We start from the raw sequence: 121896 nt of genomic DNA, 5'->3' as shown, positions 1-121896 counted from the left end.
ATACAGCATCTGGATTTTCATTGTGAAGAGTTTGTTTTGGTAGGGAACTTAGGAAAAGACTTTGAGTGAACTATACTGCAACATGTGTGTGTACCAAATACTTATTATGATCAAGAGACCAAATTCTCTTCATTTCTGATCTAATTAACAATTGAACTCAGGTCTTTCAAGATAAAAGACAAGTTAGTGCATTAACTGCACTACACAGCCAGTGATTGAGTCTACTTATCTTGCGCTCCTTTCCTCCCTACCCCCCTCTCTCCTCACCCAACCCCATCAAAGATGCCACAAAGTATCTGATTGACATTCCCCATGTCATCAAGTTTATTTTCAGGTGGTGGGGGACAAGCTACAATAGCAGTTGGTCAGCTAAAGCATTTTTCTTCCATTTGTTGTTACTGTTAAAAAGTGCTGAATGATATAAAATTTATCCTTTCAAGTTCATTAGGTTCACCAGGTTAAGTTGTTACAAGTTCTATAGTAACAATTAAAAGAAAAAGACAGAAGGTAAGGTACAATGCCTTTGGTGTACCTGGTACAAAATAATACATATAAAAATGACAAAAGAAATTCTGCTATAAAGCTTCCCCATCAACTGGTAAACTTTTGTTAGAAACAGATATTAATTAGATAAACAGATAGATTTAAGAATAACTAGAGTGTTTCAAGGTTCCTTTGATCCATATGCTAAAGACAGATCAGTTGCCTTTAATTCACAGATAGGTACATTTCAGCCCTATTTGAATGGACAGTGTGTGAATCAGCTCAGAATTAAGAGTATCTGTTTAAAATCCAGATAGAAAGATTGCATATAATCAAAATGGCATTTTACTCTTCTCGTCTTTGTTTTCTCAACTCCTACAGAGCCTTGTAGTTGATTCAAAACCATTAATGTGCTCTACGTCCTTTTCACAAATCATAAAGTTAAGATTTGTTTTGACCTTGGTCGTAACTAGGTCTTAGGTAACAATTGTGGTTGGCAGTCCCAGCGTGGTTGGGAATCTCTGCAGCATTTGGAATATTGCTTTCAGTACATGTTATTCTGTAGCTATGATATGCTAAACTGCTGCAGAACAAATGCAATATGTGCACAGAGTATAATCTTTAGCAGTTAGCATTATTCTACTGCATCAATATAATGCCAGTTAAGAACCAGGTCAAAAGACCAGTTACCACTGGATTTTGTTTACACATTTGTGACTTAAAGAGTTTAAACATCTCATCTAAGGACAAAATTCATTTTTGAAAGATAGTTCATAAATCTTTAAAAATTACTCTCTCTAAAGATTATAAAAGGTTAGTCAAAACTTTTTAATATGAACAATTTGGACAAGCAGAAGTAGTTCTGGTTTTAAAAGGTTATAGCAACAATCACTACAATTGGGACATAATCCACAAGGATGCCTATAACTGACAGTTTGTATTTCTTCTAAGGATTCTCATTAAAAAGATTTGACTGCTTATGGGCACGTTACCTTTTCCAAGTGACATGCCACTCTTTTTTAATCTGCTGTTGGCATTCCCCAGAATGTACTGAAGATAACTCTATTTACATTCAAAAATATTTTTTTTTGAAGTATCTTCAGCATAGTGGAAATGGCCATAAATCAGTCAGTGGAAGCCTCCCTAACATAAGTGCAGGACAGCTTTGTTGATCTCTGGGTTTGTCCAGTCATTCCGGATGTCATCTAGGTGATTGTCAAAATCCACAAGGGTTTCGTAGGATTTGCTGTCCAAGAGAGATGCGACAATCCTCTGGGCTTCAGACCAGTCTTCACAATAATCACTAGAATGTAAAATAACTAGGAATTAATAGTTTTCAAGGAAAATGATCTCCACCAGCTCTTTCAATTAAAACATAAGCCATAGCACTATGCAATGTGGCTACAGCTATGGAGGCAGAATACTGACAGTTTTTGTTTTTTATAAGCTAGATGTTATCTCTCAACATTATGAAAATCAGAAACCTTTCAAAGCATGGTCAACTATTGCCTGTTTTCTACTTACAAGGTCATTCTATATTATGTTGTTCGAGTGTAATAAGATAATTTTGCTCTTTATAGCTATTTACACAAAGGAACATCTCTTTATCACAACTTAGATATAAACATATTACTTACAAATGTGGGTCTTTGCATCTCCATTTGTTTTCATGATGCTCATACACATGAATGGCAGGTTCTATGCACTCCATCGTAAATTTAGTGTTATCCACCTGACATGCAACAGAAACAAATCATGTTCTTTCTTTCAAGATCCCAAATAAAGAGATAATATAAAAATGACAGTGTGGTTTTGAACATAATAGCATCTTCCATTCACCTCCATTAATCCATTCAGTGTTTCATCTTGTTGCTGCTTCTGAAGTGCCCATTTTTAAATGGTCTAAAGTGGTTTCTTTTAAACCACCAACATTCCACTGTAGCCCACCATTGCTTTTGCCCCATTGAGAAGGTAAGCCATTACGTCATGAAAGGTTTTGGAAGAATACACCTTTACTCTCCCACCACATACACAGAATGCAGCAACTCTCTCCATGACCAAGGAGGGCCAAAAGCAGGCTCTCTTTAGAGCACAGTAACTGCTCTGCTGGGCAAAAGAGGTTGCTTGAATGCCCTGCAAGGGACTCCCCATGGCACTCTGAGGGCTCAGCAAGTTAGTCATTACCATTACTTTATTAACAGAGCCAAGAAATGGGATTTAAACGCTCATTCCAATATTGTGATTATAATCAGAAGAGAGATAAATGAAATTATATACCATTATGAGTGCCGGGTCATTAAAGCCCTCTGCAATCCTGGAGGCTACCTTTTCAGCGACCTGGTTTGGACTACAGAAGAAGGTCAAGTTAATTGTACTATATATTTCAGCTGAAGCCAGTAGGAAATAAGAGCTGAGAAGAGACATGAGAAAAAACAGTGTAGTTGCAAACACGAACAAGATATTAAACTGATACTACACTTGATCTAAATCAGAAGGGTAAGAAAACACTGAATCATCTCCCTTTAGCACATGATCTATATCTTAGCTGCGTTCCAGCAGTAGACATGATATATATTGGTTTTAGTAAGGCTTTTGCTACAGTCACATATAACATTCTCATAAGCAAACGAGGAAAACGTGGTCTAAACAAAATTATTATAAGGTGGGTGGCACAACTGGTTGAAAGACTATACTCAAAAAGTAGTTATCAATGGTTCGCTGTCAAATGGGTAGGGTGTATCTAGCAGAGTCCCACATGGGTTCAATCCTGGATCTGGTACTATTTAATATTTCATTAATGACTTGGATACTGGAGGAGAGAATATGCTTATAATGTTTGCTGATGACACCAAGGTTGGAGGGATTTCAAGCACTTTGGAGGACAGAATTAGAATTCAAAATGACCTTGATAAATTGAAGAATTGGTCTGAATTCAACAAGATTCAATTTAATAAAGATAAGTGCAGAGTATTTCACTTAGGTAGGAAAAATCAAATACACAACTGCAAAATGGGGAATAACTGTCTAGATGGTAATATTGCTGAAAAGGATCTGGGTTATAGTGGATCACAAATTGAATATGAGTCAACACTGAAATGTAATTGTGAAAAAGACTAATATTCTGGGGTGCATTAACTGGACTGTCCTATGTAAGACAAGGGAAGTAACTGCCACACACTATTCGGCACCGGAGGCCTCAGTTGGAGCACTGTTTCCAATTCTGATTGCCACACTTTAGGAAAGAAGTGGACAAACTAGAGAATGTCCAGAGGAGAGCAACAAAAGTGATAAAAGCTTTAGAAAACCTGACCTATGCGGAAAGATTAAAAAAGCTGGGCATGTTTAGACCTGGGGGGCGGGGGCGAAGACTGAGGTAGACCTGATGATATAATAACCCTTCAAATATGTGAAGGGCTGTTATAAAGAAGACAGGGATCAATTGTTTTCTATTTCCACTAAAGGTACAACAAGAAATAATGGGCTTAATCTGCACCAAGAAAGATTTAAATTAATAAGGAAAAACTTTCTAATGATAAGGGTAGGCAAGCTCTGGAATAGGCTTCCAAGGGAAACTGTGGAATCCCCATCACTGGAGGTTTTTAAGAACAAGTTAGACAAACACCTGTCAGGAATGGTCTAGGTTTACTTGGTCCTGCCTCAGAACAGAGGGCTGGACTTGATTTCCTGAGGTCCTTTCCAGACCTACATTTCCATGATTCTATAATTTTTCTGCAGTAAATGCTTACTCAGACTTGGTGTGGATCCAATAGTTTGCAGCCTCCAAACCTTCCCACCAGATCAATATCATAGTTATCTTTTGCTCCATTTCCAGGAACTTGGAAAAGGAGATTTCTAAATTTGCTCACTAAATCTACATCTAAAACTCATTCAATACCCAGTTCCACTAGTAAGCAAATGTACTGATATTTCTTGAACAAGGTAGTAAAAGGTACAGTCACTGTATGGTGCAAGGGTATCTTGGCAAGCAAATTCATAAATTTAAAGTGAATAAGTGCGTAATATTCCTTCAAATTACCCAAGTGCATGTAAAACACATTCCCCTGGAAGATCTAGAAACCTAAGAGGAGCACATAACTTAGAAATCTTTAATGGATTTACTTTGCTCTAAATGATAAGTCCAGGGCCGTGATCCTTAAAACTTCCTTTATGTGTGAAACTTCTGCTACAGATCCTCCTGCATACTAGCTTCCCTTCATTCCTAATATTCCCAATGCACAATTTCTCTGCAGGAACCCGAGTGCATAGCTACATGGAACAAGTAGTATTAAAATAGTATTCAGATGAAAAGTTCACTTTAATGGGATAATTGTGGCTATTTAGGCCGTGGAGGAATTTAACTGTTTTGTAGATTTGCTATTTATTTCTTCTGCCTGCATTTAGAGAGTTACATTGAATAGACCCAGATCTCTCCTCATTGCCTACAGCAATTGCTGCTTTTCTCCCTTCAGGTCACTTTGGAATTGAGTTCTGTCGTCTTGTATTTGCCACTCCTTTAGCCTTAGTGGAGAAAATCTGATCGCAGCTGAATTTACCCAAAATAAAGCTGTGCTGCGTGCAGACAGGTGTGTGCGCGTTTCAGTTTAGTTGGTCCAAAATACCTCTGGAAGTCTTAAAATGTCCCAGACTGTGCTCTTATCAGACGAATGCATCACAACTTAAAAAGTGACAGATGCATCACCACCTGAGAAAAGCAGTTCTGCAGACCACCTGAAAATCCTCCACAGACTATAGTAATATATATATATATATATATATATAAAAAGAAAGTGTATATAGACAAACTGATATATGAAGTGTGGTATTTTTCAGTAGATTCAGTCTTCATTGTGAGTTTACAAACTCTAAAAGGCAGAGGCACATTTGTGTAAGAAGGACTTAACCCCTTATCTATAAATATTACGGTGGTGTCTGGAGGCACTGATCAAGTCGTTGTACATATACAGAGAGAGTCTCTGCTGAGGAGTTCCTTAAATGCCTTATCTTATATTTCCGGCTGGTCTTATGGCAATGTGAAAGTCAACAGCAACATCTCCAAAAATTCATAGCGTCTCTAGCAAGCCATATGCTGAAGCATACATAGTATTAAAGTATTGTGAAAGTAAATCCCCCCCACTCCATTTTGTTATAATTAGTAGATTCCAAAGAAAATCTGCTTGCGCCTAAATCATTACTGATCAAATGGGAAACCCTCTGAACTCCTCTGACAGCTTCTGAGACATGAGAATTTTTATTTGGAGATATCCCTCAAGACCAGAAGAAATTTTGCTCCAACAAAATGGCTTGAATAAATTAAAATGTTTTACTGAGAACAAGATGTTAATATTGATTTAAAATGAAAGCATTTATGTCCTCAAATTAGTCTTAATACTGGATAAGCTTAATGATTTAAACATGGGAAGAAAAAAATATTCAATATACATGTGTAAACTTAAAATATTGTCCCTTAGGATGGCTTTTATTGGTTATTTAATGAGCTGAATTAATGAGATGGAAAATATAGACTTACTCAGTTTTAAGATAAGGCATACATTTCAGATGCATTTGAGTGTGATTTTAAAGCTTTTCCCCAGAATACTATTTGCTGAACTAAAGAGCCTAAGTAACTTGGTATTAATCTACAGCAATGACACACAAAGCGGACAACAAATCCACTGTGTCACTACCGTATCTCAAAAAGCATAGTGTTTCTGACAGGACTGCAAATAAAATTTGCAGTCTAGTGGTTTTCATTTTTGCATCAGTATAGCTAGACCAACACAAACCCCCAATGTGTAGATGTATTGCACTAATGTACAAGTTACAAATCACACAATTTAAGTCACCTCTGGTACTGGCAAAGTGTGTCTACAACATTAGGCGCTTCCACCACTATGACTACATATCAGTATAGTTATACTGACACAAATTTCCTGGGTCTAGATAAGCCCTAAGTGGGTCTTAGTTGTAAAATATTTACAGTGGACTTTACTTTTAAAAAAGAATTAACACATGACCGTTAAAATTCTATAATTAATTTACAGTGAGGGCATGTTGGGTAAAATTTACAAAAACAGCATGAGTGAATTAGAAGCTTAAATAGTTCCATTTTCAGAAGTGCATTAAGTCCCACATACTTTCAATGGAATTCGGACTCCTAAATAACTGATGGTTTTGAAAATTTTACAACTTGTTATTAAAGAGTAATCTTGGGGAAAGTGATGAGTAAGAAATCACGTCTGTGCTCTACTTACATGGTGTACCATTGCAAGATAATTCCATGACTAGGTAGCAAAGAGCTTCATAAAAAATTAAAGGCAACTAAATAATCTGATAGAGATTAAATCATTTCAAAATGAGTTCCCAAAAAATCTATAGATTCATGAATCCATCTGTGAATTCTAGAGATTTCCCTGATAATCTGCCAGTTAAATTGATTAGCAAGCACTGAAACATCCAGCGATTCTATAACATCTGCAATATAGGAGTAATTCTGGGAGACGACACAAAAGACATTTCACAGATATCTAACAGTATTAAGGAAACAAGGTGAAACCACATGACAGTTGTCAAAGTTAAAAACATTCACAGATTATACGTGCAATTATTTTTGTTGGCATAATATAAAGTGCAGCAAGAGAGAGTAAACAGGAGGAGATATTGCGTCGACACACCTGGCATCTTTCACACGCTCGTTAGCCTGATAATATCCAGCTATCACGTAACTATTCTCTTTGCACCACGAATCAATCTGAAAGAGTAAACAAAACAATTGTGAGTCCAGAAAATCACACTAAACTACCAAAAAGTATATATCTTTCCTGAGGCTAAGATGGCAATTGAAACCTTATAACATTTTAGCCAACTGCTAACGAAGTTAACCAAATGCTAATATACTTAACCACAACACAGGAAGAAACACAAGTTTTAGGGAAAAGATATATAAAACATTAATGAAATTAAGTTGAACAAGAAGATATTTGAATTGTGATGTACAGCCTGAAATTCAAAGAACAGCATATGTTCTGGAGTGCTTGAGTAACCACTGGCATAACATTTTAGGTCTTACTAGCTATTTTCTGTTAGTGTTTAGTTGGCAACGGGAAGTAGAGCAACATACAGGATGCGAGACTATACCCCATTTCACAAAACAGTTGCATCCATTTTGCTCAAAATAGTAGAAGTTCACATAGTGTTAAAATGTATACATTTTTGTATTATATAATGTTTTCTTTAAAAAGCAACTGATGCCTTAAATTTAAGAACTGAAAGATATGACAAAAAATTCTGACCATTGTCTCATTCTTCCAAATCACATCAGTTTCTAGGGGGATCTGCATTAACACAAGATTTTTTCTTAATAGTTTACCTGTGAGGGTAATTAAACATTAGAACAATTTACCAAGGGATGTTGGGTGGATTTTCCATTGCTTAGTCTTTAAATCAAGATAGAATGCCTTTCTAAAAATGTGTTTTGCAGCTGCGCTACAGCATAAGCTTGATGCAGGAATTACTGGGTTAAATTCTATGGCCTGTGTTATACCGGAGGTCAGACTAGATCCGTGGTTCTCAACTAGGGGTACATGTATCCCTAGGGGTACGCAGAGGTGTTCCGGGGGTACATCAACTCATCTAGATATTTGCCTAGTCTTACAACAGGCTACAGAAAAAGCACTAGTGAAGTCAGTACAAATTAAAATTTCATACAGTGACTTGTTTATACTGTTCTATATATTATACACTGAAATGTAATCACAATATTTATATTCCAATTGATTTATTTTATAATTATATGGTAAAATGAGAAAGGAAGCAATTTTTCAGTACTAGTGTGCTGTGACACTTTTGTATTTTTATGTCTGATTTTGTAAGCAAGTTGTTTTTAAGTGAGGTGGAGCTTAGGCGTATGCAAGACAAATCAGACTACTGAAAGGGGCACAGTAGTCTGGAAAGGTTGAGAGTCACTGGACTAGATGATCATAAGGGTCCCTTGTTCTATGAATAAGACTTCACATATGCAAATACTTTAACAAAAAAAAAACAACTATGAAAGCTTATATAGTTTTTTGAATGAAAGGACAAATTCAGACCTGGTGTAAAGCAGGAAAAAAATATCTGGAAAACAATGGATATGGTCTGAATTTAGTCCATTATCCGTTGTTTTGAAAATACACATCTACCATTCCTGTTGCTCATAATTAAGAGCATCAGGCCAGGATAATCCAGAAATTTGGAAGGTGGAGAAAACAGCTAGTGCTTCCCTCCCCAGGTACTATGCATTTTAAAAAACCCAAACAGACTGATTAAAATGGATTCCAAAATGTATTTGATGTTGAACTTTGGCATCCTGTAAATCAGAACAATTTCATATTTAGTACAATAATTACAGTATTTAACTGTCTAAGCAGAAGAAAGCCATGCGAATAATCCCTCATCCACAGGGGATGACACGGATTTATATGTTTTATTAAAATGTCATCTTCTGGCATTGAAACAGCAGTTGGCCCTTAACTGGAGCAATTATAAACCCCATTTCAAGGGTTTATGATTTCAGTTTTAATTGCTAGTGGGCTGAAACCCTGGCACTAACGCCAACAACCCTGACACAAATTTACTTTAAAAAGGAAAGCTGTCAATTTAAAAATTACGTTTGTCTGTTTTCAGTAGCATACACAGTAAAAATGTCAATTTCAAACAAGTGTAACTTTTAAGTTGACAGTTTCCTTTTCACTCAGTGAAAAAACTTTTTCTGTAAACAAAGATTGTTAACTTTTTTAATTTAACAGCAATTTCGCTCGATTTACACTAGCACTTTTCCTTACATTTCACATTGTAGCAATACCACCAATGGTAACCCCAGCATCAACTGGCCACTGATGTTTCTATTCCTGTCATCTAACCCTGATCAGAGCAGGTCAACGTGAGACAAGTGATAAAAATAACAATACCCAGCTCTTATATAGTGCTTTTCACCTGTGGATGTCAAAGTGCTTTACAAAGGTAAAAATGCCAGTGGCCAGTATACCCAAGGGGCAGATCCTCAGCTTGTGTAAACTGTCACAGCTCCACTGAAGTCAGCTTACTCTAGCAGAGGCTCTCCCCCCAGAGCTTCAATCACTGCTACCAGAAGTGGAGCTGCATCCACACTGATGCAACCATGGAGGATTTTGAAAGATTTGCAAGTATAGATAAGGCCTGAGTATACAGGCAGTGTCACTGTTGCTCATGTATAACCAGGCAGTGGACAGCAACTGCACTACATCAGGAAAGAGAGTTTTTTAAGTGTGGTTGTAAAACTACAACGACCGGCTGGGGGAGCCAAAGGCAGTACCTAAAACTTTTCGTAACTTGCTTTTTAAAAAGGACTTCATTTCAAATTGAGAACAAATGTGCAAATTAAGAATCGTGCAAATTTATTCCTTTCAATCCTTTTGCTGAAAAAGCCTGGTAAACACTATGAATGTTTCCATTAAAGCTGTTGTGCCCACAGAAGCTGCTGGCTTGGTACATGTTCCTTTCCCCATGTGTACTTTGAAACTGAGCTATGACATCATTTCAGGGGTCATTTGATATCAATAGGATTTTTTTTTCATATTACTTCAATAATCATTTTTAGAACTTTTTTAAAATGGACAAGGCTGGCACTGAAAATGTACCCTCTAAACTAAGGATTAGATTTGGAAAATATTAACTCAATTTGATGCTCATGCATAACTCAGAAATCAATGGGAGTTTTTGTTCATTAAGTGTCTGATCCTAAAAATCCTCATTCACATAAGCAGTCCATTCACCTCCAGGGTAATGATTACTCACCCAAGGAAGAGTTTATAGTAATAGGCCCTGAAGGGGAAAAAAAAATAATACATCCCCTCATTAAATTCAACCAATGCTGCAAGACGCTTTGGATATCTAGGAGTTTCTGGAAAAGGACATCAACTTTAACTGCGTGAATTTTATTGACTTGTTCACTTAAGATGGCTCCTTAACTCAGAATTTTCCTTGTATTCATATTGTTACATTACATGCAAAACAGCCTCCATTTTAAAAGCCACAACAATCCAGTTACTATGAGCTGTTACATAAATACTTAGCCTTTGTACAAATAGAGAGAGAGACACACACTCTGGGCTCTTGGTAAGTTTTTAAAAATTGACAAGTATTGTAATTTGCAACCCATCTTCATGAACTTTATAATTAGGGCTTGCAAAAATTGATTAATTGTGGGAAAGACAGGGATTTTATGACTTTACTTTTAAAATCAATGTCCAAATACAAATAAGAAGTAGTGAAAAGGCAATAAATTGAGGATTTTAAGGTTTCTTAAATTACATAATGTACTAATATTTCAATTCTTTAGCTGTGTAAGAAACAGAAGAAAAGATTAAGACCCAGATCTTGTAATGAGCTTCACATGTGGACCCATTAAGGATCAGGGTCCCAATTTGGATTTAAAAAAAATTCTTCCATGTCCAGGGTACCTTTTTACATAGTTGAATCATTCTGTAATTGTGCTGTGTCCCAATTTTTCCCAGATCTCAAAATAAAAAATATAAACACCACAACGTCTAGCACAGCAGTCTCCAAGCATGTTTGCAGGTTTGGGGCTTTAATCTGTGAAGCTCTTGGTGTTTTGTGTTTTTAAAAAATCTTGGAAGCTACTTGCCCACATAGGACCCCGACTGGAGTCAGCTGTGTTCTATGGGACTGCAGCAGTCCCTCTGCATGCCACACATTGTAGGATCAGGATCTAAGGAAACAAGGCCCCCTTCCTAACAGTTTAGAATTTTAACTCCGGAAAAACAATGCTTCTGATACAGGCCAAACACTGAAACGCTCCACTGCACTTGGGAGATTTACACACGCTAAGGCAGTGGTCCCCAAATTTGTTATATTGCACCCCACCCCCATTACTTGTAACGTAATCTGTCTGTACTCCCCCAGGTGCTGGGGCCAGAATCAGAGCTGCGACTAGGGCTAGGAGTGGAGCTGGGGCTGGAGCAGAGCTTCTCCCACCAACATAGCTTTTGTCACTCGCAACTGATGGGAGAGCTCTTCACCAGAGCATAGAGAATCTTCACCCCATGAGCTGCAGCGATGCACTTTTATCGGTGCCGCTGAAGAGCTGTACGTATAGACGTAGTCTGACGTACTTATATCGCAATCTGTATGAATTGAGTACTTACCTATACCTTAAACCAATTAATCACTGGAAATGAATAAATATACAAACTATCACCTAGTTCAGCTCGTCTAGACAGAGCTGGTGTTTCTCAAAAGGCTACTGCCCTTCGTTTTGTCTAAATTTTGCTGTTTCAGGCTCCAGTAACTAGACATTCTACGACTGTGTCCAGTCATTTTAAAAAACTAAGAGACATCATCTCTTACCACAGGCTCAGCTTTCAAATTTGGCGGCTTGCAGCTAAGCATCTAAGGCCTCAATCATGGAGCTCTGAGTGAGAGGACCCTTATACCCACATGGAACCACACTGAAGTCAGTCGGCTTCTACACAGAGACAAGGACCTGCCCTTATGTATCAGCTTGCAGGACTGGGCCAAAATCTGTGTATTTAGGTATCTTAAAATCCACGTCTGGGCACCCATGTTTGAAAGCTGAGCCTTATTTTGTTTCTTAAGCATTGTCACATCTTTTGCTTATCGACATTAATACTTCATTTATATTTTACGATGACTAATATAACTTCAAGAGGTACACATTTAATATAATGAGAGCCCCACGTTATACATCAGTCCTAAAATTTTAGCTCAGTATATTCCAGTGCAACACAAACAATATAATGTGGGACACTCACATCAAAGTAGCAGGCAATCTTGAAAGTCACAATTTCAGCTTGTTTTAGACTGGTGATGCCTGAGCAAAAGTTCCTTAAAGCTAGTCATGGTGGGTGTCAGTCTGCTTGCAGCCACGTTATTCACAGACCTGAAGGCTAACCTCCTACATAACACAGGCCAGAGAATTTCACTCAGTAATTCCCTGGATCAAGCCCAGAACTTGTGCTTGAGCAAAATCATATGTTTTAAAAAGACATCCAATCTTGAGTTAAAGACATTATGAACACCACATATCTTAAAAAATACAGTATAACATTTTATACTGTACTTCAATAGCATCTTTCATCCAAGGAGCTCAGGACCCTTTAAAAACACAAATGAATTTAAAGTTCACCCATCTGAAGAAGGGTTAAACCAGGTCCTGTCTACATAAAGAAATTCACACAAATGTGACTATATTGGCATGTTACTGGATTAAATCACAGTGCACTGCTGTGGTATAATCCCTATTTTGCACTGGTGCACCATATATACATTAGGGGTTTGCTTTGGCATAACTACACCAATAGCGTTATACCAGTGGAACTTTCCTTAATGTAGAAAAGTTTTGAGTTACCCAGCGTATCACAGCAAATCCATGGCAGATGCAGAAAGAGGACCCTCATCTCCTGTCCAAATCCTGTGCTCTACCCACATCAGACTATATGTAAACATGTATTTCTGTCTTGACTAAGAAAAACTGGTGCATTTTTAGAAAGAAATGCTTTTTTAAGGTAACATGATTAAACTGGAAGTCATTGAAGTCAATTTAAAAGGCTTCAAAAAGGGATTGGATATTTATATGGATATCTAGAATAGCTGAATTTATAATTCACAAGAATAGATCTGGGAAGGAATATTAAAACTTGTGCTTCAGGGTTGAAGCCAATTTCTGTTAGAGACCAGGATAACACATAATATGGGAGCAAATTATCCCAAACATGCCTACTGTGAGGTTCCCATTCCTTCCTCTGTAGCATCTGGTACTGGCCACTGTGAGACAGGACACTGGACTAGATGGACCTTGGGTCTGATCCAGTCTGGTAATTCCTATGAGCTGTGTGTCATCATCAGAAGCAATCTCCCCACTGACCAGGACACACCAACTCAAAGCAGCACTGGACCCTGCCAGAACAACAGATGCAAAACCTGCAGACATATCCTCACTGGTACAATGATCAACACCCACCCACAATACATCTTTCAAGATCCATGGGTCTCACACATGCCTATCACAACATGTGGTGTACCTCATCCAGTGCACTAAATGCTTCAATAACAACTATGTGGGTGAAATGAGACAATCAATACATTCTCAAATGAACTCACACAGAAAAATGATAAAAGACAAAAACACCACATCACCATTTCACGAAACTATCACTCTATATCTGACCTCTCATTCTCAAAGGAAATCTACACATCATCTTCAAAGGACAAGCCTGGGGACTTAAATTCATAACTTTTCTTGACACTAAGAACCATGGACTGAATAGAGACATTGGATTTATGGTTTATTACAAACAGTCTATAACCCACTAACCCCTCCCCATAGCATTGGCCATGTCACCTTGAATGTTCCCTTGCAATGTGTGTTAACTACTTACGTAGTATTTATTTATTTCACCTTGTATTTAGTTGTGACACTTTGGGTATGTTTACACAATAAAGAAAAACCTGCAGCTAGCCCATGCCAGCCGACTCAGGCTGTGGTGTTGTTTCATTGCTGTGTAGACTTCCAGGCTCAGGCTGGAACACCAGAGGTTTTTCTTTGCTGTGTAGACATACTCTCCGAGTACAGTTCCCAGACCTGAAGAAGAGCACTGTGTAAACTTGAAAGCTTGTCTCTCACCAACAGAACTTGGTCCAATAAAAGATATTACCTCACCCACCTTGTCTCCCTAAGAATTACCCACCTTGACTTAAAATACCATTTGTAGCATGTAAGCAAAGTTTAACGCCTGTTTACAACATGACTAGGTAACACGATTTAAAAGGTGTTACATTTGATGCTAAGTGGTGTTTCAAGTCACGTTAGCTAACACCATTTTAAAAAGCCTAGGTTTTTTTATAGTCTCGGAGGCAGACCTTGGCTACATAAGAAAGTTAGACCTGTAAAAGCAAAGCTGTGAATTTAAACCAATCTAGTTATATTTGTATAACCTGCTGTGTGGGAATTCTTATTTCAGTATAAGAGTGCCCTTTTCAGTTTAGTTTATATCACTTTGGAAGGGGTAAACAGGAATCAGTGTGTCCACTTGGGGAATTATGCGGATATAATTATGCCGCTATACCCGTCAACTTCCTCTTACAGAGAGGATCACTAAGTCTACACTAGCAAAACAGGAGCTGTACTTTTCAGCTGGGGCAGTTTTCACCAGCGAAAAACGGTAGTGCAGACAGTGTAGAGCATCTGTTTGCATGAACCCTTGCTTTTCCAGGGCTCAGTCTACAAGCTCTTCTGCGAGGCAGAGTCTGCATCTCCCTCTCGGCCATTACATGCCACTCAGGGCCCTTTTTGTTTTGGGGCCATTCCGTGGGTCTCTGCGGTACAGCTGTGTCTGCCTGTGCGGGCGCACGTGCGAGTCTTCCCCCTTTCAGCTTTGTCTGAGGGGGCCTTTCCGCGCCTGGGCTCTATCCCTAGCCCGTCCACTGATCTGACGCGCGACCTCGGGGGGCGCAGGGGGGCGTTTCCCCACCTGCCTAGCGCTCTAGGGGAGCCGTGAGGGCGCTGACGATGGGCCCAGTGCTACTCTCGCTCCTTACCAGCGTCAGCGCCACCTCCAGCATGGGGGCCAGGGCCAGGGTGCCGTGGAAGAGGGGGACGCAGTCCACGAAGAGGGTGTGGGGCTGCGGCTGCCCGTGGGGCTGCTGGTCCTTGCGGGGCGGGGCCGGCTGCTTCTCGGCCACCAGCAGCCCGTTGACGGCGCAGTGCGGGTACTTGGCTCCGTGCAGCACCATCTTGCAGTAGGCCTGGGTGGTCAGCTTCATCCTGGGGCGCCCTGCTCCGTCGCGGGGGCCGGCCCCCAGCTCCGCCCGCCTCGCCTCGCCTCACGGCGCGGCGGGGGGCACCATAGGCGGCGGAGACGCTGGGGCTGCCCCGCCGGGCCGCGTGAGGCTGCTCCGGGCGGCCCCCGAGAGGCCAGCTCCCGCCTCCGTCCTCCGCACGCGACGCCCTCGCGCTCCCCGCCGGCGGCCGCAAAGCGCCGCCCGGCGCTGTCGCAAAGCGCCCCCCGGGGACGCGAAGGGGAGGGAGTCCTCCGACGTCCCACTCTGCACCGCGGCGCGGCTCTCTCTATTTCCCTCCAACCGCCTCGCGCTCCGCCGCTATCCCGGCGGGCCGTGCGCCAGAGCGTTTCCGCTTCGCCTCTCTCTCGTCTCCGGCTCGGCAGCCGCGTAGAGGACGGTCGCCAGGTCGTTGGCAGGGGCGAGCGAGAGAGGCCTTAGGGCGGGTCAGGCTCCGTCTCTGTGGAAAGCGGGGGGCACTGGTGGGGGAGGAGGGTCCGCCCGGAGCTATCCCTGGGGGGGGGGGGGGAGGGGAGGGGAGCGCGGTGGCGGGAGGCCCCTTCTCCTCCCTCCCCCCCCCCCGGTGTTTCTGTTTCCTTGGCTGCACCGCATACGTCTTGTCCCGCTGCACAAGCCCCTGCGGCCTCCGCCTCCCGCTTCCCTCGGGCGCGCCCCGCCCACCCCTGCGGGTAGGGAGCAGCCGGCTCCCCGTGCGCTGGCGGGCCTTGCACGCCGCTGGCTCGGCAGGGGGGGTCGAGTCAGTGGCCGAGTGGCGCTGAAGAGCCAGGCCTGTGGGAGGCCGGGCCCGGGAGATCGAGCTGGGTGCTCAGCCCTAATCAAGTGGGGGTGAGGTCCCTACCAGGAGGAGATGATTTAATGACTGAAAGCTGATCAGTGCTGGACAGGACCCAGAATACAGACCGTCCGTGCTCCAGAGAGCTTCGTGCTAGACTGGAGAGGTCGTGCTAATTTATTGGCTTCTCAGTGCTCCCATCACTGTAGTGTCTGAGCATTTTGGAAACGTGAATGAATTTTTGTTTGGGATGCTTCTGGTGGGTAGGGTACAAACACAGAGATTGTAACTTACTAAAGTTGCAGTCTGAGTCATAGTCAGACATAGAATCCATGTTTATTTTAATCCTAGATCAATGTTTCTAAATCAGTGGATTTTAGCTCTCCCCCCACGCCCCTGGGAAGTCCCAGAAGGCACAGGGGGGAGTGGTGTTGGAGAGCATTGAAAATTTTATAACAATAATGCAAAGACAAGCTAGCTCCTCCACTTCCCCATACACCGTTACTTTTCAAGGTCATGTATTTTGTCAGCCTCTTGTAACACACACAGATTATATAGTCATATTATAATTGATACTTTATTTACTCTTTTATAGTAAATGTAAGGAAGTCCTGACAACTTTTAATAAGGACTCACCACATGAAGAGGTTGAGAAATCTGGCCTGAACCAATGCCTTTAATTATACAGTATTTGGGATTCATTGGGAAGCGCTGAATAAGGTGTCTAGGATTTTTCTAAATGTATTGATCTTATTGATTTGTCAAGATATCTTCATCACATTCTCCTCAAAATGTTAAAGAAAACAAATTTGCCTACAGAATTGAAACCCCAAAACAGCAGCATCTTGGTAGTGCAAATAATTATTTTTAAGTGGTTTTAGTAACATGGGCAAAATATATTAAATACTCATCTTCACAATAATCATTGGCATTGTGTCTTGTTTGAATGCTTGTTCCACTGTCAATCAAAATCTAGTTTTTCTGTTGCTAGTAGGCCTTGTAATGACTCCATGCACAAAAGGCTAGGGTATATTTCACAACTATTGAAATAAGAATCTTAATTATTTGTAACTTCCCCTTCCAAGATTGCATCTGAAATCTCTTTCCTTCTTATCACCCCTTCTGCCCTGGTCTGTTGAAAGGTCATGAAAGCGTTGAGGGGGTTTGGGCAATTGTGATTTCTTCGGAGAAGAAGCCTGGAAAAAAACACATCGGTCTTCAAGTACATTGTTATATTCTAGTAGATGGAGAACAGCATTCTTCCAATTGTATCTATGAATTTGACATCTTTTAACTGGTAATTTTCTGTTTTTTCTCCCCTTAGAATGTTGGCGTCTAGGGCATTTAGCCTAATTGGCAAGCGTGCCATTTCCACCTCCATCTGCTTGAGAGGACATGGTAGGTAACTTGTTTAATTTTAAATATGACCGCAGAAGAAACTTAACATTTTAGGTGCCTCTTCTTAAATCACCCAGTATGAGCAGCTTTAAACTTTGTAAAAACAAGCGTTCTAAAGCCCAAGCTAATCACTGGTACAAATAGCAAAGACTGAAAGTCCTCTTAACAGGAGAAGCTGTTTTTTTAAATGAAGTGTTTGGAAGCACTTCACAAGAGGATCACAGAATTGCATTTAAAGAATTTTTGTAACAATGGCCATTAAAAATGCAATTTATCCTCTCTTAATGTTCTTATATGCTGAGCAATATGAAATTTCTCTAAAAACTTGAGTTAAAAGTACACTGAGATCTGTAATTGTTCTGAATTCAGACGTAGCTCTGCTATAATAGCAATTTCTATGAGAGCCAAATGTGGTTTGTTGGCAGCACACCGTTATTTGGGAATATTCTTTTTTTTTTTGGTTGGTAATTTGGTACTTTAAGGATATTATTTATTGACCCAGCACCCAGGCTGGGCATTTCAAACTCAAGTGTGTTTGGAGAGGATGGGACATTATGCAAATATCAAGCAGTGACTGTGAAAACAAGGCAGCAAAAACCAAATCAAGGAGCGGTGACGCACTCTGATTTAAAATTTATCTACACTAAGGACTTGTCTATACTGGCAACGTTAAAGTGCTGTCGCGGCAGCGCTTTAATGTGGCTTGTGTAGTTGCGGCAGAGCGCTGGGAGAGGCCACAGCGGTTTTTTCACAACCCTGAGCGAGAAAGTTGCAGCGCTGTAAAGTGCCAGTCTAGACAAGCCCTAAAAAAACTACATCAGCACAGCTGCACCTGAATTCTTCTGTCAACCTAGTGCTGTCTACACAGGGATTTAAATTGGCTTAGCAACATCAGGGATGTGGATTTTTCACACCCCTGACAGATCTAAAGTGACCTAATTTGCTAATGTAGACCAGGCTTTACTTGTCCAGTAGCTGATGATGTGTGCCATCACCAGTAGATGGCATCACAGAACTACAATAGCCTTAGAGCGATATTGGATTAATAGAACCTAGACAGGGTAATCTTATGAAATTGTATAGGAAAATATAACTTGAGTGCTTTCTAAATATTTAAAGGAAGATTGTCAACTTTAAATAGAGTAAAATTTTGGGAGGGAAAAAATAGTTGAAATTAGTTTCAGGTATTACAAGTTCCTTTGAGACCCTTTGCCAATTTTTGTAGTCTGAAAATATTTACTAATGGGTATTTAAAAAAATAAATAAATCTCTCCTTTGATGCTGTGATACACACACAGTACACAAATTGGATAAAGAATTACTCTTTTAATCTTTAAATTATAGTAATCTTACGTGTTTCTTATAACAACAGTAGTTGAAAAAAAATCAGACAGAAGCATTTCTCCCCTTTAAAACTTCTTACTTGGCTTTTTTTTTTTTTTTTTTTTAAAAACCATAGAAGTTCAGGTATGCTCTCTTGGTACTTTTGGATTCTGCACATGTGTACATTTGACTCTCTTATCTCTTAAGCAGGTGTTGCGAAAGTGGAAGACTTCAGTCTTCCAGGTTACACTGATCGTCGTGACATTCCTCTTCCTCAACTGGAATACGTAAGGAATCTATCTGCTGAGCAGAAAGCCCTGAAAGAAAAGGAAAAGGCATCATGGAGTGCCCTCTCTACTGATGAGAAGGTTGGATGTAGGTACTCGGGGCACTGGAAAAATAAAATACAACCCTACTGCTGAGGATGATGTAATCTGTTCTGTTGTGCATACAGTATTGATGGACATCTCTCAGGAAACAGATGAACAAAGAAGGAAACCTCCAGCTCTCTAGTCTTAAGACCTGATCCTGGAAATGGATCTGTGTGGGTGGAGACTCTTGGGTCAGTTTGGAGTCCCATTGAAGTAATTGGAACTCCTCTGTTGGCAAAAGCCCTCTTCTCCCCTCTCTTCCCCCCCTCCCCAAATCTGATTGCAGTATCAGTCATCTATTATAGCAATCTGAGTCCTGATTGTCTCAAAGGCTTGCCTTTTTTAACTCCCCGTGGTACACACTGATGCCTTAAACTCATTGTTAAAGGCCCTATGGTAGTTTGTATAAAGCTAACTCTGTTAGCAAATAGTGATGTAGATGCTGTGTCTTGGGGTTACTTGAATCACCCTGCAAGTTCTCTCCTTCACTTTGGGGTGTCCCAACTGATAGCTGTTCTTAAGAACGGCAAAGTAAATGCTCATTTTTGATTCCCAACTTAAGCTGTAATGAGTTTAGGCTGTATGCTATGGTCAAGGACCTCAAGCTGTGCATGTTGCCCTACTGCTTACTCTGGTTTTCTGAGAATCCTCCTGCTCTCCTTAGAGCTTTAGAAGCTTCTGCTTCTTCCCCTGTCCTCCTCCTTTCTACTTTACACCCATTTTTCAGCTACCATCTGTATGTCCGAATCCTTCAGGTGGAGGGGTCACTGCTGAGCAGTCAAAGGCACTTTTTAACTCCTGCAGGCTTAAGTTGCTGGCTGAAGGAGAGGGAAGCTGGTGAAACCCAGGTTTCACACTGGGTAGTGGAGAACATTTAACACCTCCCAACTCCCCTGCTTATGTAATTAGAAAAGCTGAGTTTGATTATATGATTCTTTATTCTGTGATGGGGAAACAGCTGGGAATATAATTTGTTTTCGCTTGTTGCTAACAGCAGCTGATATTAATTGCAAAGTATACTGCACAGAACGGAAATATTTGCGTACTTTTAGTCTGTGATTAATAAAGTATTAAACCTTAACATTATTGGCTAAAGCTCAGACTTAGACACACAGTCATCTAGAGTTGCAGGTGAAACTGTATCTTTATACCAGTCTGTTGTGTTGAGGTATCTAGTGAGGGTTCCCAACATCTTGGGATCTATGTACAATGTGTACTGTCCTATCCTCTTTGCCAGTGGCATGAGTCTTACGCCACTTCACCATTGTAAGGTGTAATATGTTTGTCTTTCTGAAGCTTCTCTACATATAATAAATTATATTTTTCAAGATACCTTAAACATGGATGAAACTAAGACTCTTTAGCAGAGTAGAAATAGCCTTTTAAAAAACCTCAAATGCAATTCAGCCCCCAGAGTAGCTGCAAGACAATTCCTGTTAAAACAGAAGAACTATGCATGGAGTCAGGAGATGTGGATTTTATTCCTGATAGTGTCACTCACTCTGTGACCTTGGGTAAGATCATACAATCACTACAGTGCCTTGACTTTCCCATGTACAAGTGAAGCTGAAAATAGTGTCTGAACTCAGAGGTGTGATGAAGCTTAATGTGTGTAGAGTGCCATGAGATCTTTGTGTGGAAGATGGTCTAGAACTGAAAAGCTGTTATAACTTCTGTGCAATCTAGAACTGCTCTATAAATTAGTGTCCTCTCTCTATATATACCCTATGCATGCACAGGGATTTCAGCCACTTCTGTGCCAAGCTGAGTGATTCATACTGTTTGTTTGAAAAGGGGGATTAAAATAGATATGGCACAGCTGAATTCCACTATCTGTAAACTTGTGGAGAAAATAAGCGATTAAAAAATATTCCAAAAACCTAATAGACTCAAACAAATGTACTGTAGTTTCTGTAAGATGTATGTTCAGTCTCAGGAGCCATGTGCTAGTTGTTAAAACTCAGGGGAGAAGTCTTTTGTGCAGCTTACAAATAATGCAGTAAAAAAGATTGATGCTTTCTCCTTTTCAGTGTATCGTATCAAATTCTGTGAGACCTTCGCTGAAATGAATAGGGGATCAAATGAGTGGAAGACTGTTGGTGGTGGTGTGCTCTTCTTCCTTGGCTTCACTGCCTTAATTGTCATTTGGCAAAGACTGTATGGTAAGTAAACAACATGTTCTGAATTCTTACACACTAGCTCATACCTATTTTCAATTTAAAAATTTTTTTCCTACCGTAAACTGTGCTTAGAACTCCAAATCTTGCATGATGCTGATAGACACTGATTCAGGAAATGCTGAAACCTTAAGCCATACTGGTTTCTACAAGGTTCTTTCCTATCCGCTTTAAGCAGGTAACTAACTTAACCATCCAGGAATCTTAATCAGATGTGTTTGGGGAAATCGTATTAGTGTACCAGTGATCACACAGCTTCCCCTTCCTCCTTCAAAACACAGTCCGCACGTGGTAGAATCAAAACTCATCCCCTTCTGAGAGTTTGGCTTTATTTACAAGAAAACTAAGAACCATAAAGCAGACTCCAGCCCAAGCCTTCTCAGCATGCTTGGCTGCTCCTAGGGTTCCTCTAACCCTCAGAACTGCCCAGCTCAGATCCTTTCTCTCAAAGATAGCCACTCTTGCTCTCCATCACAGAGAGCAGTTAACTGAACCACCCACAACAGTGAGTTGGCAGGACTCCTCTTGCATCTCCCTGCTGTCCTGACATCTGGCTAACAAGGTGAAGTACAGGAGAAGGTTGCCCGTTCTTACAGCATCCGCGCCAATCAACAAATCAGTAACTGGACATTTAGAATTCATGCAGGAAACTAAATAGATTTTATGGGACTTATTCACTGGGTGGGTATTTTAGTGTGCATTATCAGCTTTGAGTTGATAAAAGTGCATTTTTCATGAGATCAAATAGATGGCATTGAACATCGTTGTGTCACAATAAAATCCCAACTGAATTTTGAATTTCAGTTTATGGTCCTGTTCCTCACACCTTCTCTGAGGAATGGGTGGCTATGCAGACCAAGAGAATGCTGGACATGAGAGTTAACCCAGTCGAGGGCTTCTCGGCCAAATGGGACTACGACAAGAACGAATGGAAGAAGTAAAATCACTCCTGGGATCACTGGACCTGCTGTCCACTTGAATTTTAAATGATTCCATTACCTACATGTGACCTCACTGCTTATGTACTGGAACAAACTCCATTTAAATGATAATAAATGTCTGGTTTACTTGAAAGTTTCTTGTATTGATCTTAAATGCTTTCAGTTGTGTAGGCTGTAATGATTAGTACAATTTTCTAAGGGGCAAAGTCTTTCTAAGTACTACTGAATTGTCGTGGATTGATGGCACAGCATTACAGGTTCAGTAAAAGGGAATGATACACCCGTGTGCCCAGTTATTTTTAATTTAGGGGGTCTTATTTTATCAGAGAATAACTCCAAAATTAAAAATGCAGTTTAAAAAGCTCCAGTACATGACCTCACCCTCACTTATTTTACCGAAATAGTGATGTTTCATGCCGCTGTGTACCAAGTGCTTTTATCTAAGCCATTGGCCCTGGAAATCCCAATATTAAGTGGTGGTTTAGCTTTCATTAGCACAAAGCATTTGGAATTCTTGTGGCAAGGGTTTAACAGAAACAGTCTGAAGAAAATGTATCTAAAGTGTTTCTGTTGCACAGCCAGAAATCATTCTGGCTACATAAAGATCTGAACTGCATTCGGTACAAGCAGATCACAGCTTCCAGGAAAGCTGCTGTGGGCTATCTTCGTCCACAGATAGAATTTCAGAGTGCAGAACACAGTAGCTTGACAGATTTCAATCTAACTCCATTTCCCCCCGCCCCCTTTTTTTTTTTTTAAAAGGAAACTTGGCTAAGAATTTTCATTGTCTACCTTCTGACCTCCGTTTTCAGTCTGACCCATCGTCAGTTCCACACTTATACTGTCATTTTTGGAGGGCAGGGGAAGTTTATAATAAAGTGGGATAAGGAGAGGCCTCTAGCTCATCTGTGCTTGGGCCTGGACTATTTTGTTTTTTAAATGCAAATTAACAAAACTTACTTGAGGGAGAAGAGAAATATCCAAGATGTGTCAGTGACTATATTTCAGTATACACATTTTAATATTTACAGTCAGCCTCTCATCCCAGAGGGTGACCGTGTAGATGGATTGCTTCTTCATCTCTGAAAGAACATCAGCAGCACTAAAGTTTTTAGAAATGAGTAATACCTTCTCCAACAGGAATGAGCTGTTTACCTAAAATCCCTTTGTATTTACCTAAACTTGGTCTGAACTCATTCCAAGGTCATACCCTTTCTCTTGCAGCAATGGCATAATGTGTGAAGCAATTTAGATGTAAAAACAATGTGTCCAGCTGGGCAGGGGGAAGTGCTTCAATACTATGGTGACTGGTGCTAAACAAATCCTAAGGTAGCTAATCAGTGCCCCATAACACATCACGATGTCAATGGCATGGTGGAGTGAGCCACCTCTGGCGTCACTTTCTACATCCTGTAGCTGCTGGATTTTCCCTAGGGAGACCCCTATCTAACAGTGACCTGTGCCATAAAATTCCTGTGGGCAAGTCTTCGGGCCAAAATGTTTAAAAGTGGTCTCGGTTTGTGCACGTTAAAAAATCCCACTCAAGCATGGTACCCAAAAATTAAAGTGTTTTACAGTAACTTTCTTTGTCAGTTTCCCTGCCTGCAAACTAGGAGACAATGCTTCCTCTTTGCAGGGGGGTGTCCTGATTCTAAAGCCAGTCACACGTTTGGCATTCCTGTGCTGGGGTGAGGATGGTCAGAGAGAAAGGTATACATCAAATAATTCCTGGTCCCTTCCTTGTGCATATCCGATGTCTACTGTACCAGAGGTCAATCTTTGTTTCAGGAAATGAACTTTTCAACGTGCATTTAATATAACAGTTACGGGGAGATTTTCAAAGGCAGGCAGATGCCCCACTCCCATTGACTTTCAAGGGAAGTTACTCTGAAACCTGTCAAGGGAAGTTGTGTACCAGACTCATCTTTGAGCATTTTGAAATGTCTCCATCTATGTACACCGGGCTACCACAAACTACTGGAATGTATATCACAGAGGTGAGTATCATATGGTCAGTTTAGCAGATTCACCATGTTAGTTGGTGCAAAATTCTGTTGCTCCTGACTCTCAGCCTGGAAGAGAATAACAGTGAAATTCAAAGGACCTGTCAGTATCCTGTGAACCAATGTTGGTGCCTTTTGTGGGTCATGTCAATTCGATACACTTTTTTTTATTTTTCAGCCTAAATAGGGGCATTGTCATACTCTTCCCCCGCCGCCCCCCCCCCCCCCCAATCTGTTTTGGGAATTAGAATTAGGTCGCTACCATTTGATTGTTTCCAGAGAATCTGATTGACTTGGAAGATAATGATTTAGGGGATAATGCGGACATTCCATCCAATGCTGGAGTGTAGATATCTGATTGCCCGGTTTTAACCACTATGCTGAACTGCTGCTGCTTTGTTTTTCTCAGTGCTAAGGGCCTCTGTTGTGTGCTACTGACGCTTTCACAGTGAAAAGTAATTTTGTGCCTCTTCAGAAGAGTTTGTTTCGGCTTCCTTGGAGGGGTTGATTGGTCTAACACCTCCCTTCTCCCTCAGGGTTCAGAGAGTTAGTGTTAGCAGCCGTGTTAGTCTGTATTCGCAAAAAGAACAGGAGGACTTGTGGCCCCTTAGAGACTGACCAATTTATTTGAGCATAAGCTTTCATGAGCTACATTTACTTGAACATCTCTTTCCCCTCTTCCCCCCTCATTGCAAAAAAAAATCATTTAAATACCATGGGCCAAATTCAGACTGTATTTCTTTGTAAATCTGGAGTAATTCCACAGGTGAGAGAGACATGCTTTGGAGCTTACAGGGAGCTCTTCAGGTCTGGGAAATACAAGGTGAAACAGATTGTTTAGCAGCAGTTAACATATTTCAAGGGATTATTCACGGTGAAGTGGCCTATTAACACCCCTCCATCATAGGGAGGAAAGGAAGAGGGGAGGGCTGTTAGTTACAGTAACCCAGCGCTAGGGGTTAATTCTCTAGTTATAACCCTGATAGTTGTAAGAAGCCATAAATCCAGGGTCTCACTTCTGTCCATGATTTTTAGTGTCTAGCAAAGTTACGGATTTAAGCTTCCAGGCTCATCTTTTGAAGCTGTGCCGTTTCCCTTTGCGGAGGTGGACTGACAGGTCAGAGATAGGGATCGCTTTGTGAAAAGTGTTCGCCCAGGTGGGGGGTGGTGGTCTGGTCTTCTATCATTTCCCTGCGTGAGTTCATTCGTGAGCGTGCACCGCATGCATAGGAGCCATGGATCTTGAAAGGGGCGTTGATCATGGTGGCAGTGGAGATTTGTCTGACAATAGCTTAAGTGAGAAGAGAACCCAGCCCTAAAAAAGGAGAGAAATGAATTGGTTCGGTAGGAGGTATAGTCCAGACAGCACCTTAGCAGAATGTTGCCCACCAGGTGAGCTCAGTTTTGCCAGGAAGCACTTGGGAGAGCAGTGAACAGATGTCTGGAGCAGATGGTGAGGGGAAGGTAGTGGGGGGAGGGAGATTTAAACTGTCTGTCAGGTGAAAGGGACAGAATGCAGCAGCCCTGGGGATAATAGCCAACTGCAGGCGGGTAGGTGTCCTGCTGAATGCCCTGGAAATCTGCATCAGCATAGGGATTGCTTGCTGCTGCTTTGGCCCGGCACTGGCACAGACAGTGTCTCACTAAAATATTTAAATCCTCTTCCTGTGCTACATTTCTGCACCACTACCGAGCTTCTGAGCACCTTCCTTTGCTGCAGCAGCTGCTGCAGTGAGATCCAGGACTGGACTGGCAAAGGAGAGGGGAAAGGCACCGTACTGTGATGAGTGAATGACTAACTCCAAAAGCTTCCCCAGAGCCGGTGTGCGTGCGAGAGTCTCCAGAGGGACAGGGAATCCGGAAGAGAAACTGGAGCCACACACATCCTGGGAACCTTCCTTCGTCCAACTCTGCCCTGCACTGGCTGTAGTGCTCAGTGCTCCCTCGTCCCACTGAGACCTAGGCAGAGCTGCTGCAGCTGGCAGGTGAGCTGAATTTGCTAGCGCTTTGTAAACTCCTACCTAGTGCATGCAACCCGCTCTCTCCTCTTGGCAGCTGCCCACACAGCTTTGGTTTGTCCTTTTTGGAGGAGGCAGATCTCACTGTCCTGATTTGTTTCTTTGCAGGGAGTCCTGGTTACTGAGAGGGAACCTGTGCCCTTTGCCTGGGGAAAGCGCTGTCATGGGGACTGGAATGAGCAAGGTACATTCACCTCAACACTGCAGCTGTTACATTTGAGGCAATAACCCTGATGCTTATGAAGAACCTTTTACTCCTGTCCACTAGCCAGTAAGGAAAGAGGGGATGCCCTAAATGTGATCTGATAAGTCTTTCCCTTCTATGCCCTGTATGATTCTTACAGCTTAAAGAAAAGGAGTACCTGTGGCACCTTAGAGACTAACCAATTTATTTGAGCATAAGCTTTCGTGAGCTACAGCTCACTTCATCGGATGCATACTGTGGAAAATACAGAAGATGTTTTTATACACACAAACAATGAAAAAATGGGTGTTTATCACTACAAAAGGTTTTCTCTCCCCCGACTCCACTCTCCTGCTGGTAATATTAGAAGAAATAGAAGAAATTAGGAGAGAAAACCTTTTGTAGTGATAAACACCCATTTTTTCATTGTTTGTGTGTATAAAAACATCTTCTGTATTTTCCACAGTATGCATCCGATGAAGTGAGCTGTAGCTCACGAAAGCTTATGCTCAAATAAATTGGTTAGTCTCTAAGGTGCCACAGGTACTCCTTTTCTTTTTGCGAATACAGACTAACACGGCTGTTACTCTGAAATCTCACAGCTTAGAGGCTTACTGTAGTTTTCCCTGGGAAAAGAAAAGAGATTTTTAAAACAAGCAATGATTCTTGGATTGCTTATACCTAGATAGTAAACTCCTTGGGGTAAGGACTGTCTTTTTGCTCTGTGTTTGTACAGCATCTTGCAGAATGGAGTCCTGATCCAGGACTGGAGCTCCTAGGTGTTACCACAATACAAATAAATAATTTCCTGGAAGGGAATGATAAAACCATTAGGAAAAAACATTAAAGTTAGACTCGGTCTGGACCTTCATTTCTTGTTCTTGGGGTAATAAGAACTCCACACCATTAGCATCTTTAAAGCCAGTACTCACCAATCCGGTGAGCCTATTAAACCCTAATTCACTATTGTGCCCATGTGAGAGGGAGTGAGGTTGTATTTTCCCCATTTTTTAGCCAGTTATATATATTTTTGGTCTGTTGCTGTCACCTGGATACGATTCATTGGGAGAGAAAGAAGATTTTGATGGGGTGTTTGTTACTCTAGTGCAGGCAGTGGAAGGATCGATTACTGTTCATGTCCCTAAATAACTGGGAGAGGCATGACTTATCTAATTTAAAATTAGATCCTGGAACTAACATAGAGACACCGGATCAGCACAGACTCTTGCCACCCTGTTCTCATGCTGCTGCATCGTAGTATAACACCAGTTTCACAAACAGGATGGCTGGCATCCCTGCAAGAAAGGTGGGGGCTTTTGTTTTATGAGAACTTCTCTAAAGACAGCCTGGATTTAAAAGTTGTCACTCGTCTGACAAACTGTGGCCCTGGTCCTGCAATAAGAGCTCTGCAGGGGATACCCTTTCAGGATTGGGGCTTATGTCTTATGGCTCCAAATGCAAACCTCAGAACTGAAAACTCGAGGGAAGATCAGAGCTGAGTATCTGGGGACTTGCTACCCTGGCAGATCCAGCGCTCTGCTAACAGCACTTTTATCTCCCCGGGGGAGCGGGGTAGGTAGGTGCAAAAAGAACGAGGAGGACTTGTGGCACCTTAGAGACTAACAAATTTATTTGAGCATAAGCTTTCGTGGGCTAAAACCTACTTCATCGGATGCATGCAGTGGAAAATACATATATACACAGAGAACATGAAACAATGGGTGTTGCCATACACACTATAACAAGAGTGATCAATTAAGGTGAGCTATTACCAGCAGGAGAGAAAAATGTGTTATCCATGGGGCATCAACACTAATACAGAACTCAGATTTCTAATTCAGAGCCATTTTTAGGTCCTCTACTCCTCTTTTGAGAGCTCAGTAACTCCATACAGCCATCAGAATCAAATAATACATATTTTTACACATTTTGGGGACCTATTCCACTGTTAATTCTTGTGGTGTTCAAAGTGGATTAATTATTAGGAATAATTTTTTCCCCCTTTTGTGAGATTTTTCTACCCTAAGGTGTGTTGTGGCCTTACCTACTGCTGACTGGGTTTATTATACATAATGATTGGACTTTTATGGGGATAATATAGCTGTACTTTGTCATTGTTACAATAACTTCAGTAGTCCTAAGTAAAAAATACATCTGAACTGTTCTTTCTGTGTCAAAAGAAGACACTGAGGTGTAGCGGATTGAGGTATAGGTAACATGTATGTTGCAGGGCAAATCTCGGGGGAAGGGATATGTTTCCGGGGTAGGTAGTGGCTCTGCAGCGGTGACTAAGCCAGATGACAAGGCGAAAGCATGGCTTCCCTCTTTGTGTCCATAGCCAGAGGAGGGAGCAGCTAAACAAGTGAGATGAGTCATGTTGCAGCAGCCTCAGGGAGAGATCTCCGCCTCTCTACAGGACAGAAAACACGTGCGCTGAGTTGCCAGTGGAAGGATTATTTACTAATGCTTTAATTTTAGTATCCAAGTTTCTGCATGAGAGATCAGGAGTTTTAGTGATGATTTGTAGAAGCACAGAGAGTAGATTTAAATAATTTAAGCAGCTCGACGGCATTTACATATTTATTATCCAGGGAGACAGCATAGAGGGTTTGTCTCTGTGCTTTTCTTCTAAGTTAATATTTGCATCACACAAACTGCAAACTTTTCTGATTTAGTAGAAACCAGACTGAATGACAGAGCAGGTCTGGACTTAGGTAGAGTCCATTTCCACTAAATGTGCTGGTGTGACATTTCTATGTACAGAATGTCTTAGCATTAGGGCTCCTGGCATCCAAATGACGTTACGAACCTGTGCCATGATCACTTGGGAAATCAGCAGTGTGGCTACAATTCAGATCCTCCTATTCCAAAAGCAGGAGTAGCAGACTACTGCCATCTTAATTGAAGGAGAATCTGTTAGTTATTAGCAGTGTGGGGCCAATGATACACAGTTGCACTGTTCTGATTTCTTTTAGTAGATGGCAGTGGTGCACATATATGCTACACAGTTCATTACACTAATTAGCACTAGAACTGGTAGAAAAACCAGGAGAAAAAAAATCACAAACAAAATAAACAATTTGAAAAATTTCAGCAGCTTTTCATAGTACATATGATCTTAAAGAACTCTGCAAACACTAACTCCCTATTTCCACACAACAACCCTTCCTCATATGTGCTCGTGGCCCTTTGCCCCTGTTCCAACTGTACATCAAAGCGGGGTCCAGATTTCATGGTGCTTCAAAGGTTGGGGGCTGACTGGAATAAAAGTAAGAGCTTACAGGGCATTCTGGGTGTTTGAGGACAGGCTGCAGCAGGACCCTGATCTGAGACGGGGAAAGGAAACCAGTATTGTCAGACCCAAATGTTCAAAAACCATGAGTCCAGCCCCCCCCCCCCCAATCATGATAATTGGCTTACAACATGAGGTTTTAAATAAATAAAAGTTCGTTCATTTTCATTTGCCTTATGGCTTTTGAGCCTTTAAGGTACTCTGGTTTCCTGCCTTTCTCTGCAGCTGTGAGGGCTAGCAACTCGCTGGTTTTGAAAGTGAAGGCTGAGACTCTTCCGCAATAGCATGGGGCTGGCGGTAGGGAATTTATGAAAAGTGCTAGAACTTACTAGACTCGTGAGAGTTGGTAACACTGCAGAGCCCCGGATCACGGCTGCTGTTTCCTTTGAGGGTTGTGAGCCGAGATAGTGCAAGGCTTCAGAGCAGCCCTTCGCAAGAAACTCAGGGAAATATTTACCCTCCAAGGAAGGATCCTGAAAAGCCTTTCTCAGGCTGTATGTAAGGAGCCCTGCAGCAGCCAGGGTGACCTGCATGGCCTAAGGGAACTTGCAGACCCAGCAAAGTGTATTATGATTTTAGTTACAAAAAGAGCACCCTGAGCCCCATAAGGAGGAGCTCTCTTATCTCAGCCCCTAGGGGGACACATCTCTGGGGCCCAGTCCCAGCCTTAGCGCAACCCAAGGGCGGTCCCCATGCTGTCTCAGGCCTTGGGCACGCAATCATAGCTTGGTAACTAGCGCTTTCCTCTATAGTTCCCTGCAATGCTCCCACTCGTGCAGGAGGCCCAACGGCTAGTCAGAGGTTGAAAGGAACTGCCCCCACTGACTCAGGGCCTCGCACCTTCCATCAGACAGTGAAAACTACACCCCATTTTAAGGCCTGCACACAGTCAGGGGCCAGCCCCTGGAGCCCAGGTAATTTGCTTACCAGCAGCAGAATTTCAAAGGCAAAGCACAAACCCCTTAGGAAAATTAAGGGGGAGAGGGAAGAGGATGCTCCCAACTCCCCCCAGTAAGACTAAAATCTTCTTCATCAGTGTGAATAGCTACCACTGTCCTGGCCTGTTGATCGATAGCCTGGTCCAGGCCTGCTCCATGCCTGATGAGCAGGAGGAGAGGCAAGGTACTTCCCCAGTAAAGAAGTAGCTGGCATAGGGAGGCATTATGCCCTCTCTCCTTGGCAATATGTTTCCTCCACCACAGCGATGAGCTTTATCAGACATTACTTACAGCAGCCAGCGTTCTTGCTAGGGCTCCAGAGAGAGTCAGCCATGCACAGACAGGAGCCAGGCAGCAAGTGGAGGGCATCTCAGCTAGCGCAGGGGGATACATGACTGTGCAGAGAGAGATGCCCAGCTGGGCAGTAGGTAGGGTAACCTGCACCCCAGGGTGAGGTGGGGCTGTGCAGCCATCAAATGGTGTCCCACGGGAGTTCCCAGCGAGGGAGCAGGCAGTATGTTTCCCAGCAACCCCACGAAGATGCCCAGCTGTGCATCGCTCCAAGTTGCCGAGGAGATATACAGCTTTGCTATGACTACCAGAGCCCTGCTTTTCAGCACTTGGCGTTTTCCTGCTGGGTGGGGACTCATACCTGCTGCAGGTTTGTTTTGTCCTGTGCCAGATGCTGCCTGTAGTTAGGGACTCAAAGCTGCCAGGCCCGGAATCCCTCTTAGCTACCTCATCTCTCTGATTGTGGGCTCAGTCAGGTCCCAGCAGAGCGATGTCTTTTCAAGTCGCCTCTGTGTAGAGCGTGACCTTGAGGCAGGGATCCATTCCCGACTGTAGCGATGTCCTCGCAAGGTCCTCCAGCTGGCTGCAGGAAGCGATCAGTCATGATGACGCTGCCGGCTTGGCTGTTCTACCAGGAGCAACACAGTGCTTGAAGACAAAGTGCCTGGTTTCTTTTCCTCCCTCCTCTCTCTTAGCTCCTTAGAAGGGCAAAGAGTTCAGTCCTCTGATGTCACGAGAGCTAAAGCCACTGCATAGCCAAAATCATTCCCAGACAGAGTCTAGACATGGCCAGTCACCGATCATAAACCATAGGCCCTGTAGGCCAGCCCGAATACTCTGAACCACCTGGCCCCTGGTAACTCTGCTCTTCCGGCCTTTGCCTTTCTGATGATACACTAGAGGAGCAGAGCTCAACTAAGCAGCTGCGCTGCCTCTGTCTCATCTCCCATTGAGGTGGGGCCGTGCTGGGGGAAGGCAGGAGGAGCTGAGGAGCTCCTGCCTGGAAACCCCCCAGGCTGCAGGGCCTTGTGTGAGGCCTAAACAGGTTCTGGGGCTGCAAACGAGCAGCCTGGGGCTGGGTAGAGGCATTAGGTCCTACCTCCCCTTGCCTATGATGGCTGGCTTATACAGACTGCAGTTGGCCCCAGTGAAAGGGGGCTAGATGGTGACTAGCAGTAGCCCATAGGCTGAGGCAAGGTGGGATTTGGGGGTTTCCCTGGGGAGAGGAGACCCAGAGACTGTGAGGGTACTGCCAGAGGGCAGACCCTCCAGACAAAGGGGCACCGGGGTCTGGAAGGGATGTGAGGGCCAGCAGTGGTGAGGACACCGGCCTGCAGAGGGCGCTCCGGAGCTGGAAAACGAGCTAATTCCCAGCAGGAGACAGCCAGCCAGCAGGAGGCGCTGCGGAGATGAGTCTTGCATTGCTACAGGAAAGTATTAAAAATAGCCCAGGCCTTTCCACCTCTTCCCAGCCCTGGATGCGTCCCCAGAGCCAGCGCTTAAAACTCTTTTCAAGAGGTCGTTGCTATAGAAACACAAAACAAAGTCCCAGTGTCTCTTGGCACAGCCCTGGCTCATCATCGTTTAAAGTCAAGCCAAGTCTCTTGAAAGCTCATGGCAGGTGCTGCTTGTGTTTTGGTTGCCATGCAACTTGACATGCGCATGGAGCTCGGCAGCGGGTCGGGTGATCTGGTTTGGCATTTGGGCTGCATTCCCCATCGGAGTCACTGGTTGGTTGGATGAGTTTTGTTGCCTCTTGCAGCGTTGTCGGATGGTTAACATACTGGATGCTAGGAGAGTGGACAGCCCGGGACATTGGGATACAGGAACCTTTAGCTTCTGCTGCAGCTCACGGGATTGCTGGTGACCTTGGATCACCTGGGGGAAATGAGCTGAGATTCTCAGACCAGTTCCTGGTGCTCAGGTGTCCTCATAACACCACCTTCGCAGCTGGCCCCCTCACTGGCAGCCTCAAGTGGAGAGGCCAAGGGCTGATTGGGCCATGGAGACTGAACTCCCGTCTCACCCTTTGAACTGGACTCACCCTGTAAAGGTGGAGACGCATTGACTTGGCAGCATGGGGGCAAGCTGGTCCTGCCACAGCACATAAGGTACCTGCTCTGGGGATTAAGCAATGGGCTTAAATTGCAGCAAGGGTGCTTTAGGTTGGACATTAAGAAAAACTTCCTAACTGTCAGGGTGGTTAAGCACTGGAATAAATAAATAAGCATAGGGAGGTTGTGGAATCTCCATCATTGGGGATTTTTAAGAGCAGGTTAGACAAATACCTATCGGGGATGGTCTAGATAATCCTTAGTCCTGCCATGAGTGCAGGGGACTGGACTAGATAACCTCTCAACGTCCATTCCAGTCCTATGATTCTATGTGTAAAAATGTAAGCCAGCAAATGAAACGTGTTAACGTCAAAGACCTAAGTTTGACTGAACTCTATATTTCTCCATTGCTGGACTAGCGTTGGGCAAGACACCCAGCGTCTTTGATACCACTAGAAATTTTTACACCCTAATGCAGTTTGTTTGCTTATTAATTAAGATGTTTTTTAATTATACACATAGCTTATAATTTCTCCAAAGGGTTTGTAACCCCAGGTCCTGATCCTACAAGCCCTTACGCATGTGTTCAACGTGAAGCCTGTGATCATTCCCGTTGAATTCATGCCATGGGACAAATCTTAGGCTTCAAGCGAAGCATGTACGTGTTTGCTGGCTCAGGGCTCGAGAGAAGCAAGCATGTGCTGGGAAAGGAGGGAACGAAACAAACAAGAAAAAGTCAGTTATTCCCTTCTTTCCCCTGTGTCAGGGGTTCACTACTCCCTGCTGGGGCGCCTCCTTGTGGCTGTGTCTGGGGAATAGCTCCGCCTCTGACACCCCCTTCCATGTCTCATTCGCGCTGAGCCCCCCCTCACACTTTAGGAGTTGCAGTGCTTTCCCGTTGAGACTCAGGATGCTAACTCTTCGGGACTGGGCCAGGTCATTCTAGCAGTCCCTTTCCTGGGTATCAAAGTCTCACCAGACTGGCTGTCCGGGTATCATTCCCAACAGTCCTCCAGTTCAAGGCTAGGCCACTTCATTTGTGGCTAGAGGGGAATCCGGGCCTGCCTACTACTCAGGTTTCCAGCCTAGGGACCTTACAGTCAGCAGCCAGGGTCTGCTCCGTCCCAAACCTTGCCGCTGTTTCCCTGGACTGCTTCCTACTCTCTCTATCAGGCTTCCTTATCCACAACCCTCCCGAATAGGTGCACCCTTGTCTTAGGGTCAGTGTCCCAGGGCTTCTACTCTTCCCCTGGGTTTCTCCTTCATTCCTCTCTAAGTCAGGAGAGTGACTGCAGGTTTCCCACGCTGCAGTCTCCTTCTGCCTTCATGCTTGGCCTTATACCAGCCCCCTGCTCCTGCTCAGCCCGGTGAGGCTTATCAGGTAACTTAACCCCTTCTGAGCCACATTAACCCTTTTCAGGCTAGTGTGGGGTGAACGCCCCGTCACACCTCAGCCACTGCCATAACCTCAGCATCTGTCAGACTGTTAAACCCTTTGGGACCACCGAGCACACTGCTGACTCAGCAAATCACGGTAACAACACAGCACCCTTTGTGTTAGTCATTGACTGACTGCACCACAACCTGCCCTCACTCCAAACAGGAGACACGCTGCTCCTTGTAGTCTGGTGCCCTCTCTCTGTCACAGGCCAGAGCCTGATGCTTTCTAAGAAGGCACCTCTAGCCCTTAGATACCTGCTCATTGTGCAGTGCTGTAACTGGGGATCACCGCAGACCACCACATGTCTCCTCCTAAGCATGAGGTTTCGTTGCATAGCTAGGAAGGATGGTAGGGGTCAGAAATGATCCAGCCCACCTTTTAAAGTCCAGCCACAGGATTGGTGCCAGGCCGAGCGACATCATGATCACAAGGTTTAATGTCACCCTTGGTATTATTGCATAATCCTGCAATTCACCTGCTCCAGCATCAGGATTCTTACAGTGAGGCCACTCTGACATCTCTCCTTTCTCTGTCTCTTTCTCAGGTTGTTGAGGGCCTCTACCTGGGAAACATCCGGGGTAAGTATCTTTCGCTCATTCCCTCTCCCAAGCACCAGGGGAGATTGTTGACCGAGCGCGATCAGTGCACTCGGTGTTGTACAGGAGGACATGGTTCCTGCCCCACCAAGTAAAGAGTCCAAGGGCCTGATCCTATCGGGTACTGAGTGCCTCCTGCAAGGGGCTGAGCATCCTCAACTCCCAGTGATTTCATTGTGAGTTGAAGTCTCTCCACACCCACCCAGGACTGGGCCCTTATGAGCCAGAGGCTGTATAAATGGGCCACGCGCTATGAAAAGGACACTCCTTCCTTCCCAAGGAGGCTTTCTTCTCAAGGCTCTAGAGAGACCCCCCCCAAGTAGGGCCTGGAAGTGTTTTATGTATCTCTTTTACTGCTGATGGCACGGTCATTCCCCTTTGGCTGGGCCAGGAGTTTTTCCACATAGCGTTAGGAGGATGAGGAGTAAAGAGAAGAGGCAGGACGAGTGAAAAAAGTTGAAAAGAAAATGAACTACAGAGCTGAATAGGGCTGCCAATTTTTGTTGGACATGTTCCTGGAGGTTTCATCGCATGACATAATCTTTCATTAAAGATTATTCTTTAATACCTGGAGACTCCAGGACAATCCTGGAGGGTTGGCAACCTTAGAGCTGAGGCTCTTTGGACAATGTTAATTCTGCTTTCAATCTGCGTGCTTGGCATGGAGATGGCAGCCAAGTGGAATTTACTAGGTTGGTTCCCTGAGCTGATGAGAGCTAGCACGATGGAGTATGTGCCCCGGGTTGCAGACCTAACCTAAGTAAACCCACCCCCCAGGTTACCAGCTCCTTGTGTCGGCACTGCTGAGACTGGTGGGATTCTAGCAGAGAGGCAGGTTGCTTCATGTTCTCATTTGCATATCATTAGCCTCATGCCTTTCCAGCTTGCAGCTGTTCTCTGGGAAGAGGCTGAGAGGCACCAGGGTGCTTTGTCTGATGACAGATATGAACTGAATTTAAGTGTTCCTCAGGAGGGCTGGGCAAATGGGGATAATTAATTATGAGACGAACCTTTCAGAACTGCCATGCCATTGCTGCTATGAAATATTGCCAGTATACTGTCTGTGGGCCCTCTCTGGGCACCTCACAACCATTAATGTGTTTATCCTGTGATGGAGGGCAGCTTAGGTGCTGGCCCTCAGGATGCTGGGGGTGTGGCAGCACCCTCTGGCTTGAAGTGGTTTCCACCATATACCAGATTTATAGTTTGGTTTAATGGCTCTCAGCACCCTAACTGTTCAAATGGTTCCAGCACCACGGGAGGGCAGTGCTATTAACCCCATCATACAGCTGGAGAACTCAGGCACAGAGAGATCATGTGACTTGCCCACAGTCACATGGGAAGTCAGTGGCAAAGCAGGGGATTGAAGTGGGGGTCTCTGAAATGGCCCACTAGTGCTCTAACCACTGGACCATCCTTCCTCTGTGTGTGTTTTCTTTTGTCCATCTGATGTGTTGATCTTAGGTTTCTCCATCTCACTATCCCCGTACTGTCTGAGAGCCGAGCAGGGAATGTAAGCATTGTGTGCACTAGGCAGAGATTCCATAGCAGGTTGGCTCAGTTTACAAATAAAACAAAATATTTTCTGGTGCATTTTTAAAGGCTGGTCCTGCAAACTGCACTGTAAGGCCGCTCGCTACCCATTCCTCCTTTACATGTCCCCACCAGACCCAGCTCTATGAAATCAGCTGTGTCAAGGGAGGGCAGATGTCACTCCATCTGTTTGTAATCAGGTAAAGAATCCCAAATGTGTGTCTCTCCCTAACCCTTGTATGGTATCTATTAGAGTATATGCCTACCCCCACACTCCCCAACCTCACACACCCCTTAACTTCTTCGACTGTAAACTCCTTAGGGCAGAGTCTCTGGTTTTGTATGTGTTTGTACAGCTCCTAGCACAACCAGGGCTTCTGGGTGCTACCATAATATAAATATTTAAAGAATAATAATACCCAGCTGATATAATCTGCCTATTGCATTTATAGGGGACCTTAAAGAGATGTCACCCCTATGCTCAAACACACCTATAAGGAACCAGCAGTATATGGGCACTGCAATATATAGGCACCGAGGTCTTTATATTTACACTAGCATAACACGGAGCCTGCTGTGTATCCCAGGGCTTAGCCACTCAGGCTGGGTGTTTTGTATTTATTTTGTAAGGGTTGTTTTCCAGGCAGCCCTGCACTTTAAGCATGAAGTCTGGGTGTCGCTGTGGGGTTGCCTTGTATGCCACAGCAGACAGCCTGCATTTCCCGAACAGGGTGACATTTTTTCCAGAGGACGTGAAGGGCTGGGTTTGGTTCTTCAGTGATTCACACCCCCCTGGATTTCTCTCCCCTAGCGAGTTAGTGATCACCATGCCTGGAATGGCGTGGCTGCCACTGCAGAGCCTGTGTCCTCTGCAGGAGCAAGTAGAGAGGAAACATGGGCCAGTGGTTTGGGTAACTGGGTTTAATTCCCTGCTCCAGCAATGCCTCCCTGTGTGACCACAGCCTCTCAGTTTCCCCCGTCTGTGCAAAGGGGATAACAGCACTGCCCTGGCTCCCAGGGGCGTTGTGAGGGTGAGTATCTGAACGGTTATGGGGTGCTTAGATACAGCAGTGATGGGGGGCCAGAGAAGTACCACAGAAAGGGGGCTCTAGGTGACTGGTGTGTTTTCAAACTACTACGCCTGTCCTGATGGGAAAAGTGCCTTGTTACTGAAGCATCTGGTTACCTGGACTGCGGGATCCTTGCCTCCTGTTTGTATAAGAGGTGCGCTGTCTCTAAAGGTCAGGGAAGGGCTGGATGGAAGCTCCATTCGGGATCTTTCTTTCCGGTTAAATGATTTCTCTTCCCCCAGTGCTGGTTTCTAAAGGTGTCTGACGCGACTGGCCATTGTTTGTGTTTACATGAAGCAGTGGGGCCACAGGGCAAAGAAAGGAATGAAGAGAGAAGGGCTGTATGTTTGCATGTCAGTAGAACCTCTCCATGGAGAGACTGCAGAAACCAGAAAGGCCTCAATGGATATGTCTACACTGCAATCAGGAGGTGTGATTGCAGCACGGGTAGGCATGCCTGAGCTAGATCAAAACTCACTCGAGCAACAATAGCAATGATGCCTGGCAGCACAGGTGGCTGCATGGGTTAATTCTGCCCATCCAGGACCTAGGGGATGTACTTGAGTGGCCATTAGCTCAACGCTAGCGTTGAGCTATGTCTGCAAAGTCAACTCACCCACTGTGTGTAATGTGTAGACGGGGGAAGCCGCCAAATGTATATTTTTAAAGAGAGAGCAAAGAAGCGTTGCAAAGCTGTGAGCCATCTTAATAAGGACAGTGGTCTGTGGTTCTGCGGGATGCAGACTGAATTGTGCCCATGTGTGGCAGAGTCCCCAGGCTACTAATGGAAACTCTCCTGTGGCAGGGGCCCAGACTTTCAGAGCAGGAGGAAACACGCTATCTCTGGAGTAGCGGCAAGGGTCTGAAGGACACTGTTGCACAGCAAAGACACAGATGCAAAGTCCTGGGTTGTTGTGGATTTGTTCTAGTCCTTAGCACTTTTCATTCTCAAAGCCCTTTGACATTAATTTGTTAATCCGCGATCCTCCTCGGAGACGTAGGTGGAGAACTAAGTATGAGTATCCTATTTAAGAATGTGGGGGAAACTGAGGCCCAGAGTAGTTGAGTGGCTTGCCTGAGGTCACAGAGGGAGATGGTGTCAGCACAGGGATTAGAATTTGGGAGTTCTGGCTGTAAGCACTAGGCCCCTCTTTGCTTTGTTAGATATAGCAGTACCATTTACAATCCTAAGTGGACCTATAGGGTATGTCTACACTGCAGCTGGAAGCGAGCCCCCCGGCTTGGGTCCACAGATTTGTGATGGGGGGGCCTGAGCTGCAGCTTCTACACAGCTATGTTTAGCATGCTAGTGTGAGCCCTGCCACAGCAAGTCTGTGGATCCAGGCTGGGAGGCTTGCTCCCACATGCAGTGTAGATGTAGCCACATAGACTAGGTAGTCTTTGGAGCTGTTCTCCGAGACCTGTTTGGAGTCATAGCCTGCCGTGCTGCTGGTGGGTTTATCTCTTACGCAGTGTCAGGGCTGCCTGAAGGAGACGGGCAGAGGGAACCGAAGAGGAGATGGTGATGGGGTTTGGAAAGTGTATGGCACCGCAGAACAATCCAGCAGCCGGTGACGATGCCTGAGGCTGGGCAGGATTTGGGACACACGATGTAACCACTAGAGGGAGCAGTTTATGTCTCTCTACAGGCTAAGCCTTGTTGAATTAGTGACTACTGCCTTTAAACAGGAGAATGGGCTGTAATTCCTATGGGCTGGGCACATCTCTGTGCGTGTTTGTGCAGTTCCATGGGGTCCAAGCCATGGAGGGGAATCTAAATCAGCTGGCCACAAGTCGGCTCGGCTCCACCAACGTGGCTGGTGGAGGTATGATCTTAATGCCGAAAGCCCTGGCATCTTCCAGAGTGAAAAGACATCAAAGCAGTATGGAAGAGGAGCTGTATCTGCATCCACAGTCTCCAAAGGGCTGGGAAGGGGTGACTGTAGGATTCAGAACATCTCAAATGTTGCTTCTGCTTAAATATGGGAATGTACAAAGCCCACAACCCTTCTCACAGTCAAAAGATTGTGGGATTGGATTGAACGATCCCGTCCCTGAATGGTCCCTCAAATACTAGGAACCCAAGCTGGCACCAGTAAACAGGTATGTTTCTCATAGGGCTGATGACATTTTTCCATCAACTTTTTTTGGGATGGAAAATTGGATTTTCAATGAAAGTAAAATTTTCCAGCAAAATGTCTTCTCTCGTCAGAAGCGTTTCAGTTTTTTTTTATTTGTCAGAAAATCAAAACCCCCAAAACTGATTTATTATTATTATTATTATTTATTATTTTGGCTGAAAATTGAGCAATTGGTTTTGGCCCTTTTTGTCCAAATATTTTTTTTGGCAAAGTCAACATTTCCCACTGAAAAATTTCCAGGAAAACCAAACAAAACAATTGCATTTTTGTTGAAATTTTCCATGGAGATGGGGGGGGAGGGTGTTTGTGCAGTTCCAGGGGAGAAGAAGAGGGTTTCAAGGTTCTGACCAGTTTTAATTTCTAAGATCAGAGCTATTAGCAATCGGAAAGACCTATTGGATCATTAATTTCCTGCACCTCCTAGCGCAGACTGTAGTCGATGTAATAGAAAAGACCTAGCATGTACTAAACTGACACTCACTTGATGTTAGCCCAAAGACCACTCCGTGTTTAGCTGCTGCAAACTAATATTCCTACTTAATGCTTTATGGGCTAGCTTTTAAAGAGAGGGTTGGGTGTTTATGAGACTTTTTCTGCCTACAGATTCTGAGGACAGAGAAAATCTGACAAAGAACGGGGTCACCCACATCCTGTCGGTGCATAACAACGCCAGACCCCTTCTGGAGGTGAGTGTGAGTGCGTTCGCAGCCTGGGGAGCTGGGAAGGAGGGAAATGTGAGAGGCGAGCATTGCTGCTATCAAGTGGGGATAACACTTCCCGTAGCCAGGGCTGTGCAGCTGTGTTTGCTAAAGTCTCTGAAGTGCTTTGAGATCTCTGGATGAAGCTCTGCGGCTATAATACCAGTGAGGAGGATTGCTATGCAAAGCAGAGGTGCCAGGCATAGATGGGGCCACCAGAGGGCACCCCAGCTCTGTGCAGCGTTACAAGGCTTCTTCCAGGCCAGAGAAGGAGCCATGTGTGCGGGAGGGGACGTGGCAGCCATTCGTGGGTAGGGTGATCAGATGTCCCGATTTTATAGATTTTATCAGAGGTCCTGATATTTGAACCTTTTTCTTATACAGGCGCCTATTACCCCTCCACCACCGTCCCAATTTTTCACGCTTGCTATCTGGTCACCCTATTAGTGGGTGAGTCGAGTGTTCCTTTTTTGGGATCCTAGATTGTGCAAATAGCTTGGTGTACCCACACAAGCTTGAATCCAGGCCTTTGTCAACTCCAGGCTTGTACTTCTGCCAAGCGCTCCACACAGGGCAGATTGGCCTGGCCTGGGGCCACTTGGGGCACTTCTCTGCTGGCAGCCGCCTTGGGCTTAGGAACTGGATTCGTGATAGGGAGGGTGATGAGTGGGGCAGGTGCCGGGTGCCTGGTGCCATCTGGTAGAGAGTTTTGGGGTTAATCCCAGACACGTTCCCCAGGTGCTGGCGATGGGAGCGGGGCGAGTTTTGGACGCCAGCCCTTTGTGCGTCATTGAGATGAGAGGCCAAATCTCAGAGATCTGTGGGTATACAGGGGTGGCTCGCCCTCCTTTCCAGGGCGGGGCTGGGGTTCCTGGTGGGAGCAAGGTGCAGGTAGAATTGCACAGTGGAAAATAGCAGGTTAGAGTGAAAAAATAATCTGGAGGAAACCCAGATCCCACTTAGTCAGCCCCATATCCTCAGGCCCTTCTGCAGCACCCGCTATTGTGTAAGTGCACTACTGACCTCTAGTGGATAGGAAAGCAAATGTGTGTGAACTTAGTACCCGTGCCTGCTGCTTCTGGGGGGACCATGGTTCTGCTGGTTGGGGATGCATTTAGCTTATGAGATAAAACCGTACATCTCTTGTGTCTCTCGGTTTCTGCAGCTTGGCCCTCTGTGCTTGTGCTCCCCACTCCCCTATCTGCTAGTCACTCCCTTCCAGCAACTGTTGTTGTTGTTGTTTCCCTCGAGCGAAATGAGGACCCCATTGTGCTAGGTGCTCTACACACACTTAGCCAGAGACAGTCACTGCTCAGAAGAGCTTGCAGGGCAAAACAGACAAAGGGTGGGAGGGGAAACTGAGGCACAGACCTGGGAGGTGACTTGCCAAAGGTCACCCAGCAGGTCAGTGGTAGAGCTAAGAAGAAACTCCAGGTCTCTGGAGGCCCAGTCCAGTGCATTACCCACTGGACCATGCTTTCTCCCTGCTGGGCCACTATGCTGTTCTTCTTCCACCTCCTCTTGGGCAGGGAGTAGGCTCAGTCTATATCGCAGTGCAGGCAGGACCTTCTGCTAACCCCATGGGCTGGTATGGTACCTGAGGGGAACTCTTTCGGTGAGGGCAAAAGGTCAAAGGGCATTCTCCTGTGGGCCGTTTAATGGTAGCGATAGCTGCAATGATGGCAGAGGTCTGGTGTCTTCGGAGTGGAAGGTTCTCAGGTTGATCCCTGCTGACGGCTGTGAAGTCCCGTGTGGCCCTGTGCGGTTGCTGAGGATGCTGAGACTGTCCCAGCAGCACTGGGCCTGTGCTACTGGACCTTCCTCCTGCTCAGGAGGATTACAAAGAGAAATAACAGCGGGAGCATTTTCCCTGTGAAGGGCCATTGAGTAATTTGTGGGGTAAAATCAAAGATGTAGAAACTGCTGCGGGCGTGGGGGGGGAGCAGCAGCAGCTGCCTGGGAGCCGTCTCTGCCAGAGCATGGCCCCTCCAGACGGGTGGCGAACCACAGCAAGAGCTTACAACACGTTCGAGCACGTGGGGCCAGAGGAAAAGGGGAACCGGAAAGGCATGGTGGGTTGAGCAATGTGTCAATCACAGAGCCAGGCAGGGAACCGCAAACCCCAGTGCTGTTCCCAGGCAGGCAGCAGTGCTGTCATCTTCCCTCCTTGGGCTGTGGGACCTGTCTCCAGCAGGGCAGAGGAAACGGCTAGCAGAGCAGCAGTTAATCCTGGGGTGTGTGTGTGTGGGAAGAGGTGACCTGCTGGCAAGAAGCACCGAGGAGCTAGACTATCTCCTGGGCTGGAGACTGTTTGCAGTGCAGCTTCCCTGGTTGCTGGGAAGCTGCAAATCCCGGCCAATGTGTTTTTGATGCAGTTGACTGCTTAGTTTGTTGCTTGCCTGGGTGCTGTGGCGTGAGGCCAGCAGGTGCCAGGCAAGCTGCAGCTACATGGCCCTGTCAATGCGTCTTGACCACGTGCTGCAGCACCGTGTGTTGTTCCAGGGCTGCTCCTAGCCTGGCTCTGCCAGTGCACCTCACTCCTGAGCAGTGTTCTCCCCCTTCACTCCCCTCCTGCATCCCCTGCTATTCTGTCACAGCTCTGCCAATGCACCTCACTCCCAACTTGCAGCCCCCCGGCCTGTCCAGGCCTGGGCTTGCTCCCCCACAACCCGCTGTGCCAATGCACCCCACTTTCCTTCAGCTCTTTGACAGCAGCTGTCAGTCCGTGGCAGAACAGACAGTGGTTTGGTGAGGTGTTGGGACGAGGAAACCACCGAACGCCTTTTCCCCAAACTAATTTGGACTCCCTCAGTTGTGTGAGAGGCGAATTCTCACGCTATGCAGAGGGCTTATGAAAGGGCAGGGCTCCCGGGTGACACACCACAGTGCATTACACCCAGCCCTCTCTTTCCGGCTCCTCCGGGAGTTCTTCCAAAATGGTGTGTGTGGGTGTGTGTGTGTGTACATGTATGCACATTGAGAAGCTCTGAAAGGAAACAGCCAGCCTTGGGGCCAACAGTTCTGATGGTACCCAGACACCAAGGTGATGGGCACAGCATAAATCTCTAGAGAGGAGAGACAGACCAGTATAACTCTGCTCCAAGGGAGACAGTAAGAGGAGAGCGCAAGGAGATCCCAGAGCAGCCTTCTCCACCTCTTACAGTCTGAGAGGTGGACCCGGAATATGCCTTTTCCCATAAGAAGGCCAAGCTGACAAGGAGCAGAGTTCTTGGGAGATGCACAAGCAGCGCACGCGTGAGAGAGATTCCCCAGGGTGGACTGTCTCATGGTTCTTTGGCCTGAATCTGCCAGTGGATCCTAGCTAAAGACACGGCCTTCATAATCCCCACCTGTAGCAGTACTGATCGGCACAGCATGGGCCAGGGTACTGCAGGCTTCCCTTCACCTGCAAGGGCCAACTCTAGGGGTACAAAAGTGGGTAATTCAGCCTGTAGCTCATTTTGAACCTTGGCTTCTTCGTGGAGAAAGCCAGCGAGGTGCTGCCCATGAAGGTAACCTTTGAGATCTGGACAGCTGCCCCTCTAGAGACTGGACTGAGTACCACCAAACTGCTTTCCCAGAGCGACTGTGCTCTCAGATGCCTGTCTCTGCTGATGACCTGGTAGTGAAAAGCTCCATCTCCCATTCAAAGGCCCCTGCACCTCCTTCAGACTGACCATTCATTAGGCCCAATCCGTCCGAGATCACAGCAGTGAGGAGCTCTCCATTCATAGCTGGGTCTCAATGGATGTTTGTGCTGCTGGAGACAGGAAGACGCCCTGTGCTGGCTCTGCTCACCCTACGAAAATGGCCTTGTTGAGGCCCATGTCTGTGGGAGGCTGCGCAGCAGCTGCCCCTGTTGTGCCTTGCTCTAGCCGCTGCATTTTCACAGCTCCATGTTCACTGATTTCTCAAATCACTAGCTATGACTTGTCCAGCCATGACGCAGGGTGAGGGTCTTCCGCAGGGCCTTAGAAACACAGGTGAGATGAACACATGTGGAGGAGATGCACTGCCTTGCAGAAGACCTCTGAGATTAGGGGTAACAAGTGCCGCCGGCCCATTGGCTTCTAGGGACTTTGTGTGACCGGGCAGTGGGAATTCTGGCTTCTAGTGTGCGCTCGCACGTCAGCCACCGTGAGACATGTGCCCTGTGGGCTAGTTTATACGTGGTCTCGTTGGAAATCCCACGGGCCTGGGTTCAGTGTGGGAGCAGTGCCCAGGAGGGGATTCCCAGCCTTGCAGGCCTTGGAGGCCAGGGTCACAGGGACAGAGGCCTGAGCTACTTCATCACCACAGCCAGGAGGGGGCAGACACAAGCGGTTCAAGGCTCGAGGTTCCTCCACAAGGAGAACAACCAACCTGGGTCCCCAAATCCCGTCCGACCTGAGTCCCGTGGGGGGACCGGGCTCACCCCCCCCAGGAAGAGAGGAGAGTCTCAGGAAAAGGCGGAGAACGATCTCCAGCCCTAGGAGTGAGCTCTGGTTATCTGCAGCGTATCGTGAGGTACGCACAGGATGGACAGACTCGGGGGTAGTGTTGGCTCTGCAATGAAGGCTACATATGCAGGGCGGGGTTGCGTCTCTGTGCCTGGCTGGTCCCGTGTAATAAAGCGACTCCTTTGAGCGGAGAGGGGCCGCATGGGAAGGTTCAGTGGCCCGTGTTCTCATGGGCGGTGGGTGTAATAGGCCAGAGAAGGCTAAACCTCCCCAAACCCAGGCTGTGGCCCCACCCATGCTCTGCCATGAGGCCTCGCCATCGTTTTGCATCTCCCCCCTGAAGTCAGTGTGAGCTCAGCTCTGGCCGGTGGCCTGGGGCTCAGGCCCACCGGCGGCTCGGGCTGGCTGGTAGTCAGGGGCAACTTGGCCTGGGTAGCTCAGGCGGGCGGGCTGGTGTTTGGTCCGGCTGGCATGGCTGGAGCGGGCTGGCTGGCAGCTCAGGGCAATTTGGCCGGGGCTCCTCCGGCTGCAGTGGGGTGCTCGGGCGGGGCGGAAGGGACAGGGTAGGGCTAGGGCCTCAGGTGGAAGGGGCAGAGCCTCCCCTAAGGGGGGTTCACACGCCACCCATGCATGTTGGGCAGGTCTGACTAGATGGTCTGTGAATCGATGGTCTCTGTTTCAGACGTTCGGTCCCCTTGTGTGTTTGTAGCACGGTGGGGTCCTGCTTCACTCCTAGCTGCTACAGCAATACAAATAAATAAATAATAATCACAGTATGTTTCCCTTGGGCCTGCTCCAAAGTTCGCTGAAACCAATGTGAGTCTTTCCACTGACTTCAGTTTGGCTTTGGCTCTAGCCCCAGTTGCTTATGGGTTGTTTTTATTGAAAAGTCCACTGCAGCTGATCACCGCCACCCAGCAAAGAGACTGAAGGAGAACTGCAGCCAGTTGGTGTTTACCTGCTCAAACGCTGGCTGGCAGGATTCTCATCCGCTTTGCTTTGGAGCAGGAGCCTTAAAAACATCCCACTTTCTAATTTTAGTGCAGCGCTGGGAGGATCTGGGAAGCATTGTTTTAGAGAAAAGAAGTCCCCTCTCCCCCCCAGTGCAGCAGGCCCGATTTATATCTATATAAAGGTAACTAGAAAAGGAAATAACGCACAGATGAGAGCGATTTCAAATGTACATGTTTACACACCATCTTTCTAATCCAGGTGAGGCCCCCATCTCCATGATAGCTAGTTCCACGGCAGGCAAACTAGTTATAACACCTCCCCCCGCAGCTTCAATACAGCATGATTCCGCGTTGGTGGGAACTCTCTGTGTTCTAACCACGTTCCCGAACTGTGCCAAATTCTTGGCTTTAGCGTAGTCTCAGCACTTGGTTAAAGTCCTGTTTGCAGCACAAGAGGGAACCATGTTGCAACTGGGTCAGGGAAAACTGTTGTAACGAGGGCCCCTAAATATGGGCTTGTGAGATTACCATATGCTTCCAGTAGCTTCACCATGGGAATCGCAAGTGCTCCAGAGCACATGCCTTGGCTGCACCATGTGAATTTCACTTTATTTTGGGTACTATCCATAGAATGCTTGACCACGTTAAGACAAATAAGCCCCTCCTCACTGGGCTCAGGATGGGGCTAGCTAGTCCGATTATATGTTAAGCAGGTACAGTGGATGAAATCCTGGGGACATGATGATGTTAATGGCAAAAATCCCATTAGATTCCATGGGGCCAGGATTCCACCATGTGTTTTAAACATGGCTGCTTGTTAGCTAGGTTTTAGTGCGTTTACATTCTGAGCCCCTCGGCGCAAGGGCTGTTCTTAAGTGCTTGGAAAGTGCCTGGCACATAGTGGACGCTACCCTTAATAACTCCTTTCACTGGTCTGGATAGGGGCTGGGGTTGTCTGAAAAGCATGTTATAAATCATCCAGGATCCACAAACTGAATTAAGTAAGGAAATTCAATGACATTTTCTCATCCTCCTTTGGGGAACTTTTACCCATATTCCGTTCTGGATTTTGTGTGGCCAGCCTTTTGTTGAGGTCTTTGACTTCAACAGGGCCAGGATTTCATCCCAAGCTGGTTGTCATGCAGTCTGGAGTGGCTCACAACTGTGAGTGCCAACCTCAGGGCAAACTGTCAAAAGCAGGGCAGACACCCCAAACTGGTGCCATGTTCTATAATTAGATTTCATCAACCCAATAACAAATGTGACCTCCTGGATCCCTGTGACAGTCTTACCATGGAGTGACAGACAGCCCCCTTGGGCACTCCAGGCTATCTTGCCAGCCAGGCAAGTTGCACTTGGAGATAAATGGTCACTTACACCAAAAAACAGCAGAATTTTCAGGTTGCTCCCAGTCCCAAGAAACCAGTCATTTACCCCAGATCAATTTGTACCTTAGATCTCACACCAGAGACAACACTGGTAATCAATCCTATAGCAATTAAGGATTTATTAACGAGGAAAAAGAAATGAGAGCGTTATTTACAGGTTGAAGAAGGCAACAGATATGCACAAAAGAGTTACAGTATATGGTTCCAAAAGCGACAGAGATGTAGTAATCCGTCAGCATTTAATGTCTTTTCAGGGCTAACCCAGGTTGCTCTTAGCTCCAACCCTTGTAAGAGTCCAAACAGCAAAGAGATGAAAAATCTTCATGTCAGCTATCTTTATTTCCCTCTTCCAGCATTCAAACCCATGGGACGAGGCCTTCTGCATGTAGTTCCCCACGTGTGCATGGGGCAACCAGCAAAGCTTTTGCTGTAGGATGGCCCACCTCATTTTGATAATCTTTCTGGATGGGCGGAGGGAGCCACTCTTCCCGTCTGAGTTCACAAGTTCAGAGCAACCATTTTTACAATTATAAAACAAACATATTTTACCTGGTAGCCTGGAATACAGCCATTACAAGTGAGATTAATGCCGGCAGCAATTTACAAGCATTTTATAGAGACTAAACACATCCTTACACGTCTAACATCTATCTTGAACAATATTAACGTAGGTGAACTGGTCTGGTTTCCAGCTATAAATTTGTCAGTGCTCACCTGATGCTTACAGACTTGGCAAGAGCTGGCACCTGGTTTAACGATGTCACACGGGTGATGCTGCAAGAACAGTCGGGCGGGGGGAAGGGGTTTAAGAGGGTCATAGGGGTTGGAGATTTCTGGTTACAAGCTTGTTGAAGGCATTTTAATGTTGTCTCCTTCCTTCTGTTTCAGGATATGACCTACCTCTGTATATCAGTGTCAGATTCGTCCAGTCAAAACCTGTAAGTTCTTTCCAAGTTTTTACACAAATTGTTACATGGGCAGCAAATTGTTAGTTTTCAATGAATGAATGTCCCAGCAATGAAGGGGTGATCATTAGAATTTGAACTATCTTTAGATCATTGCTGAGCTTAAACACAGCCTGCATATTAATAACATTTCTAGATTTGATATATATGTACATATATATTCATACATAGAGGTGTATATGTATGTGTGCAGAGCTAGTCAAAAAATGGCAAACTCATTTCCCTCAAGATTTACAAGTTGATTTTGTGTCAAAGGATTTTAAATGGATCCATTTTTTATTTGCTTATATTTTTCAATTGCCATTTCTCCCCGATTTTTCCCTCCAAACTTTCCTTGGAAACATTCCTGAAATAATTGTCAAAACTTTGCACAAACAAGTGTCCATAGGCATTTAGATAATGTTTTCAACACTAACTCTAAAAGAAACATTGAAAAAAGGCACAACATTTTTCACAAAACCCCTCCCCACAACATCTGACCAAGTTGACAATTTTTTGCCCAAAATATTGTTTCTGAAAAAAGGCCATTTTAAAAAGTGAAAATGCCCCCTTGGACACAAGAGAGACAGGGCGGGTGAAGTAATATATTTTATTGTACACTGGACATACAACCACTGGAAACATGCTGACAGGTCTGTTTGTGTGTGTGTATACACATAGATACATAAAAACATAAGAACGGCCATACTGGGTCAGACCAAAGATCCATCTAGCCCAGTATCCTGTCTTCTGACACTGGCCAATGCCAGCTGCCCCAGTGGGAATGAACAGGACACGTAATCATCAAGTGATCCATGCCCTGTTGCCCTCTCCCAGCTTCTGGCAAACAGAGGCTAGGGACGCCATTGATGGACCTATCCTCCATGAATTTATCTAGTTCTTTTTTGAACCCTGTTATAGTCTTGGCCTTCACAACATCCTATGGCAAGGAGTTCCACAGGTTGACTGTGCGTTGTGTGAAGAAATACTTCCTTTTGTTTGTATTAACCTGCTGCCTTTCATTTGGTGACCCCTAGTTCTTGTGTTATGAGAAGGAGTACATAACACTTCCTTATTTACTTTCTTCACACCAGTCACGATTTTATAGACCTCTCAATCATATGTCCCCTTAGTTGTCTCTTTTCCAAGCTGAAAAGTCCCAGTCTTATTAATCGCATCTCATACAGAAGCTGTTCCATAACCCAAATCATTTTTATTGTCCTTGTCTGAACCTTTTCAAATTCCAATATATCTTTTTTGAGATGGGGCTACCACATCTGCACACAGTATTCAAGATGTGGGCGTACCATGGATTTATATAGAGGCAACATGATATTTTCTGTCTTCTTATCTATCCCTTTCTTCATGATGCCCAATGTTCTGTTCGCTTTTTTGACTGCCGCTGTACATTGAGTGGATGTTTTCAGAGAACTATCCACAATGACTCCAAGATCTCTTTCTCGAGTGTTAACAGCTAATTTAGACCCCATCATTTTATATGTATAGTCGGGATTATGTTTTCCAATGTGCATTACTTTGCATTTATCAGCATTGATTTCATCTGCCATTTTGTTGCCCAGTCACCTAGTTTTGAGAGATCCTTTTGCAGCTCTCCATGGTCTGCCTGGGACGTAACTATCTTGAGTAATTTTGTATCATCTGCAGATTTTACCACCTCACTGTTTACCCCCTTTTCCAGATCATTTATGAATATGTTGAACAGCACTGATCCCAGTACAGATCCCTGGGGGACACCACTATTTACCTCTCTCCATTCTGAAAACTGACTATTCCTACCCTTTGTTTAGGAATAAATGGCTAAAATGGGAGGCAGTGTACTGGAGTGAGTAGACCACTGGACTGGCTTCTATGCCTGGCTCTGCCATGTGACTTTGGATAAGACATTTCCCCTCTCCGTGCCTCAGTTTCCCCATCTGTAAAATGTGGACGATGATACTGACCTCCTTTGCAAAGCGCTTTGAGATCTCCTGAAGAAACGGGCTAGCTAGGAGCGAGGCATTATCATCTCTGTGTGTATGAATAGCTGCATGTGCATTTGGGGCCCTTTCAGGAATCCTGTCACCCCAGCCCACGGAGCTGTACTCTGCAATACTAATTTTTGCTGAGGTGTTACTGCTTTTGCATCCATGCATGATTGCCCTCAGTCAGCCTGGCATGCTCTGAGGGTTCATGCAGCTGCTTCCACCCTGCAAAACCCTCTTCCCAGGTAAGATATGGCTGGGGGCAGAGCTGATTACAGCTCCTCCTTTGTGCTGCAATGCTTGGAAGGAATGCACTGGTGAGGGAGCGTGGGGGGTGCTACTCTCCAGCCACTCTGGAGTCTGACTTCTAGGAACTGCTGCAGCGTTATAACCCCAGGGAGATGGCGCGGAGTAGTGACTTTCTGCATCAGACCTGGTCATGAGTCTCTGTTCAGTTCTCTCTGGTGCCTGAGTGGGAGGAGCTGTGCAGGTCCGTCTTTGGGATGCGAGTTCTCTGCTTACCTCCTCTCCTCACCCACAAATCCTTTCTGTCTTGTTTTGCTCCTTCTCACCCCACTTTCCCCTGCACCCCCAACCCCCATGCCCGGGATGGAGTGTGTGTGTGTTTGTGTGTTGTGGGGGTGCAGTGGATTTTCTCCCTGCCAGGTCCCCGTGGGATCTGAAGAATGCGGCTGGTGGACAGGTCTTTTCCCACTGCTGAGCTTCACTCTGCTCAAGGCCACACAGCATCAGCAGAGTGCCTGTCAGTGCCCTCCAGATCCCAGTGGATCCATGTTAAATTCAGGACTATTCACAGTGGTGATCCCTCACTGGTGGATTTAATGGGCCACAAAACCCAACTCCAGACAGAGAGTTGTGTGTTTGGAGTTGGAGGTTTTGACTTCTCTTCCCAAGGCCTCCTGCACATGCTGGCCAACCCTTGGTGCGGTACCATTATCACTGAAATGTTCATGGTATCGGTCCCCACTGAGCGTAATCCAGTGGCAGAATCTCAAAGTGGCCTCTCCACAACACTTAAATTGCAACCCTTCTGTTCTGGGGCACATACTTGTGGGTGCTCCAAAGCTCATCTTTCCATGCACAAATAGTATTGGGGTGCCCCATGAATGACGCCAGTCCGACACCATCTCGCCACTCCATTTCCATAGAAATGCCACTTGTACATGCAAACCTGCGGTTCTGAGTGCCCAGAACTGTGGGTGTGCAGGTTCAGAGGCTGCTTTGGAAACTTTGTCCCTGGGTATTTGGAGAGCTGCTAGCGTTCCACTGGAGAGTGCATCTTTCGGAGAAAGAGACATGTCCCGGCCTTCTAATTCTGCTTGCTCATGTTCCCACTGAGCAGAAAGAGAAGCTTTACAAGAAAACCTTTCCTCAGCAAGATCAGGATTTTTTTTTTCCTTTATGACATGTCTACACAAAACTGGCCACAGGAAGGAAGAGTTGTTCAAGGAACTATTTTTTGCACATTGCTTTATACCAGAGATTTCACAATGCGGCTGAACTTACAAAGGATTTCTAAGAAGGGAGGTTTGTGACTGGAGACCTTGGAGACTCATAATGACCTGCATGTAAAGAGGGAATCTGTACCGATTACTCTAGGAGATGGCTGGAAATTGAGTATGTTCCTTGGGGCTGATGCCTGTAAACATGAGAGAGAGGATTCTGGTGGCTGACATGGTCTGGGAAGTCAGCTGGGGTAAAGAGTCAGCAAAAGTGGGTTCCCATGGTGAGGAAGTCAGCACTACATTAAAAACCTGAACCAAACTATTACACAAAAAGTCTTGTCCAGCAGTGCATTTCCGGGGCTGGTGTATTGTGGGACATGAAGCCAAAGGCTTCAAGCTCCCCAAGGAGAGCAACAAATCCATCATAACCGAGGCCCTGTGTTTTTGGTTTTTATTTTGTTTAAAATATGTATCCGTGTTTATTACAGAAATTAAAAACTGGGTGAAAATTGGTGAAAAAAATTAACTTCACAATTTTCTGGGTAAAAATCCACGTTAATATTAGGGGATGGGAGGTCAGAAAAAATGCAACAAATAGAGAAAAGTAAGAGTATTGAAAGTGAAAGCTGTTTAATGCTGTGATTTATTTTATGAACTGTACATTAATAGTACGTACATATATGCACACAGTGCCTTATTCCTACAATGGAAAGGAAAGTATTACAAAGACATTCCTATGGATATATGAGCTGAGAGTTGTTGACTCATGGAAGATGTTACCCAATCAGATAGCTGTATTTGGGCTAGTTTTGTGACCTAGCCATAGGGCTTTGTGTTGGTATAAGACAACTCAGGCTTCCTTCACATCCTTTTCTTTTCACTTCCTTAGCCAGTAAAGTGTGGGAGAACGGTGGCAGCAGTAGTCAGTCCCCTGGAGATATGCAGAAGGGGTGGAGGCATCCTGTGACTCAGTCCCCCTCGTGGCTGATTAAAGTGTCAGCTCCGAATGGAAACTTTCTGAGTCGTTGTTTGGAAGGATGGTGGTGAATGGCTGTGACAGGTGGGACGGCTAGAAGGTGTGAGTTCAATGTGGAGAAAATAGGGGGCTGTCATAGAATATCAGGGTTGGAAGGGACTTCAGGAGGTCATCTAGTCCAACCCCCTGCTCAAAGCAGGACCAATCCCCAATTTTTGCCCCAGTTCCGTAAATGGCCCCCTCAAGGATTGAACTCATAACCCTGGGTTTAGCAGGCCAATGCTCAAACCACTGAGCTATCCCTCCCCCCCGAGGGCTGTGTATCCCAGGGCTGTGTCAGGAATGCAAAGGGGCTTGGGATGGAAGTGAAAGAGAAGATCTGAGAGATGACGATAATTTACAAAGCCATCCATTCATTTCTATATGAGAGACAGCACGGGGTGGGGAACTACGAAGCAAGACAAGAGGAGCTAGAGGGGAATTGATTGAGGACTTCAGAACGTTGAAGGACAGAGTCCCTTTCCCACAACATGAAAGCAACGGGTCCCTGCATGGGATTGTTCTTCTTCGAGTGACATATCCAATATGGGGGCTGTCCACCACCACCACTATCACCCATCTTTCGCAGTCACAACAGTGTTATAAAACTTCCCCTCTCCTTTGGGTACCAGTCGATCTGGTGCTGTTTCCAACGTAGCTGGCTTTCTTTCCTCCTCTTACTGGTTTGCCTGCCATCTTGCCTGATAGTATGAATGCTCCAGTCAGGTCACTCTGAGATCAGCGTGTCTACAGAAAGATGTGATTGATTTCCTAGGGTCTCAAGTAATTGGGCTTTTTAACAATTCATACTTCTCATCACCTCATTGTTCCTAGTTTTGGTGATCCAGCTAATTTTCGTGTTCTTCTGTAATGCCCAAACTCAGACCCTCTGAGCCATCTCTGTATCCTCCTTAAGTGTTCAGCTCCCACATCCCTGGTGGAGGGGGTGACCACATGCAGCCTGTCAGCAGTTTAGTGCGGCTGAGTCGTGTCAACTTTCAAAAACCCAGCTGCTGAATGGAGAATGGGAGACTTAGCTGTACGGCGTGACAAGGAATAACGGTTAGCTCTGGCCAACAAGGGGTTAAATTCCAAGGAAGGCGCTGCCACTGGGTTCATAGGAGTCTGTTAAACACCAAGTTACTGCCAACAGCTGTTTTTTCCCACCCAGTATACCTCTTTAGGTGCCATAAAATACAAAGTCTTATCAATTAATAAGCTGATAAACCTCACCCTGCAGATTGTTAGCTAATTGCCTATGGGCCAACTGAATTATAGGGAGTTGGGTTTTTTTCCCTCCTTCTCCTGAAGCATCAAGAATTGGCCACTCCTGGCAGGAGGATACCGCAGCAGATGGACCAGTGGTTTGATATGATGTGGCTACTCCTATGTTCCCAAAAGCAGAGAGACTTTACTTGCCATGAGTCAAGGAGGCGACTGGAAATCTGCATGGGGATAAGCTTTTGTTCCAAGCCCAGGGGAACGTGGGACTTTTCCAGCTCACTTTTAGCCAGCCTGCATCTGCTTCTCAGTCCAGAGAAAGAAGGAAAATGTGCTGAAGAGCTAACTGCCTTTGCTGTAAGAGAGTCTGGAAGAGCCTGTTATAAACCCAATGGAATTAGGGCCTTGAGTGCATCCAACCCATCCTCCTCTCTCTACACTAGCTTCCCTTCCCATAGAATTTCAAATCTACTGCAACGTCTCAGTCCTTATCTTCAAAGCCCTCCATGGCCTGAGCTCAGGGTGTCTAAAAGACCATCTAACTCTCCAGCACAAAGCATGGTTAACAACTGTGCTTTAACACAATGGAGCTCTCAGCAACAAGGGTAGAGGACATCTTTGTGGGAGACAGAACTTTCTCTGGGGGTGGTCCGAGACTGGAATGAACTCCCCCAGGAGCAAAGATCCATCCCAAAACTCACCACTTGCCACTTCAAATGCAAGGTGCATTCCTTTGACCAGCCTTCTCTAACAAATGCATAGCCACAGGTATACTTATATTAAAAAAAAAAAAAGACCCCTACCAAAACAAGACAAGTAACATGTGACAGATGTGTAGACACATTGCTTAATGCACTACGGGAAGATGCTCAGGTATTATGGTGATGAGCATGATATAAAAACCTTTATAGGATAGTAGTGTCTCTCTGAGCTTTGGGCAACTAAAACATTTGCTGCCATTGGCACTGTCTTTGGATGGTTTCTAGAAGGTGTGTGAACAGTGTTCTTCCAGGAGGTGGGCAGCATCCCTTCTTAGCAGAGAAGCTAGAGATGGAAAAGATTTGCCAGATCCCTGGAGCCGGGATTAGAACCTGGACTCCCACTCCTGTGGTCACACATGAATAACAAGCCCTCCAGTACCAGTGTAGAATGTTCTACAGAGAAATGCCACCGGCCTGGTTGCTGGGGAATGGCTCCGCTGTGGCTTTGTACAATCAATCGAATCTTGTCTTAACTTCTGAGAAATCAGGAAGGCTGTGGGAGAACATCCCCACCCTTATCATGAGAAGGCTGAGGAAGTCAGGGTGATGTCTGAGAAAGCATGTGGGGTCGGGGGGGGGGGGGGGGGGGGAGGAAGGAAGGAAGGAGAGGAGCTTCTGATGGCTTAACCTTATTCCTGCAATAACAATAGCCCTTATCTCGGCTCCAAGGGTCCTGTTCCAGGGAGAGATGCTGGACTCATTTAATAAATCACCAATTCACTTGGATGGTGACAAAGGAAGCATTCTGCTGCCACACACGCAAAGGGTTAATGTCTCCTTGGATGGGACTGGTGTTATGCCAGGATGGCTGGTTGCCAGACCTCGGCTTGCTTTGTTTTTCTTAGATCTTTTGTTAATGGTTCACATATGTCCAGGAGCTCTGCAGATCCAAGAAAGGCTGAGATAGCAGGGCAGAGAGAACAGATCAGATTCTTTTCTCTGGCAAATATGGGCATAAGCCAGGAGTAACTCCATTGACATCTGTAGAGTTACTCCAGGTATAGCTGAAGCCAGAATCTGGCCCAGTATATTTATGCAGAGGGCAGGAATCATCCAGGATTTCTCCTACATCTTCCCCTGGCCATTGTCCTGGCTCATCCTTATGGCTCCCAAGTAAGCCTGGACCAAACACCTTTCCAGAGTCCATCCAAGTCTCCCAGAGGTGGCTCCCTGCCTTCAGAGTTGCATCCATCGACACCAGGTCTGCATTTATCCCAAAGAATTGGGCAGGGAGAGCACGAGATAGAGAAAGGAACAGCTAATCTGGAACGTGAATGGAGAACGCACTGGTGGGGGGCAGATGGAAACAATGATATGGGGCAGCCACACACCTGCTATCCTGGGCATGGGCTTTCCCTGCAGTCTCTCCCCTCGGTTACCTCTCCCTTTTGGATTGAAAATGGCCCCTTTGTTTTTTTAATGGCGAAAGAGGTCTTCAGAATTCAGCCATCAGTTCCTTGGCTTAGCGGCAGCATCTGGGCCAGCGAATAACAAGGAAACATTTACTGTAAACACTGATTTAGAAGAAGAAGAAACACAGAGGTTTGTACCCTACCATTATTTTTGAAATGTTCTTTGTCTTTGATGGGATTTAGCAGAATGACGTTTATATTGGCACCTAGATACTATGATGCCGGGCATGGGCGGATGTTTGTGATCTGAATCAGTGTAACACCCTGCCTGTAAATCTGGTAACATATCACTGACTTGCATGGAGTTCTTGTTATCATTTGTATGAGGGTAATACCTATAGACGCCAACTGAGATCTGGGCCCCACTGTGCTCTGTAAGGAACGGTCCCTGCCCAAGAGGGCTGACAACCGATTTAGACGAGAAGTAGGAGAAAGGAATCATGATTATCCCCATTGTACTGAAAATCAGAGAAATAATAGAAATGTCAGGCAGGAAGGGACCCTGAGAAGTCATCCAGTCCAGTCCCCTGTGCTGAGGCAGGACCCAGTAAACCTAGACCCTCCCTGACAGGGGTTGTCCAACTCGTTCTTAAAAACCTCCAATGACGGGGATTCCACAACCTCCCTCGGAAGCCTCTTCCAGAGCTGGTCTGATAGTTAGAAAGTTGTCCTAATATCTAACCTAAATCGTTTGTTGTAGGTTAATCCCATTACTTCTTGTCCTACCTTCAGTGGACAGGGAGAGCAATTGATCCCCATCCTCTTTATAACAGCCTTAACAGATCTGAAGACTCTCAGGTCCCCCGTCGGTCTTCTTTTCTCAAGGCTAAACGTGCCCAGCTTTTAAAATTTCTCCTCATAATAACAATACCTAGCTCTTATCTAGCACCTGTCATCAGCACATCTCAAAGCGCTTCAAAGAAGAGATCTGTATCATTATCTCCATTTTACAGATGGGGAAACTGAGGTACAGAGAGGTGAAGTGACTTGACCAAGGTCTCTCAGGAAGTCTGTGGCAGAGCTGGGGACTGAGCCCCAATTGCCCGAGTTCCAAGCCAGTGCCTCTTCCCCAAGACCATCCTCCCTTAGAGGAGGAGTATGGGCCAGTGTACTGAGTAGGGGACTAGCGGCCAGGGCGTCCTGGGTTCTAGCCCTGAGGTGCAGGAGAGCTAACCAATGAAACTCTCTGAGTCTCAGCTGCCTAATGCCACAAAGGGGTTAATTTGACACTTCTCTCTCACAGGGTTCTGGGGAGTGTCCGGTTAATGGCTGTGCATCGCTTTGGGTACATAACCGGCTATCCAGGTGCAGTCTTTTTATTATTGCTGGCAGCAGTGCTCACCTGGTGCCTATGCTAACTCGCCAGGTGAAGCAGCGCCATGCTTAAAAACAATCTGTAAAACCAGAGTCTTCCTGCAGCAGCATGAGACTTGGCAGCTCTCTTTATTACACCTCCCCATAGAAAGGAGCTCAGCGTCTTGTCCAGAGAGCCGGAGGGCGCAGGTTCTCTGGAAACGGACTGGACTGAGCCAGAACCACATGCGCCATAGAATGGGTGACCTCTGCCTAATCTCGCTGTTTGCTTTCTCTCCTAGGATCCAGCATTTTAAGGAGAGCATCGGGTTCATTCATGAATGCCGGCTCCATGGGGGAGGCTGCCTCATTCATTGGTCAGTGTTGATGTCAATTGCCCCCTTTGCTTATATTCACTGTGTTTTTCATTGTTATCAAAAGCTCTGTTAATACTACGGTAGCACCCAAAGGTCCCAGTGAGACCAGGGCCACATTGTGAAGGCGCTGCACAGACACACAGCCTGAGACAGGCCCTGCCCCGACTGGGACCAGAGTCCCATTGTGCCGAGTGCTGCATGGGCACAGACGAGAGACAGGCCCTGCCTTGAAGAGCTTGCGGTTTAAATAGACAAGACAGATTAGTGGTGGGAGGGGAAATAGATGCCTAGAGATTGGAAGCCTCGTGCCCAAGGTCCCTCAGCAGATCAGCGGTAGAGCTGGGAACAGAATCTATATCTTTTGAGTCCCAGTGCAGTTTCCTATCCACTGGATTAATGATAGCTCTTGATAGGAAAAGCATTCTCGAAAGAGGCCCCCTCTGAAACAGGGGACTGCCTTTCCACACACACTTTGTGTCTTTCACAGGGTGTTGGTGCAGGGCTGACTGATGCACTCCATGCAGGATGTACTTCTAGCCAGGCAGCTGAATTGGGGTTGCTCCTCCTGGGCTCTCCTACCTCCTGAGTGCACTTTGTCACTGTGTGCTCTTCTTGTTTTCAATCCTTCTACTACGATAGCCTGGCTGGTGTTTCCCGCAGCACCACCATCCTGGTGGCTTACCTTATGACTGTGACCGACCTCAGCTGGGAGGAGTGTCTGGCTGCCACCAAGGTTGTCCGTTCCTATGTCAGTCCTAACTTTGGCTTCCAGCAGCAGCTGCAGGAGTACGAGATGACTCTGCTCAAGGAGGTACATCCTTTCCTCTCCTTGCTCGTGGGCTGGCATTTACGCATGGGACAAAACAACTGTAGGCCATGACTCTCAGATGTTCCCATTTTACTGTTGTGATTGTTGGTGCATGATGTGACTGCATATGCATGGGGTGTGCTGAGAGTAAGTTGCAATGTCATCATGTCTCGGCCTCCAAAATAAATCAAGAACCAAATTTGCAGAGGGTCTCTTGTCTGTGTTAGCAAAATTCGCAGGCACATCTGTTTTGTATGCATAAAATAGGTAACTGATCATGCAAATACCAAATGCTTACAGAAGTTGGGGGTTGGGTCTGGTACTTGTTACTTGGGGATTTTGTTTGTTTTATGCATGCATGCAAAAAAAAGTACCTACAGTAACTCCTCACTTAACATTGTAGTTATGTTCCTGAAAAATGCGACTTTAAGCGAAGCAATGTTAAGCAAATCCATTAATGTTAAGCAAATCCAAGAATTATAAGTTTTAAACAAACAATTTAATACTGTACACAGCGATGATGATGGTGAAGCCTGGTTGAGGGGGTGGAGTCAGAGGGTGGGATATCTCCCAGGGAATGCCTTGCTGCTAAATGATGAGCTAGCCATTGGCTGAGCCCTCAAGGGTTAACTCACTGTTGTTAATGTAGCCACACACTCTGCAAGGCAGCCCGCATGGAGGGAGGGGAGACAGCACGGCAGACAGAGACAGACGCACACATCCTGTGTGTCAGAGAGAGAGATGCGCATTTCCCCTTTAAGTACACTGACACCACTCTTAAGTACACTACCTTGTTAAGTTAATCAGCAAGCTGAGACCGCAGCAGCTGCTGCCAGGAAGACCCTCTCTCCTGAGCCCTGTCGTGTGTCCCCCTTGCTCTATGGAGATGGGGTAAGCGGGGTGCAGGAGCAGGGGAGAAGGGGGACACCCTGACATTAGCCCCGCTCTCCTCCCCCCACCCCAGAAAGCAGGAGGCTCTGGAGAGCAGCTCCAAGGCAGAGGGCAGGAGCAGCACATGGCAGTGGGGGGAGGGACAGGTGAACGGCGGGAAATTGATCGCCTGCTGGACCGGCTCTAGGCACCAGCACAGCGAGCACCTGCGTGGGGCGGCACATTTCCAGGGGCTGCGTTCCGGCCATCTATTTTTTCCCCCTGGCCCCACTCAGTCAACCAATGGGACCCTGCGTGGGGCAGGGCGGCGGGCTCAGCGTGGGGGTCCCGGCCCGGGGGCAGTCCCTGCCCTGACCCCCCGCCGCCGGGGGAGTGGGGTGATGCGGCTCCTCCCCCCTCGCCCGCCCGCCCGCCCCTGCCACACGTGTCACAAGCAGTGGAGGAGTCGGAGAGGAGCCCGGGATCGGAGCAGGACCCGCGGCCAGTAAGGGACCCGCCGCCCCGGGCGGCTTGGCGCTGGGCAGGCAAACCTGACCCCCTCCCCCGCCGCTCTGTCAGTTACTGTCCCCTCTGCAGGGGTGGGGCTGGGTTTGAGATCGGGCTAGGGGCCCACGGGCGGGATGTACAGCCCCGAGCACCTCACTCCAAGCACTGCTATAGCATTAGGCATTCTTTTAACATCACCAGTATTAGTGGCTTCTGGTGAGCGCAGTTTCTCAAAACTGAAATTACTAAAAAATTATTTGAGGTCCACCATGTCTCAAAGTGGTTTGTCAGGACTTGCATTCATTTCAGTGGAAAGTAACATTGCAAAAAATTTAGATTTCACTGAATTACTAAAAGACTACGCAAGTATAAAAACCAGAAACACTCAGTTCATATAAATTCTTTTAATTTATGAGAAACTGGGCGCACGGGCAGACACTAACGTTTTTCATTACGGTGTGTAGTTGAACCCAAATTGTTTGTAATTGTGATTTTGTTAAAATGAAATGAATACACTAGTAGGAAATTGTTTTATTTCACTAACTACAAATTCTCTGTTTTCATTTTTTTTTTAATTTTAAACAGTCAAAACCAAACAAAACCATTGCAAAGTGCAAACATGCGTAAAAGCGAAAAGAAAAAGGGGGAAGGGAACCATTTTTTTGCTTGGGGCGGCAAAAAACCTAGAGCCAGCCGTGATAGCCTGCTGGGCTGCTGCTGCACAGGGAATTTAGGGGAGCGGGGAGCTGATCAGGGGGCTGCCGGTCCACGCTGGTTCCAACCCCCCACCAGCTCACTCCAATGGGCTGCTCTTCCTGCAAGCAGTGGACAAAGCAGGCGGCTGCCAAACGGCGTTAGAAGGGAGCATTGCGCAACTTTAAACGAGCATGTTCCCTAATTGATCAGCGACGTAACAACGAAACGACATTAACCGGGACTTTAAGTGAGGAGTTCCTGTACAAATTTTGTGGGTGCATTTTATGGGTGTAAATTTGGTACTGTAATTGTCTGATGAGCTCTGTTTGTGAGACCGGCTGGTGAAAAAGAAGACACTGCTGGGTATTCCAGGATGGATGATGAGTGCTGGCTGGGGCCCCAGCAGCAGCAGCCCAGAACTAGCATAGTGGAGAGGGGTCAGGTAATTGCAAGTCAGGGGAGAGATGCTTGGATAGTGTGTGCGTCTAAGCAGGGCTTCATTTGACAGCAAGTCTCCCATGTTCAGCAGCACCTAAAGGACATCAGCAAATGTTAATTAAGAAACCCAACCTCCAGGGAACAAAGCAGAGGATCAGGCATAAGGAAAACACGATCACTGGCTGAGCCCGGCCAGGTCCGATCAAAGAGAAGGGTTCTTTTTGGCTAGCATTAGATTATCCTAGAAGTCAGAACAGGAGATGTCATGAGTAAAGATGATGATGTCTGTATAGTTCTTCTGCTTCTGATCCATTTTGCGCTCTTGAGCTGGAATGCAGCTCTTTAGAGACAGAGGCTGAGGATCTGCAGCCAACTCAGTGTGAAGAGGTTTGAGGTTGGCTAACTCTGGCAGTAGCATCTTACCCCCAGGCTGGGATCAGGTAACCAATGTTACTCCTCCTTGGACATCTGCTAGTGCCTGCAGGCCAGCAGTGCATGGTGCACCTCTTGAAGTGTTTAATAAATGTCACTTCCACGCATGCTCCCCTCCGTGTCCCCGGAGCCATTCTGTCTGCCTCTCCCTCATGCAGGCAAAATGCCTCCTGCCAGCATCACCAAGATATTTCACGTGATGGTCCTTAGTTTTGTGACAGGTTGTAGCTAGGGCGTACTCTGTTCCATTCTAAGCCCCAGGGTCTCTGGAGGGGATTTTTTTCTCTTATCCAAAGAAGCCAGCATGTGACACAGCTCAGAATGTCAACAGCTTCCCACTGAGTCCCGGGCTATGTGGATCGGTGCCCTGTTACTTCCTTTCTGGGCCTGTTGTTTTGATGGGTGAACTTAGGTCAGGCCCTTCTGAGCAAACTCCGGTGGGGGTGGACTCTTGTGTCACATGATAAGCAGCAGTCTGACAGTCACCAGCCTGTAGGAACTTCTCCAGAAAAATGTCAAACAAATTACAAAAGATGCCACACCCTGGAGATTCCCTGGGGCTTCCCCACAGTGAACAGAGCTTGCCCGGACATCAGGAATTCAGCAAGGCTGGATGGAGTCCTAGCAGAGAGGGCCGTCAGGACGCTGCTGTGAGGCAGGCTCCCCTGAACTAAATCCCCAGTGTTCAAAATTCAGGGGTCAGCCCCACCCCAAAAATCATGAGATTAAAAAAAAAATCATTTTGCATTCCTGTTCTTTGCCTTTGGCTTTTTGAGTCCTTTGGTCACACTCGGATGCCATAGATGCTGGAAGTAATGGTGTGGGGGTGCTGCTGTAGCCCCTGGCTTGACAGGGTTACAGTTTGGTTCAATGGCTCTCAGCACCCCCACATTACAAATTGTTCCAGCACCCCAGCTCGGGTCACATTTTTCAAGCTTTTCTCTGCAAACGTGAAAGCTAGAAGTATTTAAAAGAAGAATGCTGAGAGTCTCAGTTAATCACATGACTCCAGAAGTTGGACCTTTAAGAAGACCCCAAAACAATGTCAAGGTTGGAGCCTGTGCTGCTGCATCTTTGCTATTATTGTTACCTGTGCTAGCTAGATAAGAGCTGACATGGGTATGCTTACCCATGCTGCAATCACACCTTGATTTTGTGTGAGGACACCCCTTGTCCAGTGTCCTGCCCACTGCACCACACTACCTCTCATCCTAGGGCCCCCCTTATCTTTTAGACACATGCTGTCTTGTTCTCTGACTGCATTAACAGATGAGTGGCCTGTTCCCAAGCAGGTGCTGATGTTGATCTATGCACCAGCATGCACAGGAAATATTTGTAAATCCATTGATTTCCCTTCCCCACCACAAAGCTTCATGATACAATGGAGCTCCCACTGGCCCAGGGAGCCCCAGACCCAAGAATGCCCACTTGCAGATGCTCTAGGATGTGCCATCCTTCACACGTTCAATGGGATGGACCCAGCTGCATCAGGTGATGGAGATAAATGTGGTCCTGAAGCAAGGGCCAGCTGTGAGATGTGAGGGGCAGACTGGCTCATGCTGGAGAAATTGCATTTGAACCACACCTGTATCTGACTTGATAAACAAACACTTGGCAGCAGCTACAACTGTCAGTCATGCTGCCTCTTGCTTTCCCCTGTTGGGAAGTTAGAGACAGCTCTGGGGCTGGGTACCCTAGAGCTAGGAAGTGGAAACTTGGGCCTGTCAGGCTGCTGCATGGTGGTGGTGCCCTCCTTCCCCACCCCAGGTTATTTACCCAGGAGCAGTGATTGGAAATGTACCTCTGGGAGGTGAGCCGCACTGTACAGTGAGAGACTAGGAATGTGCTGCTGTTACATGCACAATGGTCGCTGCCAGAAACAGCTGGGTACGCCCACCAGTGACCTGCTCTGCAAACTAAGGCCCTGGCCTGCACAGTGCTGAGTACCTCCATCTCCGGTCCTAGCCAATGGGAGCTATGAGTACTCAGCATCTCACAGGATTAGGCCATCAAAGGGTTAACATTGGCACTGTTTCAGAGCTAAGCTTAAAGCAGAGATGGCCTCTGGCAAGTGAATTTCTTTCTGGGAGCTTCCTCTTGGCAGGAAGCAGCCGCGCTGTCTGTTAAGGCAGGTCTCTTGCAATGCATTGTCCTAGTGCTCTCTCCAATCCTCCGGTGACCCACTGATCTGCCCTGCTGTTAGTGAACCGTGCAGATTGCCATGTCAGATAAGCCATGTGTAGTGTGAACTCATGGTGACCTGACCTGAACTGGATGTATAACTAGACTCTTTCCAAGATCTAGTTTCACCAGGACCCATGGAAACTTCTCACAGAAAAGCTTGTTCAAGGACATCAGGCCTGATTCTTCTCTCACCATGGGATAAATCAGGAGTAGCTGAATGGCAGTGCAAAGAGGAGGATGTGGTCCATATTATTTCAGGGCAGTGTTCTCTTTGCACTGAATAAGCATGCAGGATATCCTGCTTGGCCACATTTTTGGGAGGCCAGCTCCCATCAGTTGTTTTCTAGCAAGGAAATTAAGCCTTGCCTTCTGGCCTACGGCCAATATAGCGATGTCTCCACCCTTAACAAAATGTTGAATGTCTTCCTGATTCAAGGCAACGAGTGCACATTGAGTGGGTTCCGCAGCCTGCAGGCCTGGGAAGTAATTAGACCTGGAATTGCAGAAGTCCCCACTGGAAAGCCCCCGGATTTAAGTGGAAGCCACCACCCACTCAAAAGCTTGTGTTATCAGGGATGGCTCAGCTTGGTGACGACCATCGCTGCTCCAGAGAGCAGAAAGGTCACCTAGCAAGGGATTCCCCCTGTCACAGCCAGACGAATGCTGCAGAGGAGTCGCTCTCAAATTTTTCCTTATTGTGCCCTTATTTTCCTTATTGAGACCAAGACCAATCATGGCTATGCCTCTTCCCAGGTGCTCCCAGTCCCGATTCCACATTTTTCGCTGCAGCAACTAGAATGTTTGGCTATACAAAAATGTAGGACGATTATTTGTATCGTGGTAGCGTCTAGAGGCCAGGGCACTGTGCAAAGAAACAGTCCCTGCCCCGCACAGGTTACAGCCTGAGGAGTTTAGGAGAGTATATGGGGAACACAGGAATAGCCATACTGGGTCAGACCAATTCTCCATCTAGTCCATTATCCTGTCTCTGACCGTGGCCAGCACCAGCTGTTTCAGAGGAAGATGCAAGAAACCCCCTAAGTGGACAGTTGACCATAAAGTTTGCTGACCTTGCAGAACCCTAAACTGGCCTCCTCCTTCTACCTGTGCCCTCAGGGATGGACTCACAGTGCATAGGGCTCTTTCTGACGGCTTCATGTTGCAGCACAATGGGAGGGATGGGGTGTGTGTGTCACAAAGATTCATATTAGCAATATTTTGTCTTCAGACAACCCCACAGTCTCAGCCCAAACCTAGCTGACCATAGACATTAGCAGGAACTGGAGACACTGATGAGAAATCAGACAGAACAAATATGGTACAAAACCAAATAGTACGACAGGCAAGAACCGACTTGTGTTGGTGACCTACTGCAGTGATTCTGGTTGTTCCCGGAGTCACCATCAAATAACAATGTGAGGTGTTTGTTTATGGTAATTTGACTGCACTAGGAACCAGGGTAACTTCTTGGCAACAAGAAGTAAATAATCCCATTGCACTGTCATGACATAAAGTGAAAACAGGAATGCGAGTGACTGTGGTTACATTTTCCAATGGTGTCACCATTATGTTTACCAAGCCAGACGTCGCACTTTGCACAGGAATTTGACAGCATTTATCTTGCCACTCTTTGCCTGTATAGCACTAGGGGTGGGAAACAGCTTTTGAGACATGCAATAAACAGGTCTGCTCTTAATGGAACCACTGTTGGATTAAGAACCTTCTCCTCTGTAGCTCCCACAACTTGTATCAGTCTCCTTGTATCCTTCCCCCCCTTGTTTACTCATAATCTTCTTTCACCTCTCATCTGACAACATCTCTCGTCTTCTTTATGTTTCCCGCTGTGTTTGGCCTTGGGAATGAAGGCTTTAATTTATTCCCCATGCTAAACTTTTGCACCATTGCTTTCTGCAATTTATATCACAGCCTAGTATCAGAGGGGTAGCCGTGTTAGTCTGTATCCACAAAAACAACGAGGAGTCCGGTGGCACCTTAAAGACTAACAGATTTCTTTGGGCATAAGCTTTTGTGGGTTTTAGCTTATGCTCAGATAAATCTGATAGTCTTTAAGGTGCCATCGGACTCCTCGTTGTTTTTGTTTTTATATCACAGCCTGTCCATTGTCCATTAGTGCTTAAAGTGCTTAGGGATACAGTTTCTATGAAGGATGCTATAGAAGAAAAGAAAAAGGGGTGTGGCTTCCCTCATTAAGTTAACTACAAGTTTAGTATCTAATCATTGTGGGCCTGATTTCCACAATTGTGCATGTCCAAAAGTGCATGCGCAATTGCACACCTAACTAGCAAGTGCAATCGCCATTGCTGTGTGCACAAACTGGATAACTGCAGGTGCAAATTAGTGCAGTTAGTAGTTTGCACACGTACATGCAGCAACAAATTAGGTGCACAGTGGTAGGTGCAAAATTCTGCAAATCGGGTCCTTTAAATGCTGTATGATGATGGACATCCAGCAGCACAGTCTGGAACCCTCCTATAAGCTTTTTTCACAGAATTTCATGGAAAGCAAAGATTCACCATAATTTCAGTTACAGTGTGTACTGGGACAAGTTAGGATTTCATTCTACATCCCAATAATTCTGATTGCCTCTTGTATCTGGATCTTTATCTGCAGGTTCTGGTGTAGGGCGAATGATAAGCAGAGGCATTTTTCACCTTATCAGTGGCCTTCACAACTCATTTTGGTTTTGTTTTGGCAGTACCGAGCCTGGGTTCAACAAGAGTATGGCAAAAACCCATTTAATGACCAAGAAGAGCTACAGCGCTTAATCACAGAGCAGGAAAAGAAACAAAGAGAACAGCAGCTTGGAAGCAGGGAGAATCACTGGATCAACTCCCCAACATCCAATTACCCGCTTCCCTTCAATGCCTATGGTACCAGCAGCAACAGATGGATGAACAGATAAGAAAGGACAGCTAATTCCACAGAGCTGCTATCACTGTTGGATGAAAGTCTCTGCATGCATCTTTCAATGAGAATTGCTTTGATGTTTATGGCTAGGGTGGAGAGCAAACTGAATGCCAACTTCCAAAACATGCTATGTCAAGTAATGTTATCTAGTGGTTAGAGCCGAAGATTGCAATCCGGACTCCTGGGTTCTACTTCCAACTTTGCTACTGACTTATAATGTGAAACCAGGCAAATCACTTGATCTCCCCATGCATCAGTGTAACCATCTCTCAGGGGTGTCGAGTGGCTTCACTTATTAACGTTTGTGAGGGTGTTTTGAGACCCCCTGATAAAAGATCCTATGGAAGCGAATTTATTAATGTTACTGAGTTGGGTTGAACCTTTTCCTGTGAAACTTTTAGCACTATTGCACACATGGAGGGTGAGTTTTCTGCTTTGCAGATGGATCACGTTATGATCCAAGCTTGTTTTGTTGTAGGGCTGCACTGGAATGATGGGCATGCTCTCAGTTACAGACAAAGAACCAAATTCACTGCATGGGTAATCAGGCATCAATCCACTGAAGTCAAGAGTTGCAGCTATTTACTCCATCAGTAGGTTTGGCCCGCAACTTGTTTTCAGGGTGTTTAGAAAACAACCAACCACCATGTTTCAGTAAGAGGATGTGTGATAGCTTTTGAAAGCTCTTTCTGCCTGCTGGGACTTCATCTCCTTGGTCTCTTGTTTTCCTATTATTATGGTGTGATAAATCCCACGATCTCTTCAGTTGTTGGACACTGAGGGCCAATACAGGGCCAGGATGTCTGAAAACAGAGACAGCTGCTGCTCAATACCACTCTCCATTTTACTCCATGCACAGTACAGCAGATATACAGATTTCACTCGCTGTCCTAGTCATCATCAGTTCAGATTGACCTTACGCTACAGATGTGCCTATCAGAGCCTGATGGGGCATCTACCCATCTCAGAAGAAGGAAGCTTGGACTGCACAGAGCCAGTTAGGGGTTGGGGGAAGGACGCTGGAGTATTTTCACATCCACAGCGCTCTGAGGTCCACATGTGCAATGACAGAACAGTTGCAATCACATTGCTGTCACTTTCTTCAGCAAGCAGACCCATGCCTCTCACAAACATGCCATAGAGTCACAGAAACCGGAAATGGAAAAGGCCCATTAGCCCACCTTTTCCACTCCCCCAGCCTTTGCGAACATGCATTCCCTAATGCTTGGTGAAGCCCTGTTTTAAATGACTCAAGCAAAGGGCTTCCACTGCTTGCTTGGGGCTGGATTGCACAATCCCTTGGCTTCAATAGGACTGCTCGTGTATGTAAATTCTCACCAGCATGTGTAAGGGTTGCATTACCCATTGCCTTGGGGGTACCTTGCAGTCTGGAAACTTTTCCTCTTGTCCAGATTACGTTTTCTTGTGACCTGTTTCCTCCTATTCCTCCTCACTGGACCACCCCAAAGAAGTCCTTTGTTTCCTGGGTGTCTCCACCCTTCAAATCCATGGCTCAGAACCCCTTGGAAAATTCATGATCTTGGGCTCCTCACCTGTGTCCGATACATGAACTGTGCAAAATCCTTTCTGAGCTGTGCTTTCTTTTATAACTGTCATTGTGAGGATTTGATCACAGAGGCCAACATCAAATCCAGTCTACAACCAAGGCTCCACACACATTCTCAACTGGGGTAACTTGGTGTAGTTTCATTTGCTTCTTACCCCATCTCCCTCACAATATTTGTGTTGCTGTTGTTGAATGTTTTGACATTCAACAACAATTCAACAAGGGAAGCGTGCAGTGCTGCAGGCTGTGCGGCTTTCAGTGTGTGGATAGATAGAGTGTGTAGATGGCAGAAGCTGTCGGCCACGCTACTCAATATTCACAGATTTTTTTTTTTTTTTTTTTTTACACACAGTTAGGGCCAGGTTCTCATGTACACCAAGACCCCTTTGCATAGCTCTCGCAGTACAAAGGGGCGTTAAAATGAAAGGCAATGTAGTAAAGTGGGGGAGATTTGAGTTGGTTCTTACCACCTTTACATTGCCGAAGTGGTGTGAAGTGGTGGTTAGTGCAAATGAGAACCAGGCCCAACGCTATTAAAAACTTTTAAAAATCCAGGCGAGAACAATGATTGTATTCAGACTTAGAGGACCTGATCCTTCAGTCAATAATTCAGAAAGATACTTAAGGAGGTGACTAACTTTAAGCAACTGAGCAGTCCCACTGACTTAAATCGACTACTCATGTGTTTAAAGTTAGGCATGGGGAAAATACTTTGCTGAGTTGCAGAGTATTCCTGAGTAAGGACTGCAGGATCAGGAATGAAGTACCCCTCAGTGTTTATGATCCTACATAAGATTAAGGGGAAAATAGCAGGGACTATTTTATAGAAACCTTGCCCTAAAATGTAACCAGCCTGTGTTTATTATTTGTTCTGTTTCATTGCTAAAAATACAGGCTACTAGTTTTATGTATTGACTTAAAACCCAGACATAATTTCCATCCATCCATCCATCCATGAACGTATAGGACCCTCACTATTATAGCATCAGCAATATTTAAAACCTACATGACTGATTTTTGTCTTTCACTAAAAAAATCCTGTAAATAGCCTGCTTGGATTCTCAAAATTTTCTGTTATCTGCTATCCGTTTTTAGACAAAAAGTTGTTCAAAATATTTCTAATAATTCAGTTTATGGTTGGTTCTGGATGCTGGAATGTTTTGAGTGTGACAAAACGGTGGATGACTTGAGAGATCTTTAACTGAACATTAGAATAAAAATGAGATTTATTACACATTCGGAATCCCTGTTCTTGGTCTTTGCTTTGGCCTCATTAATTCCTGGCATAACTTCAATGAAATCAGTGGAGGCTAGGTATGAACTGGGGGCCTGGGCACTATTCCACTGATGTCATGTCATGCGTATTTTTTCGGAGAACCATGATCAACATCAAAATAATTTTATTTAAAAAGAGCCAGATTGTTTTTTTTTTCTGATACAAATTAAGATTCTGGAAAAGAAATTGATGGAGTTTTTCTTCCCCTTAAAGCAGGAAAAAGGCCTCTTATCTTCTTGTCTTTCTTCATCCATTACTCTCTAGCATTCAAAATGGGAGCCTGAAAGCCAGCTGAAAACACTAAAAACAAAACCTGCAACATACACTACCTGGGAATGCGCCCTTAACAATTAGCTAGATAAACCATCATAAATGCTCTTAATCAAATGGATTGAGAGGAAGTCAATCTCTTAGACATTGCATCTAGTAACTTGGGTAACATTTTAGGAAGCAGACAATGGAGCTTGTGTATAGGAAAAGAGAAGAGAGTTGGTTTCTCTGGTATTAATAGGAAGTTATAGTAGATATGTGATAAGCAGAGATTACATGTGCAATAGGTGTTACAAACTCCCATGGGCAAGCCTGAAACAAACTGCTAAACCATTGCTATGCTAGTCATTTATGTGTGGCTATATCACTGAGCTCTTTTGACAAAGGAATGGTCAGAAGTTCCAAACTATTACGAGTTGCAGATTGTGCGATTCAAAATTCATGTCTCCCTAGACTTACCACAAGATCTCAGATTTGGCTTAAGGTCTCGATGTCACAGGGTACAAATGATATCCAAGTGGGTATCATATCATGAAACAACTGTCTCACATTTAAAAAAAAACCAAAACACTGTCACATACAAGAGTCAAGGGCAGTACTTCTAACTCTCAACCTTTCCAGACTACTCTACCCCTTTCAGGAGTCTGATTTGTCTTGCGAACCCCCAAGTTTCACCTCACTTAAAAACTACTTGCTTACAAAATCAGACATAAAAAACCAAAAGTGTCACAGTGCACTATTGCTGAAAAATAGCTTACTTTGTCATTTTTACTATGTTATTATAAAATGAATCAATTGGAATATAAATATTGTACTTACATTTCAGTGTATAGTATATAGAGCCGTATAAACAAGTCATTGTCTGTATGAAATTTTCATTTGTACTGACTTTGCTAGCGCTTTTTATGTAGCCTGTTGTAAAACTAGGCAAATATCTCGATGAGTTGATGGACCCCCTGGAAAACCTCTGTGTGCCCCCGGTTGAGAACCACTGTTTTATTCGACCCACTTCTGTTGGTGAAAGAGACGAGCTTTCAAGCTTCACAGAGCTCTTCAGGTCTGGGAAAGAAGTGCTCTGTGGAGCTTGAAAGATTCTCTCTTGCGCTGACGGAAGTGGGTCCAGTAAAAAGAGATGACCTTCCCCACCTTCTCTTGCTGTGATCTGGTTGCAGTCAGTAGGTGTCACTGTAAACGTAAGGAGAATTGGATGCAAGGCTGATGGCCTGGCAATTTTGAGAATGAACACTATGTGCCTGATTTGTCAGAAGCACCGAGCACCCACAATTGTAGCTGAAGTTTATGACAGCTGTGGATGCTTCAGCACTTCTGAAAATCAAATCTACGGTACTGACTCAGTGAGGTGCTGTGCACTCTACTTCAATTGGCCTTGAAGGTGCTCACCGTCTTTCGGGGTCCTTATGTTGCTTAACTGTTGTCACACACACACAGTCCTGGCAACAAATGGCTGACTCCCCATCCACTGAGGCATTCCACCATTCAATAATTTTCATAATACAGAATTCACAATTTTTCAGAATTCACAAGTTGTCCATAGGCAGCTTTCCCAAATCATCACAACTCTCTTTTATTTCTGTACATTTATTAGCTGTATTCCGTGTGTCATGTCTGTTGCATATTTGGAAGTCATACGATATAAATAAAGGTCCGGCAGTGATATGTTATTCTCATATTGGGAAATAGGTCTCTTAAAATAAATATTTGGCAGTTCTGTTTGCATGGAAACTGGTTTAGCTAGTTTTTGTACAGCCATTGCCAACTGCTGATGGGAATGATTTGGAATATTTCTCAAGTGCATGTGTTTTGGTTTCAGGCATAATAAATGTCCAAATGTTAATGTGTAGATATGGCAATTTAAGCAAGTGTTACTGGAAAGGAACTACATGGACTGAGATTTTGAAAAACCTCCAAGACATTTTCAGGGAGGTTATTATTCGACAACTAGTAGCTCTGTAACTTCTTTCTAGAATCACCTTTCACTTATTACTGCCTCAATCAGGTCACCACTATGGTATAAAGTGCCTGATTCTGATCTTGCTTATTCTGGGTTTTGTGCTTGTGTAATTCCATTGAGTTTGGTGGAGTTACTCCTGATCTACAGCAGTGTGAGAGCAGAATTTAATTGTGGGTCTATTTCTGTTTGTCTTCTTGTTTAGATTGTCATTGTAAGGTCTTTGGGGCGAGGACTGTCTTTTAGTCTATGTTTGTAGAGCAGCTAGTACAATGGGTCTGGGACTCCTAGATGCCACTGTCATGCAAATAATAACAACAAAGTTCTGTTATTATTAAGAAAAATGTACAGTGATCTATGAAAGATCTCTATTGCTTAGGGATGATTTGAATGGCAATCTGTTCATATGGCTCACTAATGCTTTGGGCCCAAATTCAGACTTAATGTGAATCAGTGCAACTCCTTCGGGCCTCTTTCTGATCTCACTTACATAGGTTTGTTATATATGTAACCCCATTGACTTCAGAGGAGTCACTTCTGATTTCCATGGGTGTGCATGAGATCATGACAACAGAAATAGGCCACTGGCTTCAATGGAATTCCTTCGGCATACAGCAGGATTGGATTTTGTCATCATTCCAGAGGTTCACAGTCTGTGTTGGACGTGGGATAGATGGACAGATAGATTTGGCACAACAAAGCTCATTTTACAAGGTAACAAAATGTTGTTGCTTTTTTTGGAAAAAGAAATGTATATTTATACTCTTATGTTTGCAAAGTATATACAGCCCAAGGGCCCAATCCTGAGTGATGGTGTTTGCCTCTTGTCCAAGTTGTTGAACATCTCATCTTCCAAGGAAGTCAAAGGGACTATTTGTGAGTATGTGTTTGCAGGATCAGGTGCCAAATGAACATATGATTTCCCACTACATTAATAACAATCCACATAGTTGCATTTGACCCCTAATATTTTTATAGTTATTACCCAAATATCCCAGAGGATATGGATCATGCTTCAAGTGTGGGTATTTAAAAAATACTTTAAAGATTAGGGTTGCGATTTAGGTCATAAATTAAAACAGTGTTTCTGTAACCTAGGTCCTAATTTTTATTATATTGTTTATGTGTATAGTTCCATACACTCCCCTTGCGGATAGCAATGTCATCTCTCAGTGTTAGCCACAGTGAGATGTACACATATTTCTTCTTCTAAAAAGCATGTATATAATCTGTACGCGGTGTGTAGGCCCCCTCTTTTTGTCCTATGATTGCAGAGGTGTTAATGAGCCACTCTACCTTGAATGAAATACTTATGGCACCTTAGAGACTAACCAATTTATTTGAGCATAAGCTTTCGTGAACTACAGCTCACTTCATTGGATGCATGCTGTGGAAAATATAGTGGGGAGATTTTATATACACAGAGAACAACACCCATTGTTTCATGTTCTCTGTATATATAAAATCTCCCCACTATATTTTCCACTGTATACATCCGATGAAGTGAGCTGTAGCTCACGAAAGCTTATGCTCTAATAAATTGGTTAGTCTCTAAGGTGCCACAAGTCCTCCTTTTCTTTCTACCTTGAATGGTCCCTTACAATATGTGCTCACTACCTATGATAAACAATCTGTTCCACCTCGCATTGTGCTGTGATGCTGGGAGTGCCTTTCCCAGACTTTATGAAGATCTCTGTGTGGCTTGAAAGTTTGTCTCTCTCACCAACAGAAGTTGGTCCAATCAAAGATATTACATCGCCCATCTTATCTCTCTGTATTTAATTTGGCAGCCCTAAAAACAAATGTCTAAAATCATCAGAAAGCAGAAGTCCTCTTGTCTCTGTTATCACAACTAATCTACTTGGGGAATATCTTGGCACATTTCTATTCCAGATAAAACATGGAAAGGCACTATTCAGTTTGATAAAGAATTTTCTGTTCAGATCTACAGGTGGAATGGAGACCAAAGTAAAAAACACTGGCAAAACAGTCACAAAATGACATTTCCCCTGCTTAATTTATTTTTCCAAATCATAAATCATAGGTGTGCATTTCAGGTCATCTTACTCCTGAGAATCCTTTTCAGATATGGGCTGGCCTTATCCCGTGCAGTGCTGAGTACCCTCACCTTCTAGGGATTTTAATCAAAATTGTACTTTGTAGAATCGGATCCTTAATCCCTAAATGTTATAGAACAGTGATACTCAGACTGGGAGCTGCAAGTGGCTCATTAATGTGCCTCCTGGGGCTCTTTGTGGCACATGATATTAAAACACTATGTCATTTAATTATTAACCAATCTAAGTTATTAACTAATCAGGATGCTTTTATTACGTTATTAACCAATTAAGTTATCAACTTGCACTAACAATGAATTCACTCTACTGTGGCTTTTTTGGGTAATGTTGATCACTAATTCGGCTCCTGAACCTCTGAAGTCTGAGTATCAGTTTTAGACTCTCCAGCTTATGTAAAAGAAACTGGCTCTAGTGAATCTTGGTTTTACAAAATCAGTGCTTTTTTTCTTTCTACTGTATAACCAGCAAGCAATTCCAATGTTTCCAACGTATCCATTAGTAGTAAGCTACACCTCCAGAGTTAGCTGCATACATTATCCACCCATTGGTGTACAGCTATTTTACACATAGTGCATACATTTATTTACATGCTGATGATCTCTTTGAATTACATTTTCTTTGTGCCAGTAGTGCAATAACTATAGGAAAGACAATAAAGCTGGTGAAAAGATATCCAAGATAGGTGCCTTATATGTCCACTGATTATAATCAATGCCCTAGAGGTTCTACAGCTTCAGAATTCCCCAAGAAATGCTAGGTTTCAGAGTAGCAGCCCTGTTAGTCTGTATCCACAAAAAGAAAAGGGGGACCTGTGGCACCTTAGAGACTAACCAATTTATTTGAGCATGAGCTTTCCTGAGCTACAGCAACTTTAGTATTTTAATAGTGCCCATAAATCGGAAATTAAGGAGGTGTTGGGTCATGTGAAGTCCATTTTCCAGTCAATGCAGGATCACTTGCTACAGAATGTCCATCTGTGATCTGTCTTGCTTGAGTTTTAAATGTCACCCAGTGGAGTTTCCGATCCTTTCTCTTGGGATACTGACAGGTTTCAGAGGAACAGCCGTGTTAGTCTGTATTCGCAAAAAGAAAAGGAGGACTTGTGGCACCTTAGAGACTAACCAATTTATTTGAGCATGAGCTTTCGTGAGCTACAGCTCACTTCAGCTGTAGCTCACGAAAGCTCATGCTCAAATAAATTGGTTAGTCTCTAAGGTGCCACAAGTCCTCCTTTTCTTCTTGGGATACTGTTGCACTCTAAAATTGTCCCAGCGCTGCTGCAACTACACAGAACAAATATCTGTGTTATTAGATCACTCCATTGACAGTCTCATTTCTCTTCCTACATGGTAACCTGCCGCCTGGGTGATGGCTCTGGGTATCCCACCTTTCCCATCTCATTGCTTGCACTGGAATCAGCAAATGTGAGGTGCTGAGTGAGTTAACCGTGCAACTGAGCTGTAATTTAGCGGCAGAGAGAGAGCTGCGCTGGAGAGCCACCCTGCTGCCCGGAGCTCTACAGAGTCACTCTCCCAAGACACAAGGTGTCTGGGACACGCTCCAGGAAATTCCCAGCCACGCTGCAAAGCGGGGGCAGCCTTCCAGCAAAGCTTGAGTTTCGACGAGAAATCCCCTCTTCGAGCTCTGCCCCCCTCACACTGAGCAGAGTTTCAGAAAACGCCCCCAGTCGCTGGCTCCCTGCCTGTCCACCTCATGCAGCCTTTGCAAACGACACCCCCGGGGAACGAAAGCCAGGCTGAGATCCCTGCCAAGCAGCCAGGGATCCTGATGGGAAAGAAGGGAGGTTAGGAGCATGCTCGCTGCGGCCCGGCAGCCCTGCGCTACATGTGGCCGAGAAATGGGCCACGGGCGAGCTCCCGGGGGGATGGAACGTTGACCCGGGCGAGCCCCCGGGGGGATGGAACGTTGACCCGGGCGAGCCCGCGGGGGGATGGAACGTTGATCCGGGCGAGCCCCCGGGGGGATGGAACGTTGACCCGGGCGAGCCCCCGGGGGGATGGAACGTTGACCCGGGCGAGCCCCCGGGGGGATGGAACGTTGACCCGGGCGAGCCCCCGGGGGGATGGAACGTTGACCCAGGAGAGGAGGCTCCAACATCGAGACCCCCTTTGCGCCCCCAGCGCAGCCTGATTTCTCGGAAAAGAAAGGGCTTAGAAGAAAGCGCTCAATTTTGTCCTATTCCCATTGGCCAGCCGGAGGCTTTCCGCCGCTGTCCATTGGCTGCAAGCCCCGGGGGAGGCGGGATACAGCAGACCCTCCCCCTGCTTTTTAATAAATGCGAGGAAGGGGCGGGGGAGTGCCTGCTTTCGCTTACCCTCTCTGGCCTGCGAGCGCTTTGCGCAGAGCGAACCAGCTGCGCGCAGCCGCTGGGCACATCTGGGTGAGCACCGGGGCGCAAGCCGATTCTGCAGACTGCTGACAGGTATTTGCATCTCACCCCTTCCTCCTCCGAGCAGAGCATTCTGCAGCCGGCAGGGTTGTTGATAGGTGGGCCGGGCAGAGCCCAGGTGGTGTTTGCTAAGCCTTGCCTCTTCTTTGTAAAACCATTGACTAACGTTTGCATTTGCAAATGTAACGTGGCCCGCTTTGGCATTGATTTGAGGAGCTTTTTATTTCTTTGCAACCTCAGCTTCCTTTTTGCAGGTGAGATTTGAACTTTGGAGGTGGCACGTTTCTGCTTCACGCCGGCCAGCGCTGGGCTCCCTCTGTCCATGCTAATGCATTTTGACCTAACTTTAAATGAAAGCATGGAGCTCGCTCCAGGCAGGAATCAGAAATGACGCTTAAGAATGTGGAGTGCAGCGCATGTCCCAGGACCCTAATTGATTAAAAACAATTACCTGCTCTGTTGACAAGAAATAAATCAGTGATTCCTCGTTGATGCTATGGAGAGGGATAATTACAGATATTTTCCATTTTTGTTCTCTTTTATATTTAAATAATGTAATCTGGACTGCACCTGGTGAAACACACTCCAACTGGTGTCTGGGAGAGCATTTGCTAGTTTGCAAAGGCAAGGTAAAAGGTTTTGCCCATAGCCAGTATAGTAAGGTACAGGCTGGAGGAAAAGCAACATATGTAAAGATCTCTCTCAACTTGAAACAAGACCACAACAAAAATGACACCAGCAGTATTACCTCTTGAGCGGTTTCATGAAACAATGGAGAAGCTGGGAGCTTGGAAAGTTCCCCCCCCTTCCAAAATTCCAAACTCCCACCTTAGGTCTCTGCTTAAAAAGAAAAGAAAAGTTCATCGGGCACAATACACACAAGCTGTGAGGGTAACTGGTTCTTTGAAAATGCTTTGGAGGGATGTGCAATATCCTGTGATTCTGCCTAGTGATGGGCTCCGTCACTGGCTATAGGTCAAGGTGGTCAGGGACACAGGCCCATGCTCTGGGTGTCCCTAAACCTCTGACTGCCGGAAGCTGGGACTGGATGACTGGGGATGGATCACTTGATAATTGACCCTGTTCTCTTTATTCCCTCTGAAGCATCTGGCACTGGCCTCTGTCGGCAGACAGGATACTGAGCTAGATGGACCATTGGTCTGACCCACTATGGCCAGGCTTATGTTCTTTTGATCCCTATCTTATTGTCTCCTGTTCCCTAAACAGTACAATAAAGTCGTCTTGTTTTAACTGTACTATTATGAATCCCAGCTGAGCACAAAATAGGAATAGGAACTTCTAGGCTAGACACAGCTTATGGGGTCTATTCAGCACACCCTCTAATTAGACAGAACTCTGGCTAACCTTTATAGGAATCTGGACAGAATGAATAGTGAGCAAGCAGTGCGACAGAGCCCTGTTGTTATCTCTTGCCCCCAAATCATATTATTGAATGGAGCTGATCTCTTCTTATTTAAGCAATAGGTATGGTGGCCACTTTTTGGCTTTGGGGTAATAAAGACAGAGTAATATTAAAAGATTGGGCTAAATGTACAAAAGGCAAAGTCATTCCTATGTCATGTGTGCACTCAGTCTTTAACTAGCTCCATTGTCCCTACGTTTTGTAAGGGATCTCCAATCAGCTTGCCACCAGCCCACTTCTGTTAAACTCCATCTAACTGTTGCATCATATAAACCCAAAATATCAGTCATTCAGGGTTTGCATGCTTTGCATGGTGTGGAAGCCAAGCCAAGGTGTCAGGGAATCTGGACTAACATGAAGGACAGCATTTATGGACAATCAGATGAATTAGAGAAGAGTTGTTACCTTTAACTGAGTATTTCCCTGATGGCATTGGTTAAATTGGACAGTTAACATTAGTTTAATTAGGCCCAAAGTAATTTGGCCTGAGTTCAGCAATGGCCCCAAAATGCACCTTGTCAAGTAAGTGCCATTGGTCCCTATTAAAAAGTTACAAAAGACAATTTGAAGCATTAACAGTTTATTCTCAAATAGAAGAATTTGCCTAAATATCACTGAGTAATTCAGAGACAGAAGAGAAGTGAGTACATACGATCTTTTTGATTGTTTACATGGTTTGTCTTTAATGTTACCGTGGATCCTCTTTCAGAGGAATGAGCCAACAAATCATAATTTAGGTGGTCTTGGACTTTGCCATGGACTTCCTAATGATTAAACTGTTAAGGACCTGCTGCAGAAAAGGAAACGGGAGAGGGGTGAAAAAATGCCATTTCTAAAAGAGGAAGAGACACTGAAAACTGATCAGTTGTTTGAGCCCTTGTGCTGCTATTCAGGCTGCTCCCATCTCTGGTGTGGAGGCCAGGGAGGAAAATGCTGGTGGTAGCATAGGAATCTCTAAATCCTGATCTGCGGCTCCCCTTGGAAAAGAAAATGCGATGCTAATTGGTGTCAGACAGGGATAAAACCACTTTTCAACAACTGGAAGAAATGAGTGGTTGAAATCAGGAAGCAGGGTGGGTGGGGGAAGTTAGACTAAATCTTGGGATTATTCGCTTTACATATTTATTTGCAGCAATGAAGTCCCTGGGGCCTCCCACAACTGGGAGATGTTGCACAAAGTGACATCATCAAAAAGAACCAGCCAGCCAGTGCAAACCTTGGTTTGGGTGATCCATTCCCTAACCCATCCTTCTGCAGTTTTAGGTCCTTTGAACATACTTTCTAACACCGGTTGGAATATTGTGATTCCTTAGGTGTGCAGGTCCTTAGCATACAGTTGTAGAATTAGGACCACTCTTCCATTGACCTTGTCATGGCTCTGAATCTATTACCTGAATTTTTGCCTGGTGTCCTGAGTGTGAGGATTTGGCCAATGGAATAATCTGTCACTCAGAGGAACCTCTTGATCTTGGTCCTCAAAACCCAATTGAAATCCATGTTTGCAATGTAGGTTATATATGCATAATGTGTGAACAGATTTTCCCTGGGATAGACCCACACAATCCCCATTGACTTCAGGTATGGGCTACTATGGAACACAATTCTTGTTAAACTTAGTTTGGTATGTGCATATAGGTGCTTTTCAAATTGTGCCTGCTACCAGCATGTCAATGACCTGCTTGCTTAATTGTTTAAAAGAATACTCCTCCCCCCCATTTTGTTTTCTGTAAAAACACTTTTCTTAATTGTTACCAGCATGTGCAAAAACAGCTTTGGAAATTCAAATAATTTACACACTTATTCTCATGCAACAAAGACACTGATCCTGGAGGACTTGGTCACATGAGTTATCGCATTGAAATCAACGGGGTTTATTGTCTAAGGATTGGGCCCTAAAACATAGCCAAACTGACTTACAGCCAAAATGGAATAAAATTACACTGAGGCAGAGAACTCTGTCTCTTTCAGCATGATGTATATTAAAACTGCTGAGCTATAATGAGAGGCCCAGTGATTAGGGGAAATTCTCCATTTCTAACTATAGTGATGCTGAATGCACTATAATTAGATGATTCTCTGAAATGCTAACTGCATTTTACTTTAGTTCATTTGTATATGTGCTCATGGCTCAGTCCTGCGTTTGTTGCTCAGCCCAAGTACCAGCGAGAGGTAATGGAGTCTGTGTGAGGAGCAAGGGCAGGGATATAGTAAGCCAAGAAATGCTGACCATTAAAGCATATCAACTTACTAAATAGACTTCAATGCAAACTCAATGGATTTCATTCTCCCCTCTCACCAGTGAAGAGCAGGAATAACTCCTCTAACATCTCTGGAGCTTCAGTGGTATAAGTGACAGCAGTATCAGGCCCCGTAGTCCCTAGTTCTGTATGCAATGAACACATCATGTAATTGGTAAGATCTTCAGCTGGTGAAAGTAGACGTCACTCCACTGAAGTCAGTGGAATTGAATCAACTTACACCAGCACAGGTTCTGGCCCTCAGTGGAAAAGGCCGAGGGAAGAAATTGTAATAATTCAAGAGAACTGACTAATACAGTGTGGTTTTTTGTTTCTTGTTACTCTGGCTACACTGATTCAAATGAGGCTTCTTTTCAATAGTGCTCCTGGGAGTTTCAATCTGATAATTGGATAGCTTTCATCATCTCTATTAGCCTGCTATTAGGCAGGCATCCAGCAGTCTGAGGAATTTTTCTCATCAAAAATAACATGGGGAAATAGTCTATAGCACTGAAATGTTGGCAAGACAAATGTTTAGTTAAGGGCTGAGCATCTTTCCAGCTATCGGGGGGATTTCCAGCTGTTGTTCTTGTGACTGGCACCTGAATTACAGAGAAGATGATTTTGTACAATACAAAGCAGTCTTTTGATGGCGTTTGTCAAGATCTCCTGCAACGTGCATATTATGTGAAGAAGCGTTTGGGAGCGGGGACAGAGGAGTTGGGGAGGAAAGCTCTAAGCTTCCTGTACCGCCTGCAATTTTCCAAGAGGGACAGTTCTATGAAAGTGTTGGACACATCTGAGTCACAGAGGCTCTGCCTAAAAATGCTAGTTCTATGGAATATCTGTTTTATTCATTTCTTTGGATCCTCCCCTCCCGACTTTACAAACAGATGCATGTGGGCCCTACAGAATGCATTTCAAGCAACTTTAGGCCAGATTCTGCTCTTGGCTATTAAATAGTCTCTCTCCACTGAAACCAGTGGAGTCACTGTATATTTACACCAGTGTAACTGAAAGCAGAATTTGGTTCTTTACATCTAAATTGTGCTCTTTTCCTTATCCATTAGGTATATTATGGCAGCACTTAGGAGCTCTGCCCTGGACCAGGACTCCATTGTGCTAGGCGCTGTACAAACCCAGAACAAAAAGATAGTTCTTGTCCCAAAGAGCCTTGAAACCAAGTTTCAATCCACAGTGTGAATAGTAGGTGGCATGGTCTAGTGGTGAGAGCTGGGGAGTTCTTGGTTCTAGTCCTGATACGCACTCCCATTGTGGCCTGGGGCAAATCACTTATCCCCTCTCCGTGCCTCAGTTTCTTTATTTGTAAAATGGGGGTAATAATAGTGAGCTTTGAGATCCTTGAATGGTAGTTACTATATAAGTGCAAATTATTGCTATTAATAGTAATTTATAATGGGCTGTCACAGAGTATTGGGGGCATTTAATAGTTTTGGCCTTGGTTATGTGTACACAATAATTAGGACATTTTGATATCGCTGTATATTGTCCGTTAAGTGCTGACCGTGTACCAGACATACACAATGAAGACAGCCCTGGCCCATGGTGTGTCGTGTAACAACCCCCCCCCCCCCCAACGGTTGCTGACTCCTGATGTCTGTGTACGGGTCAGCAGAACGCCTTGAAGTGTGACACTTGACTCCTGTAGGTGGCAGGCGTGTGGCCGGTGGGAGGCATTTAATGGACCCTGCGAATTTCCCTTCCAGGATGTGTGACAGGAACGGTGGGAGGCGGCTCAGGCAGTGGCTGATTGAACAGATCGATAGTGGGATGTACCCGGGCCTGATCTGGGAGAACGAAGAGAAAAGCATGTTCCGCATCCCGTGGAAACATGCCGGGAAACAGGATTACAACCAGGAGGTGGATGCTTCTATATTCAAGGTAGGAGAGATGGTACATTTCTTTTCTTAACACGCTCATGCACCGTGACTTTCTCTTTCATTGCAAACACATTGGGCCCATCCCCTTCCTGCTGAGCAGCCCTGCCCCTGCCTTTGATGCTCTGGTGCTCTAGGCTGCTGGCTGCCTCTGGAGAGTTGCCGAGCGCCCTTGTCTCCCACTGACTTTGCAGAAAGTGCTCAGCCTGCTCCTATTTTTGGCAATGTAACAGCTTTCCATGCTTGCATGATTTTTTTTTTTTTCCCCCAGTGAGAATTGCCTAGCACTGCAATCCTCCTTTAAATTAAAGTCAATTTGGGCATTAATAATACATCCCCTACCTCTTCCTAAAGGTGCTGAGCACCCACAGCAGTTGTTGATAGGGCTGGTCTAACATTTTTTGATGGAAAATTGGCTTTTGCAAAGATCTGCTTCTGTACAGAGATGAAATGAGCTACAGCTATCTGGGTCCCGACATGACTATGGGAGTAGGCTAAATCTGGCTCAGCCATACCGCCAGAGCCCTGTTGGCTGCATTGAGGCTGCACAGGTGTAAGGTGCAGAGTTTGACCCAGGGAGTTAGCGTCTCCAACTTTTCAGGAGTTTATGGCTCTGAGTTTAAAAGGCTAAGATATTGAATATGGAATATATTGGTGGTACTAACTGGTCTTTGTCTGGTTTTTATTATGCATAGTTGCCGTAGACATTTATTTATAAACAGGGCTACAGCCCCCATTCTGCCAACGCTTATTCATATGCACAGCTTTATTCACTGCGAAAGGTCCCATTTATTCCAGTCAAGTCGCTGCGGGATCAGGGCCTAAAGAAGTATTTTTATGGCACACCAAAACTGCTCCAAAGGGATCAAGCCTGCTAAATTAATATGGTTTTCCAAATCACTATGTGCACATTATATTGCGAGACACCATGTTGATAAGCTTTTTCAAATGTCCCTAAATATTAATTTTCAGTAGCCTGTAATAATAAAAATACCTAGCCCTTACATAGATCTTTTTGTCAGTAGATCTCAAAACGCTTTACAAAGGAAGTCAGTATTATTATCCCCATTGCACAGATGCAGAAGCCGAGACACGGAGCAGGGAAGTGACTTGTCTAAAGTCACCCAGCAGGCCAGTGGCAAGCAGAGAATAGAAATCAGGTCTCCTGAGTCCCACTTTTGTGCTGTATCAACTGAGCAACGCTGCCTCCCCTGCAATGAAAATCATGCCAGCCTTGAGTGATAGCTTTTTAAAAGCACTTAATACTGTGGATGTGATTTCCAAGAATGAATGCACCATTGTGCATCTGCTATGCAAAAGCAATTTTAAAAAAATCCCAATTATTGCTATTATGCCTGAGCTGAGCACAGTTGTGTTAATTGTAAATGTATTTTTTGGAAATCAGACCTTCCATGGGCAAGAGTATTAAGCACAGAGAAGATTGTTTAGACTAGTTTAGAGCTGGGACGCACTAATGAAAAGAAGAGTGTGCAAAGCTTAAGACTCTCCCCACATCTCTCACTCACCTGTCCATCACGATGAGGGTAATTACAAGGCTAATTTTGGACCGTGGCAAATTGTGTAAGTCACAATTTGTGCAAAATTCTGGAAAGAAAAGAATTTCACGTTAGGGATATGGTGACCCTATACAGGCTATTTGCATGCAATAGTCTCCCTTCTCGGCTTTTCAGATTTTGGGACAAGAGGTTTTTTGTTGTGCTTTTTGAAAACTTGATCGAAACCTATTGCAGCTTCCTCTTTGTAAGCTCTGACTTTCCAGTGCACTGATATTGTGGGCCGGATTCTCCCGTGCCCTGTGCCTTGAGTGGTCATTTCCACCTGGGCAAAGTGACTGTAAAACACTACTCCTGGGATGAAATGAATGGAGAACTCTGAATGGGAAGCATTTTGCGTGGGTTTAAATGATAACTGCAGAAGCTGCAGTGCCCTGGAGAATCAGGCACTTTGTAAGTCAGTGTGAAGGATAGTACAGTAGTTAGGGCCCTGACCTAAGAGATGAGGCTTCAATTCCCACCTCTGATGTACTTGCTCAGGGTTATCCAAGAAGTGTAACTCTGCCCCTCAGTTTCCCATCAGTGAGAATGGGATAACAGCCCTTCTCTGCCTAACAGCAGTGCTGTAACTGAGAATAAATCCAGTGACGATTATGAGGAGCTCAGACACTGCAGTGACAGTGGCCAGGCAAGTACCTAGGAGAGGTGGTTAGATCTGCGGTGGAAGTCACTAGGAGTTTCCCTGAGTGAGGACATTAGGAAACGGCCTTGAGGAACAAATGTGAGATTTGGCCCTGAAGTTATAAACTGGGCTTCTGATTTTAGCCTTTAACCAATCAGACGACAATGAAATAGGCGTTTAGCCAATAAACACCAAAAATGGTTACTTGGATCTACGGGTTTGTCTACACAGAGCTGCAATACGGACTATGGGGCTGTGGTTTCTAAAGTGCTCTAACATGCTGTGCATTAATTAGTCTGTGTAGACCCTGCTGGTGCTCACTAAAGACTCCCTAGTGTGCTTGAATATAGTGCTGTTTGAAGTGGTACTACATTAAAGCACCACTCGGGAATATTCCCAAGAGATTACTCATTGCTGTATACACAGAGAGAGCCCCAAATCCCCTGGATTTTTTTGGAAAATGCATAAAATTCAAAAATTGCTAAAAATAAACCCTGAAAAATGAAATAAACCCCATAAAACGTAGCTCTAGTTGTAAAGCTGGTTCTTCAGCTCTGTGGCACTTCTCTTTTGTTTTAGGCTTGGGCAGTTTTCAAAGGGAAATTTAAAGAAGGTGACAAAGCCGAGCCAGCCACTTGGAAAACGAGGCTACGCTGTGCTCTGAACAAGAGCCCGGACTTCGAGGAGGTGACTGACAGGTCCCAGCTGGACATCTCGGAGCCGTACAAAGTGTACAGGATTGTCCCAGAGGAAGAGCAGAAATGTAAGTGTCCTGATAAACTAAGTGACTTGTTCCATAGCCACCTGCCTCCTGAGCATTGAACATCTGAGGGATTTATAGGAGAAGAGAGATTGTGTCTGGTTATTAAAGCAAAGGGAAAAACAGAAGTGGACTTATGCCAGTTCTGACATGCATTCAGATACCGAGCTGCATTTCCCGGGCCATATTCCACCTTCACTTGTGCCAGTGTGAATCTAGGTGATTCCACTGGGTCAGGTTGTACCCCCTAGATCATTGCCCAGGGAGCTGCCTTGGTCATGGAATGGGTGGGGAAGGGGGGAGTCAGCACTGTCCCACTCTTCCCTAGAGCTGTGGGGCAGGGATCCATGGCTGAGGAGGGGCAGGCAGAGGGCAGATATGGGAGATCAAGGGGTTGGGGAAGGAGAGGCCAGGGGGTCATGCATCCTTTCTTCCTCAAAGCCACCTGGGGAAAATTAATGTAGCTGTAAACTGCTGTCACTTTACTGTAGCCACATGGACTGTGGAACCTTTTCAGGGAGGATTCTGGGGTGCCTTTTAGCAAGGAAAGGCCTGGCAGGCGAGGGACAAGGGCCCCAAGGCCACTTCAGATGCACAGGACCTGCATGTGGAGAGCCACTGGAAGTCCATGCCATCAAGATCTTGTCCCTTCTTCCTGGCGGGAGGAGAGCAAACACTCCTTGGCCCCCGCTGGAAGGATCTGGGGAAAACTCCATGTGGAAAGTTTGGAATTCACCCTCCTCCCCAGGGCCTCATCCCACAGCTGTTTGAGTATGAGAGGCTATTCCCGCCAAGTAAAAAACCAAACAACAGAGCGTGCTGTCTGACATTAGCTGACAATACTCCATGGCAGTCTGGCTCAGAAGGTCTGATCCTGTTCCCACTTACACCAGTATAAACACAGAGTGACTCCACTAAAGTCAATGGAGTCCTTCCGGGGTAAGTCTGGGCTGAGATCAGAATCAGTCCTGAAGTCTGTCCTGGTGAAGGTTTTAGTTGTGGTTTTGGCCTTACATTCAGTCCTGTTGCCCCCTTCTAACCTAAAGGTACAGCTGCTTTAATCTGTACAGATGCTGAGGAAATAGAATAACTCCCTCGCATTGCCCAACAGTAAAAGCGGCGATTATAGTAACAGGGGTTCAGCAGAGAACATTTGTTGCTGTGATGTCCGGTCTGGTGGTAGCTGTGCTAAGTTTATTTTTATTTGTGGTTTTGTTTGTGCTTTTCTTTTTTTTAAGCATGCAAAATCTGGTTGTCAGGAAGTCTACCTTTAGCATTTTGGTCTCTGTAAACTTCATTCACGCAGAAGGTTTTATATTTCTGTTCACTTGTTACAAGCATTATGCAAATGGCATTCCATTTCCCCCCAACAATGCAGAGCTGTGCTTTGGCAGGGAAGAAAATTTGCCAGTGAAGGTTAAATTGTTCCCAGCTGCAGCAGAACTGTGGCTGTTTTCTGGATTTAATCTTATTCACACCCATGCAATCCGTTGGGCTCAATCTTGCAGTCCTTGCTCTGGAAAAACTACCATTGATTTCAATGGGAATGGAAAGGACTACAGCTGCAGGGCCAATGGGGTTGCACAGTTGTAAAGTGACAGGTTGGCTCTAAAGTGGTACATTGTCAAGTGAATTCCCCATACATGGCAGTGAGAGGTAAGATCCCATGAAGGATTCTAGGTTTCTTTATTTTAACAATGGTAAACATGTCCCAACTTGATGATCACTTTAGATAAGCTATTACCAGCAGGACAGTGGGGTGGGAGGGGGTATTGTTTCATGGTTTCTGTGTGTATATAATGTCTACTGCAGTTTCCACGGTATGCATCAGATGAAGTGAGCTGTAGCTCACGAAAGCTCATGCTCAAATAAATTGGTTAGTCTCTAAGGTGCCACAAGTACTCCTTTTCTTTATGTCCCTAAAGCAAGTCACCCTCATCCCATGGCCTTCTCTTGCATGTTTTATGGTCTGGTTCCTTGTTAGATCACTGCACATGGTGTGATGCGTTGAGCATTGAATTCTTGTATTTCTTTCCAGGCAAAGCAGGTGTTGCTAATGGAGGGAGCTTGAATGAAGCCACTGAGATGGATTGCAGTCCTTCTGCGATAGATGACCTAATAAAAGAGGTAACTAACTGCTATAGAGAAGTGTTCTCTCTTTGGTTGGAAGGGCTAGATGGTAAAGTTTCTCCATGAAATTGTGTATTGCATTTTTCTAATGATAAAACCATACCGCCGCGGGACCTAGATTTTGATATCACTGGGGCAAGAAGAACAAATCTGCATGTTTTACAGATATGTTCGTTACATTCATTCATGTAACACAGTGCACAGTTTGCTTGTCATATCAATGCATCTCACGTTTGCATACAGCTCCATAAGAGTTTCACCAGCGGGTCAGACTTTTGCAGCTCTTGTCTCCCTTCATTGTGATGCAAAATTGTTGGGGTAAATTCTGCTCTCAGCGTCCCTATGAAATCCAAGGCCCCCTCCTCCTAACCAGTCACAAAGCCGAAGAGTTCACCTATGTCACAGTATCCCTGCTGCCCTACTGTGTTTGTTTTTACTATTCCTGTTCAGGGGCCAGTGAGCAATTTAGATAATGGCTTGTTTCCATACCATATTGATTGCCATTGATATGATGTTGATTGCTTGAAACTGCAAAACTGCTTAATCTCGGTTTTGTTGCCTGGATGATGTAATGGCTTTTCTGTCTTCCTCAGTCCCCTGGTGTAGACGATTACCTTGGTATAATAAAGAGAAGCCCTTCCCCACCTCAGGAGAATTGTAGAAACCCTCCAATACCAGACTGGTGGATGCAGCAACCTAGCCCTGGTAAGACACCAACAACGTATCCAGGATTTATAGATCAGAGTGTCTAGTTTGATTGGGTAATCCCTCAAGGACACAACCAGGATAGCAAAGACTAATTTTGGTGATCTCTGAATAGCTGCCTCTATATTTGATGCTTGTGGAGGATTTTTTTGTTTGAGGAACAAGTTTATAAAGAATGCCTAAAATATCATCATACCTCGAATTTAAATCTTGCTGTAAGTACAGGAAAAATTATCTTTGCAATGGCACATGTCATGACTGTCAATGTTTTGTAGTTGCTCAGGGGGTTACGTCTGACTCTACATATATTCAGAAGCCCCAGATCTAAAGTATAAGGTTCGTGTCATCATCGCATTGGCAGTGGCTGACCTTAGTTAGATGGTAGTCCTTGCTCTGGCAAAACTCCCATTGATTCCATTGGGAATGGTAAGGACGACAGCTGCAGGCCCAACGGGCTTAAAGCGACAGGTTGGCTCTAAAGTGGTACGTTGTCAAGTAAATTCCCCATACATGGCAGCACCGTTCTGGATCCCATGTTGGGAATCTCAGTTCTGTCGCTGCTCATCTGGCTGGGGAAGTGGAACCCCTGATGTGGGCCAGCCTCCTTGCAGGATTTTCTTTTCTCATGAAACCATGGAGGGATCAGGACGATGTCGAGAGGAAGAATTTAGGGGTTGAGAGGAAACAGCACCTGGGTGGAACGAGCGGGTGGCCAGGTCACTGGATTTTACCAGAGATCCAGGTGCTTGTTTCAAAACTTGGCACACAAATATAACTTTATTTCTTTTCCCACAGCAGCTGTGCCCCTGATGAATGGGTACTCCAGCTATGAACAGCTGCATTCAGGTACCAGAAATCCCATTCCACTGCATGCTTCCTTGCTTAGTTACATGCTGTGCCCTCAGTCAGTATGGTGTAAGCTACCTCTCATGTGACACTCCCAGCTGGTGCCTGGCTTCGCTGCTGTTGTGGCCCTGTTCATGCGCACACAGAGAAAATAATCATCAAAAATGGCAGAGCCACCGAAAATGGCAGCTTAGGGCTCAATTGCTCAGAAACACTCTGACTTCATAAGCCGCTGTTCCATTCTCAAAAAGAAAAGGAGTACTTGTGGTACCTTAGGGACTAACCAATTTATTTGAGCATAAGCTTTCGTGAGCTACAGCTCACTTCATCGGATGCATTCTCAGCACCCAGGCAAAGGCATTAAAGCTTCTAAGCAGTAGCAGAGATTCATGCACCAGGGAGGAGGCCAGATCCTGCCCAATAAGATGATGCCTTTGCACTGCTCCAACAACACGTAAAGTTGACTTAAAGAGCCAGCTGGGGATTCCCTGGGTGTTGGGAAGTCCCCAGGTGGCATGAGGCTACCATAGCCCCGGCTCTGTGCCAGTCCTTCCAGCCCTTCCCGGGTATTGAAGATATGCCAAAAGCTGGAACGACTGTGACCAGAGCACTCCATGCTTCGGTGATCTGGCCAGCACAGCAGCCCATAGGTGGCACCTTGAGGCTAGTCTGACTTGTGCTGAGGACCAAACCAGCCCCTGGGTGCCACCAGGATTGGGGAAGAGGAGTGTAAAGGTGACATTAAGCCTCCTTTGCTATCTCTACCAGCCACAGCAAGAACTGGGCTCTTGGTTGCAAATCCGCTGTGCATATTGCTTACCCACGGCAAATCTGCTCTCTGCATTGGTACAGGCATTTGTTTGGAGACCTAGCAGGTTGTTTAGATAACAAACAGTAGCATGAGTGAAAGGGCAAGTTTCAGCTGAGGTGGCAGATGCACACACAGGGCAATATAGTTAGCTAACAAGGGACCAAGTCTGACAGACACCCTTAAGGACAGAGAGTTTGTTGGTAGAAGGATCCCAAGGCCACAGGGGATGCCCTCCTGCACACCTATGTGGCAGCATAAAATGGCTGTCCTGGTCTCAGACTCCTTTACGTTTGCTTCACTAAAGGCAGGAGCAGCGCAGTCCACTTGGATGAAGGCTGTTCCAGGATGATTGTTCCCTGGATAATGGAATCTGGAGTGGGTGGGGAGTTTCCAAGGGGCAGTTTATAAACCTGTTACTCCCGTGGCTGAGCACTTACCTGAATCGTGCTGTTGGCTTCAATGGGGCTGCTCATGGAGTGAGGAAATATTTAAGGGGAGGAAGGGTGTTCAAATCTGCCCCAGGGCAGCCACTGCTTGAAGTATGCAGCCATCTGCTCCTCCAGTTCCCAGTGAAAAGGTAGAAGGATCCTGGTGCGTGCAATCGGTGCCCACCACGCTGACATGTGTAGTCATGTTTGCAAACTCTTCTGCTGGCATGTTCTACCTAAATCTAACCAAGGGGTAACTGGTAACACTACTTAGGTAAATCTAACTGGTCAGCTGCAGATAGACATGTGGGACTCTGGAGGATTGGGAAGGTAAAAGGTTGTGGGGTAGAGGGCGTGCTGAGTTCAGGAACCCTGTGCCGAAAATCTGTGTCCCCAGTGGAAAGTCTGAGAGGGTCAGGGAGGAAACAACTGGAGTTCTTCCTCACAGGAGTAGTCCCATTAAAGACCACGCTTGCTGAGCGAGGTCTGCTCATGCCTGCCGGGGCTGCAGGAGCGGCCCTTGACTATCCTGCTGATTCTGGCCCCAGGTGATGCTGACTCTTTACATTCCCTGCTGTTGAGCTGGGCACACAGCATTTCAAGGGCTTCAGCGCTTAAGTGGAGCTTTTCTCTCCCGGGCAATGGGATGGTTATTCCTGCAGCACTGGGTGAAGGAGTGGAGGGGGTTAGCTGCGTCCTCTGATTGGCTGTGTGTGGGCATGTCTCCCTGCAGCGCACTCACAGATGGTGATCAGTTTCTATTATGGAGGGAAGCTGGTTGGCCACACTACTACCTCTTACCATGAAGGCTGCCGAATTTCCCTGAGCCACGCGCCCGCCCACTGTGACAAGCTGTATGGCCCGGATAGCCTGGAGCATGTGCAGTTCCCGTCCGCCGACACCATCCCGAATGACCGCCAGAAGCACATCACCAAGAAGCTCTTCGGGCACCTGGAACGGGGGGTGCTGCTGCACAGCAACAAGCAGGGTATCTTCATCAAGAGGCTGTGCCAGGGGAGAGTCTTCTGGAGCGGAAACAACGTGCTGTACAAGGACAGGCCCAACAAGCTGGACCGGGATGAGGTGGTCAAAATATTCGACACCAACCAGTTTGTCCGAGGTTTGTGGAACATTCCCACCTCTCTTGATCCACCCTCTTCATTACATCTGACTTTTCTGCCCCCCTTATTGTCCTCTGGTCACTGACATGAATAGAGCCATGTTGCTTTAGGATGGTGTCTACATCCTCCTGTACTGATAGGGGTCAGATCCTCAGCTGGTGTAAATCGGCTCCAGTGAAGGGCCGTTGTTTTGAAGGCACTTACGATGGGAACAGGAGATCATTTGTCTTGAGTTCTTTGCAATCTTTAGCATATTTATCCTCAGCGCACCCATGTAAGGTGGGGCAGCGGGGAACGGAACCACAGAGAAGCTAAGTGACTCGCCCAAGGTCACACAAGAAATCTGTGGCAGATCAGGGAATTCCACCCAGGTTTCTTAAGTCTCATAGTAGTGGCCTAACCAGTGGACCATCCTTTCTGTGTTTGAAGTCAAAGAAGCTATGCTGATTTATGCCAGCTCAGGATCTGGCCCAGAATGTGTAGAGTTCAGCCCTAAAGTGCTCACATAGTCTATATGTCCTTGCCAACACTTATAGAAATAAACACAGCAATATCCCTTCCACCAAACGCTGTGGCTTCTCTCTTGGGAGCTGTGGCGTTTGGAGATGATATAAAACACTGCAGTGGGGTTTTTATACAAGTGAGGGCACAATTGATAGGTTATAAAAAAAATCTAAAGATTACAAAATAACATTCCTAAAGGCACTGTGTGTGATCCTGAATCTGTGTTAATACATATTAATGCAGGACCCAGTTCTTTCTCCTCAGGTACAAGGAATGTCTGTGGACTTCCCTGAGGTGGGAAGATAGGACCTTTAGTCGTTCCTCCTTTCTTAGACCTCCCCTGAAAGCACTAGATCAGCAATTCTCAACCAGGGGTCCAGGGCCCCCTGGGGGCCACAAAGAGGGGGTCCGCCAGGCACGGCTGGCATTAGGCTCCATGGGGCCCAGGGTAGAAAGTGCACGCTGAGCCTGGGCCCTGCCAAGTGGAGATGAAGCCAAAGCCTGAGCAACTTAGCTTTCCAGGGCACCCTGTGGTGTGGGGTCCTGGGCAGTTGTCCCGCTTGCTACCCCTGAAGGCCAGCCCGGGCTTTTATATACAGAAAAACAGTTGTGGCACAAGTGGGCGGTGGAGTTTTTATAGCATGTTGGGCGGGGGGGGGGGGGAGGTCTCAGAAAAGAAGAAGGTTGAGCACCTCTGCTCTACATCAAATCAGTCTTCTCCCCAGAGCGGGGAGAAGTTGCTGCTCCATCAGTCTCCTGAGGGGGTCGCTACAGGGGGATGGAATGTGCTCGTTGCCAGACTCCGAGAGGCAGCGGCTCGGCACCCAGGGGCTTGACTCGTCTCCGTCTAAATGGCTGCAGAAGCAGGACAGCAGGTGCACTGGAGTGGCCAGGCACCGCGGCTGTTGAATCCGAGATTAATTCAGCCTGCATCTCAGCACAGTATCGCTTCTACAGCTCTTTAGCAAGGGTTTCCTGCACTGGGATTTTTAATCCCCGCACCCTCTGGTTTTCTCTCTCGATAAAAGCTAAATACCTTTCGCTGAGTGTGTATGCAGTGCTCCCGGCAGGTGTGTGTGTGTGTGGGGGGTTTCTATACAACACTTGCTGCCGAGGTGTGCATACCCAGTTCTCCCGGCAGGTGAATAACCCACCTGCTGCAACTGCCTGTGCTTGTGTCTCACCAAAGTTGGTTGGTTTCCATCCTTTCCGACCATCTGTTTCTCTGCTTTTAGAGCTGCAACAGTTCTACAGCAACCAAGGCCGTTTCCCTGAGAGCAGAGTCTTGCTGTGCTTCGGCGAAGAGTTTCCAGACACGGTCCCTTTACGCTGTAAATTAATCCTTGTGCAGGTAAGGCACATTCATGAGAAACAGCCATTGCTTGAGCTTCCCCTTCGTTCTCCTACAACTCAGAAATGTATCCCCAAGACTATCTGGTTTCTGTCTCTTAACATTTAGAGCCAGATGTTTCCAACCTCAGAAGCATAGGGCTGCATGCAATTTGCGTACCTAACTTCAGGGCTGGATTAACACGGGGGCTTTAGAGGCTGCAGCCCCGAGCTAAGGGGGACCCCAGTGCAGTAGGGCTCAGGCAGGCTGCCTGCATGCCATGGCCCTACGCCACTCCCAGAAGCGACTGGCTGCTGGCACGTCTCTGCGCGCCCCTGGTGGGGGGTAGAGGCAGCTCTGCATACTGTCCCCGTCCCCAGCACTGTCTCCACAGCTCCCATTGGTCAGGAACCAGCCAATGGGAGCTGCGGGGGCGGCGCTTGCGGGCATGGGCAGCGCACAGAGACATGTCCCCCTCCCCCTAGGGGCACGGAGAGACGTGCCAGCAGCTGGCCGCTTCTGCTGCGCTGCCAGCCGGGAGCTGCCCTTGGTAAACGCTTCCCAGCCGAAGCCTAAACCTCACACCCCCCTTGCACCCCAACACTCTGCCCCAGCCTGGATCCCCCTCCTGCACCCAAACTCCCTCCCAGAAAGAAACTAATATAACAGCTGTTCTAAGGTAAGAACTAAGCTATTTTGAATTAACTTAACTATATTCTACATGTTTTAAGACTGAAATGTAACTACAGAACAACTTTGTTAATTAAAAGGCAAGTTTAGTATAGCATTAATAGCCTCGATGCCGTAATTGTGATCGTTTTGTTTTCAATTAGAAAACACACTTGTTTACAGGGGCCCCACAAAATCTAGTAGCTCCAGGCCCACAGGAGAATTAATCCAGCCCTGCCTAACTTGTTTACATATGTGCATCAATTGCATGTATAAAACAGGTATTTGCTTGCACAAATCAGTGTATTTCTTCCCCCTTTCCCTCTCTGTTTTTTCTGTTGTGCTTTGCATAGCCATTTGCTAAATAATTTAACTTTGTACTGTACTCCTCAGCCTGGTGACCTTTTTCTGGCCTCCCACTCCTGCCTTCTAGGCAACTGTAAAATAAATCACTGCAACTGATTGTGTTGTTAGCAGCAGGATTAGGACTTCATGCAGAGAAGGAAGTGTAAGGGGTGAATGAACTTGAGAGTAATGGATAGTTTGCTTGTAAAATCTTACAGTACAAAGAATATGGAAGAAGTGAGTGGGAAAAACTCTGGTGGTAAATTAGAAACAAGTAGGAAGATCAGTGTATTACACCCAGAATGGCTTTGTTCAAAGACTATATAAAAAAAAATTCAAGACCACCAAATCTTTAAGTTAGACATCTTTGCTTTCTTTTGTTGATGACATCCTAATATATTCTCCATGTTATTGATGTGTATTATAGTACAGCCTATAATCTCCAGTCCACATAGGCCACAGAGCAGGCAGGGCCCACCTGGGTCACGGCACGACCAGTTTTTGGCTGGGCCAAACCTAAGCGGTGTTGTGATCCCATGTGCCAGTTTGCAACACCATTTACTCAAATTTGGCCCAGTCATCCGTCTGGCATGATGGAGGGACTGCCAGGCCAAACCCGAGTGGTGCTATGATCCCATGCATCCCTAAGTCAAAATTGGAAGGGGTTGGTGTAGAGGCTTATGGGTCAGGCTGCTGGTGAGGCAGGGCATCTGAGAAGGGAAGAAGAGAGCCAGGTAGGGTGCGGAAAAACTGCACCCTCTCACACTTTTAAATGGCTCTCCGCAACCCCTTCCAATTGAGATTAGAGCCCCATTGTGCTAGGCACTGTGTATATAGAAAGAGACATTCCCTGCCCTGAAGAATTTCCAATTTAACTAGACAAAAGTTAGTGACTTGCCCAAAGCCCCATAGGAACTGAATCCAAGACCAGTTGCCTTAAGCACAAGACCATCCTTCCCCTCTTTTCCCAATTTCTCTTTTGAAAGAGGTTTTCCCTACCCATCAACATCTTTCTGTGCAGTTAGACCGTTCTGTTCCTTGTGGCCTGTTGTACGGTATTGACATTATCTCGTATACCCGCACTAGAGTGTTCAGTGAAGTCTGGGCGGTGGTGTTTATGGTGAGTTGGAGGAAGACGTATGTCTTAAGTGTTCTCATCTTATTTAAACATCTTGGTGGTCTTTCCTTCTACTGTAGGTTGAGCAGCTGTGGGTTAGACAGCTGGTGGACGAGGCAGGAAAGGTCTACAGCAGCGGCCCGATGCTTCCGGTTGCTGATGAGACCCAGCATGACCAAATATTCAGGATCTTCCAAGATATCTGCGGGACACACCAAAGACCCCTGTTTAGAGAAAATCAACAGATCACTGTCTAAGTGCTTTTTAAAACAAATAATGGTGGGGTTAATTTAGACCCTGGTTGGTCCCAGCACTGTTTGAATTCCCCGGTGGAAAACATTCTGATTTAGAATCTAGATGCCCATGGCTGTTCTTTGTTGCTGTTTAAAATAAACTCAGCAATTAAAATTTTCATTTGTGAGCAAAGGAACTAGACCAGAACGGTGAATTCTGGCTACATTTTATTTATATGGATGGCTTTTATACCATTCTTTGTCTTCATCTAGTGCCAACAGCAAGTGGATGAGGGAAGTTTCTTGAGTGTTATAGGAGAGTGACTAGAAAGATCAGTAATGCTAGAACAGCTCTTCTTAATGTCTGTGACCCATCTGGCAGTCAGAACACTTAAGAGCAGACCCTCAGCTCAGTTGTAGTCATTGGAGCTATGATGACACAGCTGCTGAGGATCTGTCACTGCAGTTTCATCCTCTTTTCCGAAAACCTCATTCTGGAAAAAACTGAATCTTGGGAAAGATTTTTAAAAGCTCAGACACAGTGGAATGTCCCCAGGGATCAGGTCGTCCCACTGACTTCCAAACAGTTTGGAATACCGCTGATGGTAAAAGACAATGGAAACTTTTTTAGAGCAAATATCCTTTAACTTCCAAAGGACCCGCTCCTGAAGTAATTTCTTGTTTGCCTTTATGACTGAGGGTTTTTTTTGTATATTGAAGTATTTTGCAATTTGGAAATAAATCCCAAAATTATTTGTAAATATTGAATGTAGGAAATGATCATTTTAATTGTCTTAGCCAAAGAGATAGTTTTTATATATGTAAATGCAAAATATGTTTTTTTAAGTTTGTAGTAAAATGTTCATGTTTAGTTGGCTTTCACCTCAAAAATGCATGTGCCCGACATCCAATGTGTGTGCAAGTTGTGTGTGCATGTCCTGACTAACACGCGCTTCTGCAACTAGGGAATGTGAATTTTTAAGAAATGAGGTCGTGTGCCTTACAGCCGAAAGCCCAAAGCCAGTACTGTGTGTGTCTCTCTCTGCTAGGCTAAGTATTTATTTTATGCCGGTTTTTCAATGGTTTTGTAATTTGTATCTTGCAAATAAAGTGCTCTATTTTGTATCTCTTTTTATCTCCATTCTTCTTTAATGTCCTAATGACGGTACCAATGGGAACCAGTTTCTCTTCCCAGGGGCAGTGTGCTGACTATTGCATTCTTTTGGGGTTAATTATGGAGAAGGATTTACTAACCTAGCCTGCCAAGTTTACTATCCTGGCCTGCCAAAGCCCACCGTTCTAAGGAACTGACCCTGTGAGCTGGGCGCTTGCAGCACCCACTGAATTGATTTCGGCCCCACTTTCTCCTCTCAGCCCTAGCGTGTGAGAGGAGAAATCTATTTCCGCTTGCAGTTTCCTAGTCACTAAGGCTATACTTGTTGGCAGGGATTCTAGTTTATGGACCAAACAATTTGAAGTCAGCCTCTGAGTTTTGCCCTTGATTTGTACATGCACATTTGTATTAATGTGCAAAAGTCAATGATTAGTCTTTATTATTTGTGGTACTGTCTGCCTAAGCAGATTCCTTCTGCCTTCTCTTCAGAGACTAACAGAGTAATTGCCAACAGTGGTAAGTTACCACACAGCTCTTTCTAAGCAAGCATGTTTTATTCTTAAAGGGAAAGCAATACAGAGATAACATTAAAAACAATAAAAGAACCTCCACGCATGCTAATAAGCCTACCAGAGATCAAAACGAACTCCAGCATGAGTTCTGGCAGGATGATTAACCCTTCAAACCCGACAAAGGGGTCTCTTCTATGATCACAAGTTCAGAACAGCCTCCCCTTAGAACCAGCACACACATGACAAATTTAGTCCATCCGTTGTACAGTTCAGGTGGATTTGATCTGGAGTTTTCAGGCACAGGTAATAAGTAGACAAGGAGGTTTTCTCCTCAGGACTTAGGACTCCTCAGGACTCCTTCAAAAGGCCTCCCAAATACTGCCTAGGATACCCACGTATTCACACGTATTATCCCAATCAGTTCTACCATTTCCCCAAGGTCTGTTGGAGTCACAGCTCCTAGAAAAATTACACGCGGTCCTACACTAACCCATACACAACTGCATTTTTAATATAATGGACCCCCGCAAAGGTCTTACACTGAATTCAATGGGGTTTAGCTTAATTCCATGAGGTCTACCTAGGGTAGTGCAGGAGGCCCTCTGGAGAATCTGCCACCTCCCCCCAAAGACATTACTGTGGCCTCTTTCCAGTCCCATGAGCACCTGCTCCAGGCACTCTAGTCTCTGGCTAATGGGACATGTGTATTCTACTTGCTTGGCAAGGTGATTTCAAAAGCCACCTGCCAGCCCAGCTTCCCTCAAGTGCCTTCCTTAGGGGCTTTGTTCTGCGGCACAAACCGAAGCCAACGGTGACTCCATCAAACCTAACCAGGTTTGTTTGATGCACTAGATCAGTAAGTTTGCATACACCAGGGCTTAGGTTCCTCCTAAATCAGGATTTGAGGGGATGAAAGAAGACAAGAATAATCTTTATCCACTCTCCGGGTGTCCTATCCCAAATAAATGTCTTGCAAAGAGCTGGAGGGTGTTGTCCTACCAAAGAGGGCTTAAGTTCACTCATGCTCCTTTCTGCTTTAAAGAGGAGTTGTTAATTTTTCACATTGCTACATGGGATCAGGGAGGAGGAGGGCAAACAGGAGTGGAGGCAAAGGGGTGGGAAGGAGACAGTGTGACACCAGATCTGGGTTAGCTGTTCGTGCAATGGAACAGTGCATGCCCACTTGTGAAACTCATGATGGGTCACAGGTGCAACCATGGCTTTTGGTTGGAACAAGCCCTTCTGCAGAAATCACCAGAGGGTGCTTGTCTGGAATCCCTTTCTGTATCTTCCTGATTTTTCCTCTGACCACAGCAATGCTGCTGAAGGGCATGAGTGATAGGGCGCGGTGTCACCTTTAGATGGGTCAGGCTATATTATTATTGTATTACAGCAGTGCCTACGAGCCCCTGGCAAAGACCAGGACCCTAATGTGCTAGACGCTGTACAGACAGTCCCTGCCCCAAACAGCTTTCAGTCACAGTATAAAGACAAGAGAAAACTGATGGATACAGACCGACGGGGGGAGTACAAAGAAACAATAAGCCAATATTGGTCAGCATGACAGGCAGTGGTCTCCACACAAGAGTGGTCCAACCATTGTCAAGTTTTTTGTAGGCCTCGTGGCACAGGAGAGTTGTAAGGAGGAATTTGAAGGTGGCGAATGTGGCTCAGTTTCTGATGAGGACATGGCTAGCTCTAACAACAACATGGGTGAATCATTCCTGGCTGCACAGGCTATTTACCCCAAGCGAGGGCATAACTGCTATATTCCTCTCTAGACATCGGAAACAAAACACCCTCCCAAACCGAGGTCACAATGAACGGCATTTCTAGCTGTTTGAAAGCAAAGTGAGGTGCAGCTGATGTAAATTGATTTCAGTGGTGTTACACCAAATCGTGCACGATGAGGCTCTGCCTCAAAGTTTTAGCAGCCCCAATAAATAATATGCAGTGTTGCAATATCAATGCTTGGCTCGTATACCGAACTTTTCAGTGGTAGCTCACCAAATGGTTTACAAAGGAGATCAGTATCATTATGCCCATTTTACCCAGGGAGAAACTGAGGCACAGAGCAGTGACATGAATTGTCAAACATCACCAAACAGGCTAGTGGCAGAGCTGCGCTTAGACCCCCCAACTTTCCTGAGTCCCAGTCCAGTGATCTATCCACTAGGCAAAGCTGTCTTCCCATAATGAAAGCTAGAAATGCAAACAACACAGTAGATGCCCATCGTGACTCTCACAATGCCTTACAAACACTTGTTAAGCCTTGCAGCAGCCCTATGAGGAAGCTCAGCGCTAGTTCCATTCTACGGATGAGACGAGCAAGGCACACAGAAGTTAATTGACTTGCCCAAATGCAAAGTGTCATTGCCAGAGCCACCTGCCGCCATATTTTGTACTTGAACCAACCTGCACTGCATCACTTGAGCATACGGACGGATCCAGCACAGCTGCATGAAACTTAGTGGTTTGGGGCTGCAGGGAGCTGTTCAGACACTTTCGTTGATTTCTGTTCACTTGGGTTCTTCTCTCTGGTCCCACTGAAGTGGAACCTGGGTGCCTTGCATTTATGCTTCTCCTCCATCGGCACATCCCAGTAAAGACCCTCACCCTTCCCCAGCCAAGCGGTTGTAGGCGGAGCGCAATGCTCCGGTTGGTCTCTGCAGTGCACGTTGCACTCTTTCTGCTACTTCCATTCAGCACCAGTGAAAAGGACTCTAGGTTCAGAATTCAACTGTTGGTGCTACTTGAGACTCAAGAGCTTGCCCCTCCACAAATATGTGCCCTCCAGCCACCTGTCAGGTAAAACTTGCTTGAATAAAGCAATCAGTGTTGCATGGGATTTAGCTGCTCTGTTCCGATGCCGTTAGCCAGAGCTGCTGTGCAGCTAAATACCACGCAGGTCTGAAACCATAAGGGCTGGGGAAGACGCAGCCAAAGAACCGTTTCTCGCTGATCCTCTTGGGACCATCCCTGCCCATGTGAACAACGGACATTCTCTTTGTATGCGACTTGAACCGAAGTTCTGACCTGAGGTGGTATAGGGACCCTGCAATAATCCTGGCAGAAAGGGGGTTAAAATCCCCTTGAGTGAAGGAAGGGAGCAGACCGTGCTCCTCTGATGTCCTTTGATTCATGCATGGAGGTAAGGGGCTACATGAGAAGCCATTATGGTCTCCCAGCAGAGCAGACAATAGCTCAGAGCCATAAAGGCCCCAAATACTGAAAGCAGAAGAACCTGGGCTTTCCTGGAGTTGGCCCCGACCTGTTCCCTGTTTGAGTCACCCTGTGCCTTTGCCAATACACCCTCTTGGCAGGATGAGCTGCCTTTTAACCCTTTCTTAAGAGCCTCACACTGACGGGACGGTTTTTGCATGAGACAGAGTGGTGGTCACTGCCTTCTGGGGGCACAGAGAGGACCTAGTACCCGAAGTAACACTGCAACCACAAGCATGACATGGCCCACTCGGGCTTGGAGCATTCTTGGGGTTCAAAGGCGGTGTTAGGACTGATAGATTTAAAGGCTAGAATGCCAAGGCTCCATGGAGAGGCACGTGTTCTGGAAAGAGAGGAGCACGACTGACACTTCAGTATAATTCAGGCCCACTATTTAATAAGCTTTACGTATTGCTCCAATGTTTCCAGTGGCCCAGTCTACGTTAAGGCAAAAATGGGCTACCCTGTACTGCTCTAGGGCTAGAAGCCAGCTTCTGAAATGGCCACCAGCATTGCAAGCACTGCCCTTCCCTAATGCTCTAGTGAAATGATGCTGCAAGAGGAGCTATATCGAGATAATTAATCAGTCTGATGAAGAGGAAATGGACTCATTTGAATGGTGTGTGAGGGGGAAAAGAAGGGGGTGAACTTGTAATTTAGGGTAAGGACCAAGTAGCAAAGCTTAGATCCAGATCCATGCTTCCCCAGATCTTGGGAACATTCAGATCCTGGGATTTGCTTCCGCTCGTTATGGAGAAAGGGGTCCAACCAAGCAATGCCGTCACCATTTAAGGGTGTTTGGAATGGGCCCACCTCTATCATCAGTAGTTGTGTAAAGTTCTACAACATCCTGAAGAAGACCAGTGTCTTTGCCTGGGATGCAGAGGATTGTATATAGAGAGATGGCTAGCCATCACCTTTTACAAATAAATAGACCACCCAAACTTGCAGTTGAACTGCTCAGGAATATGAAATAAACCAGCTACATCTGCTTCCTCTAAACCTCTTGCCTTTGGTTTGGCCTCCTGCAGCCCCCCTGCATTATAAAACAAACAGTCACTTTTTATTTCTAGACACTGGGTTTCCAACTGGTTTGATTGCTCAATGCACCATTTCAGTGTGGCAGCCCGTCTACAAAGAGAATCTCTGGTTTCTTCCTGTCCTCATGTTGTAATATGGGAAGCGCACTGTGGATGCACTGTCTTCCTCATGGTCAGGAACCTCAGAGATTTTCTCCTCTCCATCTGACTGAAAGAGAAAAAAAAGAGAGAGAGATTGAGGGAAGGAGGAATGGACAAGTCAGTTTGCTCAGGAATCCTGGCTGCCCCATGTCTTATTTACCAGATGTAAACATCAAAAAGTCAAGGAAACTTCAATGACTCAGGGAGACCTGAGTGGGGGAGCTAGTTCAAATCAGAAAGGGGTCCAAGACTGAAGAGTTTGGGTCCAGATCTGAACAGTTCTGGGGTGTCATGATGTGGTCTATTAGTTTGGTCAGTTATAGTCTTAGACAATGGGACTGTAAGGGGGTTTCTTGCTCCTTCCTGGGCAACTTTGAGCCCTGACATATTCTGGGGAGATTTTTAGAAAAGATTTCCTTAATGCTTATTTCACCTGGCACACGACCACCAGCCAGAATGTAACAGGTGGCAATCAGAGCTCTGCGAATCCTTCATTGTCAGACATGAAGCCACTTGAAACTGTATTTCAGGTACCTTCTCTGCCTCATTTGGATCAGGGATTGGATGTGGTTTCCCCCCCTCAGAAGTGAGTGCTCTAAATAGCTGTTGGCTATTTTAGGGCAGTGCTCTTTTTCTCATGCACAGAAGGTCTCATTTTCCACCCTCCTCCCACATTGGATTGAAAATTAATTTTGAAACCTCAACATTTTTTGTGAAGCAGAATTCTTGTTTTCCGCTCAGCCCTACTTAAAACTCATCTGATTTCTGGAATTGGTGACACATCTGAAACCTGAGGTTCATCTGAAAATTTGTCAAAGTTGGAAACAGTTGAGAGTCAATCTGGGCTGGGTTTCAAGCAAACTACCTTTCTCCTGTCAGGGCGAGATTTATAGTATTGCCTGAAGTCACATGGAATGAAGCTGGGCTGAGCTCAAACCAGGCACACACTCTAAGTGGAACGTGGGGAGTGCGCGCACAAACTGAAAAGGCTGCTACAGTGGTTGATTCCCCACCCTGCGTGCTGGAGCCACTGTGTTTTGTGCAGATCTAGAAGTAAGAGGAAAGGCACAAGGACCAGTAGGCCAGGGTGGGGTATACTTGAAATCCAGCCACCATCTGGTCATTTAAACCTCTGACAATAACGCCAGGTACCTTTTTCTCTTAATCCATTTCTGGTTTATGACATTTTCACGCTGATATTTAACCTTTCTCTTTACTATTAAATTACGAGAACATGAAAATAGGCCCCGCTCAAACCACAGATGCAAAAATACACAGGAATGAAAAGAAATACAGCTTTAATTATTATTTCGCTTCATCAGACTTCACTTTTATTTGGGATAGGAAAGTCTGTGAAGTTAGGGTCCAGATCTGAACCTTCTCCACATATTGTGCAGACAGAGGGTCCTGATTTGGATCTATCTTTGATTTTTCATAAGCAGTTTGTAATGACAAATACACTGATGCATCAAGGTGAAAAGAAGGACACAATATGTCAAATTACGCAGGAGTGGCCTGCCTCTTTTCTATGGCAGTTACAATGGTAACCTGCTACACTTTAGGATATTGATATCCTGGGTCTGGTTTACCTTTAATAAGAATAAGAAACAAGAAATTTCTTAGCTGAGTCTAATGAATGGACCAATGAATAGCAACAAGGAAAAATAGTGTGTTTAGGACTAACATAAAGAGAGATCCTTAAAGAACACGAAATAAAAAGTATGAAAAGGAGAACAACTTCATAACTTAATATTCTTCCTTGCTGCCTAGAAATAGACGATACCAACACAAACAGAAATTCAAAGGAGTTTGGAATGGTCCTCACTATGACTGTAATACACATGAACTATGCAAGGGCTGGTCACAAAAGCAAATGATTCAGGATTCAGAGGAACAGCTTAATAACTGAAGACTGTAATAGGGCGTTGATTTGCAAACAGATTGCCTCATTCATTTCAATGAGAACTTTTGCTTGATGCTGGGTTATGGCTTCTGATTTTGCTTCTGACCCAGTAACATCAATGGGAGTTTTGTCTGAGTGAGGATCGCAGGATTTGCCCAATAGGCCTTACTGGTTTTATTTCATTGAGAGAGGGAGAAAACAGAGGACGCAATGACACAAACACAGAGCTGGACTCCTGGGGGTCATGCACCCACTGGTTTGAGCTGCAACTTTAAACACTGCCAGGTCACACTGAGTCCAGCAGCTTTACCGTGTGTCTCAAGTAACTAGATATGGAGGCACAGCAGATGGCGATGATAAATTGCATTGTATCAGATCACGATACATATGTATAACTCCAGAAGGGACCTTTCCTGTTTACATAAAGCTGAGAGTCTAGTGACACGAGAGGCAGCTGCTCTCTCTGCCAAACAGATGCTCTCAGGGTCCTGTTTTTGTTTGGAAAGGGAGAGGGAAAGACCGAGCAGTTCCAGCATCCCAGCTGGAAGAAGTTTTCCTTTAAACGTCACTCCCTAAACAGCACTCAAATACCGTAACTAGCTGGATCCCACTGTAATCAGCGAGGGTATCTGACTTTTAGATAAAACAAAGGCCCCAGCGAAGGGGTCACAGGTGTAATTTGTTAATGATCTATGAGCTCATGCCTTAGAGCTATATTGGAACCAACACCACTTTGACATATAACGCCCTAAACTGGTCTGGGCCTTGCCTCCTGGAGAGACCCTGCCTCTGTATCTTCACCACACAGCGCTGCTGAGATCAGAGGAAACCCTTGAACTTTCTGTTGATAAAAAGGAGCTGCCAACTCACAATGATTTACTCGCTGGCATAAACCAAAGAGTCACGAGGTCGGTCTTCTCGGCTTGTTAAACCTAGACACACACAAGGATTTTGAGAGGGGTCCTGACCCACTTACACTATGACCCTGCGTCACTTCTCATCATGCATCTTGTGATCTCGCCAAAGCCCTTTGTAATCTTTCCCTCCTAGGCCCCTGTGGGGGCCAGATACTTTGATTGAATATCTTGAGCATGGGGATGAATATAAAGTCGCACCTTGGGAGGACTATGAAAAGGACACTGAAGAATCCTTGCACACCTTGCTCAAAGGGGGGCTTTGTCAGAAATGCACCTGGAGCTGCAGAGAGAGGATGAGGAAGCCTCTAGCAAAGTGGTTCTCAACCTGGCCCATCAGCACACAGCTGCGGCCCATGTGAGATGCTCAGGGCCATGCAGATAGTGTTGGATGTGGCTCACAATGGTAAATAGGTGGAAAACCACTGCTTTAGCAGAACTTCGGGCAGCCAGAGTTCAGCTGATGTGTCTCGCTGCAGGCATTTCATGTGGGGCCTGATTCAGAGCCCACTGCAGTCAATGAGAGTCTTCCCATTGCTTTCAGTGGGCTTTGGATCAGGGCCTTGGCCTATATTGCTCCAAAGCACAAGTGGCTACAGGAGTAGTTTTCAGGCCATTGTAACGCTCCTAGCAAAGCAAATGTTTCCCATTTTCACACATTTGCTTCTATGGGACAATCAATTCCAAATTAACTTGGCATTTCACTGATTTACTACAGGAAACTGGAGACCATTGGGGTGTATGTGAAAGCCACACAGAGGTTCTGAAACACAAGGTGATTCCCTCCCTGCTGACTTTCTGTTCTGTATTTCTCTTTAGAAGTAACCACTTCTCCCAAAATAAATCAGGCTCATGAATGCTTATGCGGGTTGCAGAGAAGGCCTCCAGATTATTCTATCCCTGCTTCCCAAGAGGCGAGATTAGAAAACAAAATGTCAGAGTTGTTAGAGCGGAGAAAGACGTCATGCTCTGGGCATTTATGGGGCTGTATAATTTTGTAAAGGCATCACTAATGTGACCATTTTTAGGGTGGAGAAGGAAAGACATCGGGATGCATTTGGTTCATTTCAGTTTTGATTTCCAAAAAAAAGTTGTTTTTTAAACAATTCACCCTGCCGCCGATAAATGATGGAGGAAACCCCAGAGGAAGGTGTGTCATGGAGAAGAGGCTGAGGGTGGTATCTGGGGGCAAAGTAGGCGAGGCCGATGACAGGGAGAAAAGGAGGTGCTGGGAAGGCTTGGGTGATGGGGTGACAGAGCGGTCAGTGTAGCGGAGCAAAGAGGATGGGGGTGGGGGAAGGTGGTACTGGGGGCGGACGAAGAGAACAGCGATCATGAGAAGAAAAGAGGCAGGGGACAGGATGACTGTGACAAGAGATGATGGACGGGGTGGCTCCAAGGTCATGGCGATGGTTATGCGGGGAGGGGAGGAATCTCACAAACTCCTCCTGCGCATTTTTTAAAAAGACCTCTACGTGCAGCTCTATCTCAGTTCCTCTTTTTCAGCCACCGCAGATTGCGGTACCGAATCTCATCCTCTTTGTGAAGGTGAGATGTGAAGGCTGCAGGCTAGTGTAACACCAAAGAGAAGGGGAAAATAAACCCTTGGTGCCTGGTCCGAGACACACTCTGTTCAGGGTGGATGGGGAAACTCTCAGTCTCTACAAGAGACTGGAAATTCTGATACAATTATAACCTCGCCGTGGGTTGTGAGAAATGAAGGGGCTTTACAGGTTGCCACGCTGGGCAGTCAAAGTCACGGTCTGCAGCTCCCACAGGAGAAACAGCTGAACATTGGTCCGGATTAGAGCATTATTGATCAGAAACTAAACCACAGCCCGGACAGCACGGCACTTTGGAGAAGTTCTTAGAGCCTTCAATTTGACTCTCGTAAAGTTGTCAGAAATAATTCAGAAAACAACTTCCCATTGCTAGGCGGTACTGCAACGGAGTGTAACCTCACGGCAATGAAATGTATCATAACAATAGCTCGGGCAAATAGGTGTTTGAAAAGCAAATGGAGCAGAAGCTGTGGAAGGTCCATTGCTTGGGACATTTAAAACAAGACTAGACAAAGCACTAGAAAGTGTGCTCTAGGGGATGATCCTGCACTGGCCTTTAGAGGATTTGAGGGGGATTTTCTATCTCCAATTGCTCTGATTGAAGTATGACAAGGAGCATAGTTCTCTGCTGTCCTTCATTTTCCCACCCCGTGCAGAGGGCCAGCCACAAGGCCCAGGCACTACTCAAGCTCCACTTAAACTTTGCTTTGAGGATGTACGTGCTGCCTAGACCTTGCGCTGCATCTTTGCACAGGGGAGACTTTCAGGCGATGGGCCTAACCCTGCAAGCCTTTAGCACGCGGAACGCCCACTGATTTCAGGGCGAGGCCTTGGCACAGAAGCGTTGCAGGAGTCTACCTTGCCCAGACCTGGAATCATCTCACTGTTACGGTAAATTAGTGACATCACTCAGAAATGCAGAATCAGGAAACAAATTCCTTTTATTAATAGATCTGGGTTTTGGTGCAATGTTTTGCTTGAGTCCAAGGTTCAGGGGCTCTCTCGCACACATCTGGCCTCAGGCATGACCAGGCTGAGCCCCAGCACCTGTTTTCATTACAAACTAAGCACTGGGCATTGCATGCTCTTCGGCCACGTCGCCAGGATGGGCAAAAACACTCTCAAACTCCCCATTGACATGTGAAAGGGTGAATGCCCCGATTCTACCTAGCGCTGCCCATGGGGCTACTCCAGAGACTGGTGAATTCACAGGATTCAGCCAGATCCAGGAACTTCACTATACACTGCCCGATGCAACAGCATCAGTTGTGTTCACTCTGGCTGGCGTGAGAGCCCTTAGGCGTGTTTGATGATGAGAGGTTTCAGAGGAACAGCCGTGTTAGTCTGTATTCGCAAAAAGAAAAGGAGTACTTGTGGCACCTTAGAGACTAACCAATTTATTTGAGCATGAGCTTTCGTGAGCTACAGCTCACTCATGCTCAAATAAATTGGTTAGTCTCTAAGGTGCCACAAGTACTCCTTTTCTTTTTGATGATGAGGATGCCCAGATTCTCAAAGGTATTTGGGTGCATAAATCCCATTGATATCAATGGAAACTAAGCACCTAAAATCGCGTTGTGGATCCAGGCCTGGCAGATTAAGACATGTACAGAGGGGGCTAACGTTTTGCAATGAATATGTTCAAATGTGATGTCATGTCTCTGATTTTTATTCAATCTAATTATTACAATAGCTTATTGTAAATGTAGGTTAATAGTGATGATCTCTGCACATTAAGGGGAGTCAGTGAGGGTCTGGCCATTGGCTTCAATGAAGGCAAGTGCAAACGCTGATACAATGATTGCTTATTAAAAAAACATATTTCTGAGGATTAACAGTGTGTTAATTGCTGAAGCCTAAAAATCATTTGGGGCCAGATTCTGAAACACAAACTCATGTTGTGTGTCACCAAACTCCCCAAGTAGTTGCCACTTAGTTCAATAGGACTATTTGTGGAGCTGGGTGTTAGATTGTCATTTTGTTCTGTGTTTGTACAGTGCCTAGCACATGGGGTCCCGGTCCATGATTGGTGGTTCATAGATTCAGAGATTATAAGGCCAGTAGGGAACATTGTGATCATGTAGTCTGACCTCCTGTGCAAAACAAACCAGAGAACTTCCCCAAAATAATTCCCAGATCAGATCTTTTGGAAAAACATCCAATCCTGATTTGAAAATTGTCAGCGATGAAGAATCCAACATGATCCTTGGTAAGTTGTTCCAATGGTTAATTACTCTCACTGTTAAAAATGTACATTTTATTTCTAGTCTGAATTTGTCTATCTTCAACTGCCAGTCATTAGATTGTGTTATAGCTTTCTTTGCTAGATTGAAGAACCCATTATCAAATATTTGTTCCCCATATTGATACTTATAGACTGTAATGAAGTCACCCCTTAACCTTTTAATTGTTAAACTAAATAGATTGAGCTCTATGAGTCTAACACTATAAGAAATGTTTTTTATTCCTTTAATCATTCTCATGGCTCTGCTCTGAACCATCTCCAATTTATCAACATCCTTCTTGCATTATGAGCACCAGAACTGGACACAGGATTCCAGCAGTGATTTCACCAGTGCCAAATATAAAAGTAAAATAACCTTCCTAGTCCTACTCCTAAGTCCCCTGTTTATGCATCCCAGGGTTGCAATAGCCCCTCTGGCCACAGCATCACACCGGGAGTGCATGCTCAGCAGATTATCCACCACAACCCACAAATCCTTTTCAGAATCAGAATCACTGCTTGCCAGGGGCACCATATAAAACACATATTTCCTTGTGCCCAGTTTACCAAGCCATCTAGATCACTCTGAATCGGTGGCCTGTCTTCTTCATTATTTACCACTTCCCCAATTTTTGTGTCATTTTTATCAGGGATGATTTTATGTTTTCTTCCAGGTCACTGATAAAAATGTTATCTAGCACAGGGCCCAGAACCAATCCCTGCAGGACCCCACTGGAAACAGACCTGCTTCATGATGATTCACTGTTTACAATTACATTCTGAGACCAGTTTTTAATCCATTTAATGTGGGCCATGTTAATTTTATACTGGTCAATATTGTTAATCAAAATGTGGTGTGGTTTCAAGTCAAATGCCATTCAGAATTCCAATGATGACACACCGCACCATAGTAACCCTAACTCAGGAACCAATCCATGCAACAAACCACGATGCCAACTCTGCCCACATATCTACACCAGCGACACCATCACAGGACCTAACCAGATCAGCCACACCATCACCGGCTCATTCACCTGCATGTCCACCAATGTAATCTAAGCCATCATGTTCCAGCAATGCCCCTCTGCTATGTACATCGGCCAAACTGGACAGTCCCTACGTAAACGGATAAATGGACAGAAATCAGATATTAGGAATGGCAATATACAAAAGCCTGTAGGAGAACACTTCAACCTTGCTGGACACACACTAGAAGATTTAAAGGTAGCCATCCTGCAGCAAAAAAACTTCAGGACCAGACTTCGAAGGGAAACTGCTGAGCTTCAGTTCATTTGCAAATTTGACACCATCAGCTCAGGATTAAACACAGACTGTGACTGGCTCGCCAAGGACAAAAGCCGTTTCTCCTCCCTTGGTGTTCATACCTCAACTGCTAGAAGAGGGCCTCATCCTCCCTGATTGAACTAACCTCCTTATCCCTAGCCTGATTCTTGCTTGCATACCTGCCTCTGGAAATTTCCACTGCATGCATCTGACGAAGTGGGTATTCACCCACGAAAGCTCATGCTCCAATACCTCTGTTAGTCTATAAGATGCCACAGGACTCTTTGCCGCTTTTACAGATCCAGACTAACACGGCTACCCCTCTGATGCTTAATGATGATTAGTAATAATACTGACATAATTCAACATGAGCAAGCATATAATAGGCTTTCTCTTGCTATTTAACATCCCAGCATCATTCTTGCCTTATTCAATCTAAAAGGTGGAAGGTGTTGGTCATAAACAAGTTATAGCCTGTCCCTTTAAAATTCCTTCTTCTCTTCAGAAACATTGAGTTTCTGTCAAACAGACTCTTCTTTCAGGACAAGACAAAATATTAAAGGACCAGGACTGTAATTAATAGTTATGTTTGATTTCTCTTTTATAGCTATTGGACATGTACATGTGCCTTATGAAACATCACCTAGGAGAGGACATGTCAATTGAGGATTGTTGTGAATCATGCAGACATATATGTACAGTCTGATTGCGTGTGATGGTACGTGAACCCATCAGAGGTGATGCCCTTGTTTGTTGAGGGTTAGCCCATATCATAATCCGAGATTACTTTATTAGCCAAGTACTATGGAGGCTAGGCATGATTTTCTCATTGGAACGTATATCAATATTTACAAGGAAATCGAATCTCTCTGTGTTATTTTCTTTTCTGTAATAATTAGCCTTTTGCCATTCTAATCTGCTATATCAATGTATTGAGTTGTGGAGCTTGGTTCCACATTGCTGTGCCCCATGTTGTGTCATTTACACCAGTGCAAAGGGAGTGGAAGGGGCAATTTGAAATGCAACAAAACCAGATTGGCAGCACTCTTCACCTACTTTGTGTTGTTGCAAATTGATATATAAAGTAAAGAGCAATGGAGAACCAAGCCCGTTCATTTGATATTGAAAATCTTATCTCCCTGTACTCAGCTGCCTGACTGCTGCCGTACATACATGGGAAACTCTTGCAAAAATCTGTTTGCTATGGAGTCAGTTCCCACTGAAGTCAATGAGAGCCTTTCCACTGACTTTAATGGCCTTTGGCTCTGACCTGAATCTCCAGGTTTGGCTATTTCAAATAACTCTTGTGCCACTGCCTTAAAAAAAGAGGGGAGCTGGACTTCAAAAAGCAACACAGCAACAAAACACCCATCCGCACAACATCAGAAGCATCTGAGATACATGAAGAGTCTATCTCTTAGAGCTTGTAAAGTCAATCAAGTATTAATGAAATGAACTGAGTAACTGCATCATCATCTTTCTGTAGCCTGGGTCTTTTCCCCAGCTGCTTATTCCAGCAGTCTATCATATTCTCACTGACATGTCAAGCCCATTGTTTAATGTCTGATTTTTTCACCGTTAGTCATATTGAGTACTACCTTACTTGGTGAGTGGCCCCATTGAACTTGACACTCATCTTATTGATTTCACGGAGTAAGGCACCAGATGCCACTGTTAAGATTCTGAGAAGATATCTTTCATGTTGAAGCCCTGTTGCACTTCCTCAAAATGCTTTGAGAATTTTCCTTCTGTGCTGAAATATCAAATGCATTGACCCATCCCAAAAGTGATCTAGTAAGTAAACCCATGTAAATTCTATCCTGCCAGTTTGAATTAGGACCTAAGACCTCTGTATTTTGCTAATCTAAGCTAATCACTACAATGGGATCAGTTTTGTCCTTTGGTTTTTGGTATCAAGTTCCTCTGGGTGCTTTTTAAAAGTGTGATTTGTATCTCAATGCCTCTGTATTCCTGCCCATTTGTAGAGTTGAATCCTCAAACTTCTAGGCTTTAGCTCTGAAGTCTCAAAATACGGTACGCTTGTCTAGCCCACCTGTGACAGCAGTTGCACGTGCTGTTTCTCCAGCTGTGAGAGGAAGATGTGACGTTGCACAGCAGAAAGCCAAGTTTGTTGGTGGGATGGATTACTTATGACCAAAGCTGGACCTACTGCAGAAAGTGTTTCTGCAATTTTTCACCTGAATTTGAAAATGAAATTACTAAGCCTGTGTATGCACATGTTTGTGTCAGACCTTGTGCATGTGAATTTTAGTAGCTCCATTTGTGGAAAGGGAATTTTTAGATTTGCTTTTCCTGGGCATTCACCCTAGAGACTTGGTTTCATACTTATCCATTCGGGAAGCAGAAACAGTAGCAGGTGATTGGTATGACTAACCATTGCAAAGGGACAGCTTGAATTTCAGATTTGAAATTTCAAATAGTAAGTCATAGAGAAAACAAATTCCATTGTCTAATGAATACATTCCAGAAAATCGGTAGCTATTTGTAGACATCCTGCGAATGGAAAAAGAGGGGAATTCACTGAATAACTTGTTCATTGAGATCTACTTATGACTGAGATTGAGTTACTGTTCTAGTCCATGTATGTTATGTAACACGTCTTCATTCTGAACTGAATCAAGTCTGTTCGATACACAACTCTTTCTGGGCTCAAAGCCCACAGTTCTTTTTGAGAATAAGTAAGACTTTGCTTTAAACTTGGAATTTGTAATATGTGAGGAATGAAGGAATGTGCATTGCCCCTGTTGTCGTCTCCTGATTTCTACTATTTAATTACTTGTTTCACTATATATTATAGTGAAAGCCAACTGACACAAATAAAACCTGATCACCTGTTCATTCCTTCTGAAGCACCTGGCATTGGACACTGTCAGAAGACAGGATACTGGGCTAGATGGACCTTTGGTCTGACCCAGTCTGGCCATTCTTATGTTCTTATGATGACTACAACATTGTTTTAGATGCTTGGCATAATCTGAATTCACTATTGAATACAGCATGAACTAACTCTGGCCCCTTAACTATCTCATTCTGGGGTGGGTATGTCCCTTATTTTAGGCCCAGAATTTCCTTACAGAAAACTGATGTTTTCTTTCTCTTTCGTTATTGTAAATGACTTGCATCAGAAGTGGTGACTCAGTGAAACTGAGGCACTGGACAGCATGAATTATGTTAAGGATATTGATTTCATCCCCTTGCAAGCTCCCCTCTGGCCCACAGTTTGATTGTCATAGATTGAGAGGTAGGGTGGGAGCTGATTTCATGTCAGGTCTCAGGGTGATCTGAAGCTCATGTTTGCTTCACACTGCTTGGCGCTTGCAGTGTAGATGGGACCTGGTAGCATAAAGGAACTCCTCCAAGCTAATTGCATGAAGAAAAACGAGATAGCTCCTCTGTGGTTACCTTTCTTCAAACAAAAGCCTAAACAATAGACCACTGCTCTTCAAACATCCCCCTGCTAGCTCATGCTGCTGCACACTTATATGACCAGATTATCTCCATTGAAGCATTACTATGTATATGTTTACTTAAACTTGCATGTACAGGTGCTAGGCTGAGTCACGTGAGGAAAGGAAACAGCTGTGAGCTTTTAGCTCAGGAAGTCAACTCGTATCTCTGAATCCTTTTCTAACCAATTCTCTTAATACTTTCTTAGCACTGGGTTGGGTGTGCGTGTGCTCTCAGCTGTGAAGCAAGATGGGATTTTCCATTATTGTCGATGCTGCCAGTTATCGGGCTCATTTTCTCAGCAAGCAACCCGTGACAGCATCGGACAAGGCGGAGAGAAAGGTTAGGCAGAGCCCATAGGTTGGGCATTCTTCAGCATGCAGCCAGCAAGCTCTGCTAGCCAGTGCATGGGGCAGGGCAGATTCATGGTCCCACTTCCATTCACCCCTTCAGGAGTTCACAGAGGAGTTACAGTCCCTCTGTTCACCTACCCGAATGGGCTGTCGTTCTGCCTGACCTTTATGTAAGCCCTGCACTGGGGTGTGTATATGTGTGTGTGCGCACGTGCAGAGGCTCTGGATGCCCCACTGCACACCTGAGCCCAGGTGAAACAGAATCTGTCTCTCTGTCAGCAACCGCAGACTAGTCAACAGTGAAGACTCCATTTGATCGAGGCACTCCTCTTTCATGAAGCCGCCAGAAGCAGCATGCTATTGTTGGTTGGTTACCTGAAATCACTCAGGGAAGGGATTCAAAGATTTATTAAGTTTCCTCCTGGAGGTGGGTGGTTGCCAAGGAGTTCACATAAAGCAAGTTGTAGCCTGCATCTGCATCAGTGGAATTAGGTAGAAGCAATAAGGGGGTCCCCTCCTATACAATCTGGCATACTTTGGCCCCTATTCAGCAAAGCATTTAAGCACTTTGCCCACAAGAATTGTCCCATTGAAGTCAATAGGACAACACATGGGCTTAAAGTTAAGCATGTGCTTAAGCACTTTGGTGGATCAGGGCCAGAGTGTTTAGTGTCTAAGGGTGTGCATTCTTTAAATCTTCTCTCAGTTGGAGGGCTTAGAAGCAACTGGCACAAAACAGGACTGAGAGGAAATAATTTATTTTAAAAGCCCATAAATCAATCAAAATGCAAAATAGTCTGCTTTGCATTGAGGAGAGAGTTGGAAGCAAGCAAGAGCTAAAAGGGAGACCATAAAGTGCCATGAGGATGTACAGTCCTGTCAGATGACCTGGAAGCACATTGGGCTCATAGACACAGTTGTGCTGTAGTATATTATGAAAAAGGTGTCTTGTATTATAGTGATGTTTGCTTAATGCTCACTAGAGTAGGTTGAAAATTCAGACAGTTTTTAATGTAAATTGCCAGACAATTTTTATGCGGCAGATTTGGGCTTCATTCAAATATTTGAATAAAAAATGAAAAACTGAAAAAAAAATTCATTTTAAACCATTTTCTTTTAATTAATTATTTGGGGTGGTTTTTTTTAATTTTCAAAAACTGTTTTTTGTTTTTATCAAAAACTGAAAATTTGTAGGGTTTTGGTTTTCAAAAAAACCCCAGATACTTTCGGTTTTCAGAACCCCAAACATTTTGAAATTAGCCATGAATAAGAATTGTCATTTTCCAACCATTTCCAATCTTCACTCTTACAATTGGGTACATAGTCTTGCTATTCTGTGATTGGAGATCCTCTGCAGAACTTTCTAGCCAATAGGAAAACACTTGATCTACTGTGAACTTGGCATTCAGTCCTTCAAGGCATGGTGTTATTTAAGAGTTCCCTAGAGAGCACCTCAGTACTGGACAAGTTACAGGGCTTGGAAGGGTGGTTCTCGCTTCACTGCCATATTGAATTTGTCCATGAAAGAGATCTTCTTCTTATTGTTACTTATTTGTGCCACGTCAATATAACGCTAGACATGCAGATTTTATGTGAGACTTCATGTTTCATCAGTTTTCAGGTGGAGGTGGCTGACAGGTGCATTGGCCTTTTACCTCTCAAGTACTTTCAAAGATCTCAATTCAAATCTTGTTGTATTCCCCACTAAGGATCCTGCATCTAGAATAGCATGGGGTTATGTGAAGCAGAACTGGGGTTAGAGATGGTCGACCCTCCAAGCATAAGCAAGTTTGATATGGATAAGCACTGAAAAGTTCAGATGCTTATCCAAACCTCTGGGGTTTGCAAAACAGCTGGAAATCTCACAAGGACAGGCTCTCTCATGAGATTTCTGGTACTTCCTACTTCTGGCTGGGCCAGAAATACCACAAGAACAATGCTGCATCATCATTCTCAGCTTTGGCTTTATGCTTCCCACAGTTCTGGCAGGAATTTTCCTTGCCACATGCTCTAGGCACTAGGCAGGATTTGACACTCAAACTTAAACTAGACTATGTCTTAGAGGCTTTTACCGTAAGAGAGATGAGCCAAGGGGAAGGTTTTGGCTGAGAAATCAAAGACCCGTTCATGGATCAAAAGAACTAGATTAGGAAAAACATCGAGGCGGAGAAAGAGACAAATCTCTGATTTAAACCAGAGCTCCAGGTTTTTGTATATTTTAATTTAATGTAACTTAGATGGGAGTTAAAAAAAAAAAGCACACACACACACTGCTGGTTCCTTAGACCGTGGATGCTGGTGCAGCAGGACTAGGTTATGCAACCCAGTCATACACATTAGATTTTGGTTCTTACCCTTTCCGCCGTAGGGTCTTTGTTTGTTGTGCAGAGGAAGCTTGTTCGAAGCTCTGACAAACAGACAGGAAACCAAGTCTTACACTCTGTGTACACATTGTCTGTCTTGTGCTAATTTTGAACAGAAGACTATTTGTTTCATTTATTTATAATCCAGAGCCTTTCAATTTGAAGGCACACACATTGTCTCCTGAAACTCAGGCTGTGCCAGTGCAGGAGGGGAACAAAAATCATAGCCTAGGAGTGTGTGTTATTGCGGGGTGTAGCGGGGTCTTATTGGAAAACCTGGGAAGTGGGTGGGCACAAGCCCACCCACTGCTAACGGCCCCTCCCCCAGCCTAGCGGGAGGGACTACTGGACCCAGGGACCAACTGATTACAGGGGACAACTAATGAAAAACAGGGACCAGAGTGAGGGTCAAAGGTTCAAAATAAGGATACCGGATGAGGACACCGAGCAGAGAACCCCAGACAGCGCCCACTGCTCCTCAAAGCTGTCGAGGGAGCCAGCGGACGCTGCCCAGTGGAACTCTGCCCGGATGCGTGAAACTAGGGAGGAACGGAAATAGGCCCCGCAGTCGCAGAGCACCCCCTTGTCCAACATCCTCCTCCTGGTATTGTAGATGGAGACTTTGGCCAGAGCCAGGAGGAGGTTGATGAGGAGGTCTCGCGACTTCTTGGGGCCACGGATACGGTGTGCAAAAAGGAACAAGTGTGGGGAAAAGTGCAGCCAGAACCTCAACAAGAGGTTCTGGAGGAGCCGGAATAGGGGCTGCAACCTGGCGCATTCGAGATAGGCGTGCGCCGGGTTCTCCCTCACGCCGCAAAAGGGGCAGGCCTCAGGTGTAGGGTGAACTGTGCCAGGTGCACGCCCGTGCTCACGGCTCCATAAAGGAGCCGCCAACTAATGTCCCCAGCAGGCCGTGGGACCAAGGTGGAATAAAGACTGGCCCACCGGGGCTCCTCACCTTCTTTAGGTGGAAGATAGTCCTGCCATTTGGTGTCGGGGTGGGACACGAGGGTGAGGAAATGTAACGTATGGAGCACAAGTGTGTACAGATGGTTTCTGGGCGCGGTTTGAAACCGAACCGGCTGCAGGGTGTGCAGCTGGCTCGGAGTGTGGGAACGGGGAGGCCGGGGGGGCTCGCGGAACAGGGGCCTGAGAAAAATGTCCGGAGGGCCAGGGATGAGAGGTGAGCGGGGAACGCCCTCTCGCAGGGCTCGCCGCAGGAAAGCAAGAGAATCGGGTGACAAGGTAGCCTTCACCTCCCAGAGTACGCGCCTAGGGGTTGGAAGGGTGGAAAGCCCCATGCGTCGTCCGAGCGTGCGGGGCTCTGCGTGTAGCGGGGTGGTTACCTGCTCCTGCCCTGAAGGGCTGAAAACAGCCCAGGGGAGGGCTGCAGCTGGGGCAAGCCACCCAGGCTGATTGGAGAAAAAGGCACAGCTGGGGCCACGCCCCAATCAGGGCCCAGCTGGCCCTTATAAGAGGACAGTGGGCCAGGAGCATAAAAACCCTCTCTCTCGCCTTTTGATAGAGGGAGAGACCTGGCTGCTGTGAGCTGAGTAGGGTACCTAGACTAGAGCAGGGCTGGGGGAAGGCCAGAGGAGCTGGGGAGCTCCGGCCTGGAAACCGCCCAGGCTGCCGGCCTAGTGTAAGGCCAAATAGGTACTGGGTTTGCAGGGGGCAGCCCAAGGGTAGGCGGAGGCAGCAGGTCCAAACCCTCCTTGTCGGTGATGAGTGGCAATTATACTGCGGTCCGCCCCAGAGAACGGGGGCTAGATGGTGACTGGCAGTAGCCATATACTGAGGTGAGGTGGGGTTGGGGGTTCCCCTGGGTGGGGAGACCCAGAGAGTGGGTGTACTGCCAGGGGGCAGCGCCTGAGGACAAGGGGCACCGGGGTCCAGGAGGGACACAGGGGTGTCAGCGGCAGCGAGGTACCAGCCTGCAGAGGGCACTCTGGGTCAAAAGAGCTAATTCCCGGGATGACCGACAGGAGGCGCAGCAGGGGTGAGTCTTGCCAGGCTACAGGGGATATTAGTTATTTTGTACACCTCACGATATATCACACGTCATGACACAGTAAGAGCCAGATTGTGGCCATCCCTAGAGGGTTGCACAAGAGGGGGATGGTTGAAGGCCATGCCCCTGGTGCCCCCTGGGCTGAGACTGGCCACTACTGTCACCCTAATCTGTAATCTGCGCTGGGCTAGTGCTCCCATGGGCTCTAGTCTCTCTAAAAGAGCTGGGAAATGGCCCATCAACCTGCACACTAGCTACCAGAACTGGCCGGCTCCAGGGCCGCCCCCTCCTAAAGGGTGGTATTATACCTTCTGGAACTCCTGCGGAGAGGGTGACGCTCCCCTCCGTATTAGGGTCTGGATCTTGGTGGTACACTCTGGCCCTAGCTCCCCCAGTGAAATGGTGCAGCTGTGTAGCATCTCGCATTGAACAAAGCGGGAGAAGCCTGGCCTCTTGTGATATATCGCAAAGGGTGTGGAGTGAGTCCTGGAGAGTCTATTGCAGTGATACTCAGATTGAGGTTCGGGAACTGCAAGTGGCTCTTTAATGTGTCTCCTGTGATGCTTTGCAGCACATGCTGTTAAAACACCATGTGATTTAATTTATTAACCCATCAGGATGTTTTTACTGTGTAATTAACCACCCTGTAGTACACTTGGTCAGTCATTTTTGCTGTGAGAATTGAGACAAGGAATTCACATGACTGTGGCTTTTTTGGGTAATGTTGATCACGAATTTGGCTCCTGAACCACTGAGGTCTGAGTATCACTGCTCTATTGTGGCCATCTTTAGAGATCCATCATTTATTTTCACTGTAACAAGGACTGGATTCAAAACTCCAACCACCCTCCAACAAAACAAAACACCCCCACCTTGGGCAGGGGGCAGCACAGCCTAGTTGCGTAGGGATCGGACGGCTGTAAAACAACTAGTTTAGAAAAGAGGTTCGCTGTTCAAAGCCAGTCAAGCTGGACAAGACAAAAAACAACCTAAGTTAGCCCTTGCTCCTTAGATTCAGAAACACACATGTGGTAGGGGGTCATTGCAACTGGGATGAAATTAGAGCAGCCTTAAGGAGCATGTCTCCATTTCACGGTGAACGCAGGTCTGTGGGAGCCAGGCTTATGGATCTGGGGTTTCCATGCCCATGCTTAAGTGTCCACTCTCCATTGTAAACCTGGGCTTGTAATTGCTGGACCCAAGTCTCTGAGTTGTGCTAACATGTCCAGACTGCCCTATGCAGACAGTCCGACTCGGGTCAGCTGCTTGAGCTGCATCCACACTGGAAAATGACAGGGCTTGGACCTGTGCCACAGCGGGACTCGGGTTCTGACCCCCCTCTCCCCTCCAGCAGGGTCATAGGACCCAGGCCCTGGGTGTTTCCTGACCTGAGTCAGACTGATCTGTGTGTGGTTGGAAGTGGGGCTTAAGCTCAATCCTGAGTCCGAGACTGGGTTTAGAGTGGAGTGTAGACGTACCCAAGGAGGCTCTAAATTTTTATGCAGGGCCAAAGCAACCCCTGGCTGGACCCCCTAGATTGGAAGGCTGTAAGGATGTGGAGCGTCACTGAGTCTTGCACTGAACCCAAGGATTGGCCTATATTTGATATGACATTATTGTTGCTGGCTATATCCTCTGTAGTTTTAAATACTTAGCATGGTTCCTAGCTCCTCAGGGCCCTATGATTTAATATAATTTGTAATGAGTCCCCTACTGTCTATATTACTAGCTACATTATTCCGGACACTACTGTAAAAACAATGGGAGGGATGCAGTGGGCGAGAGACATTTGTGTTGGGGTTGCTAGCTTTTCTGGAGACGGGTTAAATAAGTGGAGTCGTTTTGCTTACTAGCTACTATGGATACTATCATTCAATAACTGAACTTTCTTTGTCTGCTAACTGTTAATTCTGTCATCTTGATCTTTCTTCTTGAGGAAGCAGAAAGCCTCAGATTTCAAGAAATGTTTGTATTTAATAACAGCAGCATCGATGTGCTGGATGGAGCCAAGTAGGGGGTCTTGCTCAGAGAAGTCTAGACTGCTGTCGCTGTGCCTCTCTTTAGCATCCTTGTTAAATACCTACACGGTTCACACTTCCATTTTGACATAGTGGAAGTTGTGGGAGTGTTGCTTAGATGAAAGGGGGAGGTTGCTTTCTTTCCGCTGCCCAGGTCTGGGAAGGTCACCAGTTTATTATCACTGAGTATTTGTAGCCTGGAAGCACCTAAAGGCCCCAGATGAGATCAAGGGCCCACCCTGCTGGGTGCTGTACAAACATGTACTGAGAGATCATCTAAATAGCGGAGACAAATGGTGGGAAGGGTGAAGTGACATGACAGAGGGCAAGAAACAGGAACCAGGCTAGCATCCAGGCTGCACAAGTCCCAGGCCATGTCTAGGGTGACCTTTTGAAGTGCTGCTCTTGTTGCTAGGCTCTGCATCACACTTTTGGGCTTGTTGACTCCTGCTGCTGCACACTTCCTCATGGGCTGTTACTCTTAGCAGGTTTCTCTTTATGGTTAGCAACCAAATAGAAAAACATCCGTCAAGCATGCTTCATGTCAGTAGGCATTGTGCTTCTTGAGCATGGCCCAGATTTGCTGTAGGCCATTCTATCAGCCATCCCTTTGCACTAGCCTATATTTCTATGGCTGCTCATCAGCTAGTTCAAAATTCGGTGATTTAAAAAATAACATTTACAATTAACGCTCTGGTTCCGCACCCCCAGGTACACATACAGACATGGCCATTCCCCAAGAAACTTACAATGTAACAGACCAAATCACCCAGGGAAGCCCAGAGGCTAAGGACTACTTAGATGCTGGGATGGTGATGGCAAAGTTGTCATAGATTAGTGTCTGTGCCCCTCACAGAAGTGGGGGTGGAATGAAGACCGGGAAGGAGATTTGGGCTTTAGGACAATAACAGCACCCTGAGCATAAAAATATATAAAATACCATAATTCATAGTATTAAAAAAATATGGCCCAAGAGGCACGGGGCTGTGCTGGGCTGATAGCCAAGAGACCTGAGTTCTATTCCCCTGTGGGGCAAGGCACTTCTGTTATGCTGATTCAGGTGGAATAAATGGGTGGAAGGTATTAATATAATCCTGTCCCTGTTAAACAGTTTTAAACAAGATTCAGGGGTTGCTATACAGAGGCCTCAGCCTGCTTAGCACCAGGGCAAATGTACCATTTAAAATCTGTCCTTTTATTAAGGACACAGGAAAGACGGAAAAATAGTTGAAATGTAAAGCATTAAACTAGGCTTTCATTTCAACAACATCCAGCGTGAACGTTCCCTTTAGCTGGAAAGAGAATTTGTTAAAGAACCCCCTTACTGAGCAGTCTTGTAGGTGGTATTGAAGATGGAAATAACTGTCCTTTTGGTGAAACGAGAAGAGGTTAGTTGAGATGGGCTGAAGCTGTTAGAGTCTGATCCTGTTTCCTAGATGACCAAGACAAACACACACAAAAGGGGGGAACAAATAGAACAGCAAAGGTGGAAAATGCTGCTTCTGTCTCTGGTGCTGCCTCTCACTTGCAATCGGACTGCTGGAAAGATACAGGCCCAGCACCAAGTCTTATTAGCCACTCTGAGACCTGGCAAACTTGTACAAGGGCATTGATTTTTAGCAGCCTCTTTGGTCACAGGTTTACAGCAGTGTTGCAAAATATATGGTGTTGGATTGTTTAGCCAAACTGTTAGTAAACAGAAGGCAAAAGGAGAAGAATTGAGTAGAGAAAGAAACACTGTGTGTGTGTGTGTGTGTGACAAAGTCTCACATCCCAAGTGGTGTTTGGGATTTAGCCAAGGCATGTGGAAGTTGCTATGTCATCTGGGAGCCTCTTTGGCCTGGTCTGGTCAGGACATCTCTCGGAATCACAATGAAGACCCAACTGTGTTATGATGGATCCTAGGGTCCCAGGAGACAGTGGGTCTAGCAGCCATGGTGGTGAAGCTTGCTCTTTTTAGTCCATTCGTCTCCCAGCCAGCAGTGGTTTTCAGGCAGCCCCAGTTCTCCTCCCAAGTCTCCTTTTGAGGACCCCAAAGGGAGTGATGGGTGGAATGGCCCATCTGTTTATGATTTTGTTCACCACTTAATTTCCAATATGCCAATTTTACTCCATTGATATCTGGTCCCACACTTCTTTTGTTTAACAAGCACGATCTTAACACAGTCCTTGAGTTATCTGGAGGCCTTTTTGTTTGGACTAATTCAGTATCTCTCTCCCTTTTGCACATTTTCCACGAGCATTTATTATAATAGGTCATTGGACCATTTCATAAACTTTTATTGCCTTTCCCACAATTGGGATTACAATTAGGGTAAACGTCCCTGCTCTGTACTTGTTTCTCTCTCCCAAGCCTTGTCTGTCTAAAAGGTAAATTCTCTGGAGCATGGACTATCTCTTACAATGTGCACTGGTGGCTCTGAGTGGGGGCTTCAAGGGGCAACTGTACACCAAATAATAATCTAATCTTTAATTTGATGGTGGGTATTTCCAGTGGCAAAGTAATGTGATTGGGCTGGTTAGAGAATTAGTCATCTTGCAATAGTTTAAAAAGTGAAAAAATGAAGTTGAAAGCTGCAAACCTGTGGCCACTTCCCAAATCCCATCCAAAAGTAACAAGACACACCTAAAAAGGCATTAAAAAGTAAAAGTCCTGGTGTTTAAAAAAAAAAAAAATTATTCAGAGAAAGGGGAAGCGTGCAGGAGCGTATTTGCTTCAGTGTTTTGTCAAAAGCGCACGCCCCTCCATCACT

The 121896-nt window shown here is 45.5% G+C and overlaps 3 protein-coding genes across 12 annotated transcripts; 2 read left to right on the top strand and 1 right to left on the bottom strand.

Moving 5' to 3' along the window:
- Positions 1 to 300: 300 nt before the first annotated feature.
- Positions 301 to 15550, bottom strand: EMC8 (ER membrane protein complex subunit 8). Of its 2 annotated transcripts, none has more exons than XM_073308115.2 (5): positions 15076 to 15550; positions 7155 to 7231; positions 2761 to 2893; positions 2121 to 2215; positions 301 to 1786 (listed from the first exon to the last, which is right to left on the bottom strand). In XM_073308115.2, the coding sequence occupies exons 1-5, from the start codon at positions 15298 to 15300 to the stop codon at positions 1627 to 1629; spliced, it is 690 nt and encodes a 229-aa protein (XP_073164216.1). In that variant the 5' UTR covers positions 15301 to 15550; the 3' UTR covers positions 301 to 1626. The 2 variants fall into 2 exon arrangements, with proteins under 2 accessions (XP_073164216.1, XP_073164217.1); XM_073308116.2 differs by having other exon boundaries at positions 2761 to 2830; positions 15076 to 15546.
- A 67-nt stretch (positions 15551 to 15617) lies between these two features.
- Positions 15618 to 22451, top strand: COX4I1 (cytochrome c oxidase subunit 4I1). Of its 9 annotated transcripts, none has more exons than XM_073308122.2 (6): positions 15628 to 15723; positions 16704 to 16828; positions 17433 to 17506; positions 19037 to 19204; positions 21231 to 21362; positions 22182 to 22451. In XM_073308122.2, exons 3-6 carry the CDS (start codon positions 17434 to 17436, stop codon positions 22316 to 22318), a joined length of 510 nt encoding a protein of 169 aa, XP_073164223.2. In that variant the 5' UTR covers positions 15628 to 15723; positions 16704 to 16828; position 17433; the 3' UTR covers positions 22319 to 22451. The 9 variants fall into 9 exon arrangements, with proteins under 9 accessions (XP_073164224.2, XP_073164228.2, XP_073164223.2 ...); XM_073308121.2 differs by having other exon boundaries at positions 15635 to 15761; XM_073308126.2 differs by having other exon boundaries at positions 15636 to 15761; positions 19040 to 19204.
- Positions 22452 to 22544: 93 nt separating this feature from the next.
- IRF8 (interferon regulatory factor 8) lies at positions 22545 to 96139 on the top strand. Its single transcript, XM_073308428.2, has 16 exons — positions 22545 to 26306; positions 26448 to 26523; positions 35084 to 35117; positions 40483 to 40565; positions 48246 to 48295; positions 57754 to 57828; positions 58468 to 58639; positions 66480 to 66670; positions 81649 to 81823; positions 84595 to 84778; positions 86814 to 86902; positions 87499 to 87610; positions 88406 to 88456; positions 90429 to 90815; positions 92556 to 92671; positions 94862 to 96139. The coding sequence occupies exons 2-16, from the start codon at positions 26503 to 26505 to the stop codon at positions 95036 to 95038; spliced, it is 1917 nt and encodes a 638-aa protein (XP_073164529.1). The 5' UTR covers positions 22545 to 26306; positions 26448 to 26502; the 3' UTR covers positions 95039 to 96139.
- The last annotated feature ends 25757 nt before the right edge of the window (positions 96140 to 121896 follow it).

The sequence above is a fragment of the Lepidochelys kempii genome, chromosome 12, assembly GCF_965140285.1.
Source record: "Lepidochelys kempii isolate rLepKem1 chromosome 12, rLepKem1.hap1, whole genome shotgun sequence".
Classification (NCBI taxonomy): Eukaryota; Metazoa; Chordata; order Testudines; family Cheloniidae; genus Lepidochelys; species Lepidochelys kempii.
This window is presented reverse-complemented; position numbering and strand designations above follow the sequence as displayed.

Excerpts from the sequence above, each read along its gene's own strand:
- COX4I1 (XM_073308123.2), top strand. The coding sequence starts at position 17,434 with ATGTTGGCGTCTAGGGCATTTAGCCTAATTGGCAAGCGTGCCATTTCC. Across the intron at positions 19,205-21,230 it reads TACTGATGAGAAGGTTGGAT|TGTATCGTATCAAATTCTGT; the intron begins GTAGGTACTCGG and ends TCTCCTTTTCAG. Across the intron at positions 21,363-22,181 it reads CATTTGGCAAAGACTGTATG|TTTATGGTCCTGTTCCTCAC; the intron begins GTAAGTAAACAA and ends TTTGAATTTCAG.
- EMC8 (XM_073308115.2), bottom strand. The coding sequence starts at position 15,300 with ATGAAGCTGACCACCCAGGCCTACTGCAAGATGGTGCTGCACGGAGCC. Across the intron at positions 7,232-15,075 it reads TGGAGGTGGCGCTGACGCTG|ATTGATTCGTGGTGCAAAGA; the intron begins GTAAGGAGCGAG and ends TTACTCTTTCAG. Across the intron at positions 2,216-2,760 it reads ATGACCCGGCACTCATAATG|GTGGATAACACTAAATTTAC; the intron begins GTATATAATTTC and ends GTTGCATGTCAG.
- IRF8 (XM_073308428.2), top strand. The coding sequence starts at position 26,503 with ATGGGGACTGGAATGAGCAAG. Across the intron at positions 86,903-87,498 it reads TAGATGACCTAATAAAAGAG|TCCCCTGGTGTAGACGATTA; the intron begins GTAACTAACTGC and ends TGTCTTCCTCAG. Across the intron at positions 90,816-92,555 it reads CACCAACCAGTTTGTCCGAG|AGCTGCAACAGTTCTACAGC; the intron begins GTTTGTGGAACA and ends CTCTGCTTTTAG.